This window comes from Epinephelus fuscoguttatus, linkage group LG9 (genome assembly GCF_011397635.1).
Source record: "Epinephelus fuscoguttatus linkage group LG9, E.fuscoguttatus.final_Chr_v1".
Classification (NCBI taxonomy): Eukaryota; Metazoa; Chordata; class Actinopteri; order Perciformes; family Serranidae; genus Epinephelus; species Epinephelus fuscoguttatus.
In genome coordinates this window covers 43,121,168-43,264,406 of record NC_064760.1, presented here as the reverse complement: position 1 = coordinate 43,264,406, position 143,239 = coordinate 43,121,168, and the positions used below count along the sequence as shown (strand labels likewise).

Here is a 143,239-nt window from a genome sequence, read left to right as displayed (position 1 = left end):
CTGCCACTCAGCAGTGGCTCTGTTCATTAGCTATGGCCTACCAGCTTCCTTTCGAGGGATGCGGGGGATCTGATCCAGCTGACACTGTGCGAAACGTGGGGAACACTCTAGACAGGTCACCAGTCAATTACAGGGCTGACAAATACAGACAGACAACCATTCAACATTCACGACAGGTGATCTGAAGTTGCCAGTTGACCTAATTAACCTAACCTGCATGTCTTTGAATTGTGGGAGGCTGGAGGACCTGGAGGAAACCCATGCAGGCTCAGGGAGAACATGTAAACTCCACACAGACAGGCCCCTGCTGGAAAAGACAGTGTTTACCCCTACACCACCATCAGCAGTGTTATCATACAGAAATGCAAGTTGCAGATGTCAAACATAATGACTGGGGTGCCACAGTGGCCTGTTGGTTGGGATCCATACCATGTAGCCTAAATGTCCTTTTGCTGTCTGTCTGTATGCCTGTCTGCCTGTCTGTCTCTCTCTCTCTCCCTCTCTCTGTCTGTCACCCTCTCTCTATCAGCCTCTGTCTCTTCTGTCCTCCCTCTGTCTGTCCTCCTCTCTCTCTCTAAGTTTCAGCAGTGTAATAAGTTCCACATGGTATTTCAGTTTGCTGTCCAGTCCAGACAGCTGCCTGATGCAGAAAAAGCCCAAATTTAGAAGAAATATGAAAATTGTCAAACACTTTTTTCATTCACTGAGGAAACTAACCCCCGCCACACACACACACACACACACACACACACACACACACACACACACACACACACACTCCTTCTTTTTTCCATTTCTCTGTTCACTCTTTCTTCCCTTCTTCTCATTTTTCTCTTCTTCCTTTCCCATTTCTTTCCTCTTCTCTTTCCCTGCCCCCTCCCCTTCCCTCTTCACATCCCCTTTGTTTCTCAGCTTCTGTCTCATTTTACTTCTCCTCCTCCACTCCTAAATCTGCCCCTTTCTTTCCATCTTTCTCATTCCCTCCTCTCCTCTGTTTATCCGTCTGTGTCTCCTGTCCCTCCATCTTTCCCAGGCAGACTTTACAGGTCACTTCTTGGTCCCTCTGACATCAGCCAATCAGTCATGTTTAGAGGGGCCATTCCCTGGTGTAAGGCCCGCCCCCCAGTGACCATACAAGGTAACAGTGGAATGCATGGCTTGGCAGTCCATCTGCTTCATAAGAGAGAGAGACACACACACACACGCACACACATACAGAGCAGAGGGTGTCCTACACTGATGAGCAATCCTAGTTCAGTCTGATTTGAACTTCATCTTAGTGTGAAAGGACTAGTGGGCAAACTTCCCCCTCAGCTGATCACTGCTGCAAAAGCAGCCTGACAACAGACAGCCAAGTCAAGAATTAACCTGCCAGTGGAGATGACAAACTTCAAGAAAAGCTCATGAGTCCAGTGGTGAAGCAGTGAAGCAGCTCCAAGCACAGCAGCACCTCAGCTGACCTGCAGCAGGAGACTCAATCAGGTATGGTCACAGACATGACTCTTACCAGTGTTTTTCAACCTTTTAGTACTCTACTATAAATCATGTAGACTGTGTATTACACCACTACCAATCATTTTTTTCAAAACACAGTTTTATTTCATTTTAAATGCATCGCTTGACTTAGGCCATCCTTAGATGATGTCAAAGTAAAATTTTTGCAAATTTATTAGAAGGGTTGGCACAGCATTATGACACCAAGAAATCATATGAGAGAGGACTTGATAACAAATAAGAGCACTCCAGTGAAATGATTTGTCAGTCCAAAACAGAGCTCACTGTGAAACACATCTGCTGCTGGCTAAATTAGAGATTTAAACAGTGTCAGAATATCAATGTGACCTCTGTTACAACTCAGGTGTATAACACAACCAATTTAATACAGCATGAAATTATGCCATGATGCTCTGGCCAATGCCAACGGTGTAAGCAGCCATATACATAAAGATGTTGTAGTTATTCATGCTACATGCCATTTTTTTAATGGATGACTTGAGTTAATGACCAGTCTCAGCTTTATATCTTTTTCATAGTTACAGGATTCAGTGGACATTCAGTGCACAGTCCAACATGCTTCAAAACTAACTCTTACAGTCTGACATAGACTGCAATGAAGTTTTTATGAAACCCATCATCAACCCACAGTGTGACATGCAGCAAACACATAAGACTGCTGTCATCACAGAGACTGCAGGGGCCTTGAGACGAATGACTTAAGTCAAGCAAGTTTTTCTGAATCATAGATTAAGTGAAAAAAAAAGAAATGTGGAGGGACAAAAACAAGCATTTAAAACATTGTAGTATGCTTTTATAAATGTTCAGATGTCATGTACAACTAAGAGTAAAATCTGGTATGGTACATAAACATTTGTAAAGGCCCACTTTCTGTCTATATGAGGGTGTGTTACTGAGTCAAATGAGTTGCTACAGTTCTTACTGAGATTGTCACAGGACTGTAACTCTTGCATTCTGGATCACTTCACTCAGTCAGTTGCATCAAAACGACATTTTCACTTGTTCCCATTGAACCAGCCTGGAATGGACTTTCTTTTTGTCTAAATAAAAACATAATTTCATTGTCTCCACCAATATATTTACAGGGCTAACACACATAGACCCATGTACACACTATCATTCAAAGTGAGCAGTTATAGTCTAGCCTGGGGGTTGGAACTCAACAAAAGAAACAGCTTTCTACTGTACAAACACACATGCAACCTGTGACAAGGAGTTGAAGTAGAAAGTCCACTTTGCTTTGTTTTAAGGTGTAACAGGTCAAAAAGGTTAGCTGCTGATTTAGATCCTCCAAATTCACCTCACTTGGTGGAAAAGGGATCAGCTTGCATCCTGGGAGAGGGGAGGGCGGTGTGGGGTGAGGTTCTGTCCTTGAATGGGATAAAATGGCAATAATCGGATATGATCCTTCTACAGTATGGCTGACATCAGTCTCACACAGCACCTCATGTCACAAAGCATCAATGACTAGGAGCAAATTTACACCACAGACAATGTGTACAACAAGGTATTAAACAAAGAGGAAACTGTTAGTGATTCATAAACAGACATGCTGTACATGTACTCATTATTCATTTCTTTCCCTTCAGAACACTGCTGTGTGTCCTTGCGCTCAGACAGAGGAACAAGGAGGACAATCAGGAGGTGTGGAAGAGACAGACCGGGTAGGAGCACCACTCACTCACACACACATACACATTCATGCGCATGTGCGCGCGCACACACACGCGCGCGCGCACACACACACACACACACACACACACACACACACACACACACACAAATTCTTGTACTTCTGTCTTTGCAAGGACCCTCATTGACATAATGCATTCTCTAGCCCCTTACCTTATCCTTAACTTTGACAACTAAATGCCTAAGCCAACCCTTACACTAACTCTATCCTAAGCCTAATTGTAACCTTAACCCTATAAACAAGTCTTTACCCTCAAACAGGCCTTTACAGAAGTGAGGACCGGCCAAAATGTCCTCACTTTCCAAAAATGTCCTCACTGTGTGAAATACGCATTGAGGTCCTCACTATGTAGCATGTACAAATATAGGCACACACATTTGTCTTACTAACCTTGTGAGGACCCTCACTGATATAATGCATTCTCCAGCCCCTAACACTACCCTTAACCATCACTACTGAAAGCCTAATCTAAACATAATTCCAACCTGAACCTCTAAATTGAATCTTAACCTTCAAACTGTCTTTTTAAGCACTGAGGTCAAGCAAAGCTGTCATCACACTGCAGAAATGTCCTGACTATAAGGTGTAAAGGAATAGTTCAACCCTAAATGACCATTTGTATATAATTACTCATCCCATGTTAGGATGTATTCATGAAGAAAACATTGTCTTTCTCGCCTGCCTTCACACGAAGAATCCAAAAATGACAAACATTCTTAATAAAATGAAGTAAACAGGGACCATGTTTAACAGTGAAAAGATATCAAAACATCTGTTTACAAACTGCAATATAATCCAAGTCTCATTATACAGTTGTATGCTCAGTACTTCCCAAACACATTGCATTACCTTGCTGTCAGCCCGTTCCAACAGGGACTGAAAGTGAAAGCATAGATAAGTTTTACTTTTAGTTGCTGTTGGAAAGGGCTTACAGCAACGCATGTGTTTGGGAAGCACTGAGCATAAAAGAGACTTGGATTATACTGCAGGAGTTGTGTGAGAGTTTGTAAATGTATGTTTTGACAAGGTTTTTGTTAAATGTGGACCCTGTTACTTCAATTTGTGAAGAATGTTTGTTGTTTTTGGATTCTTCAGTCACCTGGGGCATTTGACAAAATGTTTTTTTCACATTCAGGGCCAGTATTCCTTTAGAACTGTAAATGAGCCTTACACAGATAGCAGTACAAGCCCCACACAAGTGTGTTTTGACAGGACTTGACAGCACATTCAGTGCAACAATACATTTTTTTTTAGTTTATTCCTCTGACTTTAATTTGAAACTTTGAGTATTCTGTAAATCAGAGAGAATAACCATTGTTACATACACTACTTTCAATAGCAGCTCTGTTTCTGTGACTGTCACTGATTATTGTTTTTAATCCTGATTTCCCCCTATATTCCCTCTGAAGTGGCATTAAAGACAGTCTGGCTGGTGAGCCTTGAGGAGGTTAATGGAAATGTGACAATGTGTCATATCAGGGTTCCCATATCCAGATATAGCTTATAAAATCTGTGTTGCAATCCCCCAGCAGTCAGGAGCTGCTGTCCTGCTGAGGACTGGGATGGACATGAGAAAGTGCACAGAGGGAGGAGAGGAGGAAATGCTCTATTTATTGACTGAGCAGTCAAACGTCTTAGGGGCACTGGGTTAGGAGGACTTTCACATAACCCCCTACAAACACACACTCACACCAGTCCCCCTCTGGGACCAAGAGACCAAATTCTCAGGGTCGATTTCACATGCAAGAAGGGGTGGGGGGGTGGGGGGGGTGTTCCATCCAAACTGACTGCCGGACACACATGCAGGAGCCCTGCACTTTGTTATGCTTTGACTTTTTTTTCTTTATTCAAATCACACAAATCTCACTGTGCTTCTATGTGAACCTATAAACACAAAGTAAACTACCTTAGTGACCATTTTGGTTTTTCCACTGATGTAAGACTTCATGCAAGAAGCTTTGAAGAACAGAAAAAGATCTGTGTGCCTTTTTCCTGCTGGCAAAACCCCTGATGGTCTTGAAAGGCCTATGTACCTAACCTTTCATTTCCTTTGGACTGGACTACTTGTGGACTGGATGGAGTGACTTGAGATCAGTGTAGAAGAACCTGTGTTGTCTTTAACGTTTTGGTTACGATAACAAAAGCGAGTCTGTAGCATGTGTTATGTATACAGTATGTACCATCTTGCTTTTCAGTATGTTAAGGGTTTGCTGTTGTAGAACACCACCCTTCATGACAGCAGCTCCAGCACCCTGTAGGCATGAGTTGTGAGCAGTAACTGTAAACCAAAAAGCGTTTTTTCCTGCTCCACCGTAGATTTTTTCTTATTCACCCTATCGTCCAGTGACAGTCCGATTTTTTGGCCACCTTCGAATACAACATGTTGGAAAATCAAGATGTTGTTAGCAATACCAGTTCAACCCAGGTTAGCCATTGTTGGCAATACCACTTGATAACAGCGAATTACGATATTCATTCATTCAGTCATTTTCCGTAACCGCTTATCCTGTTGGGCTGGAGCTGACATTAGGCAAGAGGCGGCTTACATCCTTGACAGGTCGCCAGACTTGGCAGGGCTAACATATAGGGACAGACAACCCATCACGCTCACATTCACACCTATGGACAATTTAGGATCACCAATTAACCTAACCTGCTAATTTTAGTCCCTTTGACTGTATGATACAATGACGCACTGCAACGTATTCTCATAGAACAGTTTGTTTGATATCCTCTGAATTTGTGCCCCATGAATGAAATTATGTCCTTCACGTACAATTGAGTAATTAATGAAAACTTACGGAGGTTAGGTTTATGCAATAAAAGCTACTGTGGTTAGTTTTAGGAAAAGAAACCTGGCCGGACATTCCTTAAAATGACTCAGAGTTCACAGAGATTCAAACACAGATCCATCCCAACCTTCCTCCTTACAAGCACTTGGGACTGCTTCCTTGTTTACTGCTATCAGCACATTGGTTACGTGATCGCAGACTTTCAAAATATGTATGTACGAATTAGGGTGCATCGATTTTCATAGGAAAACATATGAAAAATTTGTGAGAACAGCCTGTGCACTGCCACAACTGTTAACTAACCTGTTCTCTGGCCTGTCTGTAACACTGAACATGATGCACTGGTTAAAAAAAAAAAAAAAAAAAAAAATCAGAAAGGCAAATTTATCTGATCTGCTGGCAGTGGGAAATGAGTCAATTGCTTTCTTAATGGGTATTCCTGATTTAAAAAAAAAAAAAAAGAAAACACATATATGCAGTAATTTTGTTGGGAAAAGGTTCCTTTTTGTACCACTAGGTTCCCCCAGGACGCCTCCCCAAGCTCCTCATAACACTAAATTCTTTTCATCACCCCCTAAAACATCATTACAGCCCTTCAGGGCATCACCAACAAGTCCCTGCTGTAGCTGCTCTGATCAGCCTCCAATGTTTGACTCACTGCACACTGCAGCATTGCCATTTTTGGTAATTGATTTTAAGACCCACTTTAACCATCACTTTTATGTGTTGTACTCTGACACAGTGTTTAGCTCTTTAATCAGCAGAGTTGTAAATCTGACTCCAACTTTTCTGGTGACTCTCCACACATGTGAGGTTTTTCTGAAGCTTTTCATTAACGACAAAACTGAATTCATATCACACAGGTGACATTCAGCTGTGTGTGTGTGTGTGTATGTGTGTGTGTGTGTGTGTGTCTGTGTGTCTGTGTGTGTCTGTGTCTGTGTTTGAAAGAGAGAGAGAGAGAGAGAGAGAGAGAGAGAGAGAGAGAGAGAGGGAGAGATTTAGTGTGACACTCAGACAGACAGAATAAAATGGAGAGAGGGCTTCCTGTGTGTGATTTACAGAGCCAAGGGGAAAGAGAAAGAAGACCATATTAGGCAATGTTTGGCTCAACAGGAGAGATGGCTTTGACTGTTATCACAGCCTGTCTAAACACACACCCATGTGCACACACACACACACACACACACACACACCCATGTGCACGCACACACGCGCACACACACACACACACACACACACACACACACACACACACACACACACACACTGTAGCCTGTAGTCAGACTGTGACTAGTCTGAACAGTGACCCTTTTCCATCACAGAGAGTTCATGTTCTGATTCTGATGATTCAAATCTTTGGCAGATTTTGGCTTGCCATTAAGTAATGAAACATTTCAGTTTTTAGCTTTTTTATGTTTGTTTTATTTACTTAGGTATGGAGTGATTTTATATTATAGTAAACCATTATGAGTCAACTAGGCAGTATTTATACGTTGGCTGTGCTGACTCCCATCATCAAGCATTCTCTCACTCCTTTGCTGCCTGTCTGTAGTGGAACTGTTTTTTAGCTGTGAGAGAAAACTAAAGGGTGACTGAGGATAATCAGAATGAGTTCAGCTGTCACCCTTTAACCTTGGTAACTGTCTGTTCTGTGATAGCATTGCACTTTAATTACCTCCACTGAAGAAAGGAAAGCTCCATTTTACCAGCAGCTGCCCCTCGAGCAGCTTACCAGCTGCTCTGACATGATAAATGTCTTGACCAGGGATTCCAGGGCCCCTCTCAGCTCCAGAGCCACCGAGTGAACCAAGCTTTTGTCTCTGCTTACCAGCAGAAAGAGATTTTATATGAAAGGAAATCTGAGCAGATTTGCAAATTATTATTCGATGGCAAAAGAATGAGAGCAAGCAGCTCTATTGGCTCTTCTTGACCAAGTGTGGGGTGGATGCACTGATTCCTCTGAATATCTTTGATATGGTCAGGCTATAGAGCTGTTGTTTTTAGCCCAGTTGTATATGATTGCTTGCAGCTGGTGAAAGATGTTGTCATGTTGTGACCCTGTGTTTTATTTCACTGGATAAATAAAGGTGCGTCAGGTGTTTGTAGCCCTTCTTACACAGAGATGGAGCTATAGAGCCACTACGAAGTCCCTTTATTATGCCGCCTTTGCATTTTTACACAGAACCATGCAATTTCAGTGTTTGATTTTAGATAGCACGCCAGTATTGTAGAAGTATAAGAGGCAAGACAGGTGTGACATGTAACACATCAACGTCAGCTTCTGGTGTGACAGATAACATACATGTTGGCAGCACTTTATAAGCCCTAACAATGGCATTAACATGTCAATAACAATCATTTACCATCTCTGTACCATCTCTGATCTCGTCTTCTGCTTGAAGGGTAAGGAGCTCTCAGACCTCATTGCTTTCCCAATTATAAGACGTTTTTGTCTTCTGTTCTATTGCTTTGAGTTCACTGCTGACTGCCATCAGCTGCTTTTTAAATCTCCCACAGTGAATCACACACACATCATCAAAACATCACATCCATGCCACTCATGATCCCGTCCTGTCAGCTGTGCCTTTTATATAGGTTTTGTTTCTATGCTGTTACTACTTCCAGAGCCGACTTAAAGGCAAGACAACTCTGTCCCTCCATTCCACAATTGTGCCTTCTATACTGAACAGCTAGTGTGAAATGATGGTGGGTAATTCCTGCCTTGAAGAGACAGTGTAAAAGGGCCATAAGAAAGTTCACACAAGAAGTGAAGTCTAATAATAAATAATAAAATAATCCCCAGAATTTGTTAAGTACCAGATTTCCATTTTGACTATGTCCAGTACGTCAGGAAACAATACATCATAGCTTATTACTTAATGTCAGATTTTTAAATCCAATTTTATTGGATTTCCCCTGGAGTCGCATGTTTTGATCCATGTGAACTTTGGGTCATTTTAAGGTACACCCTCATCATGTTCCTTTTCCTATGCCTAACCACAGCAATTTTCATTGCCTAAATGTAACCTCAATAACTTTAGGTTAGCTACGTAACTGTATGTTATGTAATTTTGTCATTTGTGGGGTGCAAATTCGTAGGATGTCATACAAACTGTACTGTGAAAATACGTTGATATTTTGAGAAAAACTGGCATTTCCGTTTCCAAAGGGGGCCCACTGAACTCTCCCCTTAAGTTATGTGAATGAAAAGGGATCCTATGGGTACCACAAGTCTCCCTAAACTGGAGAAAGCTTGCTCCCAGTAAATGGTTTGTTCCTTACAGTCCATGTACTCATTCAAATTAAAGCTGTAGATTTGTCTTTTAAAGATATGAGAAAGTCATATGAATGAAAACGGGTTCTATGGGTACCCACAAGTCTCCCTAAACTGGAGAAATCTTGTTCCCAGTAAAAGGTTTGTTCCTTACAATTAATGCACTCCTTCAAATTAAAGCTATTTGTCTTTTTAAGGAAAAGGACAACGAGCCGATAAGGAGAACAATGACTTGTCTAACATGTACAGATATGTATCACATTAAAACAGGATTGTTGTGAACTCAAAATGTCAACTGTACTGGTATTAGTCTATGCACATCAGATAATTAGTAATAATAACTGTAAAATAAGTAACAAACGTATGTCAGAATGCAATTCAGTTGTGGCTTTTGGTTTTGATGTGCCATGACAAGATTTTCAGTGGCCCCATCTGGGAAAATCTATCTAATCTATCTATAAAAATTTTCTGGGAGCACCACTGCTGGATGCTGGTCAAATATTCATGCTGCCATGGTCTCAGCCTACTTTTTATTCAGTCTTCAACTTGATGCTCCTCTGTATTGGGCTCCTCTTGAGATTTGGCCTTGAGGCAACGTATCCTCATACAACGGTTCATATGGCATCCTATGAGTTAGCGCTCCACAAATTATGGTACATACTTCATGTAAAGTTACACACTTAACGTTAACTTAGGGAGGCTCAGTTTGGGCAAGTAAAGTTACTGTGGTTAGGTTTAGGAAAAGAAACATGGTGCAGATATACCTTAACATGGGTAAAAGTTACACAGATTTGAAAACACAACTCTAGGGGAAAGTCCCAGGCGAAAGTCTTGTGTATTGTGACCCATCCACCACCCCAACCTCTCTCCTTGTCAGACCACTTTCCAGTTGATTCTTTACCCCTGTCAGCACATTGGTCATGTGATCACAGCCTTCTGATTACATGGGTTATGCACAAATTACTTGCTCATCATTATGTGGGATATGTACGAATTTTGGCACATTACTTTTCATAGGAAAACGTATGAACAGAACATGAGAACATCTTGCTTGAAGATAATATACTGCTAAGAATTCACTAACAGTACTGATGGAGCTACAGGCTGAACTTCTTCATGTATCATATTTTCACACTTTCCATACTTAAACTGAATCCAGTTTTAACCAAAGCTATACAAACTAAACATCTTGGCACAGTATGCTAAAAATCCTTACAGGAACAAGCTGAAGCTGACACAGATGATGACGAAGATGATGATGATGATGATGATGATGATGATGATGATAATTGTAATAAGGAAGAAATTTAGTAGGTCTGAAACTTTGGAACAGGATGCAGGCTTGAGGCTTGAAGTCATGTATCACACACACACACACACACACACACACACACACACACACACACACACACAGAATCAGGCTGGGAGAGGGCAGATTTGTTTGTTGGTTTGGTTTAATGAGGGCAACACTTCCTGCGGACAGACCTCGAGACATGACCTAGTGTGGGATTGTGACTTTTTGTGCGCTGTGTGTGTACATGTGTATGTGTGTGTATGAGAGTGTGTCTGTTTGTGTGTGTGTGTGTGTGTGTGTGTGTGTGGTGTGTGAGACAGAGAGAGAGGGAGAGGGAGAGAGAGCAGGTCTTACTTCTTAATATGGGCTTGTTGGGCCCAGAGCAGAGGGAGAAGGACAGAGTGAGATAAAGGCCTCCTCTCTCTCTGCTGCCTTTTAAGTGAGTCTCTCCCCACTGTGACTAGAAAAGGGAATGAATGTAGCCAGCTGGAAGAAGGAGGTGGGGGTGGGATGGGGGGGCAGACTATCAGTGGGAGCGATCACAGACTGGAAGAGGGAATGTTTATCCAAAGCAGCAATCCCATTTTCCATGATCCCCAAAATAAAAGGCTGGCTCAGGCCTTATATGGGCAGACTGGGAGTTTCCAGCCGAGCAGAGTCACAGCATTCTTGGAAAACACCACTTCTCCTCCACTCCCTCTATCTTTATATGTCTCTCTCTCTCTCTCTCTCTCTCTCTCTCTCTCTGTGTGTGTGTCTCCTCTCTCTCCTGCATGCACTCAGTGGCATATACAATAACTGCTTGAGTGTCAGTGATGGTGCTCAGACAACATTAAAGCCACTGAGAACACTGCAACTGTATAGTTTAATTAAGAATGTGTGTTTATCTCCTACCAGGTATTGCTGTTGAGATAATGGAGCTCATAGATGGAGATCCAACAGTCTGCACTTGGGGTAAGAAAACAACTTCAAGACCCAACAGAGTGTTGTTTGTGTCACACTTCAGCTTTTGTTGGTTTCAGAAAAAGGAAGAGGTTTAATAACTATATCCTATAAGTATATTTGATATGAATACAGAAATGTTCCCACAGAGGCTTCTTATCTTTCAGAACATTTCATCTCCTGAGATCACAAGGAGCTATTTCCACCACTGCCCCCCTCAGCCTTTCAAGTCCAGAGACCAGTTGCACAAAACATCTTAAGTTCTCTCCTTAAGTATGACACTTACTGTTTTTATTTTTCCTTAGCTGAGGGACTTACACAATTGCACAAAATCCCTTAAAAGGTTTCCTTAGTTAAGGAAAAACTTATTTACTCATTTACTGTGTTGAAAGAGATTTTACAGTGGTACAAGTTTCCATGGAGAGTGTTTGTTTGCTTGGATTCACAATTGTAATTCCTGTTGTTCTCTCACAATGTTGTCTTATAGTTAGAAAAGAAAGAAGAAAAGAAGACAAGAGAACCATATTGGTCAGAGGAGGAAAAGATTAGACCTCTGGAGGAATACAATCATATTACAAAATAAATTTGATCCCCAAGTACCAGAAAACAGAGAATGATTGGAGGAAGAAATTGCAACAATTAATTCAGTCAAATCTAAAGTGTAAAATCAAAATTGTATCCACTGGGTTCTGCTGGTTTCAGAACACACAGTTTTTTTTTTCATTTATCACCACCAGTCACCGGTCATGTTGCAGTTAAGATAGAGTCAGAGGTACCTTAATTTTTTTTTTGTTTGTTTTGTTTTTCTACATTGCTTTGGTTGCTAGGGTCTTTTGTGCAATGGTCTTCAAGTAGGCTATAAGACCAAGACAAGGAAAATACCATGAATACTTAAGTGAACATTTTCAGGAAAGCTTAAAGAGAAGCCTAATGGAAGTTTTGTGCAATCGATTTTATTATGAGTAAACCTTAACTAGGGGCTTTAAGGAAAATCTTAACTTAAGGTGTTTTGTGCAATCAACCCCAGAGTCTTAGCTGTTTTATAGAGCCTTGCCATAACTCTAGAACAAACAATAAGAAAAAGTGTGTTAGCAAGGTGTAGTTCCACGAGGGGCACAATTTTGATCCCAAAGTTGGGGGCCACAGTTAGTCTGGGCAAATCTTCAAAAGGGCTTTAGTTTTTCAGTTACCCCTACCCAAGGTAGAACAAACCATGGCCATGTTCTTCATTATTTTGGCCGTCATGAAATTAATGGTTGGAACAAAACTATTTTCTACAGCAAAATACAGCAAAACAGTTGATGAAACTGATCAATATACTGACTCACCCCACTGCTGAAAAAGTGCAGAATAAAACTACTCCTAGATGGTGGAGTACCTACTTAATCTCATGTCATTTAAAATTTTCAAATTAAAATTTGCACCAGTAGTGTTGTGATATTTGCCCTACACCTCAAAGCAATTTAAATATTTAAATATGTCTGAAACTGGAGCCCAGAGGCTTTTAATTACAAAGTTGTCATAGACAGAAGGTAATATGCTAATGTTTGATGGTATGTTGACACAGTTGAAGCCAATAAATTTGCACAAAAATAAAGGTGGTGCAATAAATCAAATGTGAAAAGTTAAATGCATTTTTCATATTAATATGTGACAAAGTGTGTGTATCTGTAGATGGTCAGTTGTCTGCTGTTGTAGTGGCTCTCTTTGAACTAAGTATGTGTGTTGTATTTCAGATGTCAGAGATGAGCATATAGTAGAGAGGTGTGTATCACACACACACACACACACACACACACACACACACACACACACACACACACAAACACACAGAATCATTTTCTAAAGCTGTATTTGTGAGAGTGTGTATGTATGTGTGTAGAATGTCTGAGGGAGCAGCAGCATGACAGGACGTTGGTATTATGTTGGTCTACTGGGGGTTAAAACCATTTCCTGTTTACCCCTCCCCAACCGAAATGTTTGTGCTGTCCTCTGTCTCTCTCTTACACACACACACACACACACACACACACACACAGATCCTGCCATTATCATACCTCAGCATTCTGAGACTAATGTCACTTGCATCACTGATGCTAGCTTTAATTGTGAATCTACTTCATTCTGATTCATATAAGCTAACAATGGCTCATCTGAGTGTCAGTGACTTCTGTATAATAGCTCTCTGTTAACTGGGAAGACAGCTTGTATGATGTACATGATGTAAAGTCAAACAGATGGAACTACAGGTTTGGCTCAATACTGAGTTTACTTTTTCACACAGTCTGCACAACACAAGTCACTGTGGACTAAACTGTACATTACTTCATTGCTATGACCCGAAATGCATTCAATGACCACATCTTTCAAACTCCAAACTGGTTTCTCATTCGAACTCTACCACCACCAGACCTCTGTGTATTTACTGTCCAGTTTGCACATTTTTACATATTATATGCTATTGTAAAAACTGTAAAACATAACACGAAATGAACATAAATTAGACTGCAGTCTGCTACATTCTGCAGTTTCTAAATTTAGGAAAATAATTAAGAAAAACTTAACAAGCATTTGCTGAGCTGGGATATGTAACACATTTCATTCCTTGATCACCTCTCTGAAAGACTTGTGACAGGTAAGGAAAGGGGGGAGTGAGGTGTAAACGAGGACATTTTGTCATTGTATTGAACAAACAATGACACAATGAATGTTGGATGCCAGCACATATCTGCACAAGAGATGGATCAGGCATGCAAAAAGATTCAGAAGACAGGACTGATTAGCACAGTTATATTTCTCTCTCTGTCATAATCCTCTACTTGTATGTCTAGTGTTGTTTTGCATTACAGGGATAAGGATTGCAGCAATATACCGGTTTTAAGGTATACTGTGATATATCATACTACGTGCATATGCTTATCTACAATATTGAAATAGGATTCATAGGACCCTAACTGAGTCTAGTTTGTAGGATTTAGGGACATCTGTTGTAGGTATATAGTTTTTAACTTAGTTTTCATTAGTGTATAATCAACCAAGAATTGTTGTGTTTGGTTAACTTAGAATAGATGTTTATATTCTACAGTAGCTCAGAATGGACAAATCAAACACTGACATTTTTGTGTTTTCGTGTTGGCCCCTGTGGTTCTGCTACACGCTTGGCACACAAGAAAAGTTTCAGCTCATTTGCAATCTGCAGCCTCACCACTAGATGCCACTACTGGACCGTTAATGTATTAAGTTCAATTTTATGTGCATGGAATTTACTCTGTGCCCTTTTTTTGTTGTTGTAATGTAATCTCAGTTTGTGCCAAATAGATAGATAGATGAATAAATGAATAAGATGTAATGCCACCTGCTGTTAGTGCTGTTTTAGTTTCTTGTTCAACGAGTGACAGAGTTATTGTTGGGAGACAGATGTTGTCAGTGTTGTGGTACAAGAGTTAATCCAGTCCAGTGCCTTAAGTGCCCAAACTTTTTTTAATGGGGGCAGGATCAGATAATGTGAAAATACCTGGGAGCCAGCTGCTCCTGTCATCATTCAGGTTTTTAAATAAGAAAAAAGTTTCCATACAAATGAGACAAACGCAACTGTTTCGCCTTTAGGTGAAAAAGTATTCAACTTTCAACCACCCTTCAAAGCAGCGGCTCTCGCTGTCGACTTAACACTCCTCTGCTGTGGCCACGTCTGCTATCGTTCCATTGCTTGTCAATCAATCAATCAATCAATCAATTTTATTTATAAAGCCCAATATCACAAATCACAATTTGCCTCACAGGGCTTTACAGCATACGACATCCCTCTGTCCTTATGACCCTCGCGTTTTTGTTTACTGCCTGCTTATGAAAACACATTAGTTCCACCTGCATAGTTCCTTCTTAGTGCATCTCTACAAACTGTATGACAATCCTATATCATAGGGTGAATGGAAAAAATGCAAATTGATCTTGTTTGATTAACTCATATTGTGTGGCGGGCCAGACTTTGGACATACCTGCAATAGTGCATTTTGAAAATTAGATGCTGCATTTCAGTAAAAAGAACTGTGAGAACAGTCTTGAAGAGAATTATGTGTTACTAATTGTAATTGCATGGGTTATTGTGTCTAAACTGACTGACTGTGTTTTTCTCCAGGTGACTCCCTGGTCCATCCCTGTGGCCCATGGTGCAGTGCTGCATCTCTGGTCAGTTGGTAGTCTGAGATGAAGCACTGTAGCTCGGGACAGAGGACACTAATAGCCGTCTATCCACAGTCAGGAAACAGCATCTAGCAGCAGCTCTCCAGGGCTCAGGTCTGCTTCACACAGGCAGAATGATATGTAACAGAAACGACACTGTAATCAGAGACACGTTGTGGATGACTATCAGCCAGGAATTTAGATAAGTCTGAACCATTCCACAAAGGTTACTCATTTTTTAATTCATAGTGAAGTTGTTGTTGTGTAACATTAATTTATTTAAAGAACATAGACATAAAATAAAACAAAATTGTCTCAAAATGAGAATTTTACACTTTTTCTTGATGTATGTTTGAAATATTCTATGATAATATTTTTAATAATTTTGTAAATTACTTAATGTGTCATTACTTTATTTTAAGGAGTTACTATTAAATTCAACATGAAACTTTTTAAATGAATGAATTCTGTTTATGACCTCTGTCTACCAAATGCAGTGATTTTGGTGTATAGATATGGCACTGTAAGAACAAGGAAAGAAAAGTGTGTGACAGTTTCAGATCTTCTGATGTGCAGTCTACATACAGGAAGTACAACCACAGCTCAACTTGTGCATGTGAAGAATGGGATCCAGTGGTGTGGATGTGATGATAGATGGATAACATCAGAAGAGGAAGAGCTCACTGACCTCTTGTTTTTCTTCTCCTCTCTCCTGGGGTCCAGTTTTCCCAGGAATCCCTTGACCTATCAGAAAGGGGGATTCCTGGAAATACTGTTCTTGGGGGCGGGGCTTATCATCAATTCCATGTACACTACGTTGAACCATAATTATGTATGGTGAGTGTGATAATGTTACAGCTTTAAATTGAGTTAGTCTTGTCTATATGTAGTGTTTAGACATGAGAGAAACACATCATTCATTATTATTTCACTCCAGTTCAAAGTTACTTGTCATGTTCCTGTTGATGAGATTCAGTGATGAGCTGAATAAATATTCAAAACAAAGCAGTATTTGCATATATTGTAATTTCTATATATGAATACACAGTTTGGGATTAGTTAAAAGAAATTAGAAAAAAATGATTATCAGGAAGAAGTACTCAGTTCTTCCGCTTAAAGGTAGGGTCTGGAGGATTTTCCAGTTACTGTTTGTAAACACACATTCAAATTTGGCCCCTCCTATCAGGCTCAACTCTCCCGGGTGTACGGAGCCTGGAGGTACGGAAGAAGGCTTCACAGAAGAGGTTCAGGCAAAGCTCGTGCTGGTGCACGCTCGGACACGCTTGGACACGGCACCTGCGCTCTCTCATTGGCTGGGGAAATCTCTGCCCAAAAGCAGTCCGAGCTCACAAAAACATCAAAATACAGTTAAAGGACAGGAGCTCTGCAAACAGAGTCACCACCACACATGAGTAGAAGCCCATAGGTGATGATTAAGCAGGATTTCATTTGTATATGTCTATATTTTGTTTTGTTTGAAAATCCTCCAGATCCTACCTTTAAGTTAGGAACCCAGCAAACCACAGCAAAGAATCCTTTGCAGTTATCGTGGCATGTTTTTAAAATCCGAGGTAATAGTTTATAACAACTATCATTAATAAATGGTAAGTGATGGTTAATTAAACTTTAGTTAATAGTAATGAAATTATAATTAATAATGTGATGATGACGTGTGATCATTATAATATTGCTACATATATATATATATATATATATATATATATATACATATATGTGTATATATATATATATATATATATATATATATATACACATATATGTATATATACACACATGTGTGTGTGTGTGTGTGTGTGTGTGTGTGTGTGTGTGTGTATATGTATGTATGTATATGTTTGGATTATTATTTAAGATAGAAATTTTAAAAAAAAAATCTCACAGGATAAGGGCACAGTTCACTATTCACTATCTGGGTTGAGTATACATTTTATAACTTCTTCTTTACTGTTATTGCTATAAATTGAATTTATTATATTATATGCGTAAAATAAGTCAGGGTTGTCAGTTTACACAGTGATAGAATGGTTATCCCTTTAGGGAAAATGCTGGAAACTGCTGTCTTAAATAATAACCCAAACTTTAAAAATGTAATACAATTTTCTCCACAGAAATTAATTTAATGTTGAGATTAAAAAAAAAAAGCCTTGCTATCCACCATAAAGCTTTGGCAACCTCTAGTGGTTGGACCCACAGGTTGGGAACCAGTGCTCTAAAGTACCCCTACCCTCACAATTTGAATATTGTATCAGTAATTTATTTTAAAATTGAAATTGTTGTTGCTGGGTGGTTGTGTAAATTTTCTTTGTAATTCCATCATTCTTTTTTCATGTGGTGCAGTGTTGCATATTGACAGTGACATTCTGTTCAAACTGTGTTCAGTATAACAATCAGGCACAATTCTATTATCAGTACACACCTCATCACTCCTTCATACGTCATCAATAAAAGATTTTATGGGGCCAAATGGATGTTACTTGGTGCCTTTTGAACTCCTTATTAATCATTAACTCATTATTATGAACATTATAGATGGTTTACAACTCAATTATTTACTGCTAACAATTATCATTTCATGTTTGTTATCAGTGAAATAATTATTAACAGAATCAATTTACCATTCATTAAGGACAAGAACAGAAGTATGTCCACCTCAATCTACTTAAAGTACCAAAAGTAAAAGCACTGCTTGTACAGTAAAATGCCTCCTTTGACTGATATTAGATCTGACATTAATAGATTGTTAAAAGTCATGCATTAGTGTTACAGTAACATTTTACTGTTATAGCTACTCGAGATAGAGCTAGCTTGAGCTACTTCCTGTACAGTTAGTGACCAACCTGGGGGTTAATTAATGAAATTAACCATGTGAGAAGGTGAGATATGCTGCAAGATTGTGAAAAGAATTCCTAAACAGCCCCTGCAGCTGCTGTCCTCCAGATATGATCAGCTATCAAAATTAACACAGAGGAGACTTCAGATTTTCCTTTGAAAAATCATATGAATACGCTTGTATGCTCAAATACGTATATATCCTAAATTATGTATGTATGTCAGCCCCACCAAAACATATTTGACTCTTATAGGGTGGATTCATGCAGGTATATTGGCTTTAATCAGGCCTGTACTCACAAAGGTCAAGTCTATCCATCAAAGTTCATATAACCAGCACTGTGGCACATTCATTACAAATGGACAGGATATCTATGTGGAATCCAAATGTCAGCATTATTTTTATTCCACAGTTTTGTGTAGTGAGAAGCTGTGAATCAGCAGTGGAGCTCTGCTGATATTGGGTCGAGTTTGGGCCAGATAGACAAGATACACAATCCTCATTTATAAGAGTGAAAGTGAGTCAGTGATTTGTTGTTTTGTGTTAGCATGGAAAGCTAACCGTCATTTAGGGATAAAGTAAAACTAAAATACAGCTTCAGTTCTCACACCAATCAGACCTGAGTCCAGCCTTAAAGGGGAACACCACCCTAAATAACAAAAATCCAGGATGTTTCCATGGCCTAGGAAAGTTTAATTAATATATATGAACATGAGCTACTTTCTCTCAAAGCCAGAAACAAGAGGAGGAGGTGTCAAACTTGTACTTGTACAAATGTACCCATATGCTCAAAACATACCTGTTGGTGCTTTCAGTGTCATCTACCACATCTTTCACCTTTCATTTACCCCTTTTCCACCAAAATGAGCACATGTAGGCAGGTTTTTTAAGCTGTTAAAAACAGGCAATAGACTGCTCTCCCACTGCCAGTAGACTAGAGCCCTGTGCACCACTCTGCAGCAGATGAGCATACCTTTCTGTTTTTTTCACTGGTATATCACGTTTGACATCACAGACAGGCTGGGAATCAGGTTAGTAAACAGTAGAGAGAAGCATGGAGGCCAATGAAAATGGTAGTGGTTACCTCTGTTTTATATCTGTTAATCTTTCAGTCTCTCTCTCAAACTCGTCGCAGACTAATTTGGAACAATGGGCTAAAATTAGCGCATTCAGAACTGCTGTTCAGAGTTGGAGCCAGTGTTAATTTTTATTGATGAAAACTATGATGAAAACTTTTGTCAATTTTGTCAGCTTTTTTCCATGATGACAACAAGGTTATGACAAGCTAAACATAAATTTTGATAAAAACTAAGACGAAATCTGTGATTCATATTCGCTGACATGACAGAATGAAAATGTTAGTGGCGGACTACCAGACATCAAAAGCCGAGAGTAGTCATGCTTGTAATTATCTTCAAATGCCGCATCAGTGACAGGCTGGGAAACTCCACTAAATAGTCAACACCAGGATGTTCTGCTAGCCAAACACTCACACTGGAGCAGCGTCAGCCGTTGGTTGCTGAATGGATTTGTGGAGTCTGTTGGTTGCAACAGTGGCTGTTGGCAGTTAGCTCCGCTTGTCTCTGGAGGAGTTTATGGGGGGATGCTGTTTGACAGGCAAGTAGGAGACTCAGTTATCTGTGAGTGTAGCTGTGCTGTAAGTAAACAGTCTGAACTCAGATCAATTTTTCCTGATGGAGATGAAGTTTAGTCTTAATCACCAACTCTGTGAGGGGACATGAGTTTAAACCTCCAGACTAACATGTTGCAGATTAAGAAAGAACTGAAGTTATTTCTCTGCTTTTTAACAGTGAGATGGATAAGTCAGAGTTCACAATAAACCTGGGTACAAATCCTGGTTGTCTCAGAGTTGTCTATGGAGCAACTCCAGACTTTATACCCTGTGACATCACAAATTTGAGCTCAGTCACTTTAGTTTTTGGATTTGGGAGATAGTTGTTCATGTTATCTAATATTTTTAACTGTTATAGACCATTTGAATAACATGTATGAATTTTGAAAACTCTTTAAGGGTTCTTGTGTGGAGGTGTTTGAGTCACTTGGTGGAGGTGACCTTTTCAGAATTTATCAGCCACTGCAGTTTACTATGAACCAGTGAGGTATATATGCTGTATGCCCATTGGGATTTTCCATGCCTGAAAACTAACCATGAAAAACTGGTTTAATTTAACAATGACAAACAATTTTGTTGTTGTTTGTCATTATTGTTACCTGGCTGTTCATGAAGAGAGACATGGTGCTGCTCCGATTTGTGTGCAGCAGCCACACGGGCAGTTAATAACAGAGGGGCAGGGGCTTGACTCAAATTCAGTTGTCAGGCCTGTTGGTAATCATACTTAAACATTTACATCCAGGCTGCAGTTACCTTCTCCCTTCATACATGACCTGTGTGAACTTTGAGCTTAGAAACTAATCGCAACAAGATCATACTGGAGCAGTGTTAGATAGTGTTAATAAGTGGTAAACCCTGCTTCTGTATGGACCATGAAAAGCCATTAAAATACAAGCTGCTGGTCATGGTAAGACTGGAACACTGTGGAGTGCAGCGGCTCCTCCTGCCAACATCAGTTCACAGAATTATGATGTGTGACCACAAGATGGCGCAGTTGTAGCGTGTAGCTGCACACAGGCCTTCATTCACTTTATGGAACCCAACTTCACATGAAGAACATGTGTTTACAGGATGTTTGTGTTTAACATTTCACCTCATGAGCTGACTTGTTTTCTCTGTCTAACAACAGTAAACAGACACAGGGCTCCTCCCATGTCGCTGTCTCATGTACAAATATGAGACACAGGTCATTCCTGTTCTGCCTCTCTGTCAGGTACACAAACACACACTGACTTTTACTGTGTGTCTGAACTTTGTGCCGGATGGTTCTTGAACATGTGGACACAGAGTATTGATGTTGAAAGTTTTTCTTGACTAAAAAATGACCTCTCTATCAACTTAGTTTACACATGTATGTTCAGCAGAGTGATTGGATGTAAAACAACTGACCCAGACACTAACATGTCAGTCAGGTGACTGTTAGATTGATCCTGAAGAAGGCAGTCAGCTCAACTGTTTATTGTCAGAACTTGAAATAATTATCAGTGTATTGCTTTCTCCTCACTTCAAAAACCACATTTTGTCTACTGCCAGCACACATGTACACACACACACACACACACACACACACACACACACACATATACGTATATGTATATATATATATATATATATATATATCAGTGTGACATTGTGGGAAAGGAAAACATCAGGTCAAAGACAAAAAAGATTTGAATCCCAGTAAGAGCATCCTGCACTGAGCTGAGTGTGAGCTGTACACTGAAGGAGAAATGCACAAAGAGAGAGAGGAGCCAATTAGGCTACATAAGAGGGACAGAAACAAGTTGAGGCAAGTTGATGGGAGCTGGCAGCAGGGCACTGTGGATCTAAGAATCTGCCCTCTGAGCAGTAGCAGGCGTAACAGTTGTACTACTCCGGAACAGTACTGTATGTACAGTGCAGGTGCCATGTAAAGTCACAGACAGTACCTGCTTTCTGTAAAACATACAAGAGCTGGTGTGTCTTAAAAAGCATTCGTACTATTTTGTAGTGAAAAAATGTATTCACTGAGGTAAACGTGACCAAACCCAAGTGGGAAAATATGTTATTATAAGAACGTTCTCTGGCCACATGAAAACTACACTTAAATATCCACTAGAATAGTCTGTTTCACTGTTGGGTGAAAACCTTTTATGCCCATTTTTTCCCCACCTATAATTATTTAAGGAAGTATCATTGATAGCATGCTCTGTTGCAGGCAGGAGCAGCGTACAAGGTGCCACCTGTTTACCAGACATTCATACATCAATGGAACAGCCAGCAGGAGCAAAAGGGTACTTTGACATGCAGCCTGGTGGTGCTGGGGATCTGACTGCCAGTCTTCTGATTAGTGAAAACTTGCTCTATTTCCTGAGCCACAGCCACCCCATAGTATAATCTTGCTCTAGGGCGTCTGAGAAGTGGTAATGAAGAAGGGTCATGGACTGCTTTTTCACTTAACCCACCAAGATTTAATCTGCTGGGATCAAACTGTCCACCCTCCAAAGGTTACCTGCCTGTCCCATCACACGTAAGAATGTTCAGCCTGTCAATAAATAATGAATAAATAATGAGGTAAGAAGTAAACAGGAAAGAATGAAAAAGAGAAAAAGAAAAGGCATTCATTCATTCATCTTTTAACCGCTTCATCCTCTTGAGGGTCGCGGGGGGGGGGGCTGGAGCCTATCCCAGCTGACATCGGGCGAGAGGCAGGGTACACCCTGGACAGGTCGCCAGACTATCGCAGGGCTGACACATAGAGACAAACAACCATTCATGCTCACATTCATACCTATGGACAATTTAGAGTTACCAATTAACCTAGTCCCCAATCTGCATGTCTTTGGACTGTGGGAGGAAGCCAGAGTGCCCGGAGAGAACCCACGCTGACACGGGGAGAACATGCAAACTCCGCACAGAAGGGCTCCCATGCTCGGGATCGAACCGGCAACCCTCTTGCTGTGAGGCGAGAGTGCTAACCACCATACCACCGTGCTGCCCAAAAAGAAAAGGCAAGGGAGAAAAAATGAATTTAAAAAAATACAGCAGAAAGGAAGGGAGAAGAAGATAGGAGAAGATAGGAAAGAAGAGTAATATTAGTTATATTTTTGTTTGTTTGTTTGTTTGTTATTTCTGTTCAATAAGCAACATAAAAATTTGCCTGAATATTTTTTCTGAAAAAGATGACTGCAGATGACTACAACTGGAAAGTATTTGCTGGAAAACACATTAGGGCCACAGCATGAAGCCTCACATTGTCCAAATTCAAAGTAGATAACAATATCACAGAAAATAAACATTTTACACATGTTTTTCTAAGGTTGTGTCCAGGTGCTTTTCAAAAAAAAGAGAGAGTAAAACAATGCTGAATGTGTGGTTATGAGTGAAAAACTAATCAACAAAGACATACATGTCTAAGCTCTTTGTTTGAACACAGGCTCTCACTGGCTATCGAGGCAATAGCAACAGCATTGGAAGCTCCTATTGGTTCAAGTGAGGCATCATTCAAAAGGTTGGAGTTTAGCTACTATTTTCATGTCAAGGTGTTGGCACATTTACAAGCAGAGCAGAGGAAATTATGGTTAATATGTGGAGAAATATGAACATTTGAAACAAACGGTAGTTGGTGGATATCTACAGATGTACTCATGTTTGTGTTTAAATATTTCACTGAATTAAGATCAGCTGGACCTTTGGGAGTGTATGCATTTTTGTTGGCAAAATATCAATCTGTGGATTAGGATAATGCTTCATATGTGAGTTATAACTGTTTTTTGTTGGTTCTTTGTCTGACAGAAGAGTGTTATCAAAACCTGCTGTGGTGGTTGTATCTTGAAATGGTCCACATCAATGGAACCACAAGGAGAGTAGCTTTGGAACAATATAGGTACAGCCATTGTTGACATATCATAATCATGAAATAAAACCTTACAAGGGCCTGAGGGCAGACCGTCAGATTTGTAAGAGTTTTTAAGATGTGTTGTCTAATCAACATAAATGAGGAGTCAACCAAACCATTCAGCCAGGACCTCCATCGGTTCGCTCCCGTCAGTTTATTCTGTTTATTCATCAAAATTACGTTGTTCTATGTCTCATTAAAAATTTGGCAAAAAAAATAAACCATTTGCACAAACCAATCTCAACATGCACAATAAGAGTGAAAAACCGAGGCTTTTTTTCCAACTCCAGGATTTCATCCTTAACTTTATTCTTAACTTTCAAACATCAAAGGGTGGGTTTTAAAATCTAATAACTAATCTATGGTGGATGGAGGGTTAGGGGAAAATAATTGTAGCTTTGGGGAGGGTCAAAATTATACAAAAAAAGGTAAGTCACACCCCAGCCACATCCCTAAATAATATAAAGAACAGTCCCTGAGGGATGTAGAACTTTGTGTATACTGTAGTCATGGAGGTGATGATGTGAAGTGACTCACTCTTTTTGTGCTGACTAAGTCTGAGTTAGCATTGAGTGTCGATGCTCTTATTCTCTGAGACTTCTCCTTGATCTACTGCAGCTTGGATTGGACCTCTTCTGGAAGTTACTTCAAACAAAAGTGTTTGTCAGCTGAATAAAAGTAAACGTACATATATGTCTACACGTGTTGCAGTTTATAGCATCCAATAGAAACTGAGCATTCACCTTTAGATATTCTACTGATGGAACCACATAAGGCTGGTTAGACAACTTTACACACCGAGCAGTGTCAAGATGTGTGTGTGTGTGTGTGTGTGTGTGTGTTTGCTGCTCGGCCACTCCTTTCTGACAAATCTTAATCTTTGAGTTTCAACAGTTGATTGGCCTCAGGTGTGTGTGACGTGTGAGTACTGTGGGACATGCTTTTACCTGTAGACACCTCCTCCAATGACGCACACACACACATATTTAAACCAACAGAAAGACACTTTGCTGGGTGTGGTTCCTCTGAAACTTTCACTGACTCACCACCCTGCCATGGACACAGTCTCACACACATTCACACACTGCACACCTACATTCTGTAAAGGATCTTGCAACATAATGAACACAGTTTAACATACAGTGTATGCTGTGTCTGTTAGACATGGAAATGACTCCTCTTGTAAAGGAGTGAGACAGTGGCCTGGTGTTTGAATGGCAGATCTATTTAGTCCAGTGAGTTGTGAGGTGGGTTCATGGCATGTGCCACAGATGCTCATTCAGATTGGGATCTGGGGAAATTGAAAAGAATGATGCTTGTGTAAAATTTAACTTCTAATGTCCTTTAAAGAACACGTTTTTCTTTAAAGAACTTTGTTTTGTTTACAGTGAGTAGTTAAGTAAGAACAAGATAAACTGATCTCTTAAAGGCATGAAGTTAAAGATAACACATTTCTTTAAAATTTTAAGCAAGATTACTTTGTAATTTCAATCTTTTGCAGTTTCAAAATGACAAAAAAAAAGGTAAAGGGCCTGAAGCAAAAGTCTGGGCACCCTGCATGGCCAGGACTTAGTAGCGCCCCCCTGGGAAAGTATCACAGCTTCTCAACACTTTTTGTAACCAGCTGAAAGTCTTTCAGTTCTTGTTTGGGGGATTTCCACCAATTCTTCCTTAAAAAAAAAAAGCTTCTACTTCTGTGAGATTCTTTGGCCGTCATCCATGCACTGCTCTTTTGAGGTCTAAATGATGACTAAATCTTCCTGCAGGTCTTTCGCAGTCAAACGGAGGTTTTGATTAGCCTTTTTAGTGATCCTATGAGCAGCTCTTTCGGAAAGTTTTCTTGGTCTTTCAGACCTCAGCTTAACCTCCACAGTTCCTGTTAACTGCCATTTCCTAATTACATTACGAACTGATGAAACAGCTACTTGGAAACACTTTGCTATCTTCTCATAACCTTCTCCTGCTTTGTGGGCATCAGTTATTTTAGTTTTCAGAGTACTAGACAGCTGTTTAGAGGAGCCCATGGCTGCTGATTGTTGGGACAAGGTTTCAAGAGTCAGAGTATTCATAAAGCTTTCAAATTTGTATCACCTGGCCTTTCCTAACAATGACTGTGAATAAGCCAGAGCCCTAGTCTGAGTGGGCGGAAGTTTGCTGCATAGATCAGCCTCTCATTGGGCGGAATGAGCCACCCGCTGAAGTCCCACCCTACCACCTCCGGTTGCAGTTTTCAACACGTCCTTTACTAACTTTTGGGGTGTTTGATCTTGCGGGAATGTAGCCATTTTTCTGCCATGGTTTTTTGTGGGCGTGTTACACCAAAACCTGTTTCCCCCAGGCAATATTTTTGCAAGCGCACCATTGCTGTGGCACCGCCAAGACAGATTGTGATTGGTTGAAAGAAATACAAGCAGCCGGGGCGTTTTTTCTCCAATCTTTAAGTGAGAGTCGGCCCAGCCAGACCTTTCTTTTCTTGAGAAAGGTCTGATGAGCGAGACTACCAGAGCCCTAACAAGCCAGTTATGGTCTGAGATCCTGGTAAAAGTTGTATGAGAGCTCAAATGTCTTGGGGTGCCCAAACTTTTGCATGGTGCTCCTTTCCTTTTTTTCACTCTAAAATTGTACAAAACCAAAAATAGTACAATAATCTTGCTCAAAATGTTGAAAAGCATGTTTCATCTTGGTGGATGGATCGATGACCTTCACCTGAGAGAGCGGTGTTCGAGTCCTTTAAGAGTATAAAGCCAAATCCTCTTCTTTTTTCCTAAACCTAACCAAGTATTTTCGTTGCTTAAACGTAACCACGTTTTTGTTGTCTTAACCCAACCATTTGTATTTGTTGTTGAATGAAAAAAAGGTCAATTCGTGGCATACCGACGTAGTGAGTTTATTTTGATGAGACTATATGTAAATGTTAGATTTTCTGTGAAAATGTAGTGTATCTTGAAAGAAGATAATGCACACAACAGGCAGAACTTGACACAGTGTCCCAGAACATCAACAACCAATGTACCCAGGGTGCCTTGCACGTTGTATGTGGACGTCAAAAGTCCATGATCAAATGTAAATATGTGACGAGGTATGTGAGTGAGAATGTGTTGGATTATCTACCATAACATGCATAAAGAACAAATGTTCACTGATGTGGAATCTGACTTATTGTTTCTTATTGATCTAAGAAATAACACTACAAAAAATAATAATAGGAAGAAATAGACAACACGACTTATATTTTAGGTAGCAATGTATAAATCAATATTTATTAATGATACACCACACAGATGAAGCCAATTGAAACTATATTTGTTGATGAGGCTCACACATTGTCAGTAATGTTGGTGATTTAATAAGACATGTAGGATATGCTGACATTATTCAGATTTTAGGAGCATTCTTTGGACATGTATACAGTACATTTGTAAAATGTGTCTTTGGGCTTTTTACTGCAGTTGTACAACATGTTGTGTCATTGTCATGGACGCATGTACACAAACCAACTGGCCAACAGTTTGCTAGGCTGAGTAAAAATGTATGCCCAAATGAAAAGCCCACATTTCTGGTCTGAAGGAGAAACACATTTACTTTCAAACATTATGAAAGGCTTCTTAATGTGCACAATTATTGCAGCACTGACCTTTTCAAGAAGGTGGTTGAAGGAATGAGAGAGGGAGGCTGTGTTTGCACAGTGCAACACATCCACCACAGTAGGACACTCTGAATAAATCCTATTTTGATGCAAAGAAACAAAATGGCACTGACTCCAGCAGTTCAACTTTTTTTTATATTTGTTCTATAATTAAAATATGCACAGCTGCATGTAAAAAGGAATCATAGTGGAATGTTCATTTTCATCAACGATGTAAACAGCTTAGTCAGAATATTGCTGTTTTTGGACTTAAAGCAAAAACCAGAATATTTTGTCCCCGTAAGAGACGTCATTGAGGCTAAACATCTGAGGCTCACCCTAGTTAAGCAACTATCCTGAGGAAGTCACATGAACAAAGTAGATGCAAAAATAGGAAGAGGGGTTATCCTTTATAAGAACATGCTCCTCATGTCTCAATTCAAGCTGTACTTTGCAGGTAATATGAGCTGTTGTCTCATCTTGACTTCTGCTCAGTAATGTGATCAAGTGCTGCCAGAAAAGAGCTGGAGAAGCTTCAGTCAGCGCCATGATCACTCTGCGGTTCAGGAGGGGCAAGAGCAAATGCTTGCCAATCTCTTGTGGCTGGAGGCTGAAGACGGCTTCAGATGTATTCTATTTTATCATTTCTATTAAATTTACCTTTAACCAGGGGCTTAGATATAGACCGTGCAGGCAGTGCGGTTGTACCAGGGCCCATGGGACGGGGGGCCGTAGAGAGAGCAAGCCCTCCAACAGTGTGTTGTTCAGAGAACAAGCTCTTGTAACTCATTCAGATTAAATTTCAAAGAAGAACAATTTTTTTTTTTTAAAAAGTGGGCTGCTGTATATGCCCTCCATAAAGGGAAACCCATCTCCATTATGTTTGTTTGTTTGAATTGTTAAAAGCAGCAGCAGCAATCTATTATATGTTTTTTTATATATATTTATTTTACATAAACTATAAAACCACAAATAAACTGCAAAAATACTTTCTTATTTCATTTGGTATGTTGGTCATATACAGATTTGCACTTAAAATCACTGGGTAATATCTGTGTTTATGCTGTCTGATCTCTCAGGGCCCATCCTGACTACCATACACCTCTGCCTTCAACCTCTACTCTGCCTGCTTGTCTCTTTAGTCAATTATAATGTCAATTATAGTCAATATAATACAACACACTCCAGTATTGTATTATGTATTTATGTGTAAATACATGTTGAAATATGAACAGATATATAAATATAACTATTGCCAGTGGATGATAACTTCCCAAATGAGGGAGTTATCTCTTTTTCACTAACCCCTAACCCTAACCCTCTAACCCTAGCATGAAATAACATAAACACAGGAAGAAACGTCAAACTACTACTTAGAGTACATCATATCACACTATATCACATATAGTGTAATTACAGAAAGTAATTTCTGGGTTATTTTTGCCACTCAGATGCCTCAGAGATCACTGCTTTTAATGGGAAACTCAAATGTGACATTTTGAATGTAAAAGGTGACAAGATATCTATCGCAGAACTAATCCAGAGATTCATTGGAGGGGTGATTCCAGACATTCACAGTGTTAATGCAGCTGAACACTGTTTGCTGTAAATATGTAGCCAGTTATTGGTTCCATACCAAAGAGAAATACATCCTGATGCTTTTAAGTATATCTGTATGCTATAGTTAAAGACACGGAACATAAACAGTTATGGTTTGCTATTTATGCTCTGTGTGTTTAAATATATGCTGACTGCTGAGTCAGAGCCAGAGCTTGCATGTGTGCAGACCTTCAGCACTAACCTGTGGACATCAGCCACACTGACAAATACAAACATAGACAGTGGGTCAGGGTCAGCGATGTCTGCTGACGCTGTGAGGAACGCCTCCACCTCCTGCACACTGTGGCCAAAGTCCACACCAGCTGTCTGCTGCTCCCTGTAACTGCATCTGCTGTGTCAGCTGAAAACACACACACACAGGGTGCAGTCAGTCTGAGGACACTTTTCATTGTTTTCCTGTTTGGATGTTCCTCCGAACCTTTTGCAGCAGCCTCTCAGATGTCACATTTAAGTGTGTCCATACAATGCAGTGAGTGACAAAGGGTTACCTCATTCAGACCAGATCAGGACCAGCTCATCCAAGTTTTAATGATATGAATGTGTATCCTACTTTCTGAAACATTTGTTATTATGATTTGAGGGCTACACTGTTCACATCAGCCTGTGGTCTTCTCCTCTGCACTGTATGTTGCTATCTTTTAACACCACCACCTATCAATATGCATTACCATGTTGTGCAGTCAGCACAAATGTGTTTCAGGTCACCCTGTGTTCTTAGTATGCATGTGTGTCTGCAGTCTTATTGATGTTTGACCAAAACAGCAGAAAAATACTCTCACTTTGTTTCATTTATAGTTTGACTTCTAATTCAGCCTTTTGTATTACATAACAGCATGTGTCGCACAGAGGCCTGAGGGAAAGTGGGCGGGGGAGGAGTGGGGGATCTAAATGGAACGCACCTGCTCTTGTACACGTTCAGCCCAAGCTATCATGATGGACTGTCAGTTGTAGGCTGAGCACTGTACTGCATTTAACAAATCATCAGAACTACCTGCACACTCATTTCAGTGAGGTGAGGGAGTCTTCTGTGGATAACTGCAACACATCAGCAGGCACAATTAGCTGCATCAGTTTCTGTTTAAGAAATTTCTCTTACTGATCTTTGTGACGATTATCATAACTGTCATTGCTACAGGTTTAAAAAAACATCAGTTTTTCCATGTGTTTGCAGACAATGTTGGGAATAAAGAAATCACACAAGCTGAAGAGAACAATCTGAGTAAATATTAACTGCAATTAATGAGATGACATTTTTCAGTAAGATATCAAGCCATCAACAAGATCTGCTAACTAGACGAGTGAACCTATAAGCTCTACCCAATGCAGATACAAGCCTAAAACAACTGATACATTAGGAAAACTGAAATTGTAAAGTATGTCGGATAGTGAGTTTATTTAATTTTTATTTAAGAATTTATTTAATTCATTCATTCATTCATTCATCTTTTTTTTCAGTGGTGAACAACCAAGAGTTTTGCATACATTACTGCCACGTATTGGATGTATTTTAATGCGACAAATGCATAACTGCAATGCATCCTGGGTGATATAGACCTCTGGATTGATGATTGTTGACGCGCTTTTTCAGCCCTCGAAGGGTCAATCTCACCAAGTTCACTAAAAGATTTTCGAATAAAACAACACTAATGATGCTGGGATTTCCCAGAGTGCAAGTCAGGGCACACTGAATGACTAAAGAATCGCAGCCTTTGTGAAGTTTCCGACAACTACTGGTGCAGTATAACAACACTTTAAGTACCTTGTGGTGTACCAGGGTATGGTCCATACATAACACAACTGTAGCCACATGTCTTTAGATGAGAGTCCAAATCAGTATTTCTCCTACCCTGTTCGGCACGTCGCGGAACTCCACGTGGGCCCACTTGCCCAGCACCTGCTGATGTGTACTCACCTTATTTCTGATCCAGACATTCAGAACGTTTATACCTTGAGCTGCATTATCTGCAGAGGTCGTCTCCTCTCTAAAACACACAGACCAAAACACTGAATAAAGCTGTTTCACGGTGAAAATCAGTGTTTCTACGACGCTGTTTGGCATGTCAGAGTTGGCCCTAGCCTTGCACCTGCTAAAGTGTGCTCGTTTTTTCTCTGATAACTTAAGATCCAAACGTTCAGGAGGTTTTTACAGGGAGAAAAATTATGTGCAGAGGTCTCTTTCTCTCCAAAGCAAACAGATGCTGTGATTTAAACCAGTAAAAACAATGAATACAGCAGTTTATCTGTGTTTTTCTGACACTCTTCTCGTGGAGTGGCTTCTAATTATGGTGGCTGATGCAAAAACGCTAAGGTCCCTGGCTGCAGTTGAACAGTCCAAAAAAAATCTCCTTTCCTCAACACTTTTCCTTGATCTTGATAAAAAAAAACGTCATGAGGTCAAGGAAAGATGTGAAAGATGTGTTGATACGGACTTAGAAAGAGACAACCACGGAGTTAAGAGAATCCAACTGCACTTATCCTTGGCTCTGTAACTGTGTGACTGCAAGCGTTATTGACCTGGGTCTGCTGTGGAGAAAATGTAATGTTCAGACTACTCAAAGCGTATCCTCATTGTATTGGTATTTATACACCAAATAGTTTTTTTATTGTTTTTTTTTTCCTGTTTTCTTTAAAAAACCCTGATGATTTTATGACTTGTCTGTTTTATTTTGCTGCCTTGCAGCACTCTGTAATGTGGAACTTCAAAAAGTGCTCTATGAATAAAGCATATTATTATTATTATTATTATTATTATTATTATCTTTATTATTTGGCCCTGTGCATTATCTTGTTGTTTCTGAATGTTACATAAACAAGGACAACCTAGTGAAAAATACTGCATCATTACCAAGGTTAGAATTTGAATTAAAAAAGTAATATATGCTACCAGTCACAGAAGTCTAGCAAAACCCTGTCACACTAAGAAAGGTTGCTCACGCTCACTATCCTGTCCACTCGTATTTATTGAGATAAATCCCACTTAGTATGACTGTATGAGAATAAGTGTTAAATTTATGCATGAATGGTATAACATGTTAAACCCACTACTGTACATGTCATCATTCTTACCTTTCAAACATGTTGATTTAAAAACATCAGTCTTCACAAAACATCCTCTCTTTGTGTTATCGTTAATATGCTGATTATAATTTTGTAGATATGTTTATTGTTCCTCCGGTTACAGAAGTACAGTTGTATGAAATAGGCTGTTTTCACTGAGAACCTGCATTAAAAAACAGCATAATAAGAAGAAAGAAATGATATATAATAACAGAATGAGCATACACATTCAGGGTAAAGATACTGTATACATACATAACATATCTTATGAACCCCCAAACAGCTTAGTAAACACCTTCATGTTGACGTGATTGTGCTTTAAAGTTCCAGCTCACACAGGCTGTGGATGTGCAATATGAGAGAATAATTGATTGCCCAAAGAACAGCAGACGTGGCATGTTGCCTTAAATGTTGCTGCTGCACGGAATCTCCTTTCCCTTCTTAAAGAATAGTCCACTTTATCCTATGCTAAAGGAGATTATAAAGGAATTGCTGAAGCACCTTTCCTAAATATTATGCGAATTTGAACAGGTCTTATCATGGCAGGTTCTCAGATACTTCTGGATCATTTCACTCAGTTAGGAACCTTCCTAACCAAAAAGGACTATTCAACTGCAGCCCCTATCTACAGCCAGTGTTTGGTTTGTCAGTTCTGGGCTACTGTAGACACATGGCAGTGCAAGATGGTGATCTATGTAGATGAGGACCCGCTCCCTATGTAGATATAAACAATATATATATAAACAATTCATTCTAAGGTAAGGAAAACACAGTTCTTATTTTCAAGTGACTGTACACTAAAGAAACAATCTGAATATATTATGTTTTATTTTTGCCAAGATAACTTACTAAATCCCACACACTGGACCTTTAAGGCTTGGCACAGAGGTTAGAACAAAACAGATTTTTTTTTATTCCACATTACATTTTTGTTCAGTAAGTGATGAAAAATGACATTTATTTCCCAATAAATAGCTGCCATTGTTTCTCAAGGATGGTGTCATTAAATCTGTAGAATCATTCAATCCCAGTTTATGTGCCAAGCTACCAGTGATCAAAATTCCATCACTGCCAGCAGAGAGACTTAACTAGGTACAGTAGATCCACTGTCTTTCTTTACATTCGCACGTGTCAAGTCTCAGTGAAATGGCTCTCTTTCATGATTCAGTGTCTTTGCTGACCATGAAATGAAAAGAGGCAGCAGTGTCAGTCTGCTGTGGCTCTGAACCCACAATGGGCTGAAAAGCCATGTACTGATGGGACCTATGAGGACCGATCAATATTTTTCAAAAACACCTCAATGCTTTTCTTTGCTGTCCCTTTGAAGGTGTGGCTTCACAGGTTCTACTGGTTTCTACAGGAACTCACTATTTCCATTAGGGTTAGGGTTTGGGCAGATCTAACCTGAGGCTTCATCCAAACTCCAGCTGCGGCACAGTATTTAGCTAACCACAGTGCACACACACAAACTCTCCATGCTGTCTAGCAGATCTCTGTTCTCTGTTTACATTGAGACAGGTAGTCAGTATGTTGCTCATTACACAGCATTAACAAAGTACTATGCAGTTCAGCCACATAATGTACATTTCCTTTATTTGGCTATATTTACTTCAGAGAAGTAATTTGCAATTTTTGAATTTGAATTATTATCATTATCTTTTTAAAATTCCACAGCATAATGTCCTTGTGCTATCCAGTAATGTACTTTGGGAGTGGAAGTTCAGGAGATACGCTAAAAGTCAGTCCAGCTGGAGATCATCTTCATCCTGTTCCCTGTACGAGATCAGATCTACTATTGTCCTTTTCTCTCCCTGCAGACCTACAGCTTCACCGCTGGCTGTTTGAATATGCTCTGTAACCCCCGTTTTTTAAACAATCATCACACCTCACCTCTCTCTAAAAGACGGCTCAGACGACCTCTGAGAGTGGCAACTCCTGAACAGCTGCTAACAATTTTGCCTTAAAAAGTAGTCAGGTGACAAGTTGTGCAAACTAGTTCTTCAAAGCATAACCTGTCTTACAAGTCTGCTGCTTCAGTTTTGAACATTCTTTACACAATCTCTCATGTGTCCAACAGTGTAATGGAAGTGTAATATTGATTGGTGCAGTAATTTTGATACACCTTCAACAATGTGAAATCTCGGAAGTGTTCAGTTGCATACTGAAATTCATTCCCTAAAATGAGAAGCACTGACACTTTAATAAAGAAACAGACTGAGTTGGCAGGTTTTGAAGCAGGTATTATCGTGGCAACAGTAGTATCAATTAGTACTAGTGGACTTTTGCTTAAACTTAAACATTTGTTTAAATAGCATCAGCATGGACAAACATCTGACCTGTTGTGACATTTTATTGTGATTTTATTTTACTGAAGGAAAATAAGGAGCGACAGGAGGCCTGCTGGGGTTGTCTTAGGTCCAAATGTAATGCTGTATACAGATGGAGTGGAGGACAGGTCAGAGTGATGGTCAGGAGAAACCTGGTCAAGCAAAGTGGACACAATATTTAGACTGATTGAAACTTTAAAGATTCAAGCAGGGCTCGACATGAAATCACGGGTGTTTGTAAAATTCACCTGGAGTCAGAACATTTCATTAAATTAGCACAATTTATTAAACACACCCAAAATGAGAATTCTCCTGTCCCTCACCAGCTGACAGGTGCACAGAGGGGACAAAAAGGAAAAGGAGAAGACAGCATCAGCCACTCTGACAAATTCCCCCAAAACATGTTTGCATTCAAGTGAAGGTACCCTGCAGGAGCTGTAGGAATTATGTGTGCTGTCTGTCAGGGGAAAAGGAGGAAATGATGTTACTTTAGAGCCACCAAGTCCACAGAGGGAAAATGGATGGGTCAACAAAACATCTCACAGTAATACAGGAGGTTGCTGTTCCTTTCTCGCCTCCTGCCGACAATCAACACTGATTTCTTTTGACCACAGCTATGAACCTCATTCTACAGGCCATGGACAAACATCCTGTTTTATCATTGAATTTGGAGGACTTGTTGGACTCTGCACTGTGACTGGCTGATCCATCCAGAGCATTGTGAAACCACTCTATGTTTTGAATCCTGAATCTTTCCCAACACAAAGCTAACCCCTGTCTTTTTTTTATTTAACTACTTGAGCTACTCTTAGCTAGTGCTAGAACCATGGCCTGACTATTGCTGTGCTGTGCAGTTTGCACTGCAATCCAATGCATTTACCTTCACTACACTGCATGGCTACATTATGCAGATAGGCTGTGAGCTCAGCCAGTAGACCCGGCCAACTTTGTGCACTACGTGAAGATGAGCTTGTATGTCCCTTCATTTCAAGGGAAACAACTTCTAATTGTTACAACAACATTTGTTTATGAGTTTGTGTTGATAGCAAAAGAAAGTTTATTTCTACAGCACATTTGGTACGCAGGGTGCTTTACAGAAATATAGGGTATGGGCAAAACTGAGGACGTTTCATTATGCTTACTCCTTGAACCTACTGGTCCAACTCATGAATATTCTGTTGTTTTATAAACAAACCATGATCATGACTAATCCTGCATATATATACAACTGTAAAGAAAGAACAAGATATTTCTGCTTTTTCAAAACTACCCATCATTCCCAATTCAATTTTATTTATACAGCCCAATATCACAAATTGCAATTAACCTCAGGGGGCTTTACAACATACGATGCCCTCTGTCCTTGGACCCTTACAGTGGAGAAACCAGAATCACTGCCCTGCGGTTGTATGCCTCCGTGCACCAGTCAAGTCTCCCTTATAGTTTACACCCATGTCTGTGAAAACGTGGATGACTAACACACATGTTCGATATGACATTGAGTCATGGACAGCGTTTTATGCAGAATATCGAAATCGGAGGGAAGCTGACATCTAACCTTTTGGATTTAAAATGTCATCACTTCATTTTATCCTTTTAGACATCTGTGTGAAATTTTGTCATAATTAGTGTATGAATTCTTGAGTTATAACGAAAACCATGTTTTGTGAGGTCACAGTGATCTTAACCTTTGACCACAAAATTCTAATCCGTTCATTGTTGAGTCCAAGTGGACACTTGTGCCAAATTTGAAGAAATTCCTTCACAACCTTCTTGAGATATCTTGTTCACAAGAATGAGAGGAACGGAAGGTCGGAAGGCTTTGTTAACCAAAACCTGGTTTCCTTAAAACAAGAACAGCGTCTTTGGTGACAGGTTTCAGTTGACCCAAACTGTGCTGAACACTGGTCTCATGCACCTCTTAATCTAACCACCTCACTGTGGCTGCTGCAACTTAAACTGCACTGTTATGTTTAGTCTTATCCATCCACTATATTTCAACTGTTTCAATAAACCTGGTGAGTAAAAATGCATTTTGTATTATGCAGACTTTTCTTCTGATAAATAATAATCACATAAATCTCTGATGGCCAACTAAAATACTTTGAAGAGATAGTTCAGCTCCTAATCAAAACTACATTTTTTCCCCTCTTACCAGTAGTATTATTTATCAAACTACACTGGTGTGAGCTGTCGAGTGTTAAGTCTGCCGTAGAGATGTCTGCCTTCTCTCCAATACAATGGAACTAGATGGCATGTGGTGCTCAAAGCACCAAAAAAACAAAAAAACAGTGATGTCTCTTTCCAGAAATCATGTCAAGATAATCCACAGATTTTGTATTAAGCAGTGTTGTGTAGGAACTATTTTCTTTCTTCTGCACTGCACCTGCAAACCAAATCACTGAGCAGAAGGAAGCGTCAAGCATGCATCTACTCATGGGGAAGACGATCGTGCTCTTGACAGTGATAATTGGCATCCTCCACAGCTGAGCTGTAACGTTTGCTAGCTCAGTGATGCTAAGTGAGCTAGCTGGATATGTACACATGTTCAGTAGACAGAAAATAGTTCCATATTGGAGAGAAGGCATAAATCTCTATGGCCAATATCTCCAACACTTGGCAAATCACACCCAAACAATCTAGACTGATACATAGCACTACAGGTAACAAGAAAAACGTGGATTTTTGATCTGGGATTAAAATATTTCTTTACAGTTGCAATCCGTAACTTTCACATGGTTTGCCTTACATGATTTACATTCAGTAGCTTGTGGTCCTAATGTCGACAGACCTGTAATACATGGTTCAGTGTCATCATCTTGTACACTTTGACTCCTCAAGTAACAAAAACAGCAGAGAGACGGAAGAGGAATTGCAGAGGGCTGTCTCAATTCATTTTGTGTGCTATGTTTGGAAGTTTGTTATTCAGGCAGAATAACTGTTCCACTTTGGGTACTTCACACTTAACTAGACATGTTTAAGATATTCTCTGCATTAAAGGAACAGTGCATAAAATGTAAGGGGATTAAGTGGCATCTAGCTGATATGCAGATGTATCCTTGATTCTTAAAAATTCTTTGAAGGACTTGATCCTCGGTAGAATTTGAGGGATCCTTGACATTGGAATAGTCCTTCAGTGGGATTCAATGACGTAGCCTCCTTGAAATTCAGCCATTTACGGATCCTTCCTTGAGTTGAAAAACATCACCTACATAGATATAGACAATTCATCCTAAGCTAAGGAAAACATGATTCTTATTTTCAGGTGATTATACGATTAAAAAAAAAAAAAAACCCATTACACTGGACCTTCAACAATCCTAATTTGCAGTTTACCGGTTAATATTCAGAGCTGCACGTGTAACAGGTTGCACTCTCAGTGGTGGCAAATTAAGGAGGATGAATCACTTATCAGTGCAAAAGGATCAGTGGAAAATAGAAAAACACTTTTGAGTTTAAACAGTGTATTCTAAAAATAGTTGTGGTGTGGTGGTGGGAGACTTAACTTTTTGACGTTTGTGTAGGAAAAGATCAATCGGCTGGTCGTGTTCACACAAATCATACACTTCTGCTGCTTCACATTTTCTTTTGACAGTTTCATTGTGCATGTGGTTGATAATGACTTGTGCTTGGAGGTCTGAGTTATGTAATATTTTTATTGTATTTTTGGAGAAGACCATTTTACAACAGATTTAATAATAATTCAGAGCTCTAAAGAGAGAGGGAGAGAGCCAGAGTATCATTCTACCATTGACTTTTGCCATCAGCTGCTTATATTGTCAACAGGCAAACTCCTAATCACCATAGGAAAACAAAAAGAAAACAAGAAAGAAAATCCAACATTTGATTTTTTAGTAAATAACATCCAGGGTTGCATCATTCAATTATTTCAGAAACAAAAATGGAGAACAGTTTTTAGGTTTACATGTTTTAACATTTGCTTGGTAAAAGGAGGGAGTGAAATAATTGAGGAGTGAGGGGAAAAAGATGCTTTGAGATGTTTCCACTGGGAGAGAAAAATAGAGGGTCAGCTGACTATCTTCTTAACTTCAGTTTCCAAAGAAACCTTACAAAAAGTCAACACTGAAAGGAGGACAGAGACAAGGATGGATGGGGGGAGGGTGTGTGTGTATGGGGTGGGGGCAGGGGGCTACAGCCTCCACATCCAAAAAAACCTGCTTTGTCATTCTTCTTTTCTTTCGGAGTGCAGAGTTTTATTATATATACATATGAATATATAGATAACACAGCTGACAAAGGCGTGTGTAAATCTATACATTTCCATTACATAGATAGTTATTATGGAAGGAGAGACACAGACTTTCTGTTTGTCGCTTGTCCAGGAAGAGAGGCTTGTTGGTCCTGGTCACCAACGCTTCTGCAGCTCTGCTCTGGGCAGAGTCCACTCAGAAACCTACACACAGACAGACAGACAGCATTATTAGCACAGTATGCAGACACAGAGACGCTGGCTCAACGGACACACCAGCAGGACAGCATCTGAAAGCAGGCGGTCAGCAGTGAGGAGGAAGAAAGGGACATTAGAGAATAGAAAGAGTCTCCTTCAAAGGTACAGGCTTGAAGAAAAGCATGAGACAACACATATAGAGGACACTTCTTAAAAGATCCGTTTGAGATCTGCTACTCTCACCAGCTACTACTGTCACTAAAGCAGTCACTTTTATACAGAAGGTACAAAGGTCTCTGAAAATGCACCAACTTACCGGCTGCACATCAGTATTGGCCAATATTCGCCATCAATTTTGCAGAGGCTAAAATGCAGGCCATGAAACTAACAGCGTCCTGCCATCTTGGAGACAATAAAATAATTATGATATATAAAGTAAAAATGCTTCTGAAGCAGTTATTACAAAAAAATCTATACGTTAAAGGTTTTTTTCATATATGTGTATAATCGAATTTGGGCTCATTCAGAGGTAGTGTAATAATGACTGAATTTAACTTTAAAATTGACTTTAAAACGGTCATTTTTAATAATAATAGATTGATTAAAAATAGATTTCTTTGTTCCCCCTTTTGTTGGCACAAAAGGGAGAATAAATAAGAATAAAACTGACAAAAAAACACATTGGTATTGGCCAAATTGTTAGTTTAAACATCTGCATCTGCCCAGAATTTCATCCCTAAAGAATGTTTCCTGTTTTCCCATGGCGAAATGTCATCTGCACAGACAGTAAGGGAGAACTCACAGGTATCTTTACACTACTGAAGGGAGTGAACCCCTGCACCCTACCTAAGGGCATGTTCTCGCATGTCAAAATACTTTCCCTTGCACTTTTCCATTAGTTACAATAGTTCTTAAATGGTTACTTTGCCAATTTTCAACCAGCTTTGTATCCTTATAATGTTGGTAATATGTATTGTAAATTAACTGTGGTAAGACAATCTTACCAGCGCCCAGATCTCTCTGCTCATTTCCCAGCAAATATCCTGTTGCTCGAACTACAAACTGTACTTGCGCATTTGCGCATCTCGCTACTATTGACACAAAGGGTATAGAAGCCAACTGAGAGAGTGTCTGTGTGTGTCTGTGTCTTCTCCCCGTCTCTCTCTCTTAAAAAAAGCTAAGAAACAAAAAAAATTACACAGGGAAAAACAAAACAAAAACACAGTAAAACTTAGCAGTGCTAATCAAATATAAAACCAAGATTGTTTTACTCAGTTGCATATTTCTCACCGCTAATGTTTTCAGAAACATGTTTTAGCTTGTTGTTTAACTGTAATTTGAGATATTTGTTACCAGCCAGCTGCCATATTGTTTTTCAGACAAGCAACTCACATTATGTCACCCACCAGGGGTAGCATGTGTTGGTCTGGTGTGGTGCAGAGCATTCTGGTAGCTATAGGTTTTCTACCTCTTGAGCAAAAGCCTAATACCACAGCCCCTTGTAAACATATTCTCTGGTCATGTAGCACCAGTCTAAAATAAATTTGTGTCTTTCTACTGCATAGACAGCCTAGTTTTGAAAAAAAGGCCATCTTTCCAGTGGTGAAATACTTCTTTAAGTTGTGAGAATCACTTGCTGATATATGATGACTGCCACCTGACAGACTTAAAAATGTGAGAGGATTTTGTGCACAGACTGTGGCAGTGTAAGCCCATCATCTGATGTGAAGACATTCAGCTCATCCTCTCCCGCAGTAAAGTATTGTCCCAAGTCCTTCAAGTAACAGAAAACTCTATTTCAGATTGTGATGTTGCCAGCAACTTAAGTATTTTAATTCAATTTATATACTTTATTAATCCCCCTGAGGGGAAATTCAGTTTTTTCACTCTTTTTTTTCTTCACAGTATCCAACGAAGCTGGTCCAACTCAGTGATAAATTAACCAAAACAGACGAAAAAAAACTGTGAATCAGGTGGTTTTACATAGATATTTTCAGGTTTGCTATCAAATAAGGAAAACAATAGATCCACAAGCTGGGTGGTTAGATGATTACGTATCCCATGGATATACAGAGGACAGCATGCACACAGCATGGGCTCTGCTCACCACAGCTCAATGTTGTTTGTAAGGCATGTATCAGCTCACCACAGTAACCCTACAGGCAGAACTGTGTGGACTACGCCTCAACGTCAAACATTTAGCCAACAACTCACTTTCATAAATCTTTACATGTAGGACAATAGAATGAATCTGAACAAGCCTAAAATGAGACTTGGTGCATGTTAAGTTTACTGTATTAACCATACGTATGTGATGTGATTATAGCACAGCCTTATACAGTGAACAACATTTCTCATCACTTCCACACAGTGAGGTGTTTTAAACTCCCTGCACATATTAGCAACATCACCTTATGTTCCTATCCAGGGTTTTCCCTGAGTTTTTTTCAAGACCAAGGTGGCAAAGGCCTGTGGCGGGGAGCATCTTGACAGCTGTACTTTCAGATATGCCCCCCCCATTAAATATGAAAGGAGGCCTCCACATGCTTAAGCTTTACACTGCTGACTTGTATAATCAGAACAGACATGCCCTGTGATTTTCAGCCTTCTATGATTATATTTACCCTTTACAGCAGGCACATCCTGACAACTGAGAATATTACTGTCAGGTTTTGCCCCCCGTCTATTAAATGTGAAAGGAGGCTGAAAATCACAGGACATGTCTGTTCTGATGATACAAGTCAGCAGTCCTGAAATGCCTGTTTCTCTTCTATAATACACATTCTACATCTCGGAGGTAACATCTTTCCACATATGGGCTTCCTTTGCCTTTCAAACGGGGCAGAGCTCCATGGGAAAAAGTAGGAGAGACACAGCCGGAGGGGGAACCAGGATCTGAGACAACACCAGAGGGAGAAGCAGGTCCATGGAGCTGTGCGTCGGACAAAAAACACAAGCGTGTCGCACCAAATGCATGCCGCTACAGCGTCGCTTTGGGTTGTGAGCATGCATAACGCGCGTCTAGATTGAAAGTAATGGATTTGAGCTTGCAAAAGACGCTACATCTGAACGCCCCCCCCCCCATGCACACGCTTTAACCAAGTCGACGGACAAAATCACCCAGGCAGCCCACCTTTGTCTTAGATAGGCAGGGAAAACCCTGCTTTCTGACTATGAGGAAAAACATAGGATTTCAACTTTGTTTGCATTTCTGTAATCACCTTTAAAGGAACAATGCTGAGGTTAGAAAAGGCTAGTCATTAATGCCAAGTGTGATGTCTGCACACCGTTTCACCTCTTTGAACGATGGTCTAAACCTAATACGACTTTCTCACACACCCTGTATTTACATGGGCTCATTAAAGGCTGGTTTACAGTTGTATGTAGGCTGTAGCCTCCGCTGTTATGAGCATTTATAATTGTGTGGTGGTATGTCTGGATTGCTATGCAATCACACCTCCAAAATGCTAACTGCCAACTGCCAGTGGGATTTCTATTCCTATGCGGTGCTGAGTTTTCCTGCAGTGCTGTAAAGTTTGCTCAAGTTAACACACCTAAAACACACAATAAACATAGTAGTGTGGCTTAGTAGTGACAATATTAAAACAAAAGTACAAAATCTGGTGCCATTTTGATGCACAAGTTTCACAGACAAAACAACTGTCTTTCACTAGACACATTTATCCCACAAATGCAACATGCTTATGTTATTAGCATTAATGTATGACATTTTACATTGCAAAAAGTAGCTTAGCAGCTAGCAGACTTTTCCTTTACTCATATAACACAAGGAAAACCAGCAACTTTAAGTTTAACAAATTTCCACTCCATTAAGACTGCTAGTGAAATTTTTCTCTACTTATGACGCCAGAGTAAATCACACACAGGACTTCAAAAACTTTTTTGAGGTGGCTTTTTGTCTTCATAATTTATTCCTTCTTATTGGAGAAATAAAAAGTAAATAAAAGGTTTGTTTCCACAGAGGGAAATGGTCTTTAGTTTACCAAAATATACAAGAGGTCTGCACTGCCACAATGTGTAGTTATATTTCTGGGGAGGTGCATGTCAGGCTATAGGGTAGGCTACGGTGTAGAATACACATCAACACAGAACCTTCATCATAGGTGCAGCAGTGATATAAAGCAGAAGTATAAACCATGCTTAAAGTGTGTTTGGTTTGAACGGGTGTTCAGTCTTTCATAAAAAAAACCCAAGCAGTGATCAGCCCACATATTAATCCATTTCGGTCAATAACGAATGTAAGCCTATTCAATGTCACAACGTGGTCTGAAACATTAAGACAAGGATTACACTTGTATATCAGGTTTTGATATCAAAACTATTTGTTCTACCTTGATTGGACCAGAAAAGCCTCACTGAGAGAGACAACACAGACAATGTGGATGCTGCTGTCAGACTTTTAGAGCGGATGGACTAGAGTTCATCACAAATAAATAAATAAATAAATAAATAAATAAATAAATAAAAAATTGTCTACAATAAAATAAGTTAGTGGGAATGCTTCCACACATCCACCATTAGAGCATTGTTAGAACAGAGTCAGGGTAGAGTTAAAAAAACACTGTGTGCTGTACTAGATGACTGAACCATGTTCGAGACATGGTACTTTATAAACCTAGAGAGACTGTCAAAAAACAGCTTCACCTTTATAAACTCTTTTCATTGTGTTGATTTAGTTATTAGACCACTCTCACATTTTCCCTTTAAATGTTTTTATGCTAGCACTGTGGAAGTTAACTCATTACTTTTTGTAGGTGCAACAAATTTAAGAATTTTGGCAAAGAAGCAATTGTGGCTTTAACTGTGACAGAAGATGCAGGAAGAATCCAATTAAAGTCAGTAAGGGTGTTTCAGTGTGGTGACATTTGGTTTTAATAGAGGTTATAAGTGGGTTTCATTTTAACATCTGTTTATTGTCAAAGATCTGTTTTATGTTGACCTAAAAGTGAACAGTTGCAGTTTTTACTCAAGTTTAGATTGACTTAAAATCTTATCAATTATTTTGCATCACTGCCTGTTCAACTGGAAATACATGTAAGAGAAAATTAATCAGAAATATGACTTAATGAAATAAATTTAACTTTCTTCTTATAACTGAGTGATAGCTATTAGAAAGCACTAGCATTAAAGCTACAGTAGGTAACTTTAATAAACAAAATTTTGTCGTATTTGCTTAAACTATCACTACATCCAGACAGTAGTACATAAGACAGATAATCTGTGAAAAAGGTCATATGCCTCCTCCTCCTCACAGTGCTTCTAATGGTAGAATTCCCCACATGAGCGGAAATGGCCAATCAGAGCTGAGGAGACTATAATGCAGCTGTCAATCATTGCTCATAAACTGCAGTCAAACTGTCAAAATAGGCAGCGCCGATCAAATATGGATCAAGATTCTATTACTGCATTGCCTATTTCTCCCCTCAAATGTTTTCAGCTGTAATATGAGAAAGTTTACTTACTTACTTTTTCATTTTTAGAGCTAATCAGAACACTAAAATATGTTTGTGAAAACATTTGAGGTGAGAAACAGGCAATGCAGTAACAGTCTTGATTCATATTTAATCAGTGCTGCAGTTGACTGCAGTTTATGAGCAGTGATTGATGACTGACAGCCAGGTTAGAGACTCTGCTGTTTTTTTTCTTTAGCTGCAGTAGATTCTAGTAAATGCCTTAAGAAGCACTACAAAGCAGAGGAGCAACCTATTTTTTTCTATTATTTTCTTTACTTTCTAATTGAATGACTTGTGTATAACATGTTGACATTTGTATTTTGACAGACTGTCGATTGTCGATTTCATTTCTATTCTAAGGCAAAATGTTCTACATAAACCCAAATATGCTTGGAAGTTTTTTGATACACTTTACTAGAAATAATAAATGAACAGTTGAAGAGTCAGAACTGTTCTTTGTTTCTCTTGTGTTGACAATAGTGATGTCAGTTGGATTTGGTTAGGTCAGGGCTATGGAATATTAAATCACTGTATTTTTTCAGGTCATCTAAGCCTTTCTTACCCTCAGATGTGCATTAACTACAGGTTATAGACTTTTTAGAATATAAAAATGTGAAATAATCTGTTATCTTACTGATATTGGCCATGAGATGCAGGTAGTTATCAGTTATTGGTATCAGCTAGAAAAAAAATTCATACCGTGTATCCCTACAGCTGACCATTAATTGCTAACCGCCAAACATGTTTCTGAACAGTAACACGTCGATCTAAAGGTTAATTCTTCTACTCCTCAGTTTACTGCACTGTGCACCACCAGGTTTGGATGTTGCTCATTTAGTGATTACTGCTAGTAACCCTGTCCAAACCCATTGGCATTGCTGTGGAAAAAATTGTGCCCACCCTCCTGTCTCCCCACAGGACCTGCCAACAGAACAGCATTACCAGTGGTAATTGCCACTAAGTAGCTCCCATCAGATTCGGATAGTGCACAGTGCAGAGTGGCCAACACGAACATGAGCTAACCAGTTCCACTTGTTAAAGTTGCCTGCCGCTTGTCTGTCAGCAAAGCCAACAGAAATAATCTAAAAGGCAAGATATTTACATACAAACATTAAATTCCCCGCACCACACTAGAGGAAAGGCCTCCTGTATTTCATGCCCCTTTGTGTATTTTCTTTTTATATATAAATTGGTTAGTTAGGGCTATTAACAGAAACTGACTCTCTGCATTGTACATTACTTAACTGGAAAGCTGGCTTACAGTGCATTTGACAATTTATGTCTGAACTGGGAAAACAGCTGCCTCTCAATGTGCAACTCAAACTCTCAACTTGACCAGAAAAAAAATCCCAAATCATTTCATAAAACAGACAAAATAATGGTGGCCCTGAAACAAATGGACAAAACACCCCCCCCCCCCCCAAAAAAAATGGAAAAGGGAGGGACAACAGCACTCCGAACAGTGATTGAACAGAACCCAAGTTAATTCAGAATTTATTCAAGATTGCTACACAATACTGACTAGCCATGGATGTACTGTGGGATGCTACTGAGCTAATCATCTAGATGTTTGGTTTTTTTTTTTTTTTTTTTTTTTTGGACTAGCGAAGTGGAGGAAGCTGATTTGAGCACCTTTGGTGCCACAAGTCATATTCAGCTTTCTCAAGGACAATTTATGTGATGCAGAGTTTGACACTTTGAGGCTCATTTATAGTTGTATGGAGGCTCTACACAGAGCCTACACTGTAGCCTACTCAAGTGGCCTACCCCTTTGTGAGCATTTATACTCATGCGGTGGTGTGTCTGTGTCACTCTGAAGTTAAACCTTCACAACGCTAGTTGGCTATGGGTTTCTGTGAAGTGCTGTTAAGTTTGACTGATTCAAAACACATTAAAAGGTGTCTAATGGTGACAATTTTGAACACAGGTGAACAAATTGGCTGCATTGTAACACGCAAGGTTCACAGACAAATACCTGCCTTCTGCTGACACATTTCACCTCAAATACAACATGCTAACGTCATTAGCACAAGACTAAGGCATTTTGCATTGTATAAATTAGCCTAACAGCTAAGGGAGTTTTTCTCTACTCATATGAATCCACAGACAACAGCAACATTTAACAAAGTTAACGTAACAAAATTGAGCTCCATTACAACTCACAGGGTTCATCAGACTAACAGCTAGTGGTCTTTCCTCTACTCATATGAAGCAAGGATAAATCAAACACAAGACTTAAAATGCTATTGTGTGGGAGCTTTTATGTCTTCATAATTTATTGTTTCTTATCTATGAAATACAAGTAAATTAAAGCTTTGTTTCCACCGAGGGCAACGGTGTTTACAAAAATAAACAGAAGGTCTTCACCGCCGCAACGTTTAGTTATATTTTAGGGGAGATGCACATCAGGCTACAGGGTAGGCTACAGTGTAGGGTACACATCTACGCAGAGCCTACACCATTGGTAGACTGATTCAACGCAGTGTGAACCCGCTTAAGGTGTATTCAGGTTTGACTGAGTGTTCAGTCTTTCATTAATGACGTAGCTCCCTGGGGAGCGATGACTGCTGTTTAGAGACAACAAAGTCCGAGGGCAAGGATTATGACACTGTTTGCACGGTGTCTACCATGTGAGCCCAGACGGGCTCTGTACACTTCACTTCAAGCTGCCTCCTCTATTAAGCTGACAGAACTTGTGCTTGAATACTTTCTAAACCAGATTGTGAAGTCATTTACACACAGTTCATTACCATTTTAGCAGTGTTTTCCATCAGGAAAGACCATGGAAACTTCCACATATGCAGTTTTCTCATATGAACTCCTGAAAATATCCAAAAAATCGGGACTGGACATTGTCTGGTGTTTCTCTTTCACACATGTACCACACCACAGCAGACTGTGTCAGATGTGTTCTCACCCTCTGGAAATACTCTGTTTGGTTTAAGCAAAGGATAGGGCCTGGGTAGAGTGTGCAGCAGCGAGGACATGACAGTATGCTGTGTTTGTAATTTGGTCATAAAAAACTAAGGCTCTTGCCAATCCTTCAATCTGCCTGACAATTTTGCCATGCGCCCTTAATGAAAGAAGTTCCCAAAAAATGTAATTTCCACTCAGACATATTTGTTGGCATCTTTGTGTTAATTACTCCTCTTCGTCACCCATGGATGTTTGTACTCTGGTTTTGCGCCACAGAAACATCATCAACACACCCAATCAATCGTTGTGAATTCTTCGGACAATGACCTGCTCTATTCACACGAGGACTAAACCAGACATTACACAGACTTTATACTAGTGAGCTGGCAGGGTAGAGTCCGTTTAATGCCAGTCAAACTGATTCGGACATTTGCATTCTCACATACATCTGTAAAAGGGATACACAGTGAAATCACAGGTATACCCTTTATTTAAGTCCGAAAGGAACAATATTCCTCAGGTTGTTATTCCTAATGAGCAGCACTTTGTCTCCATCTGCTTGACACCAAATGTGGATCATTAATGTCACAATCAAATAGCAAGGGAAAACAAGTGTTAAGTAAGAAGGGAAAAACAATCAAGATTTTGTTTAACATGATCCAGTTTAGAGAAGGAACGTTAATAAAGACAAACTGCAGAAGAGTCAGAGGTGTGTGATCAGAACGAGTTGGTCAGCATTAAAACAGTGTCGCAACGGAGAGAGCCTGTTGTCCATCCAAAGGAACAGAATAGCATGGCAGCAAAGTTAGTAGTCAAATTCCCCAAGGACGTCTCTGCTTCAGCAAGACAGACCAATTGTATCAAATTCTTTTATTTGGGATTTTCTGTTCTTTTAGGGTGCCTCCTGAAAACTTATAATGCTGTTTGGCTTCATCATTCCAACAGGAATAATAAGCTTTATTTGATTTAGATTTCCAATTTGGTGTTTTACTCTTTTTAAAAAGGGGCACTGGGGTGTGGGCTAGGGAATAAAACAATATCTAATAGTCCTAAATACAATACTGAATGAATATATGAGCAATTGGTGTCTGTAAAAAACGTCGCTTGGCTGTTTGCTACTAACCTTTCATGTTAGGCTTGGGTTTGTCAGTTTGCTTGCCTGTGGGGGTTTGTGCCTGCTGGCCCTGGCCCCCGGAGGAGGCCCCCTGCTGGGCTGCTTTCTGTTTCAGCATGGTCCAGTCAAATGTGTAGTCATACTGGTGGTTCAGAGTCCTGAAATATATAGAAACATGTCATCAGCCCAGTATTACAGACTATCAGCTGTTTGAAACAGGTTATGTGAGAACATGAGAATAGATAAAGAATGAAGCAAGAAAAACAATGGCAGGGGGCAAGAAGCAAGAGACTGAAGGGCAAAGTCAGACAGGAAAGGAGGAGGGGAGGGAAGGAAGACAGAAAGAATACCAGGAAGCAAAGCAACATATTCATATATGATGTTGACATAGAAACCAGTCTGCACTTGATGAAGCTTGCTTTGTTTTTGCATTTTAACTACAGAAACAGTAAACAAACAGTGGAGTGAAAAAAGATTAATAACTTAATTAGCTGTTACTGACAGCGCCAACCATCACTTTATTCAGCACAAGTCATGGACTGAAGCAGCCATAATGACTTCTCTGCACACTTATCCTTACACTTTGGTTAATTCTGCCATAAGTGGCACAGGAAACAGACCTGGTATCAAGACTGGTCACAGTAAAAACTGTATGTGCACATGTCTTTACCTGAAAAGGATGCGGAACAGTTGGCGCAGGTACATGTAGTCTGGAGCCTCCTCAAAACGCAAGCCGCGGCAGTAGTTCAGGTACATGGCAAACTCTGCTGGGAAACCCTGGAAACATGAATTCATACTTTGGAGTTGTATGGATGTGGACTCTTGTCTTTTACCACTTTCCCTGTTAAACATTTTCTTACCTTACACAGGACCTCAACAGGGGTGGACATCTTCTTCTCTGAGATCTTCTCATACTTCTGCTTCTTTGTGGCAGCCTGATGAACACACAAATACATTAAAAGGGAGATTAGCAACATACTTCCATTCAAAGGTTTCATACCCTCTGTGACACAGACAACATTCACTTTAGCAAAATAAATGCAGTATCCAAGTTACTGCTTCTGCAGCATAACAACCACGTTGGTACCACAGCTCACCGGCCGCTATAGTAGAAGCTTAGTAATACTAGTGTTCAGTGGTATAAAACTGCATTCTGTCATGTGCATGCTATGCAAGTACAAATACCATTTTCAATATCCGCATATTGTGGCTCACCCCTTGTATAACTTTGCACCTCTGGCCTGAACATGTTAAGTGCACCATTGCCCATAGTTAAGTTACAAAACAATTAAAAACTTTTACCTTCAAAGGGTCAGTTCAACCCAAAATCAAAACAACATTTTTCTCCTACTTGTAGTGCTGATTAGCAATCTAGATTGTTTTGGTGTGAGTTGCATAGTGTTGGAGATATTGGCCATAGAGATGTCTTCCTTCTCTCCAATACAATGGAACTGGATGGCACCTGGCTTGTGGTGACTTAAAGTGCCAAAAAAAAAAAAAAAAAAAAATACATTTGAAAAACTCAACAGTAATGTCTCTTTTCAGAAATCATGACCCAATTACTCACGATAATCTATAGACCTTGTGGTGAGCAGTTTCATGTAGGAACTATTTTCTTTCTACTGAACTACACCCACCAACCGTATCGCCACACAAAAGGAAGCTATCTCTATAGCCAATATCTCCAACTCTGCAACTCACATCAAAACAATCTAGACTGATTTGATATACAACACTACAGGAAAGAGGAAAGTATGTATTTTTTTATTTAGGGATGAACTTTAGGAATGCACCAACTTATCAGCTGAACATCAATATCAGCTATTATTTGCCTTGACTGCCATCAGACTATTGGCAAGTAAGACAAAATTCACCAGTCATCTTATTGGCATTTGTTTTTTTGTTGTGTCACATTAATTTTGTGCAAGCTAAAAGGCAGAACTCTAGACTGACAATGTCCTGTTGTCCCAGGGACAAGAGAATGTGTTTGGGACAAACAGATCTTCCCCTGGATGCGTTCTGAACTCAAGGATGCAGTAAATTCACCATAAACACTACAGTGCTACATGTTAACAGCAAATTTGTGTTGATATCAGCAGGAAGAGAACTAGTTAACATTAGCTGGTGGCCAGAACTAACTGCAGATGGAGGTTGCACGTTATATTATGATGCGTTCACGCTCTATTTAGTAAAAATGAGTAGGTGAAGGTTATCGTGATGTATTATGATGTCATCTTGTAAAATGTAGTTTATGGTGAGAAATTTGAATGACTATAGCTGTTTGAGGGAGAATTTGTTGATGTCCTCAGGGAGGGAATTATGATATATAAACGTAAAAAAAGATTTGAGGCATTTGAAAAACATGTTTTTAATGTGAAGTTACATTTAAAGTTTTTTTAAATAAATGTGTATAAATGTGGGCCAGAATGCAAGTCGCTGCATCCCTAGTCCCTTTAACTAAAAAAAAAAAAGTATAAACCACTTACAGCACAACACGTATCTACAAGGGTTTATAAAGTGTATACAAGTGTTAATTAAAATGAACAAAAATAAAACAAACTTTAAAAAGCAACACACAAGACAGAAGACAGTTTGAGAGTAGAGCCAGATGAAGACCATTTACAGCCAAAGTCAGTTATACCTTTAATCCTTGCCACGGCAGACTGGTTCTGTTGAAATACATCAGCACGTAGCCTAGTGACTCCATGTCGTCACGGCGACTGCAGACAACAAGAATATTAGTTGTTGAGAACAGAGACGGGACATCATTGGTTTGATCTCTAGAAAAAACTGGCCCTTTGCCAAGTCCCGCCCCTCAAACGCAGACTGGCCAATCATAGCATAGCCTCGGTCAGCTCTGACAAGGTTTCGACAACTAAGCAGCTGACCCTCATGCAATCGTTTGAGATTTTCTTCATTTTCAAGCTGGTTTTGTAGATTTCAAACTAAACGTTGAGCCTGGCGCATGTCATGTAATGATGATACCCATTCTCTGGAGAGTTTGGACAGATAGGTGGGGATCAGATCAGGTCCAATCAAATTCTGTTAGGGGAGCAGCTGTTTGCAAGTGAAAGCAAACTTGTAGACCCAGCACAATGGAATCTTAGGTTTCGGTGAACTAAAACCCTTTGGCATGAGTATGAAACAAGACATCAGATGACATAATTTTGGGGTTTGGGAGAGACAGACCGACATTTTTCAACATTTTAACACATTTTTCGATAAAATGATTAGTCGACTAATCAAAGAAATAATCGACAGATTAGTCGACAATGAAAACCGTTAGTTACAGCTGTAATATATAGCCCAACAGTGCTCCTAATTAACAGTCCAGCTCCAAAAATAGAAAATCACAATGTGGCGGCAGATGTTTTTATCATGGCAGGCCAACACATATAAATGAATGTGTAGGAAACCATGTAGATACTAAAGGTATAGCCTACTGAATGTACAGTCAGTCTGCTTTTGCTTTTTAATGATTTTAACAGTGAATGAAGACCTACTCTGCTTTACAGGAACAGTGAAGGGAACAACAACTTGATGGACCATCACAAAGGGGCAGGGCGTAGCAAAGGGGCAATAGTCAATAATCTTGAAAAATAAATAAATAAATAAATGGGGGGGGGGGGGTATAGGAAATAAATAAATTAATTAATAAATAATATTAAATGTGTGCACAGACCTCTGTTCAATGCCCAAGTGTGCATTGATGGAGGCATAACGTGCTGTGCCGGTCAGGTTCTTGTCTTCTCTGTAGGGGATGTGCTGTCGTGTTCGGTTGTCTCGGTACTTCTTCGCCAAACCAAAGTCAATAAGGAACAACTGACAGAGAGGGAGAGAACACATGGTGGTTATCTGTCAGTGACACTCCACAGAGCAATGACAATTCAAAAGTTAAGTCAGCCATTAAGATGCATCAAATTACATACATTCTTCACTTTAAAACGGGGACAATTAGTCCTGCTGTAAACATAGATGCTGAAAACGTTATTTCATTGATTGAGGAGATCCTTGTGGCACACTGACATGCACAAGTAGAAATGGTCATATCAACAACTGCATTCTTACAAAATAAAGTCACTTCTTAAAGTTTAAATGTGGTAACTGTATTCTTACACCATAGTAAACTTCCAGATGTATTCTGTGAAAGCTGCATCAGATGTGCTTTTACCTCCTCTCATACAATATGATAGTGACAGTGCATTGTTTACTTAAAATCATTTAAGAACCTTTTAAGACGTTGTAAGAAAAAAAGGTATATAAATTGAAGCTTATTATTTCATTACAACACACTTTTGTCTTTAAGCTGTGAGAACACACTTAAATGTTCAATAGCTGAAAAAAACATATTTAGTGCAGAGGCTACGAAAGACAGTCATTAACATGTGATTTCTGCATATAAAAGATTCAGCAGTGGAATACAGTCAGCAGTGAGCTGATATATTGTATGATCAATACTGCGGTTGCTCAATTTTACAGTCAACTCATCAAGCTGCCCAGTTTCAATTTCGTATCATGTGTTGGATGACTTACTTATCCAGTTAAGCAGCTACACTCCAGTCTGCCCTTTTGTTGGACCCTCTGACAATTATGCCACTTACTTACAGTCCAATTTTGAGAGGCTGTGTTACATAAGTAACAGTGTTGCAGAGTCAGAGCTTTTCCATCAAAATGACAGATGCCATCTGTAATTCTAAATGGCTCGTACACTAAAGCACAGTAAACATCCAAGGTATACTCCGTCATCATGCACAAGTTGAACATCATGAACAAACAGACCGGAAAGATACACTACACTCACCCAAACCTTACTGCATGTGTGCGCTAACTGCTAATCTCAAAATGTAGATAACCAGGCTATATATTGGCTTTCCTGACCAAAAATACTATCATATGGATTCTGGGATCAGTAGCAAGAGTATTGGTTTCAGCATTACAGGGGGTCAACAGGACAATTAGCCAGCTTATCCATCTGCATGCTTCCTCAATAGTTAAAGGGGACCTATTATTCATTCATTCATTCATTCATTCATTCATTCATTCATCTTCTAACCGCTTCATCCTCTTGAGGGTCGCGGGGGGGCTGGAGCCTATCCCAGCTATCGGGCGACAGGCAGGGTACACCCTGGACAGGTCGCCAGACTATCGCAGGGCTGACACATAGAGACAAACAACCATTCACACCTTCGGACAATTTAGAGTTATCAATTAACCTAGTCCCCAATCTGCATGTCTTTGGACTGTGGGAGGAAGCCGGAGTGCCCAGAGAGAACCCACGCTGACACGGGGAGAACATGCAAACTCCACACAGAAGGGCTCCCACGCCCGGGGACGTATTATGATTTCCCTTATTATTTCTGTCATAACACTACTGTTACATTGTCAGATGTTCATATCAAAACTAGCCCAACTTTCAAATAATGAAGTAAATGTATGTAGCAGTAATCCCCTTTAGTAAAAACAATACTCTGTTTCCATTGTTTTTTTTTCTTTGACACCTGATGTCAGCTTGTGACAGATTTCTTTAAATGGTCATCTGCTCCAGGCACAATACTCTAAGTGTTCACATTATGTAACCTACACTGTTGCATGTAGCTACACGGTAACATTAGGCAAACATGTAACCTTGTTTGCTGATGTTAATTTCTCCCTGATTTTGGATCAGATTGCTGCTAAAAAATGTCCGGTTGTATTAAGAAGCTTTTATTGCTGATTTTCATGGTATAAAACTATTACAAACATTCCACAGCTGCAGTGACAGTGCAGAGAAACCAAGATGCAGCAGATCTGGAAACACTGACTAATCAGAGCAGACTGGGCTTTTGGGAAGGGGGCTTAAAGGTCCAGTGTCTGGGATTTACAGGCATTTAGCAGTGAGGTTGCAGAATTGAAATGTCGCGTGTGCCAAATATCTAGGAGAACTATGGCTGCCAACAAGAAATCAGAAAACATGTAAATGCAAATGGCCTTATCTAAAGCCCTTTGTGGCTAGTGTGGAAACATGCTGGACAACATGGAAGAGAACACGCTCTGTATGTAGATATCAACGGCTCATTCTAGGGCAACAAAAACATGATGATTCTTTGTTTCAGGTGATTACACACTAATGAAAACATGGTTATGAACACTATATGCCATTTCTGCCAACAGATGCCCCAAAATCATACACACTGGTCCTAAAAAGAAAAGGGCGTAAAGTGAAGCCTTGTCAGACAGGGTAAGTACAGGTGTTATAGCACAGACAGTATGAGGAAACTATAGTGTTTTTTTCAAACACTAAAGCATGTAAACATGTTTTAGTAGAAACTTTAAATAAAAGTATAAACCTAACAATGAGCATAAAAGGTCCCCTTTAAGACAGACCCTGTTGTCCTATAACCCACAGCTAGTCAATGTTTGCCAGAGCCTCACTGTGAGAAGCAAGGTGTTACTGGTGTAAATTAAATCCAGAGAACACACCTCTGCATTGAAGTCTTGACAGGTCAGCCAGTTCAATTTCATTTTATAATGAATGTAATACACCACCTTCCAGGTTTCATGCTGTTCAGAGTGATATTAAAAACACAGCAGCCCTTGGTCAACATAAGGTAGGGCTGTCAAAATTGCTCAAAAATGACGTTCGAATATTCCTTCTAAAAATAACTCATAGGTTCAAACCATTCAAAATTTTTTTTTCCGCATTATGTCCACAAGAGGGCAAACTAATACAAGGAAACATACTTGTACATGTATTAATACAAGGAAACATAACTACTTGTAGGTATTTTTATTTCAACATAAACATCTTTGAAAACATTTACATACCCACACATTAAAACATATAAAACAATTATCTATAACATTACGTTATAAACGACTGCGGACCTCTTGCTCGCGGAAACGGAAACGCTGCCAATAGCTGAGAAGCGAAGCCAGTTTCCTTTCGGCGCCCATGTTAACTGATTGCCGGGTGACGGAGACAACAGCTGGGAGCAGAACCACTTGTCGACCAGCGTGGAGAAATGCGAGTCTGATGTGAACGTAAGTGCACAGCACTTCCGCGGGCGGTGTGGCCCTGGTGTTATGCAGTGTGTTCAGTGCAGCAGCCCAAACCAATGCCCACTCGCAAAGAGGACAGCTGCGGTGGTGTTTTTTTTTTTCCCCCTCCAATATCGAATATCAATTTTCACATTTGAAGGTCCATTTTTTTTTTTTCAAATTCGAATTTAAATTCGAATTTAGAATATTCGTTGACAGCCCTAACATAAGGTCTATACAATCTCTACAACAGGTGCAGTTAGTGATTGTTTTTATCATCTTCTACCTGAATTCAACCCATATGAATGTCAGATCTCACAATAGTGTTTTATTAATCTGTCATACACATGCCTTGATAACTAAACAGGACGCGCCATGTTCTTTGCAGACATGTGCGACATGAAACTGAACAACTGAAATTCTACCTACTCTTCAACCAATCGATTGGTCAATGGGGGAAAAAGATCAGCATGTTATCTCTAGATGAACTAAATCTGCCACAGTGTACTGATTGCGCTCTACCTGGTTGCACTGTGTGTCCATCAAAGCTTTTTTTCTCAGGGCAAGTTAACTCTGTTCAGGCAGGTGGAAGGCCTCATTTGAAAAATAAATGTAAATTATCTGACAAAAATCTGCACACTGTAATTCTTTTCCAGTTGCACTTTGTGCGTGAGTCTGTCTAATTACCAAGGGCTGAACAGGACTGATGAGAAAAAGCTGACATATTGGACACTATAGAAGGTAACTCTGGGGTTGATGATGTCACATACAACATAACATTACTAATGTTAAATATCTCTGTAACGCTGCATGCAAGAGAGAGACTTATTATTTTTAGCCCAGTAGTTAACGTTAGCCATTGTGCCTCTCCAACAAGGGCTCCGGTGTGATCCTATTCCTCTCAGAAACTCAATAATCCGACCTAATGCGGCCTTATTTAAGTAACACCAGCAACTGTCTGACCAATGAGAATTTGGTTGGACAAGAGCATATCCACCAACCAATAGACCAATCAAACAGACTGGAACAGCCCTAAGAGTCTTTTCATACCAACCTGACACCCGGACTTCTATTGCCATTTAGTTGAGAAGTAGAGAATATCCTAAATATTGATGTGACATCCTACACTGAAGCAGAAAGCAGTAAAACCCACCTTAAGACATCACATGACTTGCAACCCTACCTAGGTACTACCAAAGGGAATACAACCAGAAGTGAATCAGAAACTGAAAAATCCCCTGTCCTCAAAGTCTATACATTATGATAGAGCAACCCTATTGAAAGAGCCTTTAAAACACATTGAAGCTACCACAACATGGAAACTAAGACAATGTTATACTGCCACTTTAAACAATACATGGAAATTCCTAATCTGTGCACACTGTAACAAGCTATAACCAAATGTGACCATACCAGACAATCTGGAATAGCAGCTGCTTTCCAATTCTGGTAAATACAGACAAACTACAGGTTTGAACTGACTTTATAAATCAGATTTTAGATGTGCATCCTTTCCAGTGCATTATCTTTTACAACTGTCAGATGAGTCATTACTCATTATGCAAGCTGCTTCAGCAAAATATTTACTTATCTGCATTTAAATGTGCACTTGCAGTTACTCTCAAGCCCAGAAGGAAATTAGGCTTTAAAGTATCTGTAATTTAGTATTGCTAAGTTGTATTTACAGTTCTGCCAATGGGTACTTTCGTTTGTACAATTTCACAAACACATAATGTAACAAACCAATGAAATTTATTAAAAAATACATACATACATATCTATCTATCTATCTATCTATCTATCTGTCTATCATATATATATATATATATATATATATATATAAAGAAAACAGAAAATCCAGTTATCACTTTACAGACTGAAACAAATACAATTTAGGAAGGAGAACTCAATCATAATCAACCCATGTTTGGACAGCAGAAGCAGAAGCAGCCAATGTGAGAGGCTAATTCCTGGTAAAGCATGTGATATTTACATTGGCCTGAGAATAGTCTTAGGAACCTTGAGGGGAAGAAAAAGATTGTGGTTAAGCTTGTTGCACAACTATCTAAAATGTACTAGTATCCAGCTGCATACTGAAGCCCCTAAACAAATGCGAGACACATGCCCTTATGACACCCATGGAAAATTAGACTGCAAATCAAGTAAAGCTGAGCTGGTCAAAGACATTTCATTTTTAAAAAAGAATAAAGTCCTTTAACATTCTGGCGGTTATCAGTAATCACCCTTAAATCACGTAAATCTGAACATTTTCATATAAAGTAGATGTACAGTTAAAATGGTGCCTTGGTTTAGGTGGGCTGGCAGAGGATTACACAAAATCGGCAAACCATTTATTTTACAAGGGAAAGTTACTCAAACTTGATGAGGCAGCATCTCTTTTTATCTTTGTAAGTTACATGACACTTTCACCTTAATAATTTTCATTTGAAGGTCGATATACATTAGCTAGACACATTTTACATAAAAACCTGTGTTTAAGTTAGTTTAATTTCTATTATTGTTGATCTGATTTCTTTTACTTGCTTGCTTTAAACAACCTAGCACTTTCATAAATCGGATATTCTTTTATTTCATACACTGCCTTCCAGCTGCTCTTTTTTGATGTTCTCAATGTTTCTCACAAGAATACAGGTGAGACTGCTTTCTAATTTCTAGCCTTACACTGTGAAATACCCTGCCACTGGCTATCAGAGTGTGAACCACACGCTTTTAAGACACCCACTGCTTGGCCTTTTCAAAGGAGTTGTTTCAGCGTTGCTGTTTGTTTGCTTTGTGCTACAACCAAACATTTTATTGATTTTTTTTTCTTGCTCTGGCTGAGATTTCATTGAAGGCGGCTTGCAAATAGATAAATAATGTATACATATTACATACCATATAAAACTGTTCTGTGGTGCTATATATTATCATTATTATTGTCAACTGTAAGTTGTCTCAAAACATTCTTGTCATTAGGGAGCTTTCCTGTTTCCCTTTAAAATGGGCAGCATATTGGGTTTGTATTTAAAAGTACGATTGCCAGTTAAACTTGAGTTCTTGGGGCCACTCTGCTTTGTCCAGCCTGCTATCTAATAATATAAGGATCAGGTTCAATCAAGTTCAATACTGCCTTAGCTCTGAGATCAGGTTTGATTATGGTTTAATATAAATAACTACAGAGTGAAGCATTGCTTCCACTGAGTTAAATGCCTTCACTACTATCAGGCCAAACATCACATTAAAATGACAGGAACTGGCTTTTCATGTTGGCAAGAAGCCATCTGAGCCACGATTAGAGGGACTAGGACACCTCATTACAACAAACAGGGACAACAGCTACTTCCTAGGCAATGCTGATGGAAAATTTGCTTTCCTCTCCCACTGTACTGAAGTGCACACTGGGTGGAGGAGTACATACATTGAGTATTATGAGTGCAAGATGGGTGCTGGTGGTCTGATTCACTTTTAACAGGTGTAGTTAGATATGATTGCAAAGCGACAACTGCTGTTGTGAGGCAGCTGGTGTTGTGGTAAAGGTCACACCTGGTTTAATCCTGAGAAAGATGGGTCCTGAGAAGAGCTAACAGCCAAGCTTCTTTTCCTCTTCCCCACTGACGAGTCTAAACACTAGGGCAGACAGTAGAGGGGCAGGGGTCAAAATCACACAGCCTCTATCCACCTTCAGTCACAGTTAGCATGAGTACAACAAGCACTTCTGGTTGCACCCACACGTTTTTCTCCCTTTGATACAACTAACAGTGTCCTGTACAGCGAGGATAGGACCTCCTTCTGTACATACAAGGCTGGACCTACACAGGCAGTAAAAATCCACTTTAAATCTTTGTGGTACAGATATGATCATTCTGGCCATCAGTCTAGAAGAAACCACATGACTGTGGTTTTCTTCTGTCAGGACAACCGTGGTAAGATCAACCCTGTACAACAAGCCAAAAGTGTCTCTGGAAACATGGACATGTTGAAACGTAAGTATCGTGTCCAACCGTAACAATAAAGGCCAGTGCAGACAGGCAACACCATGGCTCAGAAAAGACCTGGGGAGGGGGGGTGTCACCAGCAGATAGTAAAGAGCCCATGGTTGTCCATTCTCCACCAGCAAAACAAATTGTGCCTATGAAATATCTGCTAACACAGAAGCTTTAACAGTGAAGTTGATATTGTTTACAGGCCACCACTAACATAGGGAGACTTCCTGCATCTTGTTTACATGAATATCATCAATCACACACAGCTAAACAGACATGACGAGTTAAAACTATAATAATATAATGCTGGAGAAAAATGGGTAATAAACCATCTGTAAATGATGCCATTGACTATATTACACTAGCAACCACCTGTATCACAGTATGTCTTCTGTTGTACTCAAGACGCACTGACTCAACTGCTCTCTCTCATCTGTCACTGTAGCCTTTTTTACACAGAAATCGTGCTATAGATCTGCTACAAAGTCCCTTCTTTATGCCACCTTTAAGTTTTTACACAGAACCAAAGAACTGCAGCATCACGCCACTACAGTGTGTGATTATAAACTGCATGCCAGTATCGTGGAATCAACAGAGGCTTAATGGGGGTCACACGTAAGGCCACAGCATCGACCTCTAGTTTGACCTAAAATATACCTGTCAGCAGCATTTATGAATGATAGCAATGGCAAAACATTGCAATAATAATTTAGCATCCCTGTTATATGGTGGCTGATTTTGTCCTCTGCTCGTAGGTAAGGAGCTCCTGGACCTTATTGTTTTCCCACTTTGCAGATATTTACGGCCACTGTTCTTTGAGTTAGCTGCTAACTGCTTTCAACAACTTTTTAAATTTCCCATGGTGGGCCGCACGCATAACATTGTCAAAATGTCATTTGCCATTTCAGTGCTGTTTCCACCTTACATGCAGTTATAACGTTAAGAAAACTCCCCCATTCCACAATTGTACCTTATATACAGCACATCCTGCCTTTAACAGGCAGTGTAAAAAGTGCTTATGATGGACCAAAGCTCCGTGGATACACTTAGTTGAGATTCTGTGCTGGTTTATTGCCAAGCTCATTAGTAGGGCTGTAGTCAACCAAAGAAAATCGTGGTTGACTGAAATCGTACATAATTTTCAACTAATCGATTAGTCGTGGGAAAAAAAAAAAAAAATCTTCATGTTATTTTTACTTCTGCGGTAGTGTGTCTGTGTGACCCTGCAGTTACACCTTTCACAACGCTGTTTTGAAAACACCCCCATTTTCACAGGTAACTTAGCCTGTCCCTCCCGCCGCAGGAAATAATGGATTCATCCTGGAAAGCTGCTGATGTAGCTCTTTTCTCCTTATGAAAGTAACACGGCGATTATTCAACCAATGAGAATTTGGTCGGACGAGAGCATATCGACCAAATAATCAACCAGGAGACTAGAGCCCTACAAATTAGCATTTTAGAAACCAATTGTTCAATACTGTTCCCACATGCTCTATACTGGAGTGCAAATTACTACGACAAGTACTTGTGTAGTTACACAGGTTACACGATAGGCTATGGAACAATGCTACCCCAACATGAGCAAGCTCAGATTCAGGACAAAGTGTCTCTACCAAGACAAGCCTCTGCTCTGCATTAGCGCATTTCTTGCCAAATCAAAAAATGTAGGTCATTGCACTACTATGGTGTACAATCCCAGAACAATTTTTACTAAGTTACACTATTAACTCACAGTTTTACAGTGTCAACTTTGCTGAGTAAAACAGAGCCCCATAATATCTGAAACATGAACTGGTGCTTTACAAAGCAAGCATGTGAGAACCAAGTCGTACTCAGCCCTAGCCTCATCTGACTCACAGGATGTACACGATGGCTGCTGCTGTTTTGCCAGGGCACGGTCGTATCTTGGGCTTAGTGCCACCCAGGTCAATTGTGATTGGTTTAGAGAGAAACAAACAACTCAGAGCATTTTTCCCCTCAAACCAGAATGGTAATGGGTGCCGGCAGACCTTTCTGCAGCACTGACAACACTGTGGCGATACGTCTTGCTACACGAGACCAGCCCTTGACCAACCTGAGCCCGAGATGTACTAGATACAATCAAAGTATTTTGTAAACACCTTAAGAGTATGTGAGACAGAATGGGCAGCACAACCATATCTTTTTAAAAGCAAGAGAGTACAAAAACTCACATCTTGTTTGTCATTTTTCTGCCATGCTAACTTTGGGAGGTAAACACAGCAGTATGCTTACTACAACTCAAGGGCTTCACCTAGCGGTGGGCGATGTATTGGATTTCAGTAGCTATTGATGTGCAATATGGCAGATGACCATATAATTACATTGAGATATTCATTGCACATTTCAATATCTTATTTATGCATTAAAAGAAGGACATGTTTATGTGCAGGAGACTGGCTCTCCCTCTCTCGTGAACACACACAGACCACACCCAATCTTGATTTCATGTCGGTTGGAGGATGATCTTAGAAGAGGTCTATCATCTGGAGGTGGTTTCATTTCAGGAGGGCAGATGTGGAACAGACTACTATCCTCTGCACAATATTCCACAAATCTGATCCAAAAAATGGTCAAACTATTCCCCATGTCTTTTGCGGAATGTAAATATACTAGGCATTATTGTGAGAGCATGTATGAACTGACTTAAATATAACGGCAAAATTCTGGTGAAAATTCATAGCCAATTTCACATTCATTCAGTAAGTCAGTCATTCAATAATAAAATACATATTTAAAACAAAATTAAATAAAAAATAATAACTACTCCCTGCAGATTGTATTTCATAGAAAAACTGAATTTTTTTGTGTGAATAACTAGTAGAAATTGACAAAAGTGAACATATTTCCACAGACCCATTTCACTTCAGAATGACAGTACCCTAGCTCAGAGAATCACTCAGACAATATCAAGATATTCTGATGTAGAATTTCAAAATTAAAGCCCTCTAAAATGTCACATACACATTGTTTTCCTCTAGGTGCAGATCAAGAAGAATCACATTGGTAAGATATTCCCCCTTAAAAAGGTTAAATCGAACAATTATGTTACTTTAGAGAACAGATGAAAATACAGATATCATACACTGCAGCAAAGGCTAAAAATATTGAGGTATATTTTTTATCAATATCGCCCAGCCTTAACAGTAACACATGAACAAGTGCATGCTGACTACATATTATTCAACTGTTAATACAGTTGAGAGGCAACACTGGACACAATGGTACTGAACAGTATCATGTTGCCCTGAGCAAAATATCAGCACTAGCACTCATAAAGCTTTAAAGATGTTAATAGACAACTCTTCACAATACATAAAAGTAAAAACTGGTTTATGACCACCCATGCAAGGTTTTTGGAGAATGTTAGTCCAACATGTTGTCTAAGACTTTTTATTTAAGTTAAATTCATTATAAACGTATTAATTTAAAAATCTACGATTGCTTTATGCGCCAAGAATTCAAGACAAATTACTATGAAAACTGTGAAAGTGAAAAACAACATTCAGCATATTTGATACCCAAGGATTAATTAAGAAATGCTCTGTTTATTTCATACTTTGATAAAATCAAACAGTAAGCACTGTATAGCTAATCAAACCAACACCATGAGTTCCCTCTACATTTTGCAGTGGCACAATGTTCACACAGGCAAAATGTTTTTGCTCCTAAAATATGCATAGACACCACAGCCTGCAACTGCTCAAAACTGTCATGTGATTGCAGGATGCATTATCTGTTTGCTACTGCAGTCAAGGTGGTATCACTGGAACTATGTTTACTCCTATTTTCAGGAATCTTTTGTCTAACACTTACGTGATACACAAATTCTGTCCTTTGACATGGACATTAAAATTAATGTTAAAATTCCCCTCTAAGCACAAGTGTGGAGACACTCAAGCTGCAACAGTTCCTCATTCATGCATTAATAGTATGTGACAAACCACGCTTTTAACCAGTCTTCATTGAAATCTGAGCAGACTTATATTGCCTGTTTTCTGGTACACAATGACAACCTCACTATCACTATCATGTCAGGGCCCTGACTACACCAAACAGTCCTTGAAAAACTCCAAAAAGAAGAAAGATCCAAGACACTTTTCTAGCAAAACAGTTTAAAAGCCTTTAATCAGTAGCTATTTCTCAGTGAAGTACTAAAAACAGACAATGCTGCTACATGTTGAGTTAAAACACCTATGCGTAGCAGCACATCTAGCCTTCTTCAGGGTGCGTCCTTTATTCCTTAATAAACTGCTGCCAACAATAGCCAACTGATCAAAAGTTTTGCACAAACTCACATCCCTACCTAAGGTACTGAAACCTGGCATTTAACAGGCCCTAGCACTTATTATTCAAGACTGTCGTATTTTCAAACTCCAACCTTACCGGTTCTGCTCTTGTAAAATCGGGAAAATGGATATCCTATTTATTTAGGCTCTTATGTTGCAGCTCATATTCCACCAAATGTATTTCTAATTTGATAAACACATTTTTGCTATTCCCAATCCAGAAGAGAGATATGTTTTAAAAGTGCAAGTGCGCGCACACACACACACACACACACACACACACACACACACACACCCACACACACACACACACACACACCTGCCTAGAGCCTACAAGGAGATGAAAGCAACCATTAGCCAGCTAATTGTCTCAAAATGGGTGCAATATCAATAAATACATTCTGAAATGCTCAGACCATCAATTGAACTGTAGTTCAGAATTTACACACTATAAAGCAAGTGATTTCTGTTCTTTGTTTATCTAAAGAACCAACAACAGTACCATTAAAGTACAAAATTGATAAGCAGTATTGGGTGATGTAATTGTACTGTTAAGTTCTTAATACCCATTCCTAACCTCAGGTCCTCTGTTAACACTGTCACGTGACCACACAGCAAATACCCTAGCCAACAGCCTGCCGATGGCTAACCTGCATGTACATTCTGTGCCTGAGTGTGAAAAGGCAGCTGCTCAGTAGTCTTAAAATATGCATTTTGACTTGTGTTTAAACTTCAAATTGCACACCGAACCGTACACTCTCATTTGCTTAAAGATGGACTAATACTACTGTGTCATGATATACAGTAGACCCCTCTCGAATACATGAAAGTATTTATAATTAAAAAAAAAAAAAAAAAAAAAAAAAAAAAAATCGACAAGAAGTAATTTAAGAAATTCAGCTTTACAACTGTAAAGTGACCTATCTGTCAAATTCATCATTTGATGTTCTCCATTGATTTTTGGAATGCAATAATCCTCAAAACAGTTAAGTTAAAACAGTTCCATTTTATTAGCCTGAACCCTGGCTGTCATCAAACGAACATCAAACAAACAGAGCTAGACTGCAGTGTCAGGGATAAAAGAGTGGCTGCAGCAAGCCTGTCAATTCCAACGTCAATAAGCGAAACATCAGTGGAGGTTGGGCTGTGGATGCACACCTGCTGTGGAGCAGAGGACGCATTCTTTGAAAGCTGGTAAAACACACATCCCATGCTTTAACTTAACCAGACGTTGCCTGTCTGCAAGGGCTCAAAAATAACGGGCACAAAATATTCTACTTTAATTTCAGGCAACTTAATTATACACACCTCTGACCAGACGCAATAAAAATGACATCACAAGAAGACAAAACTGCTTGAATATTTGTTTTGTGTGGGTAGCTGGAGAACCAGCATCATCATCCAGAATGTAGATCAGTTCTTCAGCAAGAATCCAGTAGACAGAAACTGGGATACACCCTGCAACTATTACACTACATTAATAATTTGTCTGCATAACGATGAGGAAATTACATAATTTAAGAAATTTTGTTTCCATAACTAGGCCCTTAATCTTATCATTTTGGCCATCATTTCTATTTCCTACAAAAGGTAAAACTTTGTAATATATGACCTGCTATGTTGAAAACCAAATACAGGATCACAATAAAAAAAAAAAAAAAAAAAAAATCATCACTGGTGAATTAGATGAGATATTTTGTTGAAGATAATTATTTTTTTGTTTTGGCATATTAGTGTGGATGGCAAACTTTGACCAATAATTTGCAAACACTATGAGAACGAGTAAGTGTGTGCCTGAGGACTGTCTTTATCATATAAGAACTTCAGAAAAAAATGCAGGGGCTTTTAAAGAAAACACACTTTTTACAGAACTAGTGTAGACTGGCTAAAAGTGTCTGTTCACCAAAATACACACAAACGTTTTCTCAGTTGAAACAGTGTCACCCAAATAATCCTTAAAGTGTTTATATAGTTTTCTTTAGGTATGAAAAGAGCAAGTGCAAAATGAATGAGAATTGATGCTAGGGAACTGTTGTCTGACTTCGTAAGTCTACTTTGGATTTCAGAAATGATCACTGAGTCTGTTGTGAGTATTCTATCCTTATCATATGTAAAGTCATAGCATTTGAACAAAGGGGTGACCTCCCTTTACTACCAATATCCTACCTGTCTAGAAGCTGCATGTTAAAATAGACTAAGATGACATTTTATTTACACTGTTTCTCCATCTTCCAATATTCTACAAAACTAAGTATCAAATTGTTCCCTGCATTGTGATACTGTTATCATCATGGGCAAAATGTTATGATAGCATATCCTGAATAACCCTTGTACTGGCAGTCCAGCAACTGACATTTGTTCTATTTTACTGCCAATCATGGGGCCTACATTTTTACATGAGATGCCATCTTTGCCATTTAATAATGAAGGAGCTGTTGCAATTTACAAGCTTTTGTCATCTTTGTTAATACACTGAGCGAAAAGTTTGGAATTACATAGCATAGAATTACTACTTTCTGTCAGATAACTCTGTTCAAAATTAGTTATTTCACATAAAACGTTTTGTGTAGGTTTATTTTTCATTGTGTAACTTTATTTTTGGCCAAAAATTCTGGGGGGAAAAAAAAAGTTCCATCCTCAAACTTGCCTTTCATTTGGTTCTATAAGGTTCTACCTGCAAAGCACCAATCAGTGATCGGAGAGAACAAAGGACAACAAATGTTAGGTTCTAGACGACACCTTAATGCTCTTTGGCTGAATTTTAAAGGACCTGACAAGATCATGGAAATGTGTGAAATCTGGCGTATTGAAACGTCACGACTTATTTTATTACAGACATTGTAAATGACACCATTGCAGATGCAAACTAAGATGGGAGTTGTTCTTTACTTGTTTGAAATGTGGAAAGATGATTTTTAACATTAGTTTTTATTCAAGATTGACTTACTACATTCAAGAAAAATGATGATAACTTGATAGGTTTTGCCTGCATTTCTGCTGAGTAATAGAGCAACCAATCATAACTGTTGACCCTGTTCCTAGAGGTTGACTGACAAGCCAATGTCATCCTGAAGTAAATACACCATGAAATAAGAGATCTTCAGAGAAAAAAAAACATCTGCAATGAGATCAATAAAAATAACCAATCTATTGATACTCCGTATAAGGCAAAAGTTAATTATTTGCCTACTTATTCTTTTAGGAAGGGTATTTTTGTTTTTTATTTGATATTCATTTATCTAATATATTTCATCAGTTAGCTTTTCATGTCACTGAAAATGTATCAATTAATAATTTCTTTGTCTACTCTTAATTATAACCTATCTTGTCTTCTATATTGGGGTACTTGTTATTTTGACAAATAGAAGAGAACTTTGCTGCATGTCAGTTTTGCTTTCTATGAGATTAATACCAACTTCGATTGCAGATAGAACCTTATAACTCCAAGGTCACGTTGGATTAACATACAGGTGTGCCTACAAACACTAATGTGACAGATTTAGAGATAGTAAAACTGATATGGTAATGAAACTTGAAAATGGAAAATCTATGGAAACCATTAACTTTAAAAAAAAATAATAAAATAACTGGCAATGTTTTCATACTGACAAATAATACTTAATGATACAGACACCGATGATGCCGTTTTTAGCTTTTACTGAGTGGCACGAGATAAATGAGTGTTACTCTGCTCTATTATTTAACTGTGGAAACTTGACTTCAAACTCTGCAGGGTTGAAGATGATTTTCTGTCATCTAAATTGCACCATGAATGTATTACTTAGATTTTTCAGAACTCCTCCGCTACCCTTATAATAGGATATTAATCATTAGTGGTTGTTGTGGTGCTGAGGCCTGGTAATGTTGCTGTCGGTCAAAGAAGTGATAAACATATGACATTTGATACTATTTGCAGGCTTATAAAAAAAACATGCTATGGGTCGAGTGCCAATTAAGTTTTGTGAAAAGAGCAACAGCGGGTCAAGTCATGGCCATGAAAAGGTCCTTTTTGGTTAAAGTTTAGTGTATGGCGATATCACTGTTATCAAAGCTAAATTTGTTCATCAGCTAGGGACCAAGATTGTGAAGTTGCCATGGCTACCATGACATACAGCTATCTGCTAACAGCTCTAAAGAGAGCTTCAATAGTCCACACAGAGTATGTATAGGACCTAAACAGGTCTTACCTTGTTACAGTGACGGCCGATGCCCATGAGAAAGTTGTCTGGTTTGATATCTCTGTGGATGAAGTTCTTTGTGTGTACATACTCAATTCTGCTGATCATCTAAAGATGAGAAGAAGGCCATGGTTTAATATTTCACAGTTATTTACCATCCTCCCCATTCTCCACAAAACTTGATACATTTAATCAAAGTAGTTCCATCAATTCAACTTGTAAACAAACAGCTTATCCAGGGAGGATAGGAGGGACATTACATGAATGCATCGACACTGGCATTAACAAATACAGGCCATTTAAAGTCACCACCAGATCATTTTCAGAGGACATTTTGATGTGTTTTAGCAGAAAAATGCAGGTTTAACGAACATTCTTAATTCGTCAGACCTGCATGTCTTCAGATTGTGGGGGGGGGGTGCCAGAGTACCCACAGGAAACCAATGTAGAGATCATGCTTGCTCCTCACACACAGACAGATAGTATGTTTCGACCAGGACTTTCTTACTGAGAGGCAGCACCACCCTACTACTCGTATTTAACTGTGTCCCTCGGTCACATTCACTGCTTTAGAAGATTGCACAGAGGTGGATGTGTTTAAGTGTTAGGTACCTGGTCTGCCAGCATGAGGACCGTCTTCATGGTAAAGCGGCGAGAGCAGAAGTTGAAGAGGTCCTCCAGACTGGGTCCAAGCAAGTCCATGACTAGGACATTGTAGTCCTTCTCCTGTCCATACCACCTGGAGAAACAACAGTGATATGAGGGTGAGTCTGTGGTCGATCTGAATCAATCACAGCACACTCTCTGAACTAATCTCACAAGTTGAACATGGATCTTACACTTAGTCAGCATTCTTATGAAAGTCATAATGTGCATTCATGAGGGATTCATGTTGTTAAAGGTTTAGTCAATACTCAGACAACGTTGTTGTTCAATTTTGATGAGAAATTCTGACACAATCTTTCCTTTCTCAGAAGTCAAAAACTAGCTTTTTTGTCATACAAATACAGAGTTCCAGTTTCAGACACCAGGCTATGCCTACAAGCTATGTGTAATTGGGGATAAAGTAAGGTGACAAACTATTCCCTGATCACCTGCTTTAGTAAAATTTACATCACAGACTTTGATGGCTCAGTCCTACATACCAAGGTCTTGAAATAAGATCATCTAAAATCCAAGCTGCTGTGGAACTAAGGGTCAGGGTGTGGGGCTGTACAGTTCTGTATAAAATGGCAATTAACATAATGAGCAGAACTATGAGCAGTTTCTCATTGACTGTGTATAAAATATAGTATGGGTAGCACCAACTCTCTTGGAATGGATGGACTTTTACATCAAGGGCCTCTAATACAACTCTCTGAAAGCATTTAATCACATGTAAGGTTAGGGCAATGAGTCTGAGGTCATCAAACTCCCAGGCAGCTTTTTCTTGGGGAAAGAAACAATTACATTTGTTTCACATTACTAGCAGGGTTCAACGCTAAGGTTTTTTTTCACTTGCCCGGTCAGGCAAGTTGGTCAGAGATCTACTTGACCGAAGTCAGTTTTCACTTGCCCTATAAAAATTGTTTAATTTAAGCGGCTATCAAATAACAAAGACTGCAGTTATTTTTATGTTTTGTAATCTTTATTCACACTGTATTTATTAATTAAAACAACATATGTCATGTATTGTAGCTTAATTCCTACACAAAAATGACAGTGTCAGGGCTTAAAGAAAAAATTTGTCAATCGTTCTCCGTCTATAATTTTGCGCCCTACTTGAGCCATGCCCACCTCTATTTATTTTTCACCCCTCTCTCCAGTTCTGCTGTATTAACACCGGGTTTAATATATTTTGCTTCCATCTCTCTGCCCTGCTCTACTCTACTTCAACGCTACTTAGCTCTCTCTCTACTCTACCAGTAGACTACCACATCCACCTGTTGCACAAAACGCACACAGCAGTGTTTCCCCTAGGATGGAGCTGTAGCAGCGGAGGTGAAGCACACGCATGAAAAATAATTTTCACATGCGTGAAACTTTTTTGTATGCTTGCAAAGCACAGCCTGCTGGGATGTTTCTATGTATCTACTGGCACCAGAAGGGCTCTTTAGGACTAAGTACATACAGTACATGTGTGCACAGTAATGAGCAGGTGAAATGTCTGTCTAGCTTACATATGAGGTGTCTCAAGATTTAGGAACATACAGTTTTATTGAATATAATAAATAGTGCTGCACGATTTGATAAAAATGTGCGATTGCGATTATGGTGGACAATATTGCGATTTGCGATTGCAATTACAATATAATTACAATAAAATGTAATAAATAAATGGTATCATGAGTCTTTTTTGCTTGATTCAATGTTTCCCCTACATTATATTAGGGGGGCACTGACCTGACATAGTTATTATTATGGACAGACAGTGTGTCAATGCCCATCAACAGACTGAGCACAGTCAAACACACAGCAGAGCAGCACATCTGCAGATGAAAATTAGCCTGTATGGCTAAATTTGGCACATTTACGTGACTTAAGTGATTATGTTAATTAATGTGCACGGTCCCTTCTTAAATAAAATAAACATAAACACAAACTGTACACACAGCGGAACGAGCTTGTGTTGCGTTCAGGCGTTGTCACGTAAATGACAAATTCCAGCGCCACAGCACAAAACAGCAGCATGTCAAGTGGGCCGAAACAGAGCAAAATTGCTCAATTTTTCATTTGTTATGGAGTCCATGATTTCCCTGTGACACTTACAAATGTTTGCATAACTGTGCTTGGATGCCGTTTTATGAGGCTCTGGTGGCTTTCAGTTGTCTCTTTGTCTTTAACGTTACACGGCTCGGCTTTCTCTCGCATGCACTCTTCCTACTTTTCTCTGTGCTGTGCTGTCTCAAGTGCTGATATAGATTGGTCGTGTTGTTGCCGGGACGTGGCGACTTTAACTTTTACACTTACACAGCACGCCTTTCTGTTCAGCGCCGCGTACCTGAATCCAAAGTATCGCCATGTAACAGACGTTTTTTTCGCCACCAACTCAGCCTGTTCTTGGTCGAGCTCATGCTCTTCTTCAGCGTCTGTGTTGGTCACTGCTGCACGCCAGCTGCATGCACCAGGATAACTTGTGGGCGTGATGTCAACAAACTCCACACACTACAGGAGAGGCAGTCACGTTCACAGGCACACGCGTTAACATTTATTTAGCCTACATTAAATCACAAATCGCAGCCTTTATGCAGTTATGTAATCGCACAGCCTGACATCGCGATTGCAATTGCGATTAGATTAATCGTGCAGCACTAATAATAAAGTAAAAAGTCACTTGACATGCTGCTGTTTTGTGCTATGACCTATTTAAGTGTTGGAAGTTGTTATTTACGTGACAACGCCTGAACGCAACACAAGCTCATCATGAGTGCCGTACTGAGCTGCTGTGCAGCGTGTTTGTCTGTGCGTAACAGCAGTCTGTTGGTGGTTATTTACACACTGTCCATTTCAATAACTTTGTCAGCTGACAAACTGCACCGGGCTCGGGGTCAGGTTTGGTCAGGAAAATGCGGCCCGAGCCGCTCTAGCGTGCTCACCTGTGTGTGGCGGAACTCCGCCGTGCGCCTGCATCAGAGCAGAAGAGCACGTTTTAAAATACATTTATTTTATCAATTAGTTATTAACTTTTACTATTTTTAGCAACTTGCCCGATCGGGCAAGTGAGGTTGTTAGTTTACATGCCCGACCGCGAGCTTTACTTGCCCCGGGCAATCGGGCAATCCTTATTGTTGAGCCCTGACTAGTATTTAGATACAGAAAGTGAGAGGGGAAAATGTGGCTAAACACATCACAGAGCTGATCAGCACATTGTGAGGATGGACACCACTTAGACCAGCTGCACTTTTCAGATGCCTTTAACCTAACTAAAGGTCAACCTGGTCAACAGTGACCGTAATGGATTAACATGAGTTAAATGGGTTTCTTTTAGGGCTGCATGATATTGGGAAAAATTGACATTGCGATTTTTCTTGCCCCCAGCGATCTATATTGTGATTTATATTTTTTTTTAAGGATGCATTATTTTCCACCAGATGATTTCAGCAGCTCTACTTGGTGAGAATGAATCATTCTGGAATTATTGGGCTGATATTGCTTTAAATGCAACAGCATCAAATGTGCTGAAAATAGGCACTTGTTCAGTGAAACCACCATCTCTTTCCCTTCCCTTCTCTTCTCTTTCCCCTATATGCAACTAGCAGCGGCGCAACACGCTGCTGATTTTTTCTCTTCTTTTCTTCCCCGTCTTAGCACTTTAGAAACTACGGTTATATTATTTGACCCTACGACGCTTCATAACCAGGTCAATTCACACACTTGTGAGTAAAGCATATAACAGGAGAGGAGAGGGCTCCGTCTTATCTCTTCATAAACTAAAGTTACATTATTTTGCACGACAGACGCTTCATATAATAACATAACATTATACTATTTATCGTGTTATAAGGTGAAACATTTCACCTTTTAACGTGATGATTAGCGGCCGTTGTCGTTTACACGACAGCATGTCATTTCTGTCTCTACGTGGTCACACCTTTACAATTCTGCTCTGCTCTCTGTATTGCGCACGGCGGAGTTAGGCCCCGATGCGCGCGCATCACTCAGAAATTTAAACATGCATGCTTAATTTAATGAGGCAAGCCACATCGCAAGCCCCACGATGTAAATATTGCACAGGTGTGCATCACGATGGCGAAGCTTAAAAGATATATCGTTCAGGCCTAGTTTCTTTGTGCCAGAGACCAGAGAGCCTGAGCATGCTAAGCAGAAAAGTCACACTCTTGGACCCTGCCAAAAAACTTGTTAGCCTCATCAAGAGTAATAGTGCCCTCAAAATATTCACTACCATTTGTATTACAGTCAGTGATGAGCTTCAGACCGTTCGAACATAGCCTTGCTGTTGTTGTCCATAATTTACCCTCCATTTTCTAATACTTCCTCCTCCGGATGGACATCATGACACCACTCTTACACGGTTTTGCTTGTAACAGGCCTCCTATAGATGGGTGAACTGTATGTTGTAATCAAAGTTGTGATCAGACTGCCCCAAAGGCAGTGCAGCTGGTGTTAATGTTGGAAAAAATAACTCAATTGTCCTACAGTCTGCAGTGGAACAGGTAAATTGTTTTAAAGAGGGCAGGGTGGATGTGTGTGTGCAGTGATTAAAATCTCTGTTAATAATACAAAAATAAAAAAAACAATAACTGAACACATTTCCCTGATTTTATCCATATCAGATATGCTAACATACTTCCTCTGTCTTGTGAAAACGAGCTATGCACACACACCACTCCCCATCACTGGAGCAGCAGCCCCGCCTCATTACACTCACTGTGCTGTTTTGCTCACTGAAAGCTGGCTGTCTGGCGGCTGCTGCAGAGCCTGTGCTCCATTTGGGAATACCCCAGCTTTGCGACTGTCAAACTAAAAGAATATCAGCAAGCCTCAAAGCATATTATCATACAGAGCAGTAACAACAATCAACACAACAAATTCAGAAAATTTCATCACTACAACACAGGGCTAGAGATCTTAAGAAAATGTATGTTGCTGCGGACATTTCTACTGGATATCTATAGAACTAACACTCCACCACAGTGATAATAAACACATCAGCCAGGCCATTATTGTCTGTTTGCAGGAGAGCAGGTCAGTGCTCCACGCACCGAGTGGACATCAGAGCAGAGTCCTCAACTGAGGGCATACTTTTCAACCCTCCCAATTTTCCAAGAAGACTCCTGTTTTTTAATTTCCCTTCTGGGGTCAAAATTCTCTCCCAATTCTCCCAATTAATTTTTACCCCTTTTATCCTTTTTCTTTCCCACAACCTGTTTCTTGCACTGTACAGCACAAATCAGTCCTACAGCTCTTTAAGTCTACTGTTTCCACCCGACAACAATATAGCAACACCAAATGTTCTTTCCCGACAGGCACCGGACACTGAAGAGAGATGCTTGCATCTGATCCTCCTCAATGAGTGAGAGACAGAAAGAGAAATGGTGTGTGCCAAGAGAAAGAAATACTCAAGCAAATTTCAAACACTATGGAAAAAAATGATTGTTTCTGGTGTTTAGTTTTAAAAGAAAGGGGCATGAATTTTTTAAGTCTGCCGTGTCAGTTTGGGGGTCACATGAAAATAAACAGATGAATATTAGTTTATGTCAGAGATTCAAGAAAGTAATGTAAGTATGCAACAGAGGGCTAATTATTCTGTATTCTTTCCTGGGAATTCAAAATAAAATTTAAAGCATTAAATGAATGAACTTGTTATTTTGTAACTGTCAGTCTTTAGAGGCCCTGACACACCAAAACAAACTTATTACATCAGGTAAGATTATTCTTCTTTATCTATTGAGATAAAGCAGAAATGTTACCTGATGGTTTGTGTTGTTGATCACTGGCATCCTGTTAATATGCTCTGCTCTTTCAGCATTGGATTGTGTTGTTAATGTACTAACTGGCTAACTAGCATCAAGACAGTCTTCCGGTTTCCCTTTGAATGACCAATACAGACTACCTCCATCTGATGATGTGGAGAGTTGTGTGCTGCTTCCTCCTAATTCACACCCCCTTTGTTTCACACAGCCACAGAGCCCATTATGCTTAAGTGCTAAAGGTGAACTTACATCACCCTCCAAAGATGAGCAAACTGTTGACCAAAACGCTATGACAACGTCAATTATATGGAAGTAGTATGGATATCTATAGAGCAGCAAAGCATAGATTGAGATGGTTTGTAAAATATGCCATCAGTGTCAGCAAGTTGGTAGTAATGTTAGCTGGCTAATGTTATAGCCGACATTTGGGTCTTGCCTACTGGTGGCTCGATGGAATGATCAGTGGGATAATCAGTGCCGTTGATTGACTTAACTGAGGTCAATGCACAGAGCTTGTAAGCTTGTCCCAAATATACAACATATATTTTCAGTCTACTAACCAACAATGCAGTGCCTGAGAGTCAAATATCTAATTTTATCATATCCAAGTTCAAAACATCAGCAGAGCTACACTGAAGCACAGCTTTTATTTATTTATTTTTTTTTTTTTGACAGATCTATAGTTTCTAAAGACCAAGTTTTAAAAAAACAAAACAAAACAAAAAAAACAAGACAAATATGTTCATTTTAATGACTGTGATAAAGTTTTAAATGCATCTTTGAAGTTATTTGGGGAAAAACATTGCCCACAAAATATGTTTTAATTTGCTGATGGGAAACAACATATCTTTTCCACCAAATCAGATGGTATCATCCCAGCAACCACACCACTCTTTGAATAAATTACAAGGCATGGCATTTTTTTGAGATTGTAGATAAAGCTTGTTAATATGGTATTAATGTGTTATTCTGTTATTAACGGTTAATAAACTATTCTAAAGTTTAACCATGTGGTTTCTTAATGCTTCAGTCATTTTTAGGACACTTTCAAACTGCCAGTATTATCATATATTGTCTCATGATCATATTTTAGCCACATCATCCAGCCCAATAACATCATCACATCATTGTGATAATAAAGTAAATACATTTTGCTTTATGATGTGTGTTGTGCAGCCCCAGTGCTCTAAAGCTAAGCTAATGTACCACATTCAAATGTTTTGGTATATTAACAGCAATACATGCAGGTGTATTTTGGCTGCATGTTTCTTAGTAATACGAGTACTGGAAATGTTTTTGAAAGACTTGAAATCATAAATTTCATGGAAAGTGCTTATTCTTTCCATAACCCAAACAAATTATTGCTATTTGCGCTATTAAATTTCTTGTCTGTAAAGGTGTCCTACAAACTAACAAAAGCAAGCATATAGACTTATACTAAACAACACTTGTTAAAATACAAATACGGTCAACAACATACCTCCACTGCTAAACCTATGTATCAATCTAAGTTCAAGGTTGTTTGTGTAAAAGGTCACGTGTGCCAGCATGACCATGACCAATCAGATGAGTAGTGATGGAGGGAGCCTCCAACAACTTCTTTAGTTTCCACACACAGTGGTCGAGTTGAGAAGGTATATTGTTTTTTATTTAATGTGAGTCAGATAACATCTGTTATCAAGTCAGGATAGTTTTAATAATAATTTGTGCTGAAGATACAATAACAAATCGGATCTTGCAATGGGGAACTAACACCAAACATAACAGAACTGTACATACCCATTTATGCATGCTACTTTTGCATTCACTGACTCCACAATAAACGATCTGATATTGTGTTTTTATAGCCAACAATTGTAACACACAGAGAGACATCCACAGCTTGCATGTCATTATCGTCAGAATACCTGGCCAGAATAATACAAATAACACAAGGTTTCTCCATACTTACATTTATTTGTGGTGGCCTGCCAAAAATATAGACACTGCCCACTAGGGCTTTGCAATAAATCAATAACTACAATTATTTTGCTATAATTTTCCTTGATGGAGATATAAGATATATTAGATAAATCTTACATATAATCAAACCACCCCATAGCCCGTAAAGGGGAGCAGTGATGCACCTTAAATGCCAGTTGCCACCAGCCACATTGCTTGGTGTAAATGGTGCATGACCCTTGATTATTATTGCCAAGCAAGGACAAAAGTGAATTGCAAAGCTTTTCCTCACTCAAAACACTGTTAAAATCTTAAATCTTAAACGGTCTGGTGGTGTGTGGACAATGAAAAGCTAAGCCGCACCCACACACAGGATGCAAAATTAACTTTTGTCCACCAGCCAAATGGCTAGTGAATGTTCAAATTTTATTAGCTACTCAATAGATTATTATCATTTTATTTATTTTTTTTTTACTTTTTTTTTGTTTTTTAAACTTATGAGAGATGCAAATCTACCAGGTACTTGCAGATTTTACCAGTATTTGGCTAATGGATGGTCCTAATTTTGTATCCTGCTCACACACTGAGCAAACACTTTTTAAAAAGGTGCACTACATCATGTAAACTTTTTCAGGTTGATAAAAGTCTAATTCACCACTAGGTCTCTTTCCTTAGACTGCATCACAGAGGTTGAGTCGGTGTTAGAAAACTGAGCAAGAATGAGGAAAAGACTGAAAATGTGATGGGTGGTGACTTTATAAAAGGTAAGCCAGGTTGTAGCAAGAGTGGAGGAGGGGCAGCAGGACCAGCAGGTTGGACAGGCTCTGACAAGACTATGCTGCAACATTAACCCAGTATTACCAGTGCAAAGTTTCATTCAACAGGCCCTGCTTTCATTGCAGTAAAGGTGGAAAAGCTTTGCTTCAAAACCTGCAGAAGTTTACTGTTATTAACACTGATTAACACTGCCTCCAAATAATTGTACTGATGCCAATTTTACAACCCATTATTACAACTCACTCACTGGTGCCTACACAAAGTATTTTAGTAAGTTGCCAGCCTCAGAACCCTACTATGCACAACTGGCACCCAACGTATGTATGCTTATATCTATGACAGAGGTTACCTTACAAAGCAGTTCTAGTTTGTAAAGAAGGTGTGTGTGTTCGGAGTTCATGTTTCAACCAAGTTGCTGTGCCTTTGTGGCTCCACAGTCATTGTCTCTATTAAGCTATGTGCCAGCTGTGCTGTATACTGTATATGGCCGTGCATCTTAGCACTGTCAGCCAGATATAGAACAGGGAAAGGAAAATCAACACCAGACAAATGTTGGTATTTTCTGTCTGTTCCTCTGTTTTAACAGTCAAGTACACAGGCAGATACTCTGTCCTAAAAGTAGCTATGCTTAATGACAAGGTGACTTTCCAAAAACAACAGAACAGTGCAGAAACTAATACCTCAATCAACTTTAAATAGGCTGTCAGAAAAAAAATGCACTTTTCTAGTTTTCAAGAACACTTAAATTGTGTACATAAACTAATTTAAGTCCAATTTCTGTGCTTTTTACTGACAGTTTTACAATAACACAGGCATTTACAAGCCAATCCTAGTTCTGTGAAGACTATGGGCTCTAAAACCCAGTGGGCTCTAAAACCCATGGAACAAAAAAATACAAATACATTTTTAGGTCAGTAAAAGCATGAACACTTACTCCTCCGTCAAGTCACAGCAATTCCCCACACACCCAGTCTCATTTACAAAACTCCTTAAACTTTATCAAGGTGCATGGCAACCACTAGCTAATTATCTTATTTATCAAGGAAAAAGGTGCATGTTGTGTTCAGTACATTTTAATGATCATCTGTTGTTGACAATCAGACACAATCCAAATGGGTATACCCAACTTTCACTTTGGCATTTTGTTTTGTTTCACCGTCAAAGAATCTGCTGTAATTCTATGGCTATGAACACTAACAAGTGAAACAAAGCTGTTCATTACAAATGTGGTCATTAAACACAAAAGGCATAGTAGTTTATCACTTCACCGGTATTTTCTCTGACAGCTACAATTGGTCACAGGTACTGCTCTCGTCTAAGAGCCACAACTTAAGAGCCGGATAAAAGTAGTAAAGCCAAAGCAGCTTTTTGCATCAGCTAAAAGGTAGAGATAACAACAGGGTGGTTCCCTGAAACCCATCAACTGCAACACAAAGCAGGTAGATCCTCTGAGTTTGCCACAACTCAATTCAAACAAGTCTGACTAGTAGAATACAGATAATTCACGCTGTCTGTCTGAGTGACTCAGGAGACATGAATTTCTTCAGGACATGATGCACAGCACTACTTCAACCATATGCCATAGTGACTAAGGTCTGCATTCCAAACCTACAGCAGTCAATGAGACAGAATTCCTCCTCTCTACTATTAAAGACGCTACTCAGATATGTACCATTTCAGAAGACTAGCTAATATTTGAAAAAGGCCTCAACACTCACAAACAGGCTGAGATCCAGAAGTTGTTTTTGGTTTTTTTAAGATTATTTCTGTGGGCTTTTTGCCTTTAATGGACAGTGAGTGAAATGGGGAGACAGAGAGAGAGTAGGGATTAACATGCAGCAAAGGGCTGCAAGCCGGAACCGAACCTGCGCCCGCTGCAGTGAGGCAATGCCTCTGTATACGGGGCGCCGGAACTATCCACTATGCTACCGATGCCCCGAGATCCAGAAGTTTTAATTTGAGGTTTGCTTGCAGTAAGTACGCAGGGAAGAATGCAAAGACTAAGGTCAAGTTTCCATCTGTCAAACTGATTATGAATAAAATATCAGACAGATGTGAGTTAGTATGACTTTAGAGAGACTAACTTTAAGTCAATGATTAACACTATTACTATTTCCTTTCACTGTTTCACTGGTAAAACTAGGTAGCACTGATCAGATATAAATCAAGATTTCGTTACTGAGTTGGCTATTTCTCGACACAAATGTTTTCAGAAACATGCTTTAGCATACTGGTTAATTTTAATAACAGACTGTTAGTTACCAGCCAGCTGACATTATTTTAAACAGATATGTTCACATTACCTCACCCACCAGCGGGAGCTTTTATTGGTCTGGGGTCTCATTTATAAAACAATGCCTAGAATGCATACTAAAAATGTATGGACAAAACCCAAAAATAGTGTGCACCATGTCTGTTTTTACAGATCACAACTTTTGAATGGAAAGTAGCACACATCTCTTTCAGGCCTTGTTTTGTGTAGGCAATGTTTATAAATGAAACCCCTAGTGCAGTGCAGTGCATTCTGGTAGTTGTAGATTTTCTTCCTCATGAGCATAAGCGTCCTTTTTCTCTGTTTTCTGTAGCACCTATTTCAAAAACATTTGCAATTTTCTACTGCAAAGACATCCTGGACTTATCAAAAGGCCATCTCTCCTGCAGTAAAATACTTCTTTAATGTTGACCCATATCATGCCACTCCTGACTTTCTCTTATATAATATCAGAAAATATAAAAACAATACAAACAGATGTATATACCAAATCAACAGAATAAGTAAATAAAGGCTGTGAGGTAATCAATCAAACACAAACCGACCCATAAAATACTTTATAAAACCAAGTCAACCTGCTCTCTTGTTTGAAATATAACATGCATGCATCATGTTTCCACTTAACTTTATGGCAGAAAACATTAAAAACATGGAGTAATACAGAACCTACATAGTGCATTTACATTTGGAAATTATCAGGGGAAAAAAAAAAAAAAAACAGTAAAGGAATACACTAAGCCACCTAAGACCTCGATATATCTCAAATCACACTGAATGTTAGTATACAAAACAATCCTGCTGCTATGATCATATAATAAATAAACAATTTATTATTAGTTTTGTACAATATTAACAAATGACTTCTTATCATCTTCTTATGTGAAACCTAAGTGTTATTTGTATGTTTAAGTGTACACAAAACCACAATAAAATGTTCACTACACTTTCACTTTGGCACATTAAGTGGTTACTGCGTTCCCCACACATACAAACTTCTCTTCCCATCATATCCACAAATAAATGTCACAGGTTTCAAAGATGTCAGCAACTGCTCTGCAGTAACACGTCAGTATTACATGCCCATACACAACATTAACAACATAAAGATGAGGCAGCATACTGTGTATGACAGTCCACAGTGTACATTTTATAGCTGTAGTACACTATGTGGAACTGAGGGGCACAGCTTGTGTATCTCAAACGTTGCCACTTGCCCTGTTAGGCTACAACCCTCTCTAAACAGTTACTTAAACACAACTAAACATGGTGTGTGACCCACTACAAGGTAACGTTGATAACAGACCACGTATAGGCTGAAATACCGTGGTGAAAACACACTTCCACCGTGGGGCTTGGGTTGTTGTTTTCGCTTCTGTGCTCCGCCGCCATTTTCTAACAGGGTAGGGGAAGACATGTTGGGAGCTAACACAACAAAAGAGGAGCGGCCATTTCCAACCTCATAGTTGGCTCTCTGCACCCTAACAGTCGCTATTTCACAATAAAAGTGCAGCGATGGGGTCTAAACACGACTGATACAAGGCGATATTTTCGGTGAAAACTCGACGGGATATTTAGGCGTTCGGGGGAACAAATATCGTTCCTGGAATAGACCAGGCAACGCTAGGCAGATTAGCAGGCCTAATGCCAACAAGGTTGCTGCTTCTTAAACATTATTGTCTCTTTTTCCTGCGGAGACTTTTCCACACTGATATAGCTAGCTTAAAAAATAAGATATAAAAACAAAGAGTCACTTAACTGTCGGCAACATTGTACGATGTAAAAACCATTCCACTTACCTGATGTGTGGAATCCCGACACCACCTTGTAGAATTTTATACAGCTTGCTTTCGTATAACAACTGTGGATGTCTGGCTTTCTGTGATTCCAATTTTACAGCTACCTCCTGAAAATGACACACAAAAGATAACATTTGTATTTACATCTAAGTTATTACTGTGTTGGTTACGGCAAAGATACATGTTCTGGCACTCGCTGTTCAACGAATAATGCCAAATCGTGTAGCAACTTTAGCTAAATTTAACAGTTTGATAAGTGCAGGCCGGATACCTTACAAAGCTATGTCACAATATGCCTTAAATACTTTAGACTCAGCCTCAGTGGTGTTCGGTGGGAACACTGGCTACCAAGTAATGTTATCATTGAAGAATACAGATGAATGTAGACATTTATGCAGTAAATTACCTCTCCATTTGTGATGTTAATGGCCAGATATATGTCACCGAAGGATCCCGATCCAATTTTTCTGACAAGCTTGTATTTTCCACCGACTATGAATTCGGCTTTGGAGCCACTGCTGCTCGCCATAGTATCCACCAAATGAAAATCTCCACCTGATTCACTTTAGGAAATTCTGTGAGGCAGTCTGGCCCGATTGTCAGCAGAACATACAGAGTCCTGTATGTCCAGTTGGCGTTGATGAGGGCAAGTATGGACTAGCTGTTACTCCAAACAATTTCGTCGAAAATCAACCTAACAAGCAAGCTGGAAAGTGGATTTCTTCTGACGTTCGTTTTATTCATAGGCTACCGACTAAAATGGATCTTCGTTCAAACAAAACTACCTCCGAGAAACACGGAATGCCGTGTCAGTATCGAAGTATATACATCCAGAACTAATCCGAAAAAGCTTACGGCCTTCAACAACCACCCAGCTACCTCGAAGTAGCAGCTACTGAAACCTAACGTTGGCTAACATTAGCATCAAGCTAACGCTGTCGCAAGGACCGCCGCGGAAATATGTCCGGACCTCCTCGGCGTTGAGTAGCAAAAACAGCCTTTTTAATCACAATCCCGGTGATAATGCTGCTCTTTTGATCTTTTCAGTCCTTTCAGAGCGTTTTCAGAAAACTCCAAGGGTCGCAGCCGTCTGTCGAACGCGCAACCCACTCACTCCGCCATCTTGTCTTCACTACCCTTTCTCTCAGCTGGTTTCCGTTGGAGGCGATTAGCTAAGGTTAGATATCCCATGACCCCTTCAGGTGTTGTCGGAAATAAGATAATCAACATTTATGACTTATGGCCTAACAAAGTGATATATAATTGTGGTTTGAAAAGGAGAGGCACTATGTATGAGGCCAGCAATGTAGCTCGTAAACAACTGCAAAGTTAAAAAGTGTTTTATAATGCAGCCTTTTTTGGTTAATAACTTCAATATCAAATGTAAAGGCAGTAACCATCAAAGCTGGTGGAGACCCCGTATTTCTGTGTACAAACTATTTGTCTAAGTATATGATCATTCTCCTGAAAGAGAACCTCCATCACCATCCACTGGTTTGTTTTATTAACACAATGACACGATAACATAATGGCAAATTTACACTTGTCATTTCTTGTAGGCCTATCCCAAATGAAAATCAGGATAATATGTCACTTTAGCTTGGACACATGACTTTAAGAAAATTGATCTCATTCAACTATAAACTGGACAGGGCGTAATGTAGGGAAGGACAGGATATTGCTGCATTCCTACCATATTATGCAGACTGTAGCCTAATTACAGAAGGCTGAACATTGGCGTTGTTAGGCCTTGAATTCCGAGGCTTCAGCCCCAAATGTTTTAAGAATTATCACTTTAATGTTAAAGGCTTTATGTGCATATACTGCTGAGTAGTTTAATACATCATCCTTAATTAGTTGATTATATTTTGTATTTTCCATCTGATTCTTTAAAGTAACTAAAGTAGATAAATAAAAGTAATGGAGTAAGAAGTATAATATTTTCCTTTGAGATGTACAGGAGTAGAGGTTTAAATTAGCACAAAATACAAATACTCAAGTAAAAGAAAATAATTACCGGAGGAGGACTGGGCTAAGTCCCCACTGTCCTCAAATGCTACAAACACCCCTGCAGTCGATTCTCAGAAACGCGTCATATCAGCCTCCTCATTGAAATTCAGACTCAGACACAGTGATAATTTTAACAGGAACAATATATCCTGCCCAGTGTGAGCAACTGCCTTATGTTTTCAGCAAACCAGTTGCAAAATGGCTGTAGAGCCACAGTTTAAATAAAATCCTATTATGTTGACATTAATACACCAAGTTCAGCTCACTGATAATGAGCTATAGCCTGCGTCTACACTGTTTTGTATCTATCAAATAAGCCTTTGTCACACAATAAAAACTATGGCTTATTTAAATAATCTGACTATGGCAAGGAGTTGGGGTAACGTTTGAATAATGTGTGATCATTTAGAGCTCATTATCCCTGTTCCTCCGACGTTACCTGAATGCAGCATAAGGGTGGGGACTACATTGGTGTAGGCATGTTGCTTCAGGTAGGCTACAGGTGAGGAAATCAAATACAATCCAGAAAGTCCAGTCTGAGTATCAGATTCGTCGATTTTAAGGTTTAGTATCAGGCACAGTTTCAGAGTCCCCTTTATACTAGACAATACCACAGACAACAAAAAAAGGTTTTTTAATTGTTTAGATTTTTAAAAAAAATATTTTATTAACCGTTATTTATCAAAATATAAGGTCTAAACTAGGCTGTTTCAAAGCCTTCTCCACACTCCCGGGACTAAAATTCAGGTTTAGGAATACTGAATCATTAATTTTATTGTTAGTCTCAGAGTAGTAGACTTTATACACAGAGAACAAATTATACTGCAGTCAGCTCATGAAATAACCACCAAGTATCAGATTTTAATTGTGGAATATAACTCCCCCCAGTTTCATAAAATAGTTTCCTGTACAGAGGAGGTCCCAAGTGTCCTCCATCATAGCTAGCTGAAATAAATGAGGAGTCAATCAGCATTTCTCAATCTGCATTCTTGCCTGTACCTGTGTTCTTGTGGACTTCTGAAACATCATCAGTCGCAGCCCAAGTAATGTTCCAATTTAAAGTCCGCTTGGAACTTGCTCTGCCCGTTCTATCGGGGATGCATTGGGAGGTGACTTGTGTGGACTTTTGACAGCCAAGTATCCCAGAATGCATTTCCCACAGACCAGCGGCAATGGCAGCCATCCTTGGGAGTCGAACTTGCCAAGTCCGAACTCCCAAGTGCACAAGTCCGAACTTAGCGTACATGGTATTGAGAAACGCCTAATGTTTGCCTAAAGCAGCTAGTTTCAATAACAAGGCCTAAAGTCATGTTCAGACTGCAAATAGGCTTTAACACTGCTTTAAAAGATGAACAAAGAAAACAACAAGGAACTGCAAAAATGCACTGTGCTCCCAAGGAGGGCAGGCAAGCTCGGGCCATGTCCACTCTGTTTGCTTCCCCTGGCAAAGCTAATTGGAGGCCGACATTACTGTCTTTAAGAGGCTGTGGCATGCTCATTTTTTAAGATGGACAGTAGGCTTGTGAAACTATACCTTAGGCATCCATTAGAGCCAACCATATCTCAGCATAGCTTGTCTGGAGGCGTCCAAATAATGCTCCAAAGTTAGGCTAAATTATAGCGAGGGAACAACTGTCATGGCCATTTTCAAGATATATCTGAATGAAAATGGGTTCTATGGGTTCCCACAAGTCTTTCTAAAACTAGAGAAGGCTTGTTCCCAATAAATGTTTTGTTACTTCAGTCAATTATGACTTTTGGTTTTGGTGTGCCACCTCAAGATTTTCAGTGGCCCCATCTGGCCACCTCTATGAAAATGTTTTGCTCAAAGTCATGTAGCATTATGTCTCATGTAAGTTAATTAAGATTATCCAGCAAGACCTTGTGTTGGCCAGTCAAAAACATGCAAGTGCACATACCACATAGAACAGTGTGTCCTTTGCAGTTAATTAGTTGTTGATTTGTGTTTGTTGCCATAGTCCAAGTATGTCACAGTTGTTGGTCAGGCATGTACAGTATACAACTTATAAAGAGCATAACTGTGATTCTTTAAATGCAAATCATTTTTATATTTTCCAAATGTCAGTTTTCCCTAGAACTACAACCTTGAATATAACATTTTGTGAAGTAGCTCTGATGGCACTGGACATCAAAATGACATCAGAAAGACTTTGGACTCCTACGTTGGACAGACATTAAATTTTGGCAGCAATGAAAATCAGGTTGATGATAATTAATTGTCTAACCACGTCAGAGTGTCACGTTGAGTGGACGTTAAATTTATTATGTTTTGCAGACTTTGGTTTTGTTCTCCATACTTTATCACTAAATGTTGTTGTTCTACGTCCAGAGGACATTGGCATGAGATATTTGGAAGCCGCTGGATTGGGGTTATTTAACAACACAACCGAAAACCAACAAAATATGAGCGTCTTCTATCATCAGTATTCTTCATCAAATGGACGTTGCCATCAGATGTTGTCTTGGTCACCCCACATCACAACCTAAATTCAACCAAATATCAATGCTGAAAGATGTTGGTGGCCAGCTGGGAGAGACCAGAAGTGTAAAATGTATCAATTTGTTTAAAAGAAGCCTCTTTTGATTTATTATTGATCATCGAGGATTAACCAATACATTTTTTTTTAACAAATATTAGACAGGACGTTGTTTCAATAAAATGTAACTAGAAGATAGAAGTAGAAGCATAGTTCTTTTTTCTGTTGTGTTTTTTGTTAGTTTGCTGAAGTTTGTTTTGTTTTTGTGCGGCGTATTTGACTAAATAAAGGTAAGTCGAAAGTTGAAAGTCACTGATATTAACATTGACTGCATTCTGTTCCATGAGGCATCTTTGTGTGTATGCCAGTAAAAAGACATCACTGATGGATTGGGGGGCTTCATGATGGGGCAGGCTATGGGACAGTGGTGTCCGGTAGCCCTCCATGCTGCCCCCCGGCCCATCCTTATCTGCTCTCCAATTTTAAAGCACCACATACACCTACATCTTGTGGGACAGATGGGAACAGGTTCCAGGTGCTTATGGCTGCACGGGCTGCAGGACAGCAGTGTGCTGTAGCCATCAGCCTTGCCCCCACCTGTCTCCTATGTCCCTCAATTTTAATGCACCACATCACACTTATGGGCACTCACATTCACATTCACGGTGTAGGGTTAATGCTTCTCCGTCAGGGATCGGAGAATCATAGTAAGAGGGGGGGTGGTGGGTTTACACACACTGTAGATATGCATGGCGTGGCTCGTGGGGCCCGGCCCTCCTGGGCTGAGGGTTGGAGCCAGGGAGCCCATTTACATCATGGTGGTGTTGGTGGGTTCCTGGTGTCTGGGGGGTCCCGTGGCCCTGTGGTGGGTGGGCCGGGTGGCGCCCTGGGGGCTCTGTGGGTTCCTGCCTGGGTTCTGCCTCCTGACCGGCTGTGGTTTCTGGGCCCTCTGCTAGGGGGTCCCAATGGGGGATTGACTGCTCGTGGCGGGCCGCTCTCTCCTGTGTGTTGGTGGGGGCCCGTCCTGGGGGGTTCGGGTGGGTGGCCCTTCGCGGTCCCCTGGTTCCTGATACGCCGGGGACATATGCCTTGCAGCATCACCGCCTCCTTGCCTCCCTCGTCCGCCCGGGCCTGGGTGGGCTCTCACTACCGTCCGGTCCGACGTCTGCTGGTGGCCGGCTCCTGGTGCGGGCCCGTCTGGTGCGGTGCTGGTTCTCTCCCCGGCGGCGGTGCCGGGCCCCCGCACCTGGTTCCTTGGGTCGGGGACGGTCCCTGGGTGCGTGTTTGATACTTCAGCTCCGTGACGCATCGCAAAGAACCGATGGGATCACTCCAAAGGGGCCCACTTGCGTCTCAAACCTACCACACCGCGCTGGCAGCTCTTCTCTACAATCAGGCTTTCCCCCTCCACCAAGACTCTCACATTTTTGGTGTTCGGTATAGACTTCTCTTTTGTTTTTGTTTTTCAGTACAGTATAGTAGACATGTATATGTTTATTTTTGATAATCTGCATGGAGCACAACCACCTCAAGGCCACAATACATCAGCTACACTGCCTGTTTCTCCTCTGTTTTTTTTTTGTTTGTTTGTTTGTTTATTTGTTTGTTTGTTTTTCCTCCTTCTTCTCCGCATGCACTGTCACTATACAACTCAGGATTTAAGCACCTGCCCCCTCCCCCTTGCTTGTTTCCTTACTTTCCCCCTGACACACTTTGGTGTATCACGGCCCTCTCTGACTCATATTAGGAAGTTTTTCCAATAAAGGCTGTTAGGCTAGTCTCCAGGGAGGGTGAGTGACGGTCACAACCACGCATTATGGGTATAAAATACTTGACTGCAAGATTAACAGTGCATCAGTCTTCACAAGAAGCTTACACCCTTTTGTGGCGCTAAGCTATGAAGACCAATGCAGACAAGTTGTGAAAAAAAAAAGACATCACTGGTCTTCACCGCACTCACTTTCTTTCCACTGTGTAGTGCACAAACACACTGTAAAGTCTAACTGGTGTCAAACCCTCTGAATTGCACTGCACAGTTCTCTCCGCTGCTGCCTTCTTCAGCTGTTTTGCATGGAGATGTTACCCAGTCCACTGGCACCATCTACTGCTGTTCCACTTTTCACAACACATAACAGATATCATGGCAAGGAAAAAAAAACTACAGTGATCCAGTAATTGGTATCACACATTTCATTCAATACAACTTCATGTAATCCTGCAAGGGCAATTGTAAGCAGCAGCTCACCACCAGGTCAAGAAATACACACACAATAAATAAAAAATAAAATTAAAAAAACCCCACAGAAAATAGAAAAGTGTATTCGTTCCTACAGCAAAAGTTACAGGGGGACACATATTATTTCACACTGCATTAAAAGTCTGTCATAAATTGATTTCCCCTTTATACTGTACAAATCATCAATCAATCAATCAATTTTATTTATAAAGCCCAATATCACAAATCACAATTTGCTTCACAGGGCTTTACAGCATATGACATCCCTTTGTCCTTATGACCCTCACAGCAGATAAGGAAATACTCCCCCCCAAAAAAACCTTTAAGGGCTCTAATACAGGTATAGGTCCTGTTTGTGCATGTGTGTGAACTCCAGGTGTGTGTGTGTGTGTGTGTGTGTGTGTGTGTGTGTGTGTGTGTGTGACAACAGAGTGTAAAGAAAATTGAATTTCCCCTCAGGGATTAAAAAAAGTATACCTTCCTCTTTTCTTCTACCATCAAGTTTTTTATTTTGTGTGTACTTCAGATCATCCATAATAATCTGAGTGAAAACAGAAAAGTGTATTCGTTTCTACAGCTGATTTGTACAGTACAGAGGGGGGATACAATTTATGGCAGCCTTTAAATCCCCTGTAACTTTTGTTGCAGGAACAAAAACACTTTTCCATCCTTACCCAGATTAATAGACATAATACATACAAAATACAATACTTGATTGATAGGACAGATTAAATAATATAAGTTCAACAAGAATAAAAGCATTTATTTAGATAGATGTGTTGTGAGTTAAAAAATAAATAAAATATAGTTAATAAAACAACAATACCAAAACAATAAATGAAAATATTCACGTTGTTATTTTTCATTTCCTTATGTAAATTGAGAACATAGCGATGTGGGAACAGGCCACAGCCAGGGATACAAATCCTGTCAGGGGTAACTACATTGACATGACATCAGCAAAGCACTATTTTGGTGTGAGCACGTTGCTCACTTAATCAAAGAAGTTAACTACAACACTTCTACATTGCTGTGGCAACTGACTGCAGACCAGTCAACATCATGGAGGACTTGGGTCTAAGGGACATCCTCAGGTTGGCATATTGTGACTAGTCATATGTCTTACTGTTGCATACGCATACAGGACCTGTGTCAATCAGAGAAAGCAACTAAACTGGAACTCCTGAAAAGCGCAAATGCTGTCGCATTAAGCAAGGATCATTGGACATAATCAAAATTATCTCAGAGTGACTGCACACCATGTTGACACTGATTAGACACTGAACTTCTTTTCTTTAATAGGTCGACATCATCAAGATCATAAATATATTTACTTTGCTTTGATTCCCAATCAAGACACTGTGGAGAGAATTGCTTGTTAATATGGACCTCCAAACTGTTTTGAAATGTAAAATAATGGAATTTTAAACATGTTATTAATCACATTTAACTATTAAGATTAAGCCAAAAAAAATATTATTCGACAGTCCTAGTTAAAACTGAACAAAACGGTCATCACTAACAAAGGATTATTTATTTACATTTATTAATCAGAGTATTCACAATATTCACTCAAAACCAGCAGGGGGAGGCCGAGAAACAGCTATCTCTCTCATGGCGTGCTGTGACCACTCACATGCCTCTCTCTCTCTCTCTCAATTCAATTCAATAATCTTTATTGGCATGACTGTAGATTAACAATATTGCCAAAGACATTAAAAATTTACAAATAAGGTACAATAATAAAAGTAAGTCAGAAAACTATAAAAAAAAGATTAAATATATGTTATATAATACAAAATACACCAATCTACAATACAATACACCAATATATAATATAGGGAAAAAAATGAATAAAGAAAAATGTAGATGGTGAGTTACAAGGACTGTAAATATAGACAGGTGTGTCAGGTGTTGTGATGGTTGTCCCTCAGGCTGTGGCATAACCTGACATATGTTGCTGCTGCTAAGCTGCTGACTCTGTTCTCTCCAAGGATGTGTTGCATTTTAGCTGGTTTAAATCTTATTCTAAGCTGGTTTAAATCTTATTTATCTGATCGTTTTCAATTTGTTGACGTTCGCAATGAACCATCCTTACGTACTAAAGTTTGTTTTGGAGTTCCGCAAGGTTCTGTGCTCGGACCAATCCTGTTTACTCTATATATGCTTCCGTTAGGTAACATCATTAGAAATCACTCTATAAATTTCCATTGTTATGCGGATGATACTCAGTTGTATTTATCAATGAAGCCAGAAGAAAGCAATCAATTAACTAAACTCCAAAATTGCCTTAAAGACATAAAAACTTGGATGAGCACCAATTTCCTGATGTTAAATTCAGACAAAACTGAAGTTATTGTTCTTGGCCCCAAACAACTCAGAGACTCTTTATCTGATGACATAGTTTCTCTAGATGGCATTGCTCTGGCCCCTGCCACTACCGTAAGAAACCTCGGAGTAACATTTGATCAAGATTTGTCTTTTAATTCTCATTTAAAGCAAACCTCACGGACTGCATTTTTTCATCTGCGTAATATTGCGAAAATTAGGCCTATCCTGACCCGAAAAGATGCAGAAAAATTGGTCCACGCTTTTGTTACCTCAAGGCTGGATTATTGTAACTCTCTATTATCAGGTAGCTCTAGTAAGTCCTTAAAAACTCTCCAGCTAATTCAGAATGCAGCAGCACGTGTACTAACAGGAACTAATAAACGCGATCATATCTCTCCTGTTTTAGCTTCTCTGCACTGGCTCCCTGTAAAATCCAGAATTGAATTTAAAATCCTACCGTTAACTTATAAAGCTCTAAATGGTCAAGCTCCGTCATATCTTAGAGAGCTCATAGTGCCATATTATCCCACCAGAACACTGCGCTCTGAGAACGCAGGGTTACTCGTGGTCCCTAAAGTCTCCAAAAGCAGATCAGGAGCCAGAGCCTTTAGCTATCAGGCTCCTCTCCTGTGGAATCATCTTCCTGTTACGGTCCGGGAGGCAGACACCGTCTCCACATTTAAGACTAGACTTAAGACTTTCCTCTTTGATAAAGCTTATAGTTAGGGCTGGCTCAGGCTTGTCCTGTACCAGCCCTTAGTTAGGCTGACTTAGGCCTAGTCTGTCGGAGGACCTCTATAATACACCGGGCCCCTTCTCTCCTTCTCTCTCTCTCTCTCTCGTATCCTATTACTGCATCTAGCTAACCCGGCCATTCTGGATGTCACTAACTCGGCTTCTTCTCCGGAGCCTTTGTGCTCCACTGTCTCTCAGGTTAACTCATATCGCAGCGGTGCCTGGACAGCGTGACGTGTGTGGTTGTGCTGCTGCCGTGGTCCCGCCAGATGCCTCCTGCTGCTGCTGCCATCATTAGTCATTAGTCATACTTCTTCTGTTATTATACACATATGATTATTGTCACACATGTATACTGCCAGGTATTAATACATACTTTCAACATATTGTACCGCAGTAACCAGAACTATAACTATAATATTATTACTTCCATTAATGTTGTTGTAAGATACTGTCATTACCTGCATCTCTCTCTCTCTCTCTCTCTCTCTCTCTCTCTCTCTCTCTCTCTCTGTGTCATATGGATTACTGTTAATTTATCATGTTGATCTGTTCTGTACGACATCTATTGCACGTCTGTCCGTCCTGGAAGAGGGATCCCTCCTCAGTTGCTCTTCCTGAGGTTTCTACCGTTTTTTTTCCCCGTTAAAGGGGTTTTTTGGGGAGTTTTTCCTTATCCGCTGTGAGGGTCTTAAGGACAGAGGGATGTCGTATGCTGTAAAGCCCTGTGAGGCAAATTGTGATTTGTGATATTGGGCTTTATAAATAAAATTGATTGATTGATTGATTGATTAGTTTGATCAGGCAGAGAATCAAAGTCAGTGACTTTATGTTTTATTTTTGAGAGGAAGTCGGCTCTGATGTGTTCATACTTGCTGCAGTGCAACAGGAAGTGTGTCTCTGTCTCCACTTGTCTGTGTGGACAGAGCTCACACAACCTGTCCTCTCTGGGCAGCCAGGTCTGCCTGTGTCTGCCCGTCTCTATGGCCAAGCTGTGGTCACTGAGTCTGTACATGGTCAAAGTCTTCCTCAGTTTCTCATCAGTCACGGTGCTCAGATATTCTGCCACCGTGTACTGTCTGTTTAGAGCCAAATAACACTGAAGTTTGCTTTGCGTTTTTGTGGTCGATGTCCAATAGTTAATGTAATGTTCTTTTTGTTTCTCTATAATTTGGTGGGTCCAGATTGTGTGAGGGCTGTGCTGAGGTCTTGTGTTGTTAGAGGAGCTGAGCCTCAGGACTAGCTGGCTGAGGGGGCTCTTCTCCATGTTCTCCTCTTGGCATTGCAGAGCTTTGTAGTGGTAGGAGTTGGGGTCACTTGTTTTAAGGTGTTTATAAAATTTGATGGCTCTTTTTTGAATTCTAATTAAAAGGGTGAATTGGCCTAGCTCAGCTCGGCACCCGTTGTTGGGGGTGTTCCTGTGCACTCTGAGGATGCTCTTGCAAATCTCTGTATGCAGGATTTCGATGGGGTGTTTGTCCCATTTTTCAAAATCTTGATTTGCAAGAGGACCCCACACCTCACTACCATACAGAATAATTGGTTCAATTATAGATTTGAATATTTTGAGCCAGATTCTAATGGGCATATTAATGTTTGAAGATTTCTTTATAGCATAGAAAGCCCTTCTTCCCCTCTCTCGGAGATCATCAATAGCCAGGTTAAAGTTTCCCGTGGACGTGATGTGTAGTCCTAAGTATGTGTAGTCGTGTGTGTGCTCCACCTCATGAGAGCCCAGGAAAAACCTGGTTTGGTTTCCTGACCCTGGGTCGTTTCTGGAATATCATAATTTTGGTTTTGTCCAGATTAACTGTCAGGGCCCAGGTCTGACAGAAGGTTTGCAGGTGATCCAGTTGCTGTTGTAGTGCTTCATTTGATGGAGCCAGCAATATGAGATCATCTGCAAACAGTAGGCATTTAACCTGTGTGTCAGACAGAGTGAGACCAGGGATGTCAGATAGTTCTAGTGATTTGGCCAATTCATCGATATAAATGTTGAAGAGGGTGGGACTGAGACTGCAGCCCTGTTTTACTCCTCTACTCTGGGGGAAGAAATCTGTTTCCATGTTGTTAATTTTAACAGCACATTTCATATGACTGTACATGGTTTTGATGATGTCATAGACCTTCCCCCCTACACCCTTCTCAATTAATTTTAAGAACAGTCCATCATGCCAAATTGAGTCGAATGCTTTTTTGAAGTCTACAAAACAAGAGAAGATTTTCCTCTTGTTTTGGTGGACGTCTTTATTAATGAGGGTGTGAAGGGTGTAGATATGGTCTGTTGTTCTATGTTTGGGTGTGAATCCTATCTGGCTCTTGCTCAGGACATCATGTTCTCTGAGGAAGTCTTGCAGTCGGCTGTTTGGGATACTGCAGAACAACTTCCCCAGATTGCTGCTGACACAGATGCCTCGGTAATTGTTTGGGTCGAATTTGTTTCCACTTTTAAAGATTGGTGTGATGATTCCTTCACTCCAGAGGTCAGGGAAATGTCCGACACCCAGAATAAGGTTAAATAATTTTAATATGGCAATGTTAAATTTATGGTCATCAAATTTTAGCATTTCATTTAAAATGCCATCAGGACCGCTGGCTTTCTTTGGCTGCAGTGCCTGGATTTTAGCCAGCAGCTCTGCTTCAGTAATTTGGTAGTCTAGGGGGTTCTGGTTGTCTTTAATGACTGATTCTAAAATTTGTAATTTGTTGAGGAGATTGTTTTGGGCCGAATTCAGGGGAACAGCAGTATACAGACTTTCAAAGTGATTTTTCCAGATGTCACCATTTTGAATAGCCAATTCTTCTTTTTGTGGTTTGCTGAAAGAGTGCCATTTCTTCCAGAAGTCACTAGAGTCAATGGACTCTTCAATTATTTGTAACTGATGCCTCACATGCTGTTCTTTTTTAGTTCTGAGTGTTTTTCTGTATACTCTCAGTGTTTCCCAGTACTGGAGGCGGAGCTCAGGGTTGTCAGGTTGTCTGTGTTTTTGATTTGACACATTTCTGAGAGTTTTTCTCAGTTGTCTGCATTCTGTGTCAAACCACTCGTCATTGGTCGGGTCTTTTGGTCTGTGGTGCTGGCGCTTTTTCAGACTGGACAAGTCTGCCACATGTCCACATGTTTCTCTCTCTCTCTCTCTCTCTCTCTCTCTCTCTCTCTCTCTCTCTCTCTCACTCTCTCTCTCTCTGTCTCTCTCTCTCTCTCTGATTGATTGGACAGTTTTGCCGGTTTTCATCCTGCATCATCAGGAGCAACGTGGGAAAATCAAACACTGGTGACTCACAGACGTTTCTGCAGCAGCACTTTACTGATTCTAAAGTGTTGATATTTCTTTTCTTTGGTATCACAAAGAGCTCATGTAGAAATAACTGATTGTAAGCATTATTATTATTATCAGACTGCAAATCAAGGATGAAAAGAAGGCATCTTGTACAGTAATAATTTGGGGCTTCATAATGTGGGATCACTGTCACACACTCTTTAATGGACTCAATGAGTCGGACACAAGGACGGCAATTTTAGCTGCTTTTTAATCAGGGAAAATACCCTCACTGACGTGCATGTGTGTTACCACAGTTGCATGTATGCATTAGCATAAATAGGTTATAGGATATACGTGGCCTTAATCAGGATTAATTATGAGATCATGGACAGGTTTCAGGATCAGCAGGAGGATTTTGTCATTGGTTTCGCTGTTGAAGTCATGCTACAATCACATATTTGCCATCATAAAATCTTGTGGTTGGTTTGTTTTCTTTCACACCACAAATGAACCGCACTTGAGTCGGTTTGGATCGACCGAGACACACCTTTTTTTTTAAAAGATATTTTTATGGGCATTTTTTGCCTTTAATTGATAGGATAGTGAAGTGTGAAAGGGGGAAAGAGAGAGAGGGAGAGATATGCAGCAAAGGGCCACTGTTGAGAACACTGGGGGAACCCACACGCAGGACACAAACAGTTGGTGGAAAAAATAAGGATTTATTCCAACAAAAGGAAAAAATGGTGAATGGTGGTGAGCAGGGTCCAAGGGTCAAGTGAGAAGGGTGAGGGGGGTGATGAGCAGGGCTGGCTGGGGAGCAGATGGGTGGATGGCTGGCAGGTTGGTTGGAGAACGGAGAGGCAGATGCGTACTGGTCCACAGAGGGTTGAACAACATTCTGGCGATGAGTGGGTGAGAACCAGGGGTAGATATAGACTGGAGGTTGATGAGCTTGATGGAAGGCAGGTGTGTGTGATCAGCCAGGGCCGCTGTGGCAACAGCCTTGTACATGGGGCACCTGCTCTATCCACAAAGCCACTGACGCCCTGAGACCCACCTTTTCAAGCAGTCTCACTTCAGCTGTTTGGTCTGCACCAGGGTTTGACTGACAGCTTTCACACCTGCCCAAACAAACTGTACTAACCAGGCAAATGGACCTGAGCTTGTTTTAACCGTACCAAACAGGTCAGGTGTGAAAGCACCTTTAGTATAAACTGGTAAGTGGATCTTTAATTCAACCAGGAGAGACTAATTTTTATAGTAAAAGAATATTTAGTTACATGTGCACATAATAATAAAAATGTGGAAAATCTTTGGTGATTAGACCCTGTAGAGATGGTATGATTTATGGAGGGTGATGAATCCATAGTCGAATAGGGAACCTCCCTCCAGACAGTCTTCCTGATTGAACTTACACAGAGCTTCATTTAATTTAGTTTGTCAAACTACTGTTTATTTATCTTAAACTATTTCCACTGTCATGGATGAACTTTTAAGTTGACCTGTGTGTGACGGTGGTAACGTACTCATGCTAAAACTTTGAATCTAGTTCTCTCTCTAACAGTCCAGACATCAGCCTGGCCACTATATTCTTGCCTGCAGCTAAAACTAGATATTTGTTTATCCAGGCAGTTACTGTTTTGTCCAGTCGTGTTATCGGATGATTTGGGGCTGTATTCACAAGAGTATTCTGAGAATACTCTCTCCCTAACTCCCCCCAACTCAGCCTAAAACTTCTAGTAAGAAGTCCTAGCTTAGGACTGATTAAGAAAAATTCTCAGAGCAACTCTGTGCGAGGAAGGGACAGAAACTTTAACTTTCATGAGAACATTCGTTAAAAAAGACAAAAAACAAACAAAATTAGTCCCTGATTTGGACCAAAGCAAGCAAACTCTAGGCTCTGAAAGCACCCTAAGTCTAAAAATTCCAGCAAGGAGTCCCAGCTTGGAACTGATTTAGAAAAATTCTCAGCAACTCTGAGCCAGAAAGGGACAGAAACTTTAACCTTTGTGAGAAAGTGTGGTGGACCTCTTTGCTCAGTATGACATGTTCTTTAAAAAAAGTGTGATTGGTTGTCATTTTGTGAGTCTGCAGGGTGTGGACATCCAGTGGAAATGAAATGAACTGAGTCACAGTGGGAGACTGCTGATGGAAGGCTGAGACAGACACAAGTCATCACTGCTGCACTGTTGCATTTTTCAGTGGCAAATACCTTCGTGTTGTCTTCACTTTATGTCTGACGTTAATGTTCATGTGGGTGGGAGCACATCCCTAATGAGACTGACCACAAACATTCTCTTTGCGTCATCTAATCTGTAGCATTTCATTAATCATTGACAGGCTGTCTATAAAAGGAAAACACAATGTGTGAGACACACACCTGCTGCCTGAAGAAACCCACTGGAAGCCATGAAGCTGACTGTGCTGCTGTGTTCTGCTCTGCTGCTCTCTGTCTCTGGTGAGTTCATTAACAGCATCATAACATGATTGTAACAAGTCACTCTGTGTCACTATCTGCTTCAAACACTGTGTTCCTTTTGAAGCAGAAACAGCTCAAAGTGTAGGAAGTGTCCACTTGTTCCTAGTGTAGTTTTGTTGTAACATGGGAATTTTTGGCATACAAAACAGTACAGAAGAAAACCGAACACAGACAAAATGAAAAAAATAAAAAAGATAAAATAATATCACCCCACTTTTTAAAGAAGATAATATTTCAAGAATTGACTTGCTGTCTTTCTGAGATAGAAGTTTTTTGGTCAATGTATTGTTTAGAGATTGGAATGTGTAAGAACATTACAACTGGTAATCACAGCTTAATATAGGGATAACCCACTTTACTTCTTTCTGTGTCTAAAATGATTTTGAAAATGCCTTAAATAATGAGGACTGCATCTTCACACTGTAAAATAGTTAGTGTCCAAGCTGCCTTAAAATGTTTAGTTGACTTATCTTAGATAGTCATTTTGTGATGATTTAAAACAAATGAACTTTCCTAGTCACATAAACTTGATATTAATACCTAAATCCTTTAGTTATGGAACTAAAAGATATAAGTACAACTGAATTAAGATCAAGTTTACCTGACTAGAAAAGTTCACTTGTTTTGAATCAGGTTCAGTCAACTTAAAATTTTAAAGCCTAAAAATTTGAAGTTGAATGAATTTGAGAAAAAGTTGTTTCTTTTTACAGGGTCTGTCACATCAAACTGATGTTATTATGTAGACCAGCCAGACGGGTGATGTGTGTCTGTTTGTTTTGTTTTTTAAGTTAAAAATAAATACAAGTAAAAATATTTGTGTTTAGGAGCCCTGGCATGGCATAACAACTTCACTCTGGTGAATCATTTTTTCTCAGTTGTTGTTTTCTAAAGACGCTAACTCTGTGGTTCAGATGTCATCTTGCCATGGCTGATTTGACCTGGTTCAAGCAGACAGATTTATTTATCAATCAAATAACACACAGAAAACACTGATACCTGTCATGAACTCAGACCAGGGCCCTATTTCAGGAAGCAGGCTCAACAAACTCAGAGCCTTCTCCCGATCTCCGGTTTGACAAAGAGTTTTCGGTTCCTGAACAGCTGATCAGAATCAATTCAATCAACTCTGAGTACTCGCGCGTTCACGGCGAGCACCGAAAGACATCGTCATTGGAGTGCAGATAACGTGATATTCAGTGGCCGAAAGCAGAAAGCCACTTGTTTCATCCCAACTGAGTCGGAGATTTTAAAGACCGACAAAACAAAAAACTAACACGTCAGCTGCAGCTAAACAGTGTGAGGTGGGGTGGGAACAGACTGCAGAGTGTGTTAATAGGTAATGTGAATTGATGTGATGTGTTAATGTGTCTAATATACAGAAAATACAGAAACATTACTCAGAGTTCATATTTTAATATAATTTGCTGTATCCTCTAATTCAGCTGTAATCTGATGGAACCCAAACGCACTGGGCAGCAACTCAAAATCAAACACAAAGATATTAAACAGACTTTGCTTATACTTTCTTCATTCTGTCAATATTAGGCTGAGGTTAATTGAATTGCTGAACTGCTGTGAAATGACTTCTGATTTTCTCAGAAGTCTCCTTCTGGGTCTAATCACCTTCTCCTTACGCAACAGCCTCTGAATAAACTGTGCCCCAACGTCCACGACTTTATTCATTGAAGGACACGCCATGTTTCTCCCACCTGCGACACGCTCAGTCTCAGGCTTAGATGAAGCAGTAGTTTCCCTCATCTCAGGCTCAACATACTCGGAGTTTTCACTAATCCTGCTTTCTGAAATAGGGATGATTACGACACATGACCACAGATGCTGATAATGTCATGGTCTGTTCAAATGCAGAGTTTCCCGCAATGGGTTGTCTCCTACAGTTTCAGTAACTTCAGGAACTTAACTGACACAAGTCAGTACTGTCCATGACACCAACATGGCTTATTAAGAATTAACTTAAGGTTTATCACGCTGTAGACTGAAAGTTAGTCCTGAGACACTTCTTCTTTCACAGCTAAAAGTAGCATCTTTAGTTTTAACATTGTTTCCCCAGACAGAAGCAAAACACAAAGATCAACAAAAACAGAGGACGTTCAGAGGAACATGAGAGTTGGCTAGGTTACATTCCTCTGGACAAAAAGCTGGTTACATTACATTCTCACAGAATGACTTGTTTTGGGTGAAGGGTGAGGGAGAGAGAGAGAAAGAGACAGACAAAGAGAGAGAAAGAGAGAGAGAGAGAGAGAGAGAGAGATAGTGTTTGTGTGTGCATGCGTGTGTGCATGCGTGTGTGCATGTGCGAGTGGTTCAGACTTACTTTCGAGGTTCAGGTTAGAATTAGGTTTAGAGTGAGGGTTGGGATTGGACATTGGGTAAGGGGCTAGGGAATGTGTCATATCAGTGATGGTTCTCACACATATAGAACTAAAAATCTGTGTGTGTGTGTGTGTGTGTGTGTGTGTGTGTGTGTGTGTGTGTGTGTGTGTGTGCGTGTGTGTGTGTGTGTGTGTGTGTGTGTGTGTGTGTGTAGTCCTGTCCCTGCAGGCTGAGACTGTGAATCCAGACAACAATGACAGGATGACACCTAGAGAGGTGAGACTGCTGGGGGTGATCTGATTCTGTATTCTTATTTCCACGACTGGTTTACAGATTGAAAAAAGATAAAAGGGTTGATTTTCAAAATAATATTGTTGTATTGGACTGAATTACTTTCAGCTGGGTGTACCTAATAAACTGGTAAGTGATGTAAAATATGTCATTTGTTTGCAGGTCTTTGTAGTAAAAGAACAGAGCCCCAAAAGTCCTGAAAAGTGAGATTTTTTTTTATCTTGTGCGAACGCAAGAGACAATAACTAGTTCCCACAAGAAATTAACTGGTGTGCACCAAATAAAAAATATAATCTTTCAGGACTTTATAGCGGCTCCATTTTAAATAAACCAACTATTACAGGTGGGCTCAATTCCTTCAATGTTTGTTTATGACCAGAGCCATCGCAACTGGACAGGCAAACTAGGCAATTGCCTAGGGCCCCGAGCTGGAAGGGGGCCCCCAGAGACGGCTCATATTGGTCCATATCAATGACAATATGATGGAACCCCTACAGACACTGCAACAATGACAACACGTTGGAATCCCCCCTAATGGGGCCCCCTACTAGCTGCTGCTTGCTAGTGACAGTGGAAGTAGGGTGACCAAACGCCTCGCACTGTGCGGGACTGCACAGCATTTCTGTCTCTTTTCACGCGTCATGCAAATCGAGACCATGTCCCGCATGATTGGTTGCCACCGCGCTAGCATTGTTGGAGTACCGTAGTACTACAGTACCTCACATTACCACTACTGTGGGATAAGTTCAAAGTCCAATCACAAGAGGGTGAGTGTCCATGCGCCGTCCAATAATGGCACGCGCAGGTCAATAACGGCGCGCGCTGGCCACCTGGGACTCAATATGCTGCTTTCATGACTGCTCAGAAATACCTGAACAACCGAGCCATGGCGGCACACAGGTATGTGATATGTCAGAGGAGAAACGAGCCGTTCACATTTCTCTCTCTGTGTCAGTAACAGTCCACAAACCTCACCGCACTTTAGGGACTGTTCTTTACTTATGAAGGGACTGTTCTTTACTTGTCAGGGGAGGAGGGTGGCTGGTTGATTTTTATTTCATTTATTTATTTTATTTTGATCCCCCCCTATGTTAATCACTTATTGATGCTGTTTTTGAAGTATGAATAAGTCAATAAGTAATTTATTCCATTTAAATATCATTGATGCATTAGGCCTAAAGTGATTTATGTTTTTATAAATGACAAAAGGCACATCTGCCTAATTTTTCTCCAAGGTGCCTCTCGCCTGGGGCCCCCAGAGTGTCTTGAAATAGCCCTGTTTATGACTAACTCTGCACTCTGTCTCTGCACTGACTTCCAGTAAGTTTTAGGATTACTTTTGAGATTCCTGTTCTCATCTTTAAATGTACTTAAAGACTTGCCCCTGACACCTTGGATCTGTTCCTAGTAGACCCTCATTTCCACAGAGAATCTGCCACTCACAGTACCAAAAACTAGGACAGACCTACAGATAGTGCAGCTGCTTTCTGTAGTTCTGGATCTAAACTGTGGAATTTCTTGCTACTGAATCTGAGGACAGTAACATAAAGGCAACAAACATTAAATGTCTTGTAAACACTGATGAATGCACAAGTCCAAGAGGTGCAGTTTCTTTTAGAATTTGATTCAATAAACAATGATCAAAATCTGTGTCTTATCAATAATCATGTGACAACCTGTGTATGTGTCCAGCCTGACTGTGAGCAGTATGCACTACCAATTTGCACCAGGGAGTATGATCCAGTATGTGGCACTGATGGACGGACCTATAGCAACGAATGTATGCTCTGCATAGCGAACAGGCATGTAACATGCACCTACACACACACACACACACACACACACACACACACACACACACACACACACACACACACACACACACACACACACACACACACACACACACAGGTATTATTGTAGCAATATTATTTGCCTATGTATGTGTAGGGTTGTGAAACTGTCTCATTCGATCATGTATGCTAGAGTCTGCTCTCAGGTTTATCTAGTTGTTTTGGCTTCTGAGAACTTGCGATCACAAAAATTTACGTGCCAACCATATTGGACTAGCAGGCTGCAACTGGATACACCCACATCAGCGTGTTAGGGTCATGTCTTTCACAAAGTTAAAGTTTGCTTATGGAGTGGCGGTAGCTCAGTCCATAGGGACTTGGGTTGGGAACCAGAGGGTCGACGGCCTGTTCAAGTCCCCGTCCAGACCAAATATGGAGTGCGGACTGGTGACTGGAGAGGTGCCAGTTCACGTCCTGGGCACTGCCGAGGTTACATTGAGCAAGTTCCCTTGGCAGCTGACCAAGGCAGCCCACTCACTCTGACATCTCTCCACTTTGTGCATGTATAGGTGCTTTTGCACCTGTGTGTTAATGACAAAAAGAATGAAAAAAATTGAATTTCTCCTCAGGGGGATTAATGAAGTATATAAAATTTAAAAAAAAATTAATTGAAAAAACTTTATAAGTACATTGCTCCTCTGTGAGGAGATATTGATGACCATATGATTCTTTGGAACATGTGGTTTAAATATTTGTGCCTGTATGCCTTATAGTTCAGCCTAAAATTTCAATCACTGTGGGCATGTGGATCTGCACTGTAGATTGAAGTTAAGATGAAGATACACCTTTACTGATCCCTAGCACGGACATTAAGTTGTTTCAGTCGTACACAGATATACATAGATACAGATAACTGTAAAAAGTAATAGAAATAATACAGAAATGTAAGAGTTTCATAAACTAGAATAAGAATAGAATAAAAAAAAAAACTAGAGTACTGTAGACAAAAAGTAACATGGTAAAGTGAGTGGTGATAACAGAGGTGTGATTAACAGCAGCAGAGTCAACAAGTCTATGTAAACAGTGTACACCAGACTAATACATGATATGATAATGGTCCTTAGAGTTTGACTATATTAAGATTATAGAATGAAGTGCAAGACTCAATGTAACATATTAACATAGTATAGTGTAGTGTACTATGATATAGAATGGGATATGAGACAAAGTATTAAGTGAAGTGTAGCAATATCAGTGGTGGGACAAAGTCAGTAATTTGTAAGTCACCAGTAAGTTTAAAGTCTTCTTACTCAAGTCCTAAGTCAAGTCTCAACCTACACTTTGGGTTTTTGAGTCCCAAACGTGTCATAATGTGCTCTTCACTAAATGCAATGCCATTTTAACAACAACAATAATAGAGTAATAATAGATTATATTTACAAAATATCATGACTGCTTTTCAAAATTTGTACTAACAAGTTTGTTGGAAGCAGGACAATTTTTCCTTTATCAACAACCTTTTTTTTCATGACAAAAACGAGACAATGACGAGATAAAAATAGATCTTGATAATACAAACTAAGATAAAATCTATGTATCATTTTCATTGACGAGACAAGACGTAACAAAAATGTTAGTGGTGGACTATCAGACATTGCTTGCAGTTATCTTCAAATGCTGCGAGAGCAACAGGCTGGTAAACTCCAGCAAAAACACTCACACCAGAGTAGCGTCAACTGTTGGTGTGAGTTGTGAGCTGTAATTCAGCAGTAAATAATCAGTTGTGTGTGTCTGACTATGGATGGTGGAGCTGCTGAATGGATTTGTGGAGTTTGTTAGTTGCAGCAGTGGCTGTTAGCAGTTAGCTCCACTTGTTAGCCGCTGAATGGCAGCGAAGTGTACTGCAGCTGGACTCCACTCAATCCAGACTCGAGAAGGTTTATGAATTGTTGCTGTTGGACAGGCAGGTAGGAGGCTCAGTTATCTGTGAGTGTAGCTGTGCTGTAAGTGAACAGTCTTAACTCAGATCAGTTTTCTCTGACAGAGATGAAAGTTTAGTTTTAATCACCAACTCTGTGAGAGGACATGAGTTTAAACCTCCAGACTAACATGTTGCAGATTAAGAAAGAATTCAGGCTTTACCTAGACTAAAGCTATGAAGGATAAAAATGACTAAAACATGACTAAAACTAATAAGCATTTTTGAATCAAGACTAAGGCTAAACCTAATATAGCTGTCAAAATTAACAGTGGTTAGAGGCTGTTGCATACTGCAATACATTTTTGTTTATCACCAATTTACATGAACAAAATGGTCTTTGGTGTCATTTTATCCAGCTGGTGCTCAGTAATGTAAGTTAGTTCTTCATCCTGCAACTTGTTTAGATGCTGTCAGATTGGTTTAAACTAAGTGGATCTGAGGGATAACGTGCCAATTAGTGTTGATGTTTGTTGATCAAGGAAATGAAGGGAAACTAATTAATTTGTGGTACACTTTTTTTAATAACATACTTTTTAATCTTTGGGATGCACACATTTTGAATGCAATCACTATTAAATAGGCATTATTATCGATTATCAGTGCTAAGACTTCTGCTACACTGACTAGTATTTTCAGAATGCCGTTATCATTTTTAATAGTGGCCATTGGCAAATGGTCTGTGTCTCACTAATAAATAATCGTTTTTTGGTCCTGATCAATGGTGTGCATTGGCCTGCAGGCTGGCAGGGTCCTATGTGTCACACCACCCACCATCCCCTCCACCTCCGTCTTTTTCCTTATCCGCTGTGAGGGTCCTAAGGAGAGAGGGTTGTCGTATGCTGTAAAGCCCTCTGAGGCAAATTGTCATTTGTGATATTGGGCTTTATAAATTAAATTGATTGATTGATTGATTGACCAGTCCATTTTTTACTTGAATGAGTCCACTCTCTCCAGCTGTCATTCTGACTGCAGCCATAGCCCATATTATTATTATTATTATTATTATTATTATTATTATTATTATTATCATTATTATATATTTTTAAATCTCACACAGAGCTGGATGATATGAAATTAAACCTTCCAGATCAAAGTGTTGATCATTACGAGCATGAGAATTCCTATTACTGGTTCAAATGTATTTGTACAGTCCCTCAGTTGTACAGTCCCTCTTGTTCAGTTCATCGGCTGCACTCACGACTCTGTCCTCCTTCATGCTCAGATCTAACTCCACATCTAACTAAACATGCATGCTGCAGTCACTACCATATAAACCTGTACAGCCTGTTAGTAATGTGTTTGTTCCCCACAGGCTCTAACATCACATCACTATATATTTGTAGAAACAGGCAGGACACTGATACTGGCAAAGACCCAATGATAAAATGATAAGATGAGGATTACACACATCCATTATAATAATGTTAGCTACAAACAGAATATTTAATTTGTGACATCAGTGTTTACTTCCTGTTGTTGTTTCATGACACGCTGCAACACTGATAGCAGTGCTACAGAGCAGTCAATACTCGTTAGATGGAAAATCACAAAAATGTAGGTAGCTACACCTTTTTCTGCTTGTGTTTGGGTATTTCTTTCTGCTTGTATTATTGCTGCAATAACACCCTCACACGCATAAAGTACACACATGATCATACACATAAACCTAACCACAATATGCTGTAATGCTATGTACTCTTCTTTCCTACAGTGATAAGAAGAAGAATGTGCAAGTGGCATGGGAAGGGACATGCACTCCCTAGATGACTGTGGTGTGCAGTGACACACACACACACACACATCATATCCACTGCCTGCATTCTGCATTCTTAATAAAGTTACATACAGCACCATGTGTCTTGTGTATTTGTACTGAGCTTGTGAAACATGATATTAGTTCTGGTAAATGTAACACAAAGTTCATTTACACCCTGACCTGCATGTTGGATCTCTCTTCATCCTTTGGAACTTTAACACCCTGGCTATGTAAACACCAGTTTAGACCAGTCTGTACTGGTGGTACTTACTTCAGCAATTTACACTGACAAAAATATAAAGGCAACACTTTTGTTTTTGCTCGTTTTTCACAAGCTGAAATAAACGATATAATAGAGTGCTCTGACTGTGCTCTATTAGCTCTTTCTTTGCTAACAAATGTGTTCAGATCCATGTTAGTGAGCGCTTCTCTTTTTCCAAGATGATCCATCCACCTGACAGGTGTGGCTGATTAAACAGCTACACAGCTGTGCCTTGGGATGGCCACAATGAAAAACTAGCCACCAGCAAATATTTGCCTCCCATTCACTTTCATTCAATGTGAGTAGCGGGGCAAATAAAAAATTTGCCTCCAGTGGAAAAGCAAACAATCTTTGCATGGAGTCCAGCTTCGGTAAAGTTTGACTGGCAAAATCACAGCCTCAACCAATATCTATGAAGTATGTGTTGAAGAGGTACTGATACCCCTTTTCAACAGTCATGAGCTGACTTGGTTTGGTTTGGCCGTCAGCCCAGCGCAGCAGGGATTTTCATTTGCATTCCAACAGGATTACCTGCTTGAAGTTGTGTCTTAAAAGCAACACTTACTTTTCTGGAAATTTTATGCTTTTCTTTGTTTAGGTTGAAATGCTATTAATAAGCTGATGGTACACTAAAATGTAAGCAAATTCCACCAGAGATACAAACTCATAATTATACCATTCTCATATGGTTCTAAGAACACCAGAGTTTCTGCTGGACAGGTATTTTTGGTTTGCCTCTAATGTGCCATATTTATGGCCCAGGACAAGGTTTGGTGAAGTCCAACTAGAATGTCTCTCTGTCATCTGTTTGACTTTGTCTCACATTTCACAAACACGACCAAGTCTATATAAGTATTTTGGGGCTGTTTTTCAGAGCAGTTCATATTGGCTTCGAACCCTCCCCAGGCAATCTAGACGCTTGATTTGATGCTGTACTTCTTGTAATAAACCTTTTCTGTATACAAGCAAGACGGTGTCATCGGAGTCTCCTTCATCACCTTCACATCATCGCTATTTAATAAACAACACTAGTAACGTTAACGCTACTATCTAACGTTAGCACTGTCACTCTGAGCCTGATCCCAATCTCTGTGTTGACTGAGCCTGAGCTGGGAAACTCTGGCTGTCGTCGAAAAGTCCCTCCTATCGTCTTTTCCTAACCACTTTCCTTGACCTCGATGGAAAACGTCACGAGGTCAAGGGAAGATGTGAACGATAATTCATAAGGACCAGTGCTGGACTGGCCATCGGGCATACTGGGCATTTGCCCGTGGGCCGATGGTAATTTTGGGCCGGGCCCTTTTTTTTTTTTTTTTTTTTTGGTCATGTCATGATACGGGCTCACAGCAAGAGGGTTGCCGGTTCGATCCCGGGCGTGGGAGCCCTTCTGTGTGGAGTTTGCATGTTCTCCCCGTGTCAGCGTGGGTTCTCTCCAGGCACTCCGGCTTCCTCCCACAGTCCAAAGACATGCAGATTGGGAACTAGGTTAATTGATAACTCTAAATTGTCCGTAGGTGTGAATGTGAGCGTGAATGGTTGTTTGTCTCTATGTGTCAGCCCTGCGATAGTCTGGCGACCTGTCCAGGGTGTACCCTGCCTCTCGCCCGATGTCAGCTGGGATAGGCTCCAGCCCCTCCAGCCCCCCCGCGACCCTCAAGAGGATGAAGCGGTTAGAAGATGAATGAATGAATGTCATGATACGAGGGCCGATGCCCTGGGCCTCGGCTGCCAGTCAGTCAATCATACAGAGAGAGAGGAGATTGACAAAACTGAGAGGAAACTCAAAGGAGGTGCGGAAAAAATAAGAGAGAAAAAGAGACAAGCCCTTTAGGAAGATGCTGCCAAATGTGTTAAAATAACACAGATGTTTGCTGGCTATGGCGGAGCTTCTTCAGTGACCGCACCCGCACTGGCATCCAAAGCAGCCGCAGCAGGTAATGATGGCGGAGGTGGCCGTCAGCAGGTGGATGAAGCGAAGGGGAGGCAGGAGGAGAGACCCGCGGCCGCTGCATTATATGACGACGGCACAGTCGGTGCGACTGGAGGGGAATTTGAACTTCAGATAAGAAGTGATGAACTGCAGTCTACCTGGGTCAGATATGAATCAAGTTTGGTCGATAGTTTATTTTCGTTGTGCTTGCTAACTCTTAACACAGCATAGTTATGAGTAGGCCATTTGACAATTTAGCTGGCTGTTGAGCAGCATGACGGGGTTTCTCTACTGCTGGGCTGTTTCTATGATGTTATACTAGTGATGGTGATCTTAGTGCTTCAGTAACTTTATTTTATTCATTTAGTTAGATAAGTATAGTCTTCATTAGTTAGGTAGTAAAATATTTCAATGCAAATATAATTTAGATTGAATCAAATTAGGATTTGCCAGGACATGTGATGCTGCTCATTAACATAAAAGTGGCTTGGAGTTAAAAGTAACTACTTAAATGTATTTGTCTTTTATACATAAATATCCTCTTTATTCTAGATATGTTGTGTTTTTATCTTATTGTTTTTTTACTGACATGTAACAGCAAACTCTTGTGGACAATAATTACCTGTATTTTGTTTTTATTGTGGGCATGTTTCCATTCAATTTAAAATATCCCTTCACTTTTTAAAGGTTGCCATGTTTGAGGAAGTATTATGTGTTGCTGTGCTGTTTATTGATGTGGTGAGTACATAGTCTATGAAAATATTACTAAATCTGTCATTTATTCATTTTAATATTCATCAATGATGATGTCTCACCTCTGTTCCTCACTGTCCAATTTTCAGGATCCCATCATGCGTTCATTGTTCAGGAGGTTCACTAGACCAAGCAGCCTTTTGGGTTCCTCTAAGTAAGTACTGTATAGAATAATGGGACTGGGAGGATGGTGTTGGTTTAAATTTATTAGACAAGTACATATACACCAACAAGACAGTGTACAAGCAGTGTCACAAGAAAGTTTGTTTTCATTCATAGGCTTCATTGTCTTTCCATCAATAACTGGTGGGCGGGACTAGGCTCAAAATGCCCGGGCCGATTTTTTGTCCCAGTCCAGCTCTGATAAGGACTTAGGAAAAGACAACTGTGGTGCTAAGATAATCCGACTGCACTTATACTGGGCTACGTAATTATGTGACGGCGGATGCAAAAAAGATTATTCGACCACAGCCTCTGAGTTTTCAATTCCAGAACAGCTGATCAGAATTAGTTCAATCAGCTCTCAGTATGTTCAGCCTTAGGGAAGCGCGTTCATGGCGAGCACCCCAAGCCATCATAAGTGGAGTGCAGATAACGTGATTTTCAGTGGCAGAAAGCAGAAAGCCACTTGTTTCATCCCAACTGAATCGGAGATTTTGATGACCGCAAACCAAGACATGAATAAAAAATCTATTAGGTCAGCTGCGGCTACACAGCGTGAGGTGTGATGGGAAAAACTGCTGAGCGTGTTAATAGGTAATGTGAAGTGACGTTATGTTGTGTGATGTGTTAATGCATGTCCAATCTACAGAAAATATAGAAACATTTTTTATATCTTAACAGTGTTCATATATTTTAATATAATTTGCTGTATCCTCTAATTCAGCTGTAATCTGATGGGGCCCAAACACACTGGGCAGCAACTCAAAATCAAACACAAAAATAGGCTATTGTACCGACTAGTAAAAATTTGCTTATACTTTCTTCATTCTTGCGTAAGTTAACTGTGAAATAGTATTCAAAAAACATTTCATACCATAGTTGTCATTAACAGTACAATATCGTTATTTTTAGCAACAGTAAAAGTGTTAATTTTACAGTAACATAATGGTAACCCTGTTGCCAGTTCTTTCAAATTCCAACAGTGGCACTTGGACATTGTCCTGACATTGAGTTCTGGTCACATCACGTCACAACCTAAAGTCAACCAAATATCAATGTCAAAAGACGTTGGTGGCCATTTTTTCCAACAAATATTAGACAGGAAGTTGTTTCAGTAAAATGTAACTTACAGAACAGACACAAAATCCAGCTGCAACAGTGCACAGATTGCACTGTTCGAGGTTTGTTTTGTTTTTGTGCGCCATATTTCACTAAATACGGGAAAGTCACTGATATTAACATCAACTGCATTTTGTTCCATGAGGCTTCTTTGTGTGTATGTCAGTAAGGAGAAGCCACTGGTCTTTACCACACTCACTTTTTTCCACTGCAAAACTGACAGTACATTGTCACACAAGTGTAGTGCACATGCACAGTGTAATGTCTAACTGGTGTCAAACCCTCTGAACTGCACTGCACAGTTCTCTCCCTTGTTGCCTTCTTCAGCTGTTTTACATGAAGGTGTTACCCAGTCCACTGGCACCACCTACTGCTGATTCACATTTAACACACACCCAAATATAATGGCAAGGAAAAACACATTACAGTGATTCAGTAATTGCATAGTATCACACATTTAATTCAGTACAACTTTATGTAAGGGCAAAAATAAGCAGCGGCAGCAGCAGGTCAAGAAATACACACACAATAAATAAGATAAGAAAAAACACACTACAAATAGACATAAATATAGAAAAGACTCAGGAAATCAATTGAGAGAACATCATTTTCAGTGATGCCGAGCATGAACAAAGACAATAAAACCAATGCACACACAAAACTATCATGCAAACCAATTAAAACAATAATAGCAATATATAATTGCTAAACGTAGAAATACTGGATGATATACAGTACAGGCCAAAAGTTTGGACACACCTTCTCATTCAATGCGTTTTCTTTATTTTCATGACTATTTACATTGTAGATTCTCACTGAAGGCATCAAAACTATGAATGAACACATGTGGAGTTATGTACTTAACAAAAAAAGGTGAAATAACTGAAAACATGTTTTATATTCTAGTTTCTTCAAAATAGCCACCCTTTGCTCTGATTACTGCTTTGCACACTCTTGGCATTCTCTCCATGAGCTTCAAGAGGTAGTCACCTGAAATGGTTTCCACTTCACAGGTGTGCCTTATCAGGGTTAATTAGTGGAATTTCTTGCTTTATCAATGGGGTTGGGACCATCAGTTGTGTTGTGCAGAAGTCAGGTTAATACACAGCCGACAGCCCTATTGGACAACTGTTAAAATTCATATTATGGCAAGAACCAATCAGCTAACTAAAGAAAAACGAGTGGCCATCATTACTTTAAGAAATGAAGGTCAGTCAGTCCGCAAAATTGCAAAAACTTTAAATGTGTCCCCAAGTGGAGTCGCAAAAACCATCAAGCGCTACAACGAAACTGGCACACATGAGGACCGACCCAGGAAAGGAAGACCAAGAGTCACCTCTGCTTCTGAGGATAAGTTCATCCGAGTCACCAGCCTCAGAAATCGCAAGTTAACAGCAGCTCAGATCAGAGACCAGATGAATGCCACACAGAGTTCTAGCAGCAGACCCATCTCTAGAACAACTGTTAAGAGGAGACTGCGCGAATCAGGCCTTCATGGTCAAATAGCTGCTAGGAAACCACTGCTAAGGAGAGGCAACAAGCAGAAGAGATTTATTTGGGCCAAGAAACACAAGGAATGGACATTAGACCAGTGGAAATCTGTGCTTTGGTCTGATGAGTCCAAATTTGAGATCTTTGGTTCCAACCGCCGTGTCTTTGTGAGACGCAGAAAAGGTGAACGGATGGATTCCACATGCCTGGTTCCCACTGTGAAGCATGGAGGAGGAGGTGTGATGGTGTGGGGGTGTTTTGCTGGTGACACTGTTGGGGATTTATTCAAAATTGAAGGCACACTCAACCAGCATGGCTACCACAGCATCCTGCAGCGACATGCCATCCCATCCGGTTTGCGTTTAGTTGGACAATCATTTATTTTTCAACAGGACAATGACCCCAAACACACCTCCAGGCTATGTAAGGGCTATTTGACCAAGAAGGAGAAGTGATGGAGTGCTGCGGCAGATGACCTGGCCTCCACAGTCACCGGACCTGAACCCAATCGAGATGGTTTGGGGTGAGCTGGACCGCAGAGTGAAGGCAAAGGGGCCAACAAGTGCTAAACACCTCTGGGAACTCCTTCAAGACTGTTGGAAAACCATTTCAGGTGACTACCTCTTGAAGCTCATGGAGAGAATGCCAAGAGTGTGCAAAGCAGTAATCAGAGCAAAGGGTGGCTATTTTGAAGAAACTAGAATATAAAACATGTTTTCAGTTATTTCACCTTTTTTTGTTAAGTACATAACTCCACATGTGTTCATTCATAGTTTTGATGCCTTCAGTGAGAATCTACAATGTAAATAGTCATGAAAATAAAGAAAACGCATTGAATGAGAAGGTGTGTCCAAACTTTTGGCCTATACTGTACATGTTATGGTGAAGGTGTACAGTTAAAGCAGTTAGAACAAGATCTGAAATTAGGCAATTAAACAGCCATAAGGCTGGCAGAGGTACCAATTTTAAGCAAGCAGATTATTCCATGTATAAGGCACACTGTAAGAGAATGAGATTATTCCTAGTTCAGTTCTGATTTAGGGGATATGAAGCAACAACCTGCTCTGTGAGCGAATATGAAGATTATGTGAGATCAGAATCAAAACAGATGAAATATAAGGTGAAAGCATCTGTATCAAAGCTTTATGAATGAATAAATACCAAGGCTAGTCTCACCAAATGTGGCCAGCCGACCCCTAGGTATAGCTGTCAGCAATGGGTGCTGTAAGAATCACCTGTTATGAACCTTAGGGCTGAGTGGTAGACAGCATCCAGTGATTTCAGTGTGGAGGCAGCAGCTTTCTGTATATAACATCCCCATAATCCAAAACAGACAAAAATATAGATTCTACACTTCTTTTTCTGTGAACAAAAGGAAAACAGTTCTTGTCTCTGTACAGAAAGCCAAGTACTGTTCTCAATTTGGAGGTCAGGATGTCAACATGGTGCTTAAAATTAAGAGTGTCATCCAGCCAGATATCAAGGTATTTATACTGTGGGACTCTCTATGGATGTGCCATTTGCAGCAGTATGAATAGCCTTGATGAACAGCACTGATTTGGTTTTATCTGACTTAATTACTTACTTATGGTTATGTAATTGAAGTTGGAATCAAATCAAATGATGATTACAGACACTGGGCGTTTGAACTGTCAAATGGTGAAATGAATGACAGACAGAACTTTTGGTCCTAATCCCCCCCAATCCCCCTCCATGTTGCATATTTGTAGGTGCTAGGGGTTAAAACTAGGGCTGTCAGTGTTTATGCATTAATTGCGATATGACTAAGTACCGAATATAGGGCGTTTTTTTTTTTTTATCATGTTATTCGCATCCTACTATTTCATCTCTGCAACGCGCCATTACTTGTAGTCAAGCCGCTGCAGCAATGGAAAATAAGACACCACTGTGCTTTTGAATGGCTCATTTCACTTAAAAACAAAACAAAAAAAAACTCCCAGACAGCTCAGTTGACGAGCCAGCTAAAACTAGATATTTGTTTTTCCAGGTTGTTACTATTTTGATCCAGTCATGTTATGAGATGATCAGGGGCTGTATTCATAAACTTTCTGAGAGCACTCCCAGAAAGCTCCTGACTAACGGTGCTTTCACACCTGCCCTGTTTGGCTCGGTTGAATCAAACTCATGTTCGTTTGCCCCCTAAGTGTGGTTCGTTTGGGCAGGTGTGAACACAGCAAGCATACTAGGGTGCACACCTAAAAAACCGGACTGAGCCCTTCTTGGAGAGGTGGTCTCAGTCTGGTTACAAACCAACTCTGGCGCGGTTTGTTTGTGGTGAGAACGTGTTTCCACCTCAGTCTGAACCAACAGCAGTTGCATTACGCATTGTTTGGGTTAAACACGCATGGGCATGTTAAAGTCCTGGAGGATTATTAATGTGCGCCTCCTCCTGTACTGCCTTAATATGCACATTCCGCACATCCAGTGCATCAAAACATTGTTTTCTAGTTGGAGCCATGCCTTGTTTTCAAACTGTATGGGATGCCTAAAATGAACAATGTATGCAATATAGTACACGATGACCAGCGCTAAAATCAGCCTGCGTAGTTGTCCTTCCATTGTGACATCAGAAAGTGTTGCATCATGTTGCAAGTATACTCTTCTTCAACATTTTGTTTCCTTCCTGGATTTTTACCACATGGAAATTCTAACCAATCAAAAGCAGTTCGCTCACGCAAGGCATCTTATCTGGTCTGCTTGTAGAACACAAACCAACTCCAGGCAATTATGCAACTTTGTAACAAAATTAGTCCCCGATTTGGACCAAAGCAAACAAACTCTAGGCTCTGAAAGCACCCTAAGTCTAAAAATTCCAGCAAGGAGTCCCAGCTTGGAACTGATTTAGAAAAATTTTCAGCAACTCTGAGCCAGAAAGGGACAGAAACTTTAACCTTTGTGAGAAAGTGTGGTGGACCTCTTCGCTCAGTATGACATGTTCTTTAAAAAAGGTGTGATTGGTTGTCCTTTTGTGAGTCTGCAGGGTGTGGACATCCAGTGGAAATGAACTGAGTCACAGTGGGAGACTGCTGATGGAAGGCTGAGACAGACACAAGTCATCACTGCTGCACTGTTGCATTTTTCAGTGGCAAATACCTTCGTGTTGTCTTCACTTTATGTCTGACGTTAATGTTCATGTGGGTGGGAGCACATCCCTAATGAGACTGACCACAAACATTCTCTTTGCGTCATCTAATCTGTAGCATTTCATTAATCCACTGTCATCTAGTGTTCTGAGAATATTCATTCTCTCTCTTTGTCTTTCCACCATTTTCTCCTCTGCTTAAGAAAGTCTAAAAATTAGACAAATCTTTGCACTAGGAAGCTTTGCAAAGGGCCCAGATGATTATAACCTGGCCTTTACAATCCAGCCAATCACAGCACAGCTACAGTCCTGACTGAAAAGCCAGTTTGACAGGCTGTCTGTTAAAGGAAAACATAATGTGTGAGACACACACCTGCTGCCCACAGAAACACGTACACACACTGGAAGCCATGAAGCTGACTGTGCTGCTGTGTTCTGCTCTGCTGCTCTCTGTCTCTGGTGAGTTCATTAACAGCATCATAACATGATTGTAACAAGTCACTCTGTGTCACTATCTGCTTCAAACACTGTGTTCCTTTTGAAGCAGAAACAGCTCAAAGTGTAGGAAGTGTCCACTTGTTCCTAGTGTAGTTTTGTTGTAACATGGGAATTTTTGGCATACAAAACAGTACAGAAGAAAACCGAACACAGACAAAATGAAAAAAATAAAAAAGATAAAATAATATCACCCCACTTTTTAAAGAAGATAATATTTCAGGAATTGACTTGCTGACTTGCTGAGATAGAAGTTTTTTGGTCAATGTATTGTTTAGAGACTGGAATGTGTAAGAACATTACAACTGGTAATCACAGCTTAATATAGGGATAACCCACTTTACTTCTTTCTGTGTCTAAAATGATTTTGAAAATGCCTTAAATAATGAGGACTGCATCTTCACACTGTAAAAAGTTTGTGTCTGGACTGCCTAAAATAGATGTGTTTAGAGACCGTGTCATGACATAACTTTAATTTTTTCTCAATTGTTGTTTTCTAAAGACACTAACTCTGTGGTTCAGGTGTTATGTTCCCATGGCTGAGTTGAACTAGATTAACCAGGAATGATTACTAATCAAATAACACACAGATAACACTGATACCTGTCATGAACTCAGACCAGATGATTACGACATAACGACGTTTCCTGCAATGGGTTGTCTCCTACAGTTTCAGTAACTTCAGGAACTTAACTGACACAAGTCAGTACTGTCCATGACACCAACATGGCTTATTAAGAATTAACTTAAGGTTTATCACGCTGTAGACTGAAAGTTAGTCCTGAGACACTTCTTCTTTCACAGCTAAAAGTAGCATCTTTAGTTTTAACATTGTTTCCCCAGACAGAAGCAAAACACAAAGATCAACAAAAACAGAGGACGTTCAGAGGAACATGAGAGTTGGCTAGGTTACATTCCTCTGGACAAAAAGCTGGTTACATTACATTCTCACAGAATGACTTGTTTTGGGTGAGGGAGAGAGAGGGAAAGAGAGACAGACAAAGAGAGAGAAAGAGAGAGAGAGAGTGTTTGTGCATATTGGGAATAATAGCATTTGTACAAAGACAACTTTTTGTCCAGTTCTCAATTCTTCAAAGGGCTCTGAGGGTTCAGACTTGCTTTCAAGGTTCAGGTTAGAATTAGGTTTAGAGTAAGGTTTGGGATTGAACATGTGGGAATGTGTTATATTAATGATGGTTCTCACACGTGTAGAACTACAAGTGTGTGTGTGTGTGTGTGTGTGTGTGTGTGTGTGTGTGTGTGTGTGTGTGTGTGCAGTCCTGTCCCTGCAGGCTGAGACTGTGACTCCAGACAACAATGACAAGATGACAGCTAGAGAGGTGAGACTGCTGGGGGTGATCTGATCTGCCCTCTTTTTCTTCCGGTATCCCATAAATCCTTAAATTATCTCTCCATGCCCGACCCTCCTGGTCTATTGGCTTGGCTAGATTAGCTTGGTGCTGCATTAGCCGCTGGATTAGCATTGATGTTGCTTGAAGCACGGTCTCTATTTCCATCCTCAGTTGCTCTTCCTGTGGTTTCTAGCTTTTTTTTCCTTATCCACTGTGAGGGTCCAAAGGACTTTAGCTCTCTAATGCAAATTGTGATTTGTGATATTGGGCTTTATAAATGAAATTGAACTGAACTGAACTGAATTGAATATGATCCAATGAACAATGATCTAAATCTAAATGCCTGAGTGTTTAATCAATAATCATGTGACAACCTGTGTTTGTGTCCAGCCTGACTGTAAGAGGTATACAGCAGTCTGCACCAAGGAGTATGATCCAGTATGTGGCACTGATGGACGGACCTACAGCACCGAATGTGTTCTATGCCAGGACAACAGGCATGTAACATGCACCTACACGCACGCACACACACACACACACACACACACACACAAACACACACACACACACACACACACACACACACACACACACACACACACACACACAAACACACACAGGTATTATTGTAGCAATATTATTTGCCTATGTATGTGTAGGGTTGTGAAACTGTCTCATTCGATCATGTATGCTAGAGTCTGCTCTCAGGTTTATCTAGTTGTTTTGGCTTCTGAGAACTTGCGATCACAAAAATTTACGTGCCAACCATATTGGACTAGCAGGCTGCAACTGGATACACCCACATCAGCGTGTTAGGGTCAAAGTCTGCTGATGAAAAAAAACTCACTTTATAAGTACATTGCTCCTCTGTGAGGAGATACTGATGACCATATGATTCTTTGGAACATGTGGTTTAAATATTTGTGCCTGTATGCCTTATAGTTCAGCCTAAAATTTCAATCACTGTGGGCATGTGGATCTGCACTGTAGATTGAAGTTAAGATGAAGATACACCTTTATTGATCCCTAGCACGGACATTTAGTTGTTTCAGTCGTACACAGATATACATAGATACAGATAACTGTAAAAAGTAATAGAAATAATACAGAAATGTAAGAGTTTCATAAACTAGAATAAGAATAGAATAAAAAAAAAACTGTACTGTAGACAAAAAGTGACATTGTAAAGTGAGTGGTGATAACAGAGGTGTGATTAACAGCAGCAGAGTCAACAAGTCTATGTAAACAGTGTACACCAGACTAATACATGATATGATAATGGTCCTTAGAGTTCGACTATATTAAGATAATAGAATGAAGTGCAAGACTCAATGTAACATATTAAATGATCAGAAAGTGCCTTAGTCTTTTACTGCACAGTTCCTCTTACCGTGTGCATGATCTTGCATCTGTTGTGATGTAAACATAATATTAAGCTTACATTGTGCGCTTAATAGCTATCACTCAGTCCTCTTTATTCATTCCTCCAGCTTCTTCTTGATCCTGTTTATGAACTCCTGTGCCTCTGTCGGCATGTTGAAGGTGTGTGTTTGAGCTCTGTGTGTTAGGACCAGTTTAGCTGGGGTTATTATGCCGTGTCTGAGTCCCAGGCGTCGCAACTGGTGGTGCACTGTGTCATTTTTCCTCCGTTGTCTGTGCACTTCAGTTGCCAGGTCTTTGTAAAATCGCACATGCTGGTTCTTGTAAAGGACGTCTTTCTTCGCCTTGGATGCCTTCATCACAAGCATTTTCTGCTTATAGCTCTGAAACTTCATTATCAAAGTTCGGTGGCTCTTCAGTGTCCCGTCTTGGTCTGACGCGGTGCGCCCTTTCCAACACTAATGGGCGTCGCAAAGGGGCCAGGTCCAGCACCTCCGGTAACCAGCCCTCCAGAAATGAACAGGGATCTGGGACCTCGGCTCCCTCGGGCAAATTTACTAACCTCGATCTCGTTTCCATATCGATAACTTTTTCCTCCAGAGTTTTGTTCCGTCTTTCCAGCATTTGAACCATCTCTTTTAACTTAGCCTGCTCATCTTCCACTGTTAATCTTTCAGTGCAATCAACCAGTTCTTTCTTTGTTTCTTCAACTGCGGTCAGAATCCCATCCAGTCTGGTCAAAAATTCGGACCTCAGGTTGTTTATTGTCATCAGTATTTCTTCTTTAGCCCCACAGAGCTCGCTTTCACAGTCCTCTGCAGACCCTATGTCAAGGTTAGCATCTTTGCTAGCTTTGTGCTCCATGCTTTGCATCCCAAAGCCAGTTAACTTCACCTGCATAGGTATTTTCCCTCTATCCCTGTTTATTTTCCCAGGATTTGGCATCACCACGATGAGTCCAACGTTCGCTTACACTTTTCAAGATCAAGTTTGCAATTTACATCAGGATTTGTTCAAGTTCATAGCAGCAGGGTTGAACGTGACTTTCTAGCTCGCGGCCATAACCCTGCAATGCCATTTTCACCACAGAGTAATAATATATTACATTTACAAAATATCATGACTGCTTTTTAAAATTTGTACTTGTAAATACAAGTTTGTGGGAAGTTGTTGCATACTGCAATATGTTTTTGTTTACCACCACTTTACATGAACAAAACGGTCTTTGGTATCATTTTTTCCAGCTGGTGCTCAATATATTTGTTAGTTCTTACTGGTTCTCTCCTGCAACTTGATTGGTTGCTGTCAGATTGGTTCAAATTTAGTGGATCTGAGGGATTCATTGCCAACTTGCTGAGATGATTGGTGTTGATATTTGTTAATTAAAGAAATGATAGGAAACGAATTGGTTTGTGGCACACTTTTTTTTAAATAACATACTTTTTAATCTTTGGGCTTGCACACATTTCAAATGCTATCACTATTAAATAGGTGTTAGTAGAGATTATCAGTGCTAAGACTTCTGCTACACTGACTATATTCAGAATGCTGTTATCACCTTTTATAGTTGGAGAAACTTTACATTTCAATAATGCTGTGGTTAACGTGTGGTTAGGTTTAGGCACAAAAACCACTTGGTTAGGAAAAGATCATGTTTTGGCTTAAAATGCTGTGGTGGCACAAATGCTGCTAATAAACGGTGAAGTGTCTCACTAATGAACAAATATTTTTGTTGTTTGTTGGTCATCCATCCATTTTCGTAACCACTTATCCTCTTGAGGGTCGGGGGGGGTGGGGGGGGTGGGGGGGGGGGGGACTAGTCACCAGACTATCACAGGGCTAACATATAGAGACAGACAACCATTCATGCTCACATTCACACCTACGGACAATTTAGAGTCACCAATTAACCTAGTCCCCAATCTGCATGCAGACCTCCTGTCTGTCTTTGTAAGCTGAAACCATTTCCCTCCTTATTTACTTTATTTCACAGAGAAACAACAAATTGTGAAGGCAATAAAGCCCCCACAAAATAGCTTTTCAGACTTCAGTCTTGTGTGTGATTTATCCTGGCTTCACATGAGAAGAGGAAATCTCCGCTAGTCACTAGGCTAATTTATACAATGTAAAATGCTATAGCCTTGGGATAACAACATTAGCATGCTGTATTTTTGGGGAAAATGTGCCACTTGGTTTGAAATCTTTGCTATTAAGCCATGTTTCATGTGTGTTTTGGGTGTGTTTTGAATCAAATAAACTTTACAGCACCTCACAGAAACCCCACCACCGACTAGTGTTTGGAGGTGTAACTGCAAAGCGACACAGACACACCACTATAGAAGTAGAAATGCTCACAACAGCAAAGGCTACCTGCATAGGCCACAGTGTGGGCTCTGCATAATGCTGACACACAAGTATAAATTCCGTTGTGTTCAGATTAGCCTGGTGCAGGCTGCTTACTAAAATGATGTGTTTGTTCCCCACAGGCTCTAACATCACATCACTATACATTTGTTTAAAGGAACAGGCAGGACACTGATACTGGCAAAGACCCAATGATAAAATGATAAAATGAGGATTACACACATCCATTATAATAATGTTAGCTACAAACAGAATATTTAATTTGTGACATCAGTGTTTACTTCCTGTTGTTGTTTCATGACTTTTTCTGCTTGTGTCTGGGTATTTCTTTCTGCTTGTATTATTGCTGCAATAACACCCTCACACGCATAAAGTACACACATGATCATACACATAAACCAAACCACAATATGCTGTAATGCTATGTTCTTCTTTCCTACAGAAAAGAGAAGAAGAATGTGAAAGTGGCATTGGAAGGGGCATGCACTCCCTAGATGACTGTGGTGTGCAGTGACACACACATTCACACACATCATATCCACTGCCTGCATTCTGCATTCTTAATAAAGTTACATACAGCACCATGTGTCTTGTGTATTTGTATTGAGCTTGTGAAACATGATGAACACCCTGGCTATGTAAACACCAGTTTACTGAGGGTAGGCCTACTTCAGCAACTTACACTGACAAAAATCCATGTTAGTGAGCATCTCTCAGTTTCCAAGATGATCCATTCACCTGACGGGTGTGTCTTATTAAGATGCTGATTAAACAGCTACACAGGTGTGCCTTGGGATGGTCATAATGTAAGGCTACTCTAAGTGTATGGTCACACATGAGCGAAATTAACACCAGCAAATATTTGCCGCCCGTTCACTTCCATTCAGTGTGAGCAGAGGGGCAAATAAAACATTTGCCTCCAGTGGAAAAGCAAACTCACATCTTCACATCACGTGGAGTTCAACTTTGGTTAAGTTTGAGTGGTGAAGTTGCATGCTCAACCAGTAGCAAAGAAATATGTGTGGAGGAGACACCGATACCCCTTTAACCCCTTTTCAAACAGTCATGTGCTGGTTTGGTTTGGGCCATCAGCCCAGCGCTGCAGGGATTTGAATTTCCATTTCAACACTGCTTGAAGGTGTGTTTTTACTGATAACAGTTTGTCTTGAGCGATGATGTTTAAAAGCAGCAGGCTGATCCACGGCTTAAAGGATGACTTCGGTATTTTTCAACCTGGGCTCTATTTCCCCATGTGTATGTGTGCGTATGATTCATAGGTACAACTCGTTCTAAAATTGGTTCAGTATTGAGGGATCCGGCAACCGCGAGGTAGATATGGGGGCAAATGCGTCCCATATAAGTTTGCGCATTAAAAGTGCTTTTTTCGCCACTGACCAGTTCAGATTGCCAGTGTTACCTCTGTAAATAGCATACTAAGCCTTTCCCTGACCCTTCACCTCCTCCCGACTGTGACGTCATCTCGCGAGAGCTTTGCTTGTTGCTGGGAGAAAACAGAGGAGCCATGCTGAGCGCTGCTCAGAGTGGCACTGGTTGTCCCGGAGTACAGTTGAGAGTTTTACTGCATCGGTATCATGGCTGCATATTTACCCGATTTCAAGAATGAGGATGAGCCCTTTATTGCGATGGCCGCCCGTACTTATTTGAGCCCGAGTATACGGACGAGGAGCTCCTACAAACTGAAGAGCAGACAGGGATAGAGAGAGAGGGCCAACGAGCAGACGAGGGTGAAGCAACGGCTGCACGAACGCGAATCTCTGAGGACTGGTGGTGCTCCTGTGGTTGCTGTGACTCCATGCCCACAGAGGAAGAATGTCTGTGTTGCAACGAGTGGGACCTGTTGCCCAATATTCATGGTCTCGATGTGTCCTGGGATGATACAGAAACTACCAAACGCTGTGTAACTACGTTAGGGGATTTCCCCTCTCTGATCAACAGGGCAGTGCTGGATACCTTTTTTCATGTGCCCAAAATAAATTGGAAGAGGCGGCCAAAACCACAGGGACCAAATGGTCAACTATCCCTCGAGTAAGTATAACTAATATGTCTTTACGCATGTAATACTGATACCTAGAATTGTCTCTGAGACGCACATTTACTGTTGCATACTTTGCCCTCGTATATATCGTCAACATCCATCAACAAGCAAAGCTCTTGCAAGATGACGTCACGGCCAGGAAGAGGTGAAGGGTCAGGAAAACGCTAGTATGCTATTTACAGAGATAGCACTGGCGATCTGAACTGGTCAGTGGCGAAAAAAAAAACACTTTTAATGCGCAAACTTATACGGGACGCATTTGCCTCCATATTTACCTCGCGGCTGCCGGCTCCTTCAATACTGAACCAATTTTAGAACGAGTTGAATCATACGCACACATACACATGGGGAAATAGAGCCCAGGTTGAAAAATACCGAAGTTGTCCTTTAAGTCTTATCTTAAGACTTATCTTTATTGAAGAAAAGCCACTAAGAAAGTTCTGATAATTCAGTGATAAACACATTTCATTTCCTATAGATTCTTCACAATAAAAGTCCCCCGTTATTTAGTTATGTAAAAACTTTTATCGTAAAGCAGCAAAATAAGGAAATGTTGAGTTTTCAAGCAGCAATTTCACACAATTTCTAATACAACTGATTGCGAGCATGAAACAGAGATTCAGTAAGAAGCCACAAAAGTACTAAGAGCTGACCACACAGAGACTTTTAAAACGCCTTTCCCTCTGGTCTCCTGCAGACAGAGGTGAGTAGAGTCTCGCAACAAGCTTGTTTGACGGGAGAAGCGGGGTCGTCAGTGGTTGGCTGCGATCGGCAAGACATCACTGCTACCAGCTTGAGGGTGGGCAGCCTAGCTTTTGGACCTACTCCAGAGAAGGTCCATCTCTGGCACAACTCCGCAGCACAGCACATCTAAACTGATAATGGAAACGACACGGCATGGCTTGACTTGGTGCAGCAAAATATGACAGTGGAAAAGACCCTTGATTGTTGCCCTGTCTAACCAGCTGATATAATGGTGTAGAAAAATTAAACAAACATTGTATCTGAGGTCTGTAAACAAGGAAACGTAGTATCCATACTTTGCTTGCGTAGAAACACCTACTAGTATTTTATCATTTAATTGCCAGTGATGGCACCTTTCAGGTGACTGTTTAGACTTTTGTACAGGTGACTGATGCAGAGTAAATGCTGAAAGTCTCTGACATGCCCATTTTCAGTTACAACAGTCCTCTCAGAAGTCTGGGACAGCCCCAAAATGCTGCACTGCTCAATATAATAGTCACAGTTAACTTTGGGTCACTAGTGGTTGTGTAGGCATTAAGCCATATCATTTTTACATGAAAAGCCATCAATGTAACCATTAACATGAATGGCAAGTGGTTTTAGTTTATCATATGAGTCAAAATGTCAGATGAAGTTGGGCCACTGTGAAAATTAGTTTGGTGATCTGAGACATCTTGCTTCCCACCTCGAAAACCTCAAGGATCCAGCTCTACCAGAACCGAGTGCATATCCTCTCACACACAGGCCATGTTAGCGCATCCATCTGTAACTGTGAAGGCGTCCGGAATACTGCAATTGGTCGCGAATGAAATCAACTAGATCCACTAACACTAACACTAACATTAATGTTAGACAGTCAAGATAGTAGCACAGAGAGTCGATACTCATCCAAGACTGTTTTCCTGTTTAATTTGCAGTGTTTGCTGTACAATAAAGTGACTGGCACCTGGATGGAAGTTGTCGTCATTGTACAAGTGTAACATTAACATATTAAAGAACTTACAATAAATTACTTCTGTAATGTGATACAGACACAAATGTTAGCATACTAACATAAGCTAAACTGCATTGCTAGCATAGCTCACAAAAGTTGCTGTTAGTTACACAGACTTTGAAAAGGATAACGTTAAAGCTGAGAGTAAAGTTACCAAAGCTACAACATTACACTGGTGAACTAACGTACTGAAAAACTTACCTTAAATTACTCCCAGACCGTGAGAAATGTGTTAAATGACCACAACATCTAACCATATTGAGTTGTGGTGGTATGCACTAACACAGACCTGAATGTTGGAAAGTGTAAATCAGTTTGCATATTAGTTACATTCACTCATTTGCATTAATACATAATAGGCCAGAATTGCAGTTATCTATGTTCTCCCACTCCCAAAAGTGGGGGAACACTTTTTTAAGCGGCACCCGAGCCGCCCCACTGCGCAACTCTGAATGGAATGGTTGTGACATCTAGTGTTGTCACGGTACCAAAATTGGGACCCACAGTACGATACCAGTGAAAGTATCACGGTTCTGAGTAGTATCACGATACCACAGCAAAAATAAGGCAGATGTGCCTTTTGTCATTTATAAAAAGATAAATCACTTTTCTATAATACATCAAAGATATTTCAATGGAATAAATTACTTATTGACTTATTCATACTTCTAAAACAGCATCAATAAGTGATTAACATGGGGGGATTGAAATAAAATAAATAAATAAAATAAAAATCAACCAGCCACCCTCCTCCCCTGACAAGTAAAGAACAGTCCCTTCATAAGTAAAGAACAGTCCCTAAAGTGCGGTGAGGTTTGTGGACTGTTACCTGCCACAAAGAGAGAAATGTGAACGGCTCGTTTCTCCTCTGACACGCCACATACCTGTGTGCCGCCACGGCTCGGTTGACCAGGTACTACTGGGCTGTCATGACACCAACGAAAGTGGAAATTACTGGACCTGGTGTCGGACTTCTCCGTCGCCGGTAAGCCATTATCTTGCGTGCGGAGCCGCCGTAGGCTATTTGACCGCCTTTCGTTTCTGCTGCTGGTTGAAATCTGTACTGCACAGCGTGCTGAATGATTTATTTTGCTGGCACAAAACTATTTTTAGTCGCAAATGCGAGTAAAATGCTCGCACATAGAGCTCTGTGGAAAACAAATCACTGCCGACAAGTAAAAAGAAATAAATAATAACTTTCACTGCTCAAAGATACCCGCATGTCTGGAAAACAAACCACTACAGCAGCATATTGAGTGTCAGGTGGCCAGCGCGCGCCGTTATTGGATGGCGCATGGACACCCTCTTGCAATTGGACTTTGAACTTATCCCACGTGGTACATGAGGCACCGTAGTACTACGGTACTCCACCCTGCAACAGTAGTGACATCAGCCAATACTGTATGTAGTTTATAGATGTGAAAAGTTCTAGACCCATGCAAATTAGTTCCGGAACGCACCAGGGCCTTTTCTGAAAAGGTCCTGGTATGCGTTCCAGTACGTTCCAGCTCAAATTAAGCACTGCTTGCATCTCTCCCAAAAATATGGAAAAGCAATTCAACACACGGGCAGTTTTGATGTCCATCAATCATCTTTTCTCTCAGAACATATTCACCTCTATTTCATCTTACTAGCAAGGACCACACCATCACCTAGATATGTCAAAAGGATTTATTAATGATTGGTCAGAAATTAGAAACTTAGCACCCAAGCACGGGCCTTTAGGACCCTAGGGAAAGGAGGAAGGAGAGGAAGAAAAAGGGAAAGAAAAACAGGGTGAGAGGGAGAAGCACAGAATGTTACCATGAACAAAAGGAGAGGGTTAAGTGAGTACTTATGGATGCCAGAGGAGGCATAGTTGAGGTAAGGTCCTGCTCCTGCAACTCTGATAGATAGCCTCAATTTAATAGCAAGAACCACACCATCAACAGGATATGTTTAAATGATTAAACTGTGATAGTGATTGGTATGTGAGGCTTGAAATGGCTTGTAGTTCTCCTTGCTGTCAGCGTTGTGGGGAAGCTTTGGTAGGGAATCTGTTGTAGCACCTGGGCACAATGAACCCCTAAAACCTCCTGTTACTTATGACAACATCTGAGATCTGAAGGGATGCAGCAGTGATATACTTGGGAGGACCAACAGTGTATGATTGTACAAAGTGTTCACGGGAGAAGCAGTGTCCAGATGTCACAGTCCTGCATTCCTGGTCACCGGCTTCTTTCTGCATGCCTAGTCACCCACTCCTTACTAATTCTCTATACACTCTGGCTTCCCTTGCCTCCTTGCCACCTGCCAACCTATCACATGTGTACTGTCCTTGCTGAAGTGTTGTAACTTCAACTAGACAGCCAGCCAAACTCCATACAAACAATGAGAGTCAGGATGTAACATTCCCGCTCCGTTTTTTATTGCAGACCCAATGTGTATATAGTTGACTATCAGGAGTGAAACTGAAAAAACATCTGGACCTCCTATATAGTAGCGTAAGGTGGGATCAAGCTACAGAGCCATCATAAACTACGAACTATAATAAGAGGTCATTGGATGACCTTGTTGTTTGTTATGTTGATATGTATACCTTATGCTGCTTGTGTGTGTATACTTAATGAATCATCCAATGTTCATGTTACTATGCATTTTATCTGTCTTTCAGATTACCTATTTTAGATCCCATTTGTAGACAGAGGCACCTCTTATTATAGTTCGTAGTTTATGATGGCTCTGTAGCTTGATCCCCCCTTACTCTACTATGTAGGAGGTCCAGATGTTGTAAATTTGTAAAATATGCTATGTAATTTAAAATGTGTTCACATATTGTCTGCAGGTGGATTTATATTATTTTGATATTTGGATACCTTCTATGTACTTCACAAATGTACCTTGTAATATTTTTCAAATGCATTTGCATAATATTTTTCTGTATATTTTTTTTTAGGTATTTTTCCAAACTGATTGATACCAATTGACACCAGGTGTGTTAAATCACATGTCATATATGGGCGGGTATCTTCTTAAACTAACAATTCTCTGTCTATCCATGTAACAGCAGTTTGAGAAAGAGCCCTGTGCTCAAAACGTCACAGCGCAAATAAAAAAGCCTTCAATGGGAGACTTGGTGTGCAGTACATTTTTTCCTTTTTTCATGACTTTCATATATATATATATGTATCCAGCACCCACTCCAAATGGACCTTGGGATGTGCATGTTTTTTGACTATTTTTACTGTTCATATTGGTATAATCTACTGTGAGTTGTTTGTACCGGTACTGTACATTCTGGTATAATTATTTGCTATTTGTTCTGGTAACTGTTGCTCGGTCTCTTTATTCATTTATTTAGTATAGTGTCCACACACCTTCTCATTCTACATATATATATAGAAGTATACTGGTGGCTTTACAGCTTACATTTTATTAATTATTTCTGATTCCCATGGTCAATTTGGTCGTTGCGACAGTGCGAGCAACACAGCTGACGCTAGGCGGCGCCAAGCTAAAAAAAAAAAAAAACGAATCCTATTCGTTGCCTCTTTAACATACACAAAATAAGTAACAAAGGATACTAAGAAATAGTAAACTCTAATGCCAATATGGCCGACATTCAAATGGTAAGGCGACCAAAGGCAAAGTGATTAGGCCTCCACCCAGGTCCACTTAGCATAAATACCCAATCAAATACGCAAACATCACTACAAACATCCCCACAATACTGCCTAATCACCTTAACAGCCATATGAATTTACCCCAAAGATGTACACAATACAGCAGTCACATGTGAACAGGTATCTCAGACAACTAGGCCGAATGGTTGGCAGTTAGGTGGCAAAATAAAACTTACACTTTTAACATTAGCAAAAACACAATATCTGCAGTTTGAAGGAAACTGTTAAGTATACATTTGAGCAACTTACAAGCAATGCTTCTGCTGGGAGGAACGACCAGATGACACCAGATTAACAACTGAACTCCAGCTACAGACTTTTAGCCTTCAACTAAACCACTGGGTGTAAATGACGCCATAAATATATTTTGAGTTTATTTCTGTTTATTAGAAACCTCCTCCCCTAAACCAGATGTTGTTGTCCGCTAGGCGGATACAGTTCAGAGCGCACAAAACAAGGAAGTAAAGTAGAGGGACACGAGCGAGAGAGAACAGAGCAGGGGAGAAGTTTACAGTCATTCTACAACTGGTCAAGGGCGCACACGGTAAATAGCTTTCTTTTGTTCTGTACCAACCTTTTCTTTTGATGTAACCAACTGAACGGTTTGTGGTGTGAAACACTAATTTGCATAACAATAGTTCGTTTGCATTACATCACTGTGTATGAGTTAGCTAGCTTGCACAAGGCTACTGACACATTAGCACATGCTTCACTTTGAATGCTAGTTATGCACTATTTGAGAAGTTTCGTTTTTGTTTATAATGCACTACAATTGACTTAGTAAGTTAACAGTGTTTATGTTTACAATTTGAATTCTTACTATGATGTTTGTATTGAATGGTGTAAAAGAGTAACATTTACTTAAAGGTTACAGGACTTACATTGTATCGTTTTAAGTTGTGTAACAAGAGAAAGTAATGTAATTTAAAGGTAACTGTTGTAATGTAGTCTAATTGAGTTACATGTGTTTGAATGATTAGAAATCTGCTGTCTGTCAGGACAAATATTCATTGAGATTTTCATTTCCTCATTTTTTTAGTTTTCACGGTGTTCAATGAAGGTGTTTCATCAACATGCCAGAAGAATAAATGCACTTTATTAACATCAGTATGAAGCGTGGACTCAGTGATTGACCAGGCAGTAGTTACAGTGAAAACGTGGCCTACTCTCCATCCTGCTGAGGTGCAACAATGTCTGCTACTGTGTCTGATCACAAGCGCAGTTCTTCTATCACGTCCTGTCGTCCGCAGCAGACTTCAGAGCCAAGGTCTACAGAGAACTGTGGATTCCAGAGTGCAGTTCTGCTACGGCTGTAGCGTACTTCAGGCTCCAGAGCGCAGTACTGCTTCATCACCTGCAGCCCGTGGACTTCAGGATTCAGAGCGCAGTACTGCTTCACTGCCTGCAGCCCGTGGACTTCAGGATCCAGAGCGCAGTACTGCTTCATCGCCTGCAGCCCGTGGACTTCAGGATCCAGAGCGCAGTACTGCTTCATCGCCTGCAGCCTGTGGACTTCAGGATCCAGAGCGCAGTACTGCTTCATCGCCTGCAGCCCGTGGACTTCAGGATCCAGAGCGCAGTACTGCTTCATCGCCTGCAGCCTGTGGACTTTAGGGTTCAGCGCGCAGTACTGCTTTATAGCCTGCAGTGAACTTCAGCTTTCAACGTGAAGCTTTACTGCCTCAAGGTCAGATCTTACACTCTTAAAATTGCATCCTCAGACAATTGATGGATAGTCCCATGATACGTTAAAGAGACTCAAGTGTAAAGTGTTTTCATAGAGACCTAAGTTTAAAGCATCTTCATAGAGATTTAAGACCTACGTACGTTCAGTGTGTTTTCATGAGATTTAAAATCTGCATTTTAAAGTGTCATCTTAAAGTGTTATCCTTTACACATTTGATGTTTGGGCACAGTGTTTGCTATTTCATTTCTGACAAAGTGGTTGATTTAAATGAAAAATGTCATTGCATAGTTACCCACAAATTCAGGACAAGCTTGTTATTCAGTCTGAACTTCTGCCAGTAGACTTACTAGAGGAGCCAGGTGATCAGACCAACAACCCATGTGTAGAGGTAAAGCCGTCAGAGGTGTTAGACACTGAGCAAGGTGCAGCTGCACCAAAGGCAGGCATAAGGAAATCCTCTCGTGAGAGATGTTTGACACCAAAGATGCTAGAGTTGACAGAACAGCAAATGGCTCAAGAAGTAAGGCAAAAGATCGATGCTTGCTCAGCGGTGACAGGAGATTTAACCCAATTAATGAGAGTACGCCTGTCTGAAGTAGGAGAGGACTTTGATGCAGAAGCCGAAAAGCCAAGGCTGCGCTTGCTACTGGATAAGGACTACGCCAAATCCATATATGGATCCACAGCTTCCAGATCATCTGTTGCCAGCAGCTCCAAACCTGCCTCAGAGTCACCAAGCATAGCAGCCAAGAGAACTGAGAGAGCTGCTCAGTTAGCCCCAAAAAAGGTTGAATTCGAAAAGGAAAATCTTATCAATGCACAGCGTCAAGAATTGAAGCGACTTGAACAACAAAGGGATCTTGAGGCTATGGAAGCCAAGCTTAAAGTGTACACTGAGGAAGAGTCAAGGGGAAATAGTCAAAGATGTAGCCCTGCATGCAGCAATGTGATGGATCCTTGTCCTGCAGGCTCCTGCAAAGGAGGTCAAGAAGCTCCAAAAAATGAAACATCATTACTGCAAGCCCTGAGTGATTCAGTCGTACTCACTCGACTCCCAGTTCCAGAACCTGGTGTATTCTCCGGCGACCCGTTAAAGTTCATACAGTGGAGCGCTAGCTTCAGAGCTCTCATAGATCGATGCTGTCCCAGTCCTGCTGACAAGCTGTTCTACCTGCAAAAGTACATTGCTGGAGAGGCGAAGACAGTTCTGGAAGGTAACTTCTACAGAACCGATAAAGAGGCCTATCAGCAAGCATGGGAGAAGCTGAATGCCAGATATAGCCACTCCTTCATAGTACAGCGCGCATACAGGGAGAAGCTCAACGGGTGGCCCAAGATCGGAGCAAAGGAGTATGTAAAGCTGAGAGAATTTAGTGACTTCTTACAAGCATGTGACAGCGCTATGCCTCATGTCAAAGGTCTGCAGGTACTTAACGACTGCAAACAGAATCAGAAGATGTTAGCCAAGCTCCCAGAATGGGTAACCTCAAGGTGGAATCGCCATGTTACTGAGCAGCTGGACCAAGCTAAAGACTATCCCAGCTTTAAGGAGTTTGCTTTCTTCATCTCAAAAGAGGCACGTATAGCGTGCAACCCAGTCTCTTCACTGTATGCCCTGAAGCCTGCTGAAGAAAAGCTGACAAGAGAAATAAAGCGTCCAAAGGCAAACACCTTTGCCACCAGTGTGCAGACCTCAGACACTTCAAGCACCACGGTCAAATCCCACACTAGTAATGAAACCAAGCCAAAAGATCCCAACAAACCCAAGAAATATAACGCAACCGCACAGAACTCAGGCCCAGTGAAATGTATGTACTGTGAAGAAAGTCATTCCATACATGAATGCCAAAAGCTAATGGCAACCTCTGTGGAGGAAAAGCAAAAGTTTGTCAGAGACAACAAACTGTGCTTTGCGTGCTGTTGTAGAGAGAGCTTAACACGTCCAATTCCTGTATTACCTTTAAAACAGAATTATAAATTAACAAGCTTCTCTCTGCGTGTTCGTTTGATGAAGAATTACAGGAGAGTAGATGACTTCAACTTAACTCTTCTTTATTTCTCAGATCGCGATGTACAGAGCTCTGGGTCTATTTCTTCTTGCCCTAACCAACAACATCAGCGAGTCAGGGCACGAAGTCTGACAACCTATCTCTTCCTGACCCAGTCTTTTAAGCGTATACAGTTATTTGTGACGCAAGCATTGCCCTTGGTGTTGCTGGGGAGACCTCGTTCCTTTCTGCTGACTCCGTTCTTATCTGCTGCTCCAGCTCCCCTTTTCTCTGAAACACATATCAGAACAGGAAACACAGCTGCCCACAAGGCCGCTGTGAGTGAGTCGCTTCTACTACACACCTTTCACGAGACGCTCTTTGTTTCCTTTCACCTGCACATTGTCACAAGGTCATGTCTGGTGCATCTGCTATCGAAAGGTCATCTCTGGTGCATCTACTGATATTTTCCACTCAAGCAGCCACGTTCCTCTGCACTTGTCCTCTTATTATGCAAACTAGTACTTTATGCAACTGTTAGTAGGAACGGGTGTGCGTTCAATAAATATACTATTTACATATTCCTTCACCCTATCAAATATTCAATATCCAACAGTGCCTGAGGAAAGGTCATAACTCAAAAGACTGTCAAAAGAAAGCCACATGCGGCAAATGTAAAAGGAGCCATCCCACTCCATTACGTGAAGACCGTCCACCTATAGAGAAATCGCCTTCGCAAGGAGCTCAGAACACGGAAGGAAATGCTTCTGCACTATCATGCAGTGTGAATGGAGGTAAGGACGGGAGCACATCAGTGATAGTCCCAGTATGGATCTCATCATCAGCCATCACTGGATCAGAGACCCCAGCTTACACTTTACTGGATAGTCAGAGTAGTAAAACATTTGTCGATCAGGAGGTCTGTGAAAGGCTGCAAGCAGCAGGGGAGCCAGTGAAACTCAAGCTCTCCACCATGATGGGAAAGGACTCAACAATAGAAAGCCAGAGAGTCAGTGGACTTAAAATCCGAGGCTATTCCTCAGAGACCACCATCAGCCTACCTCCCTCCTACTCCAGGGACTTCATTCCACTCGAACGAGCATACATTCCCACCTGTGAGACTGCTAACAAGTGGAATCACCTTGCAGCCATAGCCCATGAAATACCCCCACTGATGGATTGTGGGGTCAGATTACTGATCGGCTACGACTGCTCCAGAGCACTAGCACCACGTCAAGTTATTACAGGAGGTGACAGTGAGCCTTATGCCCTAAAGACTGACTTGGGCTGGAGTATCGTTGGGAGTGTGCCCCAGAGTGTGAACTCTAAGGACGTGACAGGTCTGTGTAATCACATATCCGTCAGAGAGATGCCTCCTGTGACACCAGCTGCTGTGATTAGAGCACTCGAGTCTGACTTTGCAGACATCAACCCAGGAGAAAAGAGCATATCTCAGGAAGACATCCAGTTTCTCCAGATCCTGAAAGGAAGAATCCAGCAAAATGAACGTAATCACCTTGAGATGCCTTTGCCCTTCAAAGCACGCCCATGTCTCCCAGACAACAAGAAGCTCGCCTTGGTCCGACTGAGGCACCTGAAAAGGAAGTTCGACAGAGATCCCAAGTTCAAGATCGACTACGTGAACTTCATGGAAACTGTCTTCAAGGATGGCAATGCGGAGGAGGCTGACAGCAAACCAGAGCCAGGTAATGTGTGGTATATCCCACATCAGGGGGTCTATCACCCTAGAAAACCCGAGAAGATCAGAGTGGTTTTTGATTGTTCTGCTAAGTATGAAGGTACTGCCTTGAACGATCATTTTCTCACCGGACCTGACCTTACCAACGGACTGACTGAAGTGCTATGTCATTTTCGCAAGCATCCGACTGCTGTGATGTGCGACGTCGAAAAGATGTTTCACAGATTCCACGTCAGCAAGGAGGACCGAGACTATCTGCGGTTCTTGTGGTGGGAAGGTGGAGACACGGAGTCCAAGCCCAAAGAGTACCGAATGAGGGTCCACCTCTTTGGAGTGGCCTCATCTCCAGGGTGCGCCAATTATGGCATGAAGTATCTTGCTAACCAGAATGAGAGAATGGACAGAATAAGAGTCTGTGGACACAGCCATCAAGCTGGTGGAAGAAGCCCAAGCTGTGTGTGCTAAAGGACAACTACGTCTCCACAAATTCATCTCCAATGATCGAGTGGTTCTGGAATCAGTCTGTGAGAGTGAACGAGCCAAAGGAGTGAAGGATGTAGATCTCCCACAACGATCTCCCAGTTCAGACAGTACTTGGAGTGCAATGGAATGTAGAGAGGGACACTTTCTCCTTCAAGGTCTCACTGGACGAGAAACCAATGACACGGCATGGGATTCTCTCAACCGTAGCCTCCGTGTATGACCCATTGGGATTTTTGTCCCCATTCCTCTTGTCAGGAAAGCAAGTACTCCAGGAGATGTGTCAGAAAGGCGTTGGCTGGGATGAACTACTTCCAGATGAGTTTAAGCCAAGGTGGGAGAGCTGGGTCGATGATCTTAAGAACCTGGAAAAGATTCCGATTCCAAGATGTTACTCTCCTGAGAACTTTGGAAAGATCCTGAGAACTGAGCTGCATCACTTCTCAGATGCCAGCAGTCAAGGCTACGGTCAGTGCACTTACGTAAGACTTGTAAGTGAAGACAAAGTACATTGCTCCCTGATAATGGGCAAGGCAAGGGTCGCACCCACGAAAGTAGTCACGATACCAAGACTTGAGTTAACTGCTGCAGTGATCTCCGCTGCTGTGAGCAGTATGCTGAAGGAGGAGTTAGAGCTCAGTGTTGACGAAGAGTACTTTTGGACAGACTCGCAAGTAGTCCTGGGTTATGTCAGCAACGAAGCTCGACGCTTTCATGTCTTTGTAGCAAACCAAGTCCAGAGAATCCGCGAAACAACCGACCCACAACAGTGGCATTATGTCGACACAAGTGAGAACCCTGCTGATCACGCCTCAAGAGGACTCAGAGTATCAGAGCTCATCAACTCAAACTGGTTCCAAGGACCCAAGTTCCTATGGGAAAGACAGCTTGATATCAAGCAAGGAACGTCAGAGCTGTTGGTGGGAGACCCCGAGGTCAAGGCAGCACAGGTGCTGAACACACTGGCTCAAAAGCAGGACAGTTTTCTGGAGCGACTGTCGCAATTCTCAAAATGGACAACTGTTGTGAGCGTTGTGGCATGTATTCACCAGTTGGCTGAGAGGTCTAAGAAGACAGAGCCTCTAAACGTAGAAGAGAGAAGGCGAGCTTTTCTTACTCTCATCAAGCTTGTGCAGCAAGAAGCTTTCAAAGAAGAGCTGCTCATCCTGAGACAGGAATCAAGAAAGCTCTCACACAATCACTCACTCTATCAGCTCGACCCAGAGATCCATGATGGCATACTTAGAGTAGGAGGACGTTTGAGGAAAGCATCCTCGCCCTTCGATGTGAGACACCCAATAATCCTACCGAGCAATGGTGATGTGACACGCCTCATTCTCTGCCACTGCCACGAGAAGACCCAGCACCAAGGAAGAGGGCAAACCCTCAATGAAATCAGAGCCAATGGATACTGGGTCATCGGAGGAATTAAAGCAGTCGCCAGATACATAAGGCAGTGTGTCGACTGCAGAAAAGCTTGAAGACCCACAGAACAGCAAAGGATGGCAGATCTTCCAACAGATTGCATCGAACCTGCACTGCCATTCTCATTCTGTGGCATGGATTGTTTTGGTCCCTTTCACACCAAGCAGGGCCGCAAGGAACAAAAGTGGTATGGTCTGCTCTTCACGTGTCTCTGTTCCAGAGCAGCACACATAGAGATGCTGGAAGACATGACGACGGATGCATTCATCAACGCCTTAAGATGTTTCATAGCCATCCGAGGAGCAGTGAGACAAATAAGGTCAGATCATGGATCCAACTTTGTTGGCGCACGGAATGAATTGGAAAGAGCCCTTAAAGAACTGGACAAAGAGAGAGTGGCAGCATTCCTAGTGGAAAGACAGTGTGACTTCTGCATGAACATTCCAGACGCAAGTCACGTAGGAGGTGTCTGGGAGAGGCAGATATGTACAGTGAGGAGTGTGTTGAGTTCAGTCCTTGCACAGAGCACTGGAAGACTGGATGATGCCTCTCTCAGGACATTCTTTTACGAGGCCATGTCCATCGTAAACAGCCGCCCTCTCACTGTAGACAGTATCAACAACCCCACAAGCCTCGAACCACTGACACCAAACCATTTGCTCACGATGAAATCCTCAGTCCCACTGCCCCCACCAGGCAAATTTGTTAAGGAGGACTTATATGCCAGGAAAAGATGGAAGCGGGTGCAGTATCTGTCAGAGCAGTTTTGGTGCAGATGGAGGAAAGAGTATCTTGCTGGGATTACCCTCAGGCAGAAGTGGCATGCCCCAAGACGGAACGTGCAAGTCAACGATATCATCATTGTCCAAGAAGATGCTCCTCGCAATGAGTGGAAGCTTGCAAGGGTTCTGGATGTATGCAAGGGTGATGATGGACTTGTCCGCAAAGCTACCCTACAGATAGGTGAGAGGAAGCTGGGGCAAGAAGGTGAACGCCTCAGCAAGTCATCTGTTGTTGAATGCCCCATCCAGAAGTTAGTTGTTTTAGTAGAAAGCAGTTAAACTCCCTGAGTCTCTAGATAGAGGCTTTATGACCTTAACATGATATTGAAATGACCATTGATTTATTTAGCAAAGGGTGTGGCATGCCCAACATTTGCATGTTTAAGCCATAAATCAAAGGGTAATTGGTGGGAGTGTAAATGATGCCAGAAATATATTTTGAGTTTATTTCTGTTTATTAGAAACCTCCTCCCCTATACCAGATGTTGTTATCCGCTAGGCGGATACAGTTCAGAGTGCACAAAACAAGGAAGTAAAGTAGAGGGACACGAGCGAGAGAGAACAGAGCAGGAGAGAAGTTTACAGTCATTCTACAACTGGTCAAGGGCGCACACGGTAAATAGCTTTCTTTTGTTCTGTACCAACCTTTTCTTTTGATGTAACCAACTGAACGGTTTGTGGTGTGAAACACTAATTTGCATAACAATAGTTCGTTTGCATTACATCACTGTGTATGAGTTAGCTAGCTTGCACAAGGCTACTGACACATTAGCACATGCTTCACTTTGAATGCTAGTTATGCACTATTTGAGAAGTTTCGTTTTTGTTTATAATGCACTACAATTGACTTAGTAAGTTAACAGTGTTTATGTTTACAATTTGAATTCTTACTATGATGTTTGTATTGAATGGTGTAAAAGAGTAACATTTACTTAAAGGTTACAGGACTTACATTGTATCGTTTTAAGTTGTGTAACAAGAGAAAGTAATGTAATTTAAAGGTAACTGTTGTAATGTAGTCTAATTGAGTTACATGTGTTTGAATGATTAGAAATCTGCTGTCTGTCAGGACAAATATTCATTGAGATTTTCATTTCCTCATTTTTTTAGTTTTCACGGTGTTCAATGAAGGTGTTTCATCAACATGCCAGAAGAATAAATGCACTTTATTAACATCAGTATGAAGCGTGGACTCAGTGATTGACCAGGCAGTAGTTACACTGGGGTCCGTCCCAAGTCTCTTATTTTTATAGTGCTACTGCTAGCTCCTCGCTTGAACTGGAAGTCGTTTGGGGTCCGCCATCTTCTAGGCCGTCCCAAGTCTCTTATTTGTGCAGTGAGGAGCTAGCGCTAGGAGCTAGCAGCAAGCTTTAGAGAGCTTCCTATCCGGAAGAGTTTTTCAGCTGAACGCCATGACGTATAAATACTCGCCCTCTACATCTGGCTAATTTGAATGAGATAGCGGAGAAACAGCGCAAGTGTACCCGTTACATGTATTCTTTGCAATGACACGCTGTAATTCACATGCCTACGTGACTATAAAGAGTAACGTTAATGATATTTCGTGCAAGACTGTCATGTTGTAATTAAGTTTATTTCATTCACAACCCGTTGCGTTGTTCAGCGGAGTGTCTGTGATGTGTGGCTGTTAAATGTGCAGCTGCTCATGTCCAGAACCACACGTGTTGATATAACACCACGCACGCACATACACACACACTCACGCACGCACGCACGCACACACACACACACACACACACACATTTGCCCATCATTAATTGTCCTGCATGTCATGTGAGTGGAATAATATTTAATAGCTTGTAGGTAATATTAATTATTAATATTAATATTAATTAATATTATTACTTTAATTAATGTTGTTGTAAGCTACTCTCATTACCGTCTGTCCTGCATCTCTCTCTCTCTCTCTTTCTGTCTCATTGTGTCATACGGATTACTGTTAATTTATTATGCTGATCTGTTCTGTACGACATCTATTGCATGTCTCTCTGTCCTGGAAGAGGGATCCCTCCTCAGTTGCTCTACCTGAGGTTTCTACCGTTTTTTTTCCCCGTTAAAGGGTTTTTTGGGGAGTTTTTCCTGATCAGCTGTGAGGGTCCTAAGGACAGAGGGATGTCGTATGCTGTAAAGCCCTGTGAGGCAAGTTGTGATTTGTGATATTGGGCTTTATAAATAAAATTGATTGACTGAGGCAGACTGACAGGTCTGATATGTCTTATTCACTCAGCAGCTGACTTGTTGAATGATGGCGAGTGGATTTAATAATAGTGATAATAATGATGATAATAATAATAATGATAATGATGCTCGTGACAGTGGAATAGCAGGGCTACAGATCGTTCTGTAATTGCAGAAACTTCGACAAATAACAATGGTAATACATGCAAAACTGTGTGACCAGAGTCATGACAGCAGGGGGTGGGGGTTACTGTTTTGGTAAGCGAATATAATGAGACTTGGGATGTACCCATAGTAACGCCAGACGCTGGCTGCTTTATGGAGCAGATCCAGTGGTGCCGCCGTCATAAGGAATGAATGTTGCTTCACGTGACGCTTCAGTGGAAAGGACGTCTCATGTCTATTAACCGACAATGCTCGCTCATCACTCCTAGCACTAGCTCCTCGCATTTTTTCCAAGGTGAGAGGGGCTAAACAGCTAGCAAAGTCGGCTAGGTAAGATAACTAGCAGTAATTTAAGAGACTTGGGACGGACCCTTGGTCACCAACTTCCGATCTACACAGGAAGTGACGTAAACTTCCTACTTCCGGTCTAGACAGGAAGTGATGCAATCTGACTAAACAGTAGAAAGAACTGAACTACATGAAACACACAAAACATTTAGAAAACAAATTGCCTGAAAGGAAAAACAACCTGTCATCACATTTCCTGCTCCTGCCTGTCCACCATGCCCACCTCATCAAGGCAAATCAGTTAATCTATTCCTGATAATACTCAGTCAGTATATATATTCCAGCCTCACAGGCACTCTTTGCCAGATTGTTCTTAGTCATTCCCAAGCAATTTCCAGCGTTCCCCCCTCAGACTGATTCCTTGTTGCCGGCCCTGCCTGTCTTCAACTCTCCTACTTCACTTGCCTCCCGGTAAACTCCTTAACCTTCTGTCCTAGACCACAAGCCTTGCCTCTTTAATTCTGGTGTCTGTTTGCCTGTTCCCCCTGGCTGTATGGAGTTTTCCCCTGATGGCTCTACAACATCGGTTTGCCTGCTCATCTATCTGTGTTAACCTGTGCTGTGGAGTGATTCACTGTGTGGAGGCATGCACAGACTCTGTGAAGGCGTCAAGGAGATTACTCATCATGGTTTCTCGACTTACCTTGCCTGGCTTGACCTACCTTCTGCCTGCTCCACACTGGTGTGTTTGCCCCTTTTGTGTATGTGGCAAGGAGGTAGGTAAATTTTAGTGATTTGGTATGGTGTAGTGGTGGTGTCAGTAAAGGAGGAAAAAGGAGTAAGCCAGAAAAAGCCACCGGGGGAGTTTCACCCCAGGAAATACTTTAAGGTACCTTGAAAATTGTTTATATGGTAGATGCTAAGGCACACGGGATACTGATTAAGAGACCGAGACGTGTTGTCACAACTAAAGCAGAAATTTTATTTATAATAAGCAAAATAATCCGCTGGAGCTACTGAAAAGGAAGATTATTATTAATAAACAAGAAATAAACCAAAAATGACGGTGGATAAAATTACTTTATTACAAAAAAAAATTCTAAAAGTGAATGATATAAAAGTCAGCCCAACTTAAGCAAAATGAAATAAACTAGGAAACTGAGCAGAGGCCAGTTGTCGAGAGGCAGACTACACGGAGTGCTAAGGGGTGCTACCACTACTCACCACAAGTAGGCACAGCAAACAACACAGCAATCCTCAAACAAAAAATGGTGCAGTCTATGGTGTCCCAGTGCAACTACTCAAATGCAAAAGTGAAGGAACCTCACCACGGGTGTCTAGCTTCCCACCAATCTGGCTCTCTACTCTTGAATTAAGGAAAACTCACTGAAAATAATTAAGAAAACAAACAAAAATGTATCCCAGCTGGCTAAACAAATACAAAATAACTCAAGGCTGTGCTGTAGAAACTCAATGGGGACCACTATGACAAAATGAAAAAACTGGGAAAAACTAAATCACAAATCAAAAAGCACTGAGTAACTGAGGAACAAATTAATAATAATTAAAGACAAAACAATTAAATTAATTAACAACACAAATAATGAAATGATATGGGCAAAACTGAACTAAACATGAGCAAAAAGAGGTTAAAAAAATGGGCAAAGCAACAGTGGCTCTAATGGACACGGGAGGGCAGGAGGGAAGTCAACTGGTACCTGGTGCAAACAAACAGGAGCAGCCACAGCAGTAGTCTCGCCACCAGACAATCAGAGATCTCCGCCTTCTGATAGTCTGGGGACACTCCTTTCTAAAGTGTGTTTAACACACCGGCAAAAACAGCCGGCAACAAAGCAACGTCTCTTGCATTTTTTAAAGGGACACGCCCTCCCGGAAATGTGCGCTCCCCCTTTTCTCGTCTGCAAGGAAACAAACACACAGAGAGCTTGAAAATGGATGCCGAGAGATTTAACTCTGTTTTATCAAACGTGTGCTCAGTCCACAAGATTGTGGAAATGAAGGACTTACAGTGACTTGAGCCATTTTGTACCGCTACACGTGTTTCTAGTCGGACTATGTTTACGAGCACAAGAGTTCAGCAAGCCACCAAAAGATTGCCCTGAGGATTTACTATTGGTTCTGCAATGTAGGGAGTTTTTTTAAACTCTGAAATGGTATCCGACTATCTAAACACAAAATCAGGGAGAAAGTCATCAGTCTTTAGTTAAGCAAAGCATCTGAAGACTGACTTGTGAGTCTACCACAGCAGGGACAGGGCATGAGGCAGGAAAAGGGAGAACAAAGGCCTAAAAGTGCTATATATTGCCTGGCCCTGATTAGGAGGTTGGCCAAGGGAGGGGTCATATGTTTGTTTCAAACACCCTATGTTTCAATAGGCAATAGGCCTACTGTGTTGTGTTGTCAGTTTTAAATATTCCTACTCATTTCATTTTACTACTTGTCAGAGTAGAATTAAATAATAGTTTCTCTGACTTCTTGTCACAAAAGGCCTCACTAAATATTTACAGAATATGGAGGAACTGAACACTGCTCACCTGAGCCGCGCATCACCACATGTGACGTTAGATCATAATTAGAAAAAAAAAAATCAGGGAACAGGCTGCTACTTTGTAACGTGTTACTCCAAACACTAATTATTGCCCATCTCTAAGAGTGAGGCCAGGCATGTTCTGGGACACAGATTCATTTTTCCTTGGATGGTGAAGGGATGACCTGCCCTACTCTGCCTTACTCTGCCGACCCTGGCTTACCCTGACATTCTGAAGGCTCATTTATACTCCCTTTACATACAAAAATAGATATGTCCATTTCAAACATTTCTCTCCTCATACTTCCATAACCCGTTTCGCAAATACCGCCATCTTGGACATCGCGCAATGCATTGTGGGTATGCACCGAAGCACTCTGGGATTGAAAGCATCCAAACACCATCTCCGCACCGTGTACAGTCTCTGATCATGTCTCTGACAGACAGCCGCGATGGACACAGAAGATCACTTTAGTAATATGACTGTTCGTCAGTTAAAACAGTATTTATCAGAACGCGATATTGTAGTGTCAAATGCATAAAAAAAAGATTTAGTTGCCTGTTGCCGTGCAGTATGTTTGTTAAATCTTCAACCGAAGGCTACACCGGAAGAATATAATAAAGAAATCGCGAACCAGAGGCTGTCCAAATTAATTTTAGATGGGGGCATAATCTGCCTACCTGATCCCGATATCCTCCGAGATGGTTGGGAAGACAGCCCATCGAGTTATCCACATCTGTTACAGAGTGGTACAGAAACATACTTTGACGAAAGTAAGTAATCAATGAGAATATGTTTCCTAATCTTTTTTTAACACTTGTTAGCTGTCTTGTTCATCTGCTCTGGCAATTTGCATGACATGTAGGCTACTATTAGGCTATACATTTTACTCCTTTGCCATGTATACATTTAGTATTGATGCCAACTACATAGGCCTATGTGTTTTCTCTTACAGAAAAGCGAGCAATTGACATTTTAACTAGTGGTGCCGAGGCTTTGAGGGATGGAAAGTCCCGTCACATGTCAGACCATGTCCATAATGTGCAATATCATGGCATTGGTGAAAATGTGCCATATTGTTTCCTGAGGGCCACAGTGATCAGAGAAACCAACACCTCTCTGGCACCCTATAAATGCTGGTTGATTGTACACAAGGCAAAAGCATTGTTGGTGGATGCCTTCTGCTCCTGTCCTACAGGGTAAGCCTATATTGATTTGACAAACAATATCATGTTCATTTCAAGAAAATATCATTCTTATTAAAATCACATTTTCAATTTTTTATTTTCATTTTGAAAGAAAACAGGAAAAGCCTGCACACTGATTAGAAAAATGGAATGTCCACTCCACTCCAAAGGTAAAGATGTAAAAGTTCCATATTAAATGGTCCATCAAAAATATAAAAATATAACAGGTGCTACCAATAGTGAAAAAAAAACAAAAGAAACAGAAGAAAACTGAACAAAAATGTTTTGGCTACACAGCCATCTGTTTCTTGTGTTTTTTCACTATTGGTAGCACCTGTTATATTTTTATATTTTTGATGGACCATTAAATATGGAACTTTTACATCCGTTTACCTTTGGAGTGGAGTGGACATTCCATTTTTCTGATCAGTGTGCAGGTTTTTCCTGTTTTCTTCTTGACATTTTGTTTGGCCTACGCACCTGATGTGAGTTTTTTCCTTGGACTTGAGTAAGACAAACACCCTTTCTTCTATTTTATTTGCAGTTTGAAAATGTTTTGACCAACACACTCATCCATTGTTTTTCTCATGTCCTTTCATAATACAAAGGTTACGTGGCACATGCAAGCATGTGGCATCCCTTTGCCATACGGTGATCGAGAGAGTGGCGAGGGGGGAAAACACAACAGTGACTCAACAGAGGCAAAAGCGGCATGTGCCATCCAAAAAGCCACACAGTGCAGAGTTCCTTGAAGACATCCATATTCAGAAAGTTAAAGGTGATGTTTTGTGTACATTTAATAATTGAATTTATCAATTATTTGGTGTAGCTGTCTGTCCTTTTCTGTGATTTATTATATTCTGTTATTCCCTTGTATGGATGTGACATGCTGCTACAAATGTATGCTAATAACTCACTGTATTACAAACCCAAACATTATGTAGTAAGTCCATTTCATATTACTGTCCACTGAGCTACAAGTCTCCTGTCTTGTTTTTACTCTCTAGCATCTGTGAAGCCACAAAATCCTATTCACCTCAGCCTGCCAAATCATGTCACCTAAGACCAGTTTTTTAATTTGTACTCATTTGTACTTATATTTTCAGGAAACTGTGTCAATGAGGAGAAAGTGTGTCATACCCGGAGGTTCCAGTTTGACCCTCGAGCTCTACATCACAGAACCAAAAAATCCATCTATGACATGGACCTTCAGGGGCTCCGAGAAGCTACAAATGGAAGCGCTGGATGTTCCTGCCAGCTGCCCCTGATCCAGCACATGCATTACCTGACATGAGGGACTGTGGTGTAGTACAATGGGAGGAGGCCCTTGAAGATCCACTACAGCAAGTGAATGTTGCACTGCCCCCCACACTGCTCTTCCAAAGATCAGTTCTTTGAGGCAGCTGTACAGCAGTTGGACCAAGATGATGTTTCAGCCGTGTGTCAGCACACAATAGACCAGAGTAATTCAGATGGATGGCGTGACTACAGAGTAGGGCGTGTTACAGCCAGCAAAGCACATCAAGTGTTTATAAAAGTGAACCATGGAGTAGTAAACAGTAGGAATACTGCTTTGCTGAAAGAAATTATGAACTATGTGCCACCAGCTCACTCACCAGCTATCCATTGGGGCAATTATAATGAAAAATATCCTGTGCACAACTTTGAGAAGCTGAACCGACGTAAGCACAAGGGCATGAAAACAACCCCCTGTGGACTTATTCTGTACGGCATCACCAGATGCACTTGTAACTTGCAAGTGTTGTGGCACTCGTCCCCTTGAGGTGAAAAACCCCTTCAAGCATCGAGCTCTCAGTATCATATCACACCAACAGGTTGGTCCAGTGGTTTCTTCTAAAGCTACAATGAAATGATTGAATATAGAATTTCCAAAAAAATAAAATGTTTAACTCATTCTGTGGGAAGTAGCATCACTTAAGA

General features: G+C 40.5%; 2 protein-coding genes and 1 long non-coding RNA gene across 8 annotated transcripts; 2 read left to right on the top strand and 1 right to left on the bottom strand.

Moving 5' to 3' along the window:
• The first annotated feature begins 1,221 nt into the window (after positions 1-1,221).
• Positions 1,222-16,700, top strand: LOC125894717 (uncharacterized). The gene is made up of 5 exons (XR_007450090.1): positions 1,222-1,482; positions 3,105-3,179; positions 11,469-11,525; positions 13,250-13,277; positions 15,649-16,700. It is a non-coding gene; the product is annotated as an uncharacterized LOC125894717 (long non-coding RNA).
• A 21,618-nt stretch (positions 16,701-38,318) lies between these two features.
• On the bottom strand, positions 38,319-82,444 carry csnk1a1 (casein kinase 1, alpha 1). Of its 4 annotated transcripts, none has more exons than XM_049586275.1 (11): positions 81,685-82,443; positions 81,279-81,385; positions 68,692-68,818; positions 68,089-68,187; positions 59,155-59,238; positions 52,277-52,416; positions 51,236-51,314; positions 49,455-49,529; positions 49,265-49,371; positions 48,604-48,752; positions 38,319-39,096 (listed from the first exon to the last, which is right to left on the bottom strand). In XM_049586275.1, exons 1-11 carry the CDS (start codon positions 81,805-81,807, stop codon positions 39,089-39,091), a joined length of 1,098 nt encoding a protein of 365 aa, XP_049442232.1. In that variant the 5' UTR covers positions 81,808-82,443; the 3' UTR covers positions 38,319-39,088. The 4 variants fall into 4 exon arrangements, with proteins under 4 accessions (XP_049442232.1, XP_049442234.1, XP_049442235.1 ...); XM_049586277.1 differs by having other exon boundaries at positions 48,640-48,752; XM_049586278.1 differs by lacking the exon at positions 59,155-59,238 and having other exon boundaries at positions 81,685-82,442.
• A 14,255-nt stretch (positions 82,445-96,699) lies between these two features.
• On the top strand, positions 96,700-119,974 carry LOC125894711 (trypsin inhibitor ClTI-1-like). Of its 3 annotated transcripts, none has more exons than XM_049586299.1 (4): positions 96,700-96,809; positions 99,376-99,437; positions 101,145-101,254; positions 104,938-105,076. In XM_049586299.1, exons 1-4 carry the CDS (start codon positions 96,761-96,763, stop codon positions 104,987-104,989), a joined length of 273 nt encoding a protein of 90 aa, XP_049442256.1. In that variant the 5' UTR covers positions 96,700-96,760; the 3' UTR covers positions 104,990-105,076. The 3 variants fall into 3 exon arrangements, with proteins under 3 accessions (XP_049442256.1, XP_049442257.1, XP_049442255.1); XM_049586300.1 differs by lacking the exons at positions 99,376-99,437; positions 101,145-101,254; positions 104,938-105,076 and adding exons at positions 115,576-115,637; positions 116,040-116,146; positions 119,836-119,974 and having other exon boundaries at positions 96,728-96,809; XM_049586298.1 differs by lacking the exons at positions 96,700-96,809; positions 99,376-99,437; positions 101,145-101,254; positions 104,938-105,076 and adding exons at positions 114,127-114,261; positions 115,576-115,637; positions 116,040-116,146; positions 119,836-119,974.
• The last annotated feature ends 23,265 nt before the right edge of the window (positions 119,975-143,239 follow it).

Bases quoted from the DNA above. Each gene is read 5' to 3' on its own strand.
- csnk1a1 (XM_049586275.1), bottom strand. From the start codon at position 81,807: ATGGCGAGCAGCAGTGGCTCCAAAGCCGAATTCATAGTCGGTGGAAAA. The intron at 68,188-68,691 runs GTACCTAACACT...TCTCATCTTTAG, and splicing joins TCCTCATGCTGGCAGACCAG to ATGATCAGCAGAATTGAGTA. The intron at 59,239-68,088 runs GTAAGACCTGTT...TGTCTGCCCTAG, and splicing joins TCGGCCGTCACTGTAACAAG to TGTTTAGACTCGTCAGTGGG.
- LOC125894711 (XM_049586298.1), top strand. From the start codon at position 114,159: ATGTGTGAGACACACACCTGCTGCCCACAGAAACACGTACACACACTG. The intron at 114,262-115,575 runs GTGAGTTCATTA...GTGTGTGTGCAG, and splicing joins TCTGCTGCTCTCTGTCTCTG to TCCTGTCCCTGCAGGCTGAG. The intron at 116,147-119,835 runs GCATGTAACATG...TCTTTCCTACAG, and splicing joins GTTCTATGCCAGGACAACAG to AAAAGAGAAGAAGAATGTGA.